This window comes from Ylistrum balloti, unplaced genomic scaffold (assembly GCF_031769215.1).
Source record: "Ylistrum balloti isolate Yb309-2 unplaced genomic scaffold, AGI_CSIRO_Ybal_v1 Utg370282, whole genome shotgun sequence".
In the NCBI taxonomy this organism is placed as follows: Eukaryota; Metazoa; Mollusca; class Bivalvia; order Pectinida; family Pectinidae; genus Ylistrum; species Ylistrum balloti.
In genome coordinates, this window is record NW_026782216.1 from 73 (window position 1) to 144,251 (window position 144,179).

General features: G+C 35.4%; 10 protein-coding genes and 1 long non-coding RNA gene across 11 annotated transcripts; 6 read left to right on the forward strand and 5 right to left on the reverse strand.

The window, feature by feature from the left end:
* Positions 1–2,881: 2,881 nt before the first annotated feature.
* On the forward strand, positions 2,882–4,613 carry LOC132552845 (palmitoyltransferase ZDHHC6-like). Its single transcript, XM_060217035.1, has 2 exons — positions 2,882–3,223; positions 3,921–4,613. Exons 1-2 carry the CDS (start codon positions 2,882–2,884, stop codon positions 4,611–4,613), a joined length of 1,035 nt encoding a protein of 344 aa, XP_060073018.1.
* A 3,158-nt stretch (positions 4,614–7,771) lies between these two features.
* Positions 7,772–25,659, forward strand: LOC132552859 (kinesin-like protein KIF11). The gene is made up of 25 exons (XM_060217049.1): positions 7,772–7,827; positions 10,335–10,562; positions 10,847–10,988; positions 11,424–11,543; positions 11,663–11,787; positions 12,333–12,423; positions 12,853–12,998; positions 13,170–13,266; positions 14,010–14,105; positions 14,729–14,817; positions 15,195–15,282; positions 16,548–16,757; positions 17,081–17,288; positions 18,022–18,194; positions 18,296–18,424; positions 19,162–19,317; positions 19,802–19,858; positions 20,256–20,317; positions 20,772–20,871; positions 22,138–22,221; positions 23,070–23,165; positions 23,611–23,833; positions 24,642–24,805; positions 25,054–25,152; positions 25,338–25,659. The coding sequence occupies exons 1-25, from the start codon at positions 7,772–7,774 to the stop codon at positions 25,464–25,466; spliced, it is 3,168 nt and encodes a 1,055-aa protein (XP_060073032.1). The 3' UTR covers positions 25,467–25,659.
* Positions 25,660–31,752: 6,093 nt separating this feature from the next.
* LOC132552850 (uncharacterized) lies at positions 31,753–35,930 on the reverse strand. The gene is made up of 3 exons (XR_009554340.1): positions 35,846–35,930; positions 34,205–34,461; positions 31,753–33,298 (listed from the first exon to the last, which is right to left on the reverse strand). It is a non-coding gene; the product is annotated as an uncharacterized LOC132552850 (long non-coding RNA).
* Positions 35,931–41,976: 6,046 nt separating this feature from the next.
* Positions 41,977–46,329, reverse strand: LOC132552851 (fatty acid desaturase 6-like). Its single transcript, XM_060217041.1, has one exon. The coding sequence runs from the start codon at positions 45,738–45,740 to the stop codon at positions 44,694–44,696; it is 1,047 nt and encodes a 348-aa protein (XP_060073024.1). The 5' UTR covers positions 45,741–46,329; the 3' UTR covers positions 41,977–44,693.
* Positions 46,330–48,190: 1,861 nt separating this feature from the next.
* Positions 48,191–57,771, forward strand: LOC132552846 (E3 ubiquitin-protein ligase RMND5A-like). The gene is made up of 9 exons (XM_060217036.1): positions 48,191–48,487; positions 49,872–50,008; positions 50,873–51,010; positions 51,344–51,444; positions 51,719–51,885; positions 52,191–52,356; positions 53,107–53,209; positions 54,158–54,312; positions 55,574–57,771. The coding sequence occupies exons 1-9, from the start codon at positions 48,352–48,354 to the stop codon at positions 55,635–55,637; spliced, it is 1,167 nt and encodes a 388-aa protein (XP_060073019.1). The 5' UTR covers positions 48,191–48,351; the 3' UTR covers positions 55,638–57,771.
* A 5,294-nt stretch (positions 57,772–63,065) lies between these two features.
* On the reverse strand, positions 63,066–73,322 carry LOC132552856 (WD repeat-containing protein 54-like). Its single transcript, XM_060217045.1, has 9 exons — positions 73,088–73,322; positions 70,101–70,163; positions 69,906–69,978; positions 68,834–68,890; positions 68,361–68,438; positions 67,610–67,745; positions 66,373–66,535; positions 65,919–65,984; positions 63,066–63,506 (listed from the first exon to the last, which is right to left on the reverse strand). The coding sequence occupies exons 1-9, from the start codon at positions 73,313–73,315 to the stop codon at positions 63,372–63,374; spliced, it is 999 nt and encodes a 332-aa protein (XP_060073028.1). The 5' UTR covers positions 73,316–73,322; the 3' UTR covers positions 63,066–63,371.
* A 638-nt stretch (positions 73,323–73,960) lies between these two features.
* Positions 73,961–81,942, forward strand: LOC132552858 (uncharacterized). The gene is made up of 3 exons (XM_060217048.1): positions 73,961–74,036; positions 74,715–75,087; positions 80,401–81,942. Exons 1-3 carry the CDS (start codon positions 73,986–73,988, stop codon positions 81,576–81,578), a joined length of 1,602 nt encoding a protein of 533 aa, XP_060073031.1. The 5' UTR covers positions 73,961–73,985; the 3' UTR covers positions 81,579–81,942.
* Positions 81,943–91,495: 9,553 nt separating this feature from the next.
* Positions 91,496–102,455, reverse strand: LOC132552831 (coiled-coil domain-containing protein 172-like). Its single transcript, XM_060217022.1, has 10 exons — positions 102,371–102,455; positions 101,513–101,598; positions 100,610–100,726; positions 95,749–95,914; positions 94,610–94,711; positions 94,216–94,318; positions 93,710–93,908; positions 92,797–92,913; positions 92,196–92,313; positions 91,496–91,512 (listed from the first exon to the last, which is right to left on the reverse strand). The coding sequence occupies exons 1-10, from the start codon at positions 102,453–102,455 to the stop codon at positions 91,496–91,498; spliced, it is 1,110 nt and encodes a 369-aa protein (XP_060073005.1).
* A 230-nt stretch (positions 102,456–102,685) lies between these two features.
* On the forward strand, positions 102,686–107,555 carry LOC132552849 (uncharacterized). The gene is made up of 7 exons (XM_060217040.1): positions 102,686–102,965; positions 103,412–103,914; positions 104,237–104,300; positions 104,823–104,967; positions 105,245–105,430; positions 106,167–106,314; positions 106,593–107,555. Exons 1-7 carry the CDS (start codon positions 102,760–102,762, stop codon positions 106,820–106,822), a joined length of 1,482 nt encoding a protein of 493 aa, XP_060073023.1. The 5' UTR covers positions 102,686–102,759; the 3' UTR covers positions 106,823–107,555.
* Positions 107,556–112,011: 4,456 nt separating this feature from the next.
* LOC132552852 (uncharacterized) lies at positions 112,012–122,540 on the reverse strand. The gene is made up of 2 exons (XM_060217042.1): positions 122,005–122,540; positions 112,012–112,889 (listed from the first exon to the last, which is right to left on the reverse strand). Exons 1-2 carry the CDS (start codon positions 122,116–122,118, stop codon positions 112,353–112,355), a joined length of 651 nt encoding a protein of 216 aa, XP_060073025.1. The 5' UTR covers positions 122,119–122,540; the 3' UTR covers positions 112,012–112,352.
* A 17,665-nt stretch (positions 122,541–140,205) lies between these two features.
* On the forward strand, positions 140,206–144,160 carry LOC132552833 (M-phase inducer phosphatase-like). Its single transcript, XM_060217023.1, has 8 exons — positions 140,206–140,319; positions 140,640–140,741; positions 140,972–141,136; positions 141,746–141,916; positions 142,243–142,335; positions 142,635–142,765; positions 143,178–143,295; positions 144,023–144,160. The coding sequence occupies exons 1-8, from the start codon at positions 140,206–140,208 to the stop codon at positions 144,158–144,160; spliced, it is 1,032 nt and encodes a 343-aa protein (XP_060073006.1).
* Positions 144,161–144,179: the final 19 nt, after the last annotated feature.

Below are 144,179 nucleotides of genomic sequence, written 5' to 3' on the forward strand. Positions count from 1 at the left end.
TTCTGTTCAAGCCCTACTTATTGGGGTTTATGATGCAAAATCGTGAGACGCACTCCCATTTTCCTGGTTGACATCAACAAACCCCCTGTAACCCAATGTTGGCGTAGTGCCAACGTCGAACAATATGCTTATTTTCCGCAGAGGGGTTAAAGAACAATTTAGTCAATATTATTTTCACAGATATAGACACATTTTGTATTGCCATCCAACATTTACTTGTCGTGTTTTAACAACTAATGGATATCAACTCTAATGATGACATCCGGCTGTTTGGGCGAGTCGAAGGTCAGACATATTTGTCCGACATTTTGGTTTACCTTCCACTGCTCCACACACAAATTTCTTTGCAGGATCGTCCAGTCGTTTGTTGATCCCCGTAAATTTCATAATCGGTTTACGATTCTTCGGACGATCAATTTTTCTGAGGAAGGTATCAAGAGTTGTACCTATTGTTGTATTTTAAGATAATGTGTTGATCATATCGGAGTTGTGTTATGACTGTCGTCTTCCTAGCACTGTTCGTGGATAATATGGCGAATATATAGTTCAAGTAACCGTCGATTTGATTCGCTGTCTAATATTGCACCTTCCAATGAAAAACGTTGTAACTGGTCGTCTAAGAGAACTGGCTGAAACCGGTTTGAACTAGGCAGGCTGTTGGGGCCGTGTGCACTGCTTATAATATGATGTTATGGGTGACTGTAAACAGAAGTATTCTCTTCAACTTTCCAGTATGCGAACATTTGCTTTCGATTCAACACTAAGCATGAAAATGCACTTTAGACCCAAAATTTATTTACAATTTCCTCGTTATATTTGTTCAGTTCATTTAAAAGTTTATTTTATTATCGTATAATGCATTGGTACATACATTATAAAAAAACTATATGATTGCGGAAACAAGTGACAGAACTTATGTAAATCTGTCTACTGATGTCACGATAGAAAAGGAGAAGAGGGAAATGGTCTGGAATATAACATTTAATACTTGATGCGTGTGAAACTGTTTTTCCTACGGAGGAAATATAGGCATAGCAAATATTTCATTGACCAAAATAATCGAACCATTTCTCTTGATAACGAGGAGAACCAGATTAATTCTCATATGTTGGGTAAAGCCTTACTAAAAGAAATAAAGAGATGGCGGGATGAAAATGCTCCGCACAGAATATTGCGATAAAATAACAAGCTATTGGGATATATTTTTTTGTGAAAATCCGAGCAAGAAAAATCGGGAAATTTCATTCAATCCAATCAAAAACAAATTTGTATTGCAGTGTATCGTAGAGGAGCGGAATTATAAGTTGGAAATTAAGGACTAGTCTGAGAATAACAGAATATCGGGTTATGGGGAAATTCGAACCAGAAAAAAACAGGCTATCGAGATGTGGGGAAATTCGGACTATAATAACAGATTATCGGTGAATGGGGAAACTCGGACAAGAATAACAAGTAGTAACATGTGTCCAAATTCGGATGGTACACCAATATTAAGTTTAGCAGTCGATGATGTCTGTGGATAGAATCCGGACTAGAATAACCAGGGCTAGGTTATCAACGTGTAATGAAATTCGGGCAGCAGGTTGTCGAGGTACAGTCAAGAAATTCTGACAAGAATATCGGATTATCGGGGTATATAGGGGAAATGGGGCTAGAACTTCGGACTAGAATAACGATTATCGGGGTATAGAGGGGAAATGGGGCTAGAATATGGGTTATCGAGGAATTCTATTCAGATTTACATATTTTACAGGGAAGTCGGGATAATAGCTGTCTATTTGGATAAAAGGTTAGTATTAAAGACTATTTTGAACAACAGTTTTGGTAATATCAAACGAGAAAAACAGACATATCAGAAGAAAATGAGTACAGGGTAGTTTAGTGTCATTTATATTTTTCTCTGCTGCGTTTACTCCAAACGTCGCGATATTCCATTTAAATTTCTTTGTAGATTCATTTATTTGAAAGATTTCTATTCTATTTTTTTTATACAACAATTACAAAAGAAGTTTTTCCAACTTACAATCGTCACTCTTGTTGCCCCGGATTGAAGTGTGTGAGGGGTCTTTTTAGTGCTGTTGGAGGAAATATGAGAATCCGGGGAAAACCCACATGGTTGGGCATGAGACCCCAAAGCTTTTCATGTCCGATCCGGGAATGGAATCCTGGACGACTAAGTGACAAATACATAACCACTGCGCCACCCGACCACCCTATCTTTTCGATGGAGCGCAAGGAGTCTGCATTATCGATTAAATTATTTTTACTTTTGTTATTCTACATTTATTGACAACGGGATTGGAATTTGTGCCGAGTCCCTGTGCACTGGTGTATCGCATGACTTCACAGAGATAATGCATTTGATACCCGTTAGAAATAATGGACACACGTACACACACATTATTGTTGTATTGTCTTAAGCTCTCAGATAGTATCAATTCAACATGTTTCGACAGGTTTACCAGTGTTCTATTACTGCGGTCTATACATGGGACATTTCAAATGACCTCGTGGGCCATTGTATCCTTGAGATTTAAAATATTCAACTGCTATATAGCCTTTGAAAGGACCGTTTCTCACGTGGATTTCGTCGATGTTTTTATACATAGGAATGAATGCAAGAACGATAACTATCATTGGTAAGAGTGAATATCAATTCGAATTGGTTTATCCGGGAGAAAGGAACACCGCCTATCGTACTTGCATTGGTGCCGTGGTTCGGAATGGAACTTGTTCTGAAGAAGCTATCGGCTTAGTCTGTATTGTTGAATTTCAGTAAACATTTAGTCCCTCCTGGTTTCCCACGGAAGACAACCCGTATGTGGACGTTGTATGGTTGTCGTCTAAAGTGAAGTAACTCGAACGGCATATAAGAATCGATATGATCCTGAAAGAAGTATGGACATCTTTAGTGAAATGGTGTTCCAGACTATCAAATATCTGTCAAAAGAAAATTTTGACACCAAGTCGGATGAGCACACTTGGTCCGTGGCTGTTTTTGCTGGAGATGTATTGTCTGTGTTATATTGGGACCTCCGAGATTATCCCGACACTGTGGAACAGGTACGGGTCCACTCTGGTTCACATGAATCAGGTATTCACTTGGTTCCTTGGGGTCGAGATCTTTCTGAACTGGTTGTGTGTTAGGTATGTCACGTCATCGTATAAGTCCGAGGCCGCCCAAATACAGCTGCTGAAACGAGATGATGGCCACACTCAACAGGTGAGATTTATCTATAAGCTAGTTAAATGCCTTTACAGATGAAATCCTGACTTTGGTACTGGCTTCATTTAAGGTTTTGTTGTCATAAATAGCCTCAAAATACATTTTAAAATACCTTTTTAGCTTTATACATACATGTAATCCAGGAGTCGTTGTATACATGAGGTTAAAAGGATAGATATATATTTACACATGCATTAATTAGTGCAATGAATAACAATAATACACAATTCACTAAACTTTGAATCAAACAAGGGGGGGGGGGGGTCAAAAGGGGGGCATCTTATCTTTAGTCGATGCACAATCCTTATCGAGGGGTAGTGTTATATCTAAGATGACATGCATGTACATAACTTTATCGATGTGTTAACTCTACCATTTTTACAGCACTATCTTATTTTTGTGATGTTTCTATAATATAAAGTATACGTATATCAATACAAGGATAACTTAGTAAAAGATCTGACCTAATGGTGTACGCTCTAGGAACATTTGTAATTTCTTGTGTTCACTGTGTCTTGCCCATGTTCGCGAAAATAGATCTGTTTCGGGAATTTGTTCACAAGATCCGAAAGCAATCTGCTTTTCAAATACAATACTATGTCTAATCAATTGATTGACTGGAATTTCCTCGATATATTGCAATTGGTCACACTTGTGCGTTCCATGTGAAATAGTATTCTTCTTTCTTTTACAGTACACTGACTATACGGTGTCCTTTGTCGAGGAGAACAGCTTGAGACATAGAAAACCTTCCGAACAAAACCAAAGCAAGTCAAAATCTAAAGGGTATTTCACTTGGAGCACATGCAAGTCCTGCAAGGAGGTGCGACCCGCTAGATGTCACCATTGTAGCATTTGTAAGACATGCATTCTTGCAAGAGATCACCACTGCTTCTTTTCCGGAAATTGTGTCGGATACAAAAACCTCCGTCATTTCTTTGTCTTTCTTTTTTACAGTATGTACGCTACGGTTTATGCATTTATTCACGCATCGACTTACTATTACCAAGAACTCTGGCCGCGGACATACGCACTGGAGATCCTTCCATTCGTTACCTTCGCAATGAACATCTTTGGTCACAGTGATTACCACACAGGAGTGCTCATCCTGGTTTGGTGGGCACTTGGTATATTCTTCGCCATTGGCGCCTTCCAATTTATTGACCTTGTGCTTGAAATCCCGGAAGGCGTGACGTCATACGAATTCAGCAGTGGAATAGAGTTGGATGACTCGCGTTCGTTATTTGAGAAAATCAGAGCAGTGTTTGGGGAATACTGGCTTTTAAACTTTTTAGTTCCAGTTCATTTTATATTTCCACCTGTCGTGGACCCAATTAATTGGCCAACTATTTCCGGAATAAAACGGGCACCAGAAGAGTTTTTGTAAAGTGAATATAGAAGTTTTACAAATTTGTTTCATTTTAATCTTTTATCTTAATTAGAGTCGTCATCTTGTTGATTTCATTAGGCCATAGTCAAAAGTGAGCTTTCTCAAAAGGGAAGACTCACAGCTGAGCTGTCTCGGAAAGTATAACTCAACTATCGTTAGCCAAAAGCATGAACGAGAAGAGCTTTCCATAATCACAGTGCTGTCTCCAAGAGGAAGGCACATGTATCATAGAGCAATCATGTCGCATGCGAGCTACGTCAACCAAAGTTGACATCTTTGAACCCGATAGATATTTGGATTATAGGTGTCTGGGATAAAGCCTGTCAAAAAGGTTGAAATATTTTAATATTGTGTATTTTATATCCAGTAATTCTCGATACTAGATAGATAATAGATTAAGCACATAAGTCTCCGGTTGTAGATATTGCAATGTTTACACGCCATAACAACTAATGATCCTGATAAATTTTCACGTATAAGGCGTCTTGTGATCGAAGGTCCAAGAATCGTAACAGTTCCACGAGACGAAGTTTAACAAATTTTGCAGGAAGAAACTGAATGACTGAATTTCGGGATGACAATATCTTTGTCGAGTTCGGTGGTAAGACTTTCCAACAGACTATAAGCATATCTATGGGAACTATATGTGTGTTTTTTACAGTGCTGAATTTATAGAGGAGCATACCAAAACAGATCACATTGACCTTCCGACGTACATCCATTTCACTTTCAGATATATTGATAACGTCTTGTCTGAAATGAACAAGAGATTTATTGATTTTGTCCATCGCTTATACCCATAAAAATTGGAAATCAAGATAGGATCTTTTACATCATCCACTTACCTCAGTTTTTGTAATAACGAAACCAACTTGGGAAGCTTTCCGTCAAGCTGCGCGATAACCACGCTGATTTCGATGTCACTTTCGTAAACCATTCATGACTGAATAGCTACCACTCTGCGCCCCCAACTTACGTGTCGCATTTGATTTGGTATTTCAAGACTTTGACGATATCACGATTGTCGTGTGAGGTGTTGACAATTGACAAACTCGCAGCGCAACGTTTCAGTAGAGGCGGTCTGTTTAGAACAAGGGGAAGTTTTACGGTAATCATACTATGATCTCAAAGGAAGTTTTCTATTCCCTTGTGCGATTTCAAATTGGATGTGATTGATATTCGTCAGTTTGTCAAGTGGTTCCGTTGTTGTTAATCTTTTTCTCATTCGAGAACACACTTACTTGTATTGAACAAGATTTACATTATGTGTGTCTTCGTCGAAAGTAGAAGACGTTCAGTGGCGTAGCAAAACATTTTTAAGAGTGTATGCTTTCAAGAGAGGATCCAAGGGCGAAGCCCCGGTTAAGGGGGTATAGGGGCGCAGTAAGGTTAAAAAAAGTAGGGCAAATATATCTCAATGGAATTCGAGTGTATGTTTAAGCATACAAGCATACATTATTGCTACGCCTCTGACGTTTAATTTTCCTGAACATCTTGCCTTACTCTGCATGTACTTTTTCATGAGTCACCATGCATGTAAACTTTTGTTCATATTTACCATTGTATCATAAAATTTGAGTTCGAATTAAGATCCTATTAACATGGCAATATTTCCTTTGGCGTTTTTTGCAGGAAAACTTTACAATATTTAATTAAGTTCCAATACTTGCATGCAACCTAGTTTGTCATTTTGTATTAAAAGATGTTAAAAATCATTACTTGTAACTTGGCGTTGTTGAGTATCTGTTATCAAATTTAAAAAATCTCATAAATTCTATGATAAATATAGTGAAGAGAAGGATCCATGTTGTAATAATATATGAGCATTTTAGGCTGGAGTGTCAAAAAGCTAGTTACATATTTAAATTTGCTTTAGTGTCGCCACGGTCAAAACAATCTTTAATGAAGCAAAAAAGGCCGGGAGAAATCGTGAAATGTGTCATGAAGACCAGTGAGCTATACAATAAGCATCATGTATGGTCTAGTGTTCATTATTATAAACGGGCTGTTTTTATCTTCTTAATTCCTATTTTTAGTTTTATCTTGCTGCTATAGAGAATGAAAATGGTTACTAGTAAGGAACGTGTACTTAGTCAGCGGCTGAAAGGATCACATCTTTAATTCATACTTACGGGTAGTTAAAAAAAACGATGTAGAGTGAAAAAAAAAATTTTTATAGATAAATGTTTAAAGTGCTGAATTTAACATTTGCATGCTGAGGCCGTGACATAAATGAACCAGAAAGCACGTAACCAGTCGACAATTATCGTAAGCATGGAAATGGTGGCAGCTCACTTTTGCATACTTATTATTGTGTTTGTCTCCAAACCTCTGTCATTTACTACAACCATAGATGCCGTGTAACGCTAAAATATCCAATGATTTTTCATCAAATCGAAAATATTTACATAATCATATCAATTTTACTCGACCGGCCGAAAGCGAACTTACAGTCTTGTTTGATTGTGGTCGAGCCCATTGTCTTTTATCGAGAGTCAAATTGATTGCCTGGATACATCTACCAGTGGACTCAAAGGAAACTTTCTGGGTCGAACGTCTTCTTCTCTTTTCAAGATATTTTTTTTCATTTTATGTATTTTCAGAATTTGATTACTACATGCATGACGAAGTCACATCCACAAATTTATTATTGACTATTTTGAATTCACCAGACCGAAGTACAGTCACTTGTCAACATTATCATCATTTCTTATGTACTTGGAAATGTCCATTTATTCGTTATAACTTGTCATAAAATCATATATGATCAAACTAAAGTACGCTGTGGTTAAAAGATCTGCTAAAATTTTACTTTGTCAGTTTCCCAGTATTTTGTTATTCCGATATCACGGGATATACATTTTTTAATTTGTGGTCTGTAATTAAAACCTCATATGACAGACGTTCAAATACTTTAAGTTGGTCTTTAATTTATCATTTTATGTATAGTTTATTCATTATGGACATAAAGTAATTTACTAAGTACATTTAAGCGGGAAAATTACATGAGGCAACATTTATCATAGACCTTCGGCATTTGAGGTGCAATCGGAGTTGTCTCCCATGTGGTCGCTCTTTATGGTCGTCGCTGATTGGCTAATTTTTCAAATAGAGGAGCCAGATTTAAAAACAAGACGAGGAACGAAGACGTAAATATGAAGCCGAAGACAGGAGATAAAAACCAAAATATAAAGGTCTCGGTTAGATGCAGGTATGTAATATTGTCTGATTGGTACTTTCTTGTTATTGAGACAAGTATTACACTGGGCATATGATGAAGAATAATTTTGATGTAGGTAAATCTAGATTTCAGTGTCAGTGTGGTGACATAAGATTATAAACAGGTCAGATGAAAGGACTTCTGTTTTGGAAACTAACCGGACCTGTCGAATGAAACTGTGAACAAAGAGAGTATTAATCTTGTATTGTTGGTAGCAGTCAAGCTGCATAACAGAACCTTTCGTTTTTAAATCGCCTGTATCGTGGTTAAGCCGAATAATTAGATTCTTGCCTTGATAATGAGTTTAAATTAGTCGACATTCGACTTGTTAAGTTAACGTTTATATGAGTTCAAAAGAACAAATGACTATATACAAGGCCGCCGAATTCAGGAGGTGAACTCCCACTTCTACTCCAAATTTTAACGAGATAAAATAATGAATAAAACTGCTTTATACTTTCCACACTTTCAAAAAATACATTTGTCCAAAGCAAATGACAACTTATGGTAATTAATTCAAGATGTTTTAATCTCTTCATTCATTTTTTGGACTGTTGTAAGCTACGAAACTACGATTATTTTCTTCTCCTTGTCATATGGAGCTTCTTACTCCTGTAACATAAGAGGTCTTAGGTTGGCTGTTTTATTATCAGACATTATAGTGCCAACTGTGCCTGTCATAAGTTTCTCATCATGTAAAACTTCTAACATTGTCGGAGTCGAAGCTTCTAAGTTTCATAAGGATATGTAATTTAAAGTATGTTTATTAAAATTCATGTATTGAACTATAGTATTTACAATGGTCAAATACATTGACTGATTCAGAATAGACAGAAAACCAGAATAAATAGTTTACATGCGTCTTTATCAGTGAAGGTTAAAATAATCTACCATATTTTTATAGCCATTCCCAGACAATAGTAACCTTATAAATCTTGGATCAACCAAATTTTAGGTGCAGATAGTCTTGCACTTGTCAAATGGTAGAAGCAATGGAACTGGATCATTGACATTGGCAAATAGACTGACATCAACCTTGAATTTAAGTAGGTCTTTGATAAAGCATTGCACAAAAGCTTTATCCAAAAGGTGTAAAACTATGATATGAAGAGTAATCCACTAGGCTGGATTCAAGACTTAGTCAACAAACTGGAACAAACAGTTGTAATTAACAGAACAAGTATTCTGGTGCCAAAAATTTATAAGTGGGGTTCCTCAATTGCAAGGAAATGTGATTTTTCTTTTTTTCATCAATGACATACGTGAACTTGTTAGAAACAACTTCAAAATGTTTGCTAACAATGCCAACTACAACAGGGGATATTTGATTGCAAGCTGACTTGGATGTGGAGTGCGCCGACCTAAACATGACTAATGGAACTCAATGTTGAAAAGTGTAAACATCTCAAGATTCATTGAGGATTAGAAGAAAAATGATGCAACCTGAACTATAGTACAGAAAAGTATTACAACTGTTATAAAACTAGACAAGGAAAGATATCTATGAATAACGGTTAACAAAAACCTAACAATTTTGTGATTACATCAAATTGGCTGTGACCAAAACGAATCATAATCAGGATCTCATATTCAAAACATTGGCATGTATCAATCAAGCAACGTTAATGACTATACAAATCCCTATGCCTACCTTATAGAAAACAGCAATTATGTTAAAGTCCCAGATACTACAATGAGTCTGGAGAAGGGCAACTAAACTAGTACCAAGTTTTCCACACTCTGATAGATTAAAGGTAAAATGTTATGGTCAGATGTGTTACAGGTCTATAAAATCTTGGAGATGAACCGTTGAAGAGTAACTAGAGGTAGCCAAAAAAGTAGGCAAAAGTGTATCCCAACACTTGTATCAGAGGCCATTTGGCAACAGGGCTGTCAACACCTGGAGATGCCTTCTCATCTAAGTTGTGAATTCTCCAACAACCAATACCTTTAAGTCAGAACTTAAAAATCATTTACAAGAAGTAAACCACAAGGTCAACCCAAAGTATTACAACCAATCAATATACTCAGTGATATTAACCTGTGCAACTGAATGTGACTGAGTGTACATCAGAAGACATGTTAACAAAAGAAGGAAGATTTTTACATTGATGTCAATACCTATGAACAATATTAATATAATATTTATGCACACCTTGCTAGATACCTGATAGGTCTGTTGGTGTTACATTTCTGATTTATCATTTATATGATACCAAAGGATGATTATACTATAGAGTTTCTGAAAAAGTAAGTCAGTGTTAACTTTCTGTCCATTATATGATACCAAAGGGTAATAATGCTATAGAGTTTCTGAAAAAGTTATTGATATTTGTAACTTCTGGTTTTTATAAACAGCAATATGTTTTGAAGAACTTCTCTGATATTTTAGCTTCCATAATTGACATTTTTCAGAAGATTGAAGAACCGCGGAAAAATGTCTTCAAGAAATACCAAAGAGAAGTTATTTTTCCTCAACTTCATTTTACATGTTTTAGACCAATCAATACACAAGAAAAGAAGCAGGGCTCATTTTCTGTGCTGGCATGCAATGGTGAGAAAAAGGAAGTCACAGTAAAGGAACGTTTGGGTATAAACCCAAACACCAAATCCTTCTATTTCGACCATGTTTTCCCTCCATCATCCAAACAAATGGACGTTTATCAGTCTGTTGTTACCCCGATCATTGATGAGGTTCTCTCTGGATATAATTGTACTATTTTTGCGTAAGTATTTCTATGAGTAAATATTATGTCTTCAATCTTCATTTAGCTATGTGGACTGAAATTTGATAAGGTGCTGTGCGAAGTTTGATCATAGGCTTTAAGATAAAGTATGTGAGATTGTTTTATTCAGTAATATATTTTTGTATTTTTTAGGAGGGAATTCCTAATTTCATCTTAATTTTGGGAAAATAATGATACTTTGTAATATTTTTTGATAGTTACATCAGGTTATTTACTTAGAAAATATTTTACTGATTAACGTATATGATTTCTGTGTTCAATAGGTATGGCCAGACTGGCTCTGGAAAGACCTTCACAATGGAAGGAGAACGTACAGATGACCCAGGTATTTCCTGGGAGGATGACCCCTTAGCTGGTATCATTCCACGGGCTATGAGCCATATATTTGAGCAGCTGAAAACTCAGGTAGTGACAATAATACCTGGTAATCTAAAAACACATTGAAGAGTCAGTGTTGTACTTTGAAGAAATAGAGAGAAGTATTCACCATATATATATATATAATATTTTTTTCACATGAATACATCACTTATTCTATATACAAAATTATTTTTACCTATATACATGGGGTTTCAGGAGCATTTAACTATTACCATACCTTGTTTAAAAGTGAACACAAAGGTAAAAACTTTGGCAGTACAGTATTGTTGGATAAAAAATGATGATATTTTTGTTAAGATTAAGAAAATTGCCTTCCATACAAGTAAAAATAAACCATTGTTTGTTCTTAATGCAAGCGACTTGACACAGATTAGTCATCTATCTAAATTCTTGTATGAAACTTGTATCAATTATATTTTTAGACATGATATGATCATTGATGTGTCCATTTTATTTTAGGATGTGGAATTCTCTGTGAGAGTCTCATTTTTAGAGCTCTATAATGAAGAATTGTTTGACCTTTTGGGATCTGGTGATGATGCCTTAAGACTCAGGATATACGAGGACAGCACAAAAAAGGTATACAGACTAGCAACTTTCAATTAATTCGGCTAATATGTTTATTTCATTGTATTCTCAATGTCCTTCTATTTTTGTAAGTGTTAACTTTAGTTGTTATGTTGATTGTTTCATTTCAGGGTTCAGTGATCATCAATGGTTTAGAAGAAGTTGTAGTCCGCAGCAAGAATGAAGTCTTTGAGATTCTGCAGCGAGGGACGGCACGAAGACAGACTGCTGCGACGTTGATGAATGCACATTCTAGGTAAAAGGTTTAATTTCATTAATAGGCTAAATATATAATACCTATATTTTCATCATCAACAATCTAGAGTAAAGTTGAAAAAATAATGATTTTAGTTAATAGATACACCATTTAACTTATTTTGAAAATATTTTCTGCAATTTCAATCTTAAACCCCACAGTTTGACAAGTCACCTCTGTGTATTCTCTGATAGCCCTGATTTAACTGGCCCTAGAAACCAGTTATCCTCTTTGTTTACTGATACAGCACAGCCTAAATGTAATAGGCATTGTATTGTCTCTATTACCAGCAAATCTGCAATGCCGTTTTCAAATTTTAATGAAAGTTTAGTGAAAGCTTCAAAACTGGAAATACTTCCTCTTAAGCATAGCACAAAATTATGGTTCAAGTGACTGTTCAATCTGTTGACAGTATTTGGGGGGATGGGGGGGCACAGAGTTCTGCGAGGTATTAAAGAGCCAATTTCAGTAGTAAGGCTTTGGAAACACTCCAACGCATATTGCGAAAAGACATGTTATGAATTTTATTTTGTTGTTTTTTGCAGTCGTTCACACACAGTATTTTCAGTGACAGTTCACATCAAAGAGAGTAACATTGATGGAGAAGAACTCCTTAAGACAGGAAAACTGTATTTGGTAGGTATATGATGCTACTAAGATGGTAAATAGTTCAGTAGTTTAGTCTTACTATTGATGAAAAGGGAATGTGATCACTAAAGCAAAATATGTTGTTGTGTTTAGTATGATCGAAAAAACACTAAAAATTTACCTCTAAATGATATACCCTGATAATGATTGTCTTTGACTGAGATGAAAGTAATGCAATTACTTAATTTTTCAGGTTAATACAAAGATTTGTCTACCTTTCAAAGGTGATATTCCCAGAGGCTGTTTCATATTGAAATAGATAAAAAAAAAGTTGATAACTGATATATTTGGAAGATACCAAATCATGATCCATGCAATTGACTTTATATTTTAAATTGCAGTATATATTGTTCAGCAGTTAGTGGTAAACAACTAAGTGATGACAGTTTATTGTAATATGATGTCTTGATTATACAGGTGGATTTAGCTGGTAGTGAAAACATTGGTCGTTCTGGAGCAGTAGACAAACGGGCAAGAGAGGCTGGAAGTATAAACCAAAGTCTACTGACTCTTGGTCGAGTGATCACTTCCCTAGTGGAGCATGCCCCTCATATACCATACAGGTTGGTTTTCATAGGTCACTGAAGCACAACCCTTATATATTATACAGGTTGGTTTATAGATCACTGAAGCTCGACCCTCATATACCATACAAGTTGGTTTATAGGTTACTTAAAATTGGTTACTATGAGTTTTTCATTGACTCTCAACTTGTTTTTTTTTTTTTTTTTTAGAGAAAGCAAGTTGACACGTCTGCTACAAGACTCTCTAGGAGGTCGCACCAAGACTTCTATCATCGCTACAATTTCACCAGCTGCCTGTAATCTGGATGTAAGTTAACTGGTCATAGCTAGAACATGGTTTTGTCTAGCATATTATATTATGGTTCAAGAAAATTGTTTTGGGATCCTAGAAAAATTATGGTTGAATGGTTGAGTGTTGGTTTTATTATAATGGTGACTTTGTGAAAATGTCTAAAAAGATTTAACTTTACCATATAAAACTCAAGTGGTTAGTGGAATCAAACTGTATCAAGGGGTTAGTGAAACCATACTGAGTAAAGGACTGGGTCAAGGGAGATAGTGGAAACATACTGGGTCTAGGTGTTAGCGGAAACACATTGGTAAAGGGGTTAGTGGAACCATACTAAGTAAAGAAGTTAGTGGAACCATACTGGGTCAAGGGAGATAGTGGAACCATACTGGGTCAAGGGAGTTAGTCAACTCTATTGAATCAGGGGGTTAGTGGAACAATACTGGGTCAAGGGAGATAGTAGAACCATACTGGGTCAAGGACTTGGTAATTGTTACCCTACTGGGTCAAATAGTTAGGGGAGTCATTTTTCAAGGATGGAATAAAATTGCAAAAAAATGGATTCATAGACAATAAAGCATCAGTAAATCAATTGTCTGTTTCAAGACATGCAGCTAAAAAATGCTACCAGGTTGTAATGATACCACATTTTGAACCATCCAAAAACCTTTCCAGGTGTTTTTTGCCTAGACTGAATAGAATTGATCATCTTGTATTGTACTATATTAATGTTTGAATATTGATCTTATTTCTTCTTGTAGGAAACCCTTAGTACTTTGGACTATGCTCATCGTGCCAAGAACATCCAGAACCGGCCAGAAATCAATCAAAAACTAACCAAGAAGGCTTTAATAAGGGTATAACTACATCTTCACTCCTACTGTACCACAGCAAATAATTGCACCAAGTTACAAACAACAATACATACAACATAGAGAGGAATGTGAATTGGCCTGTATAGCATTTAATATGTCTCACTTTAAGATTTTTTGTTATTAAAAGAATAGAATATTGTTTATAATAAAAAGATGGTGTCATTCTGTAGATCGTAATATTTAAGTCCTTGAATCATGCTAGACCTGTGGAACTCGTCAACTTTTTCAGAACCTTCTTTAACTATCAGAGGACTCAAACTTTTGATAATGATGTTTTAAATTCCTCAGTAAAAAAATCACTTCAGAAGCTTGGCATATTTCATTTAGTCTTTATTTTTAATAGTTTAGGTTTTAATGTCGAGCAAAGAAATGAAATACCAGATTTTAATGATGTCAAATCCTAAATAGATCAAGCTGAGTCAGGTGTCCCATACATATATATCCTTTGAGAATTTGACTGCTCTCCATATCAAAACTGGGTTATAAGTTGTTATTTTCTACTCGGATCAAACACTTTTATTCATTATAAGTTTACAAACTTATTTTGAAATCAAGAATAATGCAAACCACTGGTCAGTCTCAATGACATATATGTAATGTTTCAGGAGTACACTGAGGAGATAGAGAGGTTAAGGAGAGACCTACAGGCTGTTCGAGAGAAAAATGGAATTTACCTGGCAGAAGAAAATTATGTGTAAGTATTCTATTAAAGCATTTAACTGGCTTGTATTATATCTAACTGGCAAAGCATAGCAGGAACATGACCACAGCATTATAAATTTGCCTGCGAAAATAAAGATAATACTGGCATGTCATTTTTTCATACTCCAATTGGGCAAAATGTGAAAAAAAATTTAATTTCTTGAAGACCCCTGAAAAGTAGAGGAAAAATAGGACAGGGCGTTTTGGAAGGATTAGCATCTTATACTGCATTGACTACACTCACCCTGTAATGGTAAATCTTGGTCAATCCAAGTTAGTAGTGTTATTCTCAAACTATTTCTGGATAGTTAACAAAATAAGAAAACGGAAAATTGGGTTGCATTATGATTATTACTGGGTTTTTTTCAGAGCTATGCAGAATAAGATTACACAACAGTGTGAAAGCATTAAAGATATGGAAGAGAACATTGCTGCTTTAACAGATGAAATGAACAAGGTAGGATAATACCCACTTTGGGTCTGTAATTAGCATATGTGTAGCTATGTCTTCATTAAAAGTAGTGTTATATTTTGGTTTTCCTCTTATATTGGAACTTAAAGAAAATAAGCAAGAACTTGACCATTTATGGCAAGTGTTTGATTCAAGATAGGAGCCAAGAAGTTCAGACCTCTGAGCATTATTATCACGAGCCTTCCACCTCTGGGTAACAGGATCGAGGCCTATATGGGGCAGTCAACAGGTACTGACCATAGGTCAGTGGGTTTTCTCTGGTTGCTCCAGCTTTTCTCCACCAATTAAATTTGACACAACCTTCAATGACCTTGGCTGTTTACAGGATGTAAAGCGATAATAAACGAATGAAATGATTTAAGATACTGTGCTGATTTATGACATTGTGGCTGTTTCTCAGGAAGATATGATATAGACTGTTTGTGCTGTTGAGGTTGTGTCTTTGGGGAAGACACTTAAACCCAATTGCTTTTGATGGCTGTGATGGACCTTATGTATAGTGTTAAGTGATGTAGCCAGGAACTAGTACATACTAAGTAGAGATATGGACAATAACACTACAATATCCCAGTACAGGAAGATGATGTATGATCAGGTAGCATTTCTATGGAAGCTACAATAGACAGACATTACCAAACATGGGCCTATTGTAGGACAAACATGGTAAATCGGTGGTATAAATTGAGCCTTCACCAGCTATTTCAGTCTAGAACTTGACGTCCTCAGATAATATTTGGACAAAATCTAGCAAACTAGTCACTAAAATACTAGAAATTCTTCGTTAGATCCAAAGTATATTTAGTTTGACTTGTAAAGTTAACTAAGCGATTTCTCTTGAAAGAAGAAAGATAAATCCATGAAACTGGCTCAGAAAGCTGAAGATTTGAAATAAAATTAATGATAAGCAAGTCTTTACTGTGTTGTTTCATAAAAGTTTTTCAATGTTTTGCTAAAAAAATAAACAGATAAAAATCTTTTCATCGTTTATCACATTTCGTGGAATATAAGGTTTTATTGTTAAGATACAGGTACAAATGATATTTGAAAATTAGACCTTTTTTGATATTTTCACTGAATTTTGTCAATCATACCACAGTATCTGCAATGAAAATGTCAGTTTTCCTAGGTTATATTGCAGAACTCATAAAGAAGGTGCAAAATATCAAGTTTCAACCCTCTCAATATTATTAAGAACCAAGGATTATCCTTTTTATCTGTTGTTTGTTGAAGTGCACTTATCTGTTTTGCAGTTGACTGAGGTTTACACAGAAACGGAACAGAGACTTGAGGAAACAACCAAAAACTTGACCGTCACCACCGACAACCTTATCAAGACAACAGAAAACTTACATGAAACAAAACAAGAGCTTAAAGCCACAGTACAGGACCGTGACGAACAGAAATACCTGGTGGCGGAACATGTATCTACAGAGACCTGTTTGTATGGGGAAGCCAAAGAGGTGTGTACATGATACATCAATTTTATTATTTGTCCCCTATTGGTGAAACAGGAGGGGAATATAGTCTTTGTCTTCATATGTCTGTCCTTTCCTCTGTCCAGATGTTGGTTTCCAGATGAAAACTTGAGAAATGTTGGATAGATTTGAATGAAAATTCATTTAATGTTAGGTTATGAGGTGATACAGAGGTGGTTTGAGCTTGTGGTTGAAAGGTCAACTAGGAATGTCACTGTTACTAAAAATGGCTTCCAGGTGATGATTAGTGATAGGGTTGACATATTATTGAAACTTGATATATATATGATATATCTTCCTGTTTGTAGTTACTGGCAACAGTTGACTCAGCCCTGTCTGATATTGATGGTCTCCACAGCAAACTGGATAGGAAAAAGGAAGTAGAGGCGAGTAATGAGGAATGCCAGCTTCAGTTTAAGGAACGTTTCCAGAGTCAAATCACTCAGATGAAGGAAGGGGTCAACAACTTTTTAACAAGCACAAAACAGTATCAAGAAAGTCTCATTGACAAAACAGGTAAGATGTGAAAATTAGTAGGACCAAATTTTTTAATATCATAAAAAAGGACATTTCTTGGTTGAAGCAAGTTTTGTAGGATTTCCCAGAGTTCTATAGTAATTAGCACCTGATAATCTAAACAAAATAGAAAGGTGATTCCTCTATTTACAGTCCTTCTTCATTAAAATATATTATCCTTTTTATCAGTGACAAAGTTTACAAACACAAGAACATTTTGTTCAACAGTTGAAAAACCACTATCTTGAAACATCCTATTGTTGTAGGCTTTCTGATACCACAGCAACAAAACAAACAACTGTAATTGTAATATTTCACATACATGTGTAGTCATATATCATTTGCTGTTTATGAAATAAGGGTTTACTTTGTTGAGGTTCATTAAAAAAACAAATTGAAAAGATTGGTGTAAGGACCATATCTCAAACATCTTCATTTCATGGAGGCATTTTAAAATTTTCGAAAGTCAAGCACAATGTGAGATACAATGACATTTATGTCATAACTATGCAGGCGAGAAAGACTATCATTATTGATTATAGAGTCAACTATAACAGTAACTGAAATAAGTATCACATCATGTTTTACATGTTATACTAAGTATATCGTATTAATATGATCCTTGGTCAAGGTCCAAGCTCACATGTCATAACTTTTTCTAATCCATCAAATAATGATATTTATGTACATTTGAGCAGGACACAGTTTTTTAGTGTGAAGTTGTAAATTACAGTGAGTCTGCTTCAACAACAAAAGGACCAGGTATCTATCTCCTGTCAGTCTGTTACTGACCACCAACAAAGACTGACTGATCAGGCTGGAGTCATCGGTCAGCACAGCAGTGACCAGACTGACCTATTCTCAAAGTGGATGGACAGTATCGAAGAAGCCACAGCCTCTACACAGGTGAGTCTGGTATCACTTACTACTATTAGAAGAGGATTAATGCTCTGTAGCTGTGCCATGTGTATGATATCATTGTTACTATGAAAACTTGTCTATTTCAGATGGAGCAAACTAAAGCACTTACAGAGTTCCAGACAGATTTATTGGAGCCATCTGTACAGTGTGCAGTGGAATCAAACAATCTGTCAGCCACCATACTTCAGAGACAAATAGAACTCCTGCATGCTCAGGTTTGTAACATCTTTTTAGATATGGCTAATGGTCTGCTACCATCGTCAGACACAATAAAATTCCTATATGCTCTGATTTGTATCATCTTTTTAAATAACCTGTGGTCTGCTACCATCTTCAGACAAAATATAATATAAAATGTATGCTAAGGTTTTTAATGTCTTGTGTAACCAGTGGTCTGATATCGTCACATCTAACTAAGGATCTGCCACTAGGATTCCCGAGCATGTCAAAATAAAATGGAAGATTGAATTGTCAGTGATCTTTGCCATTATTGATTGCTTACATTTAACTTTTGCTGCTGTACAATATGATCATTTCCCTTATATACCCAGTCAGTAAAAAGTAATATGGCTTTTTCAAACTTTTCTTTTGTGAATATTTTATCAAAAGAGAGAGGGGTGAATGGGGAGCATTTAGGTATGGTATTACCCATATTTCCCATTCAGGTTCATGGTCATGCATTCATGTTCTTGTCTACTTTGTAGTATAACATCAAGTTCCACACCTAATCATATTTAGGTGACCACTGCTCGAGGTAAATGTTCAGAGGTCGCATTTGACAACTTCTGCTAATCTATCAAATTGTAATACTTGAGAGCCAGGTAGTTATTTCAAATTTACAGTGTATTTTCTTTTCCACAAATTTTTTATCATCATACTAACCACATCCCTTGTTATTATGATGATGTCCATACACTTATGTATAGAAAAGGTGATGCCTTTTGTTTTACAGAAAACAGAGCAAGAAGAGATTGTAAATAATTTCACAAATAAAATTACCACTAACTTGGAGACTTTGACCAAATTGACAAGCGATTTCTTCACGCTAATGACAGAAGACCTTGAAGAGACAGAGAGGCAGACAGAAGAAGAAGAAAGAATAGATAAGGTGAAATATTTTCATTCAGTCAAGAGGAAAGAGCAAATGCAAGATTTTTAAGTGTTACATTGGCTAGTGTCACTGTTTCTAAAATTAGAATTTCTCAGTATCCATGTCTAGAGATTTTAAAGACAAGCGTTAAAAAGTCATGTTTCAGGGTTCAAAGGTCAATAGGGAAAGGGCATGCATTTTCTAAATTGTAAAATTGTATATTTTTGTGGGGCTCAATTTTTGTGTTTTTTAAACAATTACTATTTCATGGACACTTGATTTCCGAGATAGTTATAGCTCAATAAGTCTACTCATGCTTATTTCAACAGTCTGTGAACATTGATTGGTGGATTAAGGGTACCTATAAAATCAATGAAAATAAACACCCTACAAAAATTAATGATTTTACAATATTTGGTAAATATCATCATCATAAAAACTTTGAACTGCAAAATTGGCTATAATTGTAACTTATTGTTGTTTTCATTTCATTCATGGTTAGGAACTTGAGGAAAAAATAATGCAGCACCAACAGAAACGCTTGGAACTACTGACAAAGGTAAGCTACAGAATTGTCTTTACAGTAGGACTACAGAATTGGGAATAATATGTACTTGACATATTAAAAGCCTTGATGCAGCATTACTAGACAGACTTGTAGTTCTTATTCTTACTATTGTCACTGTTTTGTGAATTTAAAACTAGAAATTTGTCAAAGATGGAGAATCAAAAGTCCATTTTTGAAGTAAAGTGCCCATTGTTTGCTCTGGGAAATGATGTGTTCTTAGACAACAAAAAATGTTGACAAGCATTGGATATATGAACATTTTTATCAACAGAGTTGCATGAACAAATATAGGACACAAGCATGATTTACCATTATGAACTGTATATTTGGTTAATGATGAAGATACTTATATGTAGCAGATAATGACAGTTTTTCTGTGTTTTGACAGACAAGGAACCGTAAACGATCCAGACAGCAGGCAGTACAGCAATTTCTTGACACCATAATGGGGTAAGTGTACTGCTACCTTTTCTCACCTGATGTCATACTGAAGGCGAAGCAGTTGTGGAGAAATTCAGCAGAGATCTGTTGAAAAAGTTCTGATCAGGAGAGAAAGTTTTAGGGTGCAACTCCTGACTTGGACAGATTCAACAGAGTTCTGTTGAAAACATTCTGATTAGAAGCAAAAGTTTGTGGATTAACTTCTTCATATGTTATACAAGATTTTTGTTGGCTTTAGAGATATACAGAATTTCTTAACATTTTTTGTGTGTTTTTAGTAACATGTATAATTTCTAGACTAGGAATACTAGTTTTCTTTCACAAATCTTTTTTTAAGATACATGTATCAACTTTTCGCGGTCTTATGGTATTCTCAAAAATAGCGAAAAATAGAGCCCCTTGAAAATGACAAGCATTTCATAAGTAGGTAGTTATACTCAATGTCTCTTTCCTCCTGCTATAGTAACCTACAGGAAGTGCAAACAGGAACAGAACAGACGAAGCCAGAACTAATGGGAGTTGTAGCCTCTAACTGTACCAACAACCAGAGAGACCTGTCGCAGGTAAGGATAGCGCGGCCTTTGACATTCTGTATTGGTTAGTCTCTTGCATGACCTGTCACAGGTTAGGATGGTTAGCCTTCAGCATGGCCTGTCACAGGTAAGGATGGTTAGCCTCCAGTATGGTCTGTCACAGGTAAGGATGGTTAGCCTCCAGCATGGCCTGTCACAGATTAGGATGGTTAGCCTTCAGCATGGCCTGTCACAGGTAAGGATGGTTAGCCTCCAGTATGGTCTGTCACAGGTAAGGATGGTTAGCCTTCAGCATGGTCTGTCACAGGTAAGGATGGTTAGCCTTCAGCATGGCCCGTTACAGGTAAGGATGGTTAGCCTCCTGTATGGTCTGTCACAGGTAAGGATGGTTAGCCTCCAGCATGGCCTGTCACAGATTAGGATGGTTAGCCTTCAGCATGGCCTGTCACAGGTAAGGATGGTTAGCCTCCAGTATGGTCTGTCACAGGTAAGGATGGTTAGCCTTCAGCATGGCCTGTCACAGATTAGGATGGTTAGCCTCCAGTATGGTCTATTACAGGTAAGGATGGTTAGCCTTCAGCATGGTCTGTCACAGGTAAGGATGGTTAGCCTTCAGCATGGCCCGTTACAGGTAAGGATGGTTAGCCTCCTGTATGGTCTGTCACAGGTAAGGATGGTTAGCCTCCAGCATGGCCTGTCACAGATTAGGATGGTTAGCCTTCAGCATGGCCTGTCACAGGTAAGGATGGTTAGCCTCCAGTATGGTCTGTCACAGGTAAGGATGGTTAGCCTTCAGCATGGCCCGTTACAGGTAAGGATGGTTAGTCTCCCGTATGGCCTGACACAGGTAAGGATGGTTAGCCTTCAGCATGGCCTGTCACAGGTAAGGATGGTTAGTCTCCAGTATGGTCTGTCACAGGTAAGGATGGTTAGCCTTCAACATGGCCTGTCACAAGTTACATGGGTGAGACAATTAATATTCTTTGCTGATAAGCTTCCAACTGTAGGAAGAGGCACTTGATAGGCTCATTCTCAAATGCAGTGCAGAAAATGTTGCTGTGGGGCCATGATAGCTTAGATAGTAGAGCATCAGTCTCAGGTGAATATCTGAGGTGTATGGTTTGATCCCTTCCCAGATTGTTGTGTTTATCCTATGGTGACATGATGTTCAGTGAGAAAGCCACCAGCTGCTACAGGGAGATCCTGTTTAAAATGACATGTGTAATAAATCCATAAGAGATAAAGACAACAAACAAAATTAAAATTTGTTTAAATATATCATTATTGTTTACATAGGTGCTGACGGAGGTGGACAAGTGTACAGGGACATGTGAGGACATCAAACAAAAAGTCAGTGACATCAACAGTCAAACACAACAGGTATGTTCTCTAAACATATTCAAAATTAAATGTCAAACACAACAGGTATGTTCTCTTAACATATTCAAAATTAAATGTCAAACCCAACAGGTATGTTCTCTTAACATATCCAAAATTAAATGTCAAACCCAACAGGTATGTTCTCTTAACATATCCAAAATTAAATGTCAAACCCAACAGGTATGTTCTCTTAACATATTCAAAATTAAATGTCAAACCCAACAGGTATGTTCTCTAAACATATTCAAAATTAAAAGTCAAACCCAACAGGTATGTTCTCTTAACATATCCAAAATTAAATGTCAAACCCAACAGGTATGTTCTCTTAACATATTCAAAATTAAATGTCAAACCCAACAGGTATGTTCTCTTAACATATTCAAAATTAAATGTCAAACCCAACAGGTATGTTCTCTAAACATATTCAAAATTAAAAGTCAAACCCAATAGGTATGTTCTCCATCATGAAATTAACAGTCAAACTTAGCAGATATGTTCTTTATATCTGAATTTCTCATCAAGTCTCTATTTACTATTTAGCTAATCCATTTGGCAAAAATTATTTAACAGAATGATTGAATTCCAGGTACACAATTATTGGTTGTTTAATTAAGAGCATAGAGGGTTCGAAAGTTGGAGGAAATCACAGCCAACCTGACAATATTTTCAATAGGTATTGAATAGGAATAGGCAAATTTAGAATGACATGCAAACAACAGATTTGATCTGCTTAATCAAGTGTTGTTTTTTCCTTTAGGGGAGATCATGTTGAATTCAGTTGTTTTATATTTCCATCAATAACCAGTATTTCATCTTTGTACTGAGATTCCCAATTTTTGTCTGTACAGGTTTGGTCACAGCATCTGGAAACAATCAAGGAGAGAATTTCAGAGCATAGAGAAACAACACGATCAGGACATGAACAGCACAAGGTTTTAGCACAGGTATGAAATGAATCAAACTCTAGACACAAAAGTCTAGACAGGTCATATGTTTACTATCATTGAAATATAGACAGTTACAGTTCTGGAGCTTTTTGATACAGAATCTGTAAGCATAGTTACTACTATAAGAAAAGTTTGCAATGCCATCAAATTTTGCAAAATGTTATTATCTTTCAGATTTTGGCCATACAATGTAGAATTTTATTCACACATCCCCAAGATGACACTTCAGTTTGGTATGGAAGATGAATAAAGTCAGACACACCCCCCAAAAAAATCTGGTTTTCAACATTGGATGTTTGATTTATCCCCTTCACAAATTGTAATTGGTGTAGATTTCTAAAGAAATCAATAATAATGTGCAAGGGTACATATATGTTCAGAATTTACATTATTTTTTTCTAAATTTAAAGTTTTTCTTGTATCAAAATTTTTCTGTTTACAGTCTCTGGTCAGTGAGGGTCAAATTCATACAGATAAACTGGTTTCCCAAATGGGAGAAAACCTACAACAATGGGCTACCCAAACACAGGACAGACAGACAGAAATGGAGACACAGGCACAGTTTACATCTGATTGGTCAAACAACATGTCAGCTGAACTACAGAAACATTCACAAGATGCTGAAACATTTTTACATGAAGAACTAAGGAAAGATATTCCTACAGGTATGGTTCATTTAATATACAAACAAAAATTGAAAAGTGCTGCTGAGATCACTAGATCAAAACAATTGTCAGAGTGTATTTCTTACAAGGAAAATGAGATCCAGCATCTGACTAAATATTTCCAATGTCATGGTAGTCCTCTGCTGATGGATTCCTTTGGAAGATAAGTTGAAGGTAAAAGTGACCTGACAACATTTGTTGCAAGGTATTAGTAAGATTTATTTGTTTTTTTTTGTGACTTAATTTGCTTTTTCTGATTCAGTCAATCATTGTGGGGATACTTTTTTGAAATAACACATACAGTAACAAAAAAAAGAAATACTTTGTTGAATTTGAAGTCAGTTTCAGGTTTATAATTATCACGATTTTTGCACAAGGAATAGAATTTTGAAACACAAATATCTTGAAAATATGATTAATGGAAAATATCACACTCTGTTTCATAGCTTTTGTGAGAAACACATCTTTTGGGCTTCTAGTGTTTAGTGTAACCACAAAAAAGTGGAATCTTCAGGCAAAAAACTTTTTTCAGGTAATTTGTATTTCATTTCTGAAAATAAATTGTTTTGAATTTATTTTCAAATGATGATAAATGAAGCCTTATTTTATCTGAACATCTGATATTTAGAATACAGACTAAGAGTGAGATTTCATAGAACCTAATAGGTGCTTTGATTGAGAGCGTAAAATGCAAAGTTGAATGACAAGGGAACCATATATATACAATGGTTTACCTCTAATCCCTTCTTTATAGGAAGCACAGGATAATTATTATTGTCTAATGATAATATGTTGGTTGTTTTCCCAGGTAAAACTCCACAGAGAAGAAATATAACTTACCCTCTACAGCTCACACAGACCACTGAACATGATCTTCTACTCAACAACTTCAGGGCTGACTATAACACTGATCCGCTTGTTACAAACCTCAGCAGTTCTCTGGATGCAGTGGCAGAGTGTAGCCAAAATAAGGTAAAAACTTTTAATACATGTATATCTAAGACAGGGGTTCTCATCAAGTGACAATCTGCAATGTTTCCTTAATGTTTGTCTCATGGCCTGAGTGTCTAGTTAAGATCTTGCAATAGTGCATCTTCTTCCTCTGGAATCAACCTTTTCTTAGAGCTCAGAAAAAGTGAAAGGATGTGTAAACGTATTAAGTAAAACTACACCCCTTTTGCTAGTATATTTTGCTGAGTGTTACTATATTACTTTTACAGACAAGTGAGACAGATGAGGTAGAATCCACTCCCAGTGAAGTTGGAAGCGAGTCCTCTTGTACTTCTGGTGTTTCCAGCATAAGTCGAGCCAGCAGCAAGGTACAAATTTCCTGCATGCTTTACATTGTTATCTCCCCTGCATTATTATAATGATACTTAAGTTCTTTTTGTTTAAACCCAATTAATTAGTTTCTCTCAGAAAGAAAATAAGTGTGTTTTCAACTGAATTTTTCATTACTCTGATAGTATCTTCCCTGGTTTACATGTTCAACATTGTTTTGCAGATGTCAAGAAAAGAAAACGCTCTTAAGAAGCCAAAGTTACCTTCTAAAACAAAACAGAAAAATGTCAACACAACTCCCAGAGGAAAGACTCGTCTGCCTTTGAAATGCCAAAACCAAGCAGAGGGATGATGAGACAATCTTTACAACTTCAACAGAACAAATCCTTCATTTTAAAATAGTTTTAAAATCTAGGGAATTTTTGTACATTTTATATTGTTTTCATCTGAATGAAGGGAGATATTGTAAGAATGCTTGTCATCTTCTTCGAACCTGACAAATACCAGAAGTGAGAGATGTTCTTCACAAATGCAGATAATTTCATCATCCACATGTATTTATGTTTTTACGATAATCATGATTTTGTTCTTGGGGATGGGGGGAGGGGAGACTATTTGTTGCTGTTTGCAATATTTTTTATGATAAAACTGCATCCGAGATATTTTTAAGATGTATTAGTGTGTGGATGATTATAAAGTATGTTTACACTGATGACATCACATATTTTTGTGGTAAAATTCTGTTTATCCTCATCTCACAGTTTCCATTGCATTTCCGATCTTTTTTTTATTTCTCTTACTTCAATTTTCATCTCTTTCTTCCTACTACTGTACCTCTGCATCTCTTTCATCATCATTCCTATTTTAGATACTTCTCTTATAACTATGATTTGTAAAATCTCACACTGAAATCACATTTCTTATTTCAATTTTGTATCATACTAATACATATATATCACCACTAATTATATTTCAATATTTTAGTATGTAAATTTTTATCTTTTAAGAGTGAGAATAATTATGAACACACCTCTCGAACCACATTTCAAATAGTTGTAGCACAATATTGTGCTGAAATTCATTTCTGTATCAGGAATTGTTTTGTGTTGTCTTGTATACATAACTTATTTCATTGTACTTTTTCTTGATTTGTGTTGCTTTTGACTATAGAACTTTCCAATAATTATGTAGGGGGCTAACATTAAAATGTTTCGTAATTTAAAAGGTCATAATTTCAATGTCATTGTTGTAATTCAGGATTTTTCTTCAGGTCATAGTGTAGCTTGATGTTAAATCTTTTTAGTCTTATACCAGACTCCTTGGGAAAGAGAATTCACAACACTTCTCTCCTCAGCATTACAAGCACTTGACTACCTAGCACTAATTATTGGCCTGGGTAGAAATTAATTACCTTTCCCTAACAGATGGAGACACCTGACTCCTGTCTTAACCTGGGTATAAAGAAATCAGATTCTTCCTATGGAAGAGGGCCCTAACTCCTGGCTCTTCAGTTTTAACTTATAAAACCATTAAACTTGTCAATTTTGCACAATTTATATATATATGATATACAGTGAAATTACAACTTTGTCAAAAAATGTGTATGATGATCTGTAAGTATCCATTAAATATTTTACATCACATGGGTGTTTTAAATACAGAAAAAATTGAATCTCATTTTTCTTTTTTTGTTTTCTTATGTGTATATCATAGATATCAACATTATATTTCATCTTTCAGGACACCTGACTTTTGAAACTTGGGTTACTCGGGGCACAATAGAAAAAACATTTGAAATTTCATAAAACTAAGACACTGCAAAAACTAAATGCAGAGTAATGATGAAAGAGGAAAATATGTATTGAAAACGGCCATCTGTATCAACAGTTTCAGTTATTTTGGCAAATAATTTATTTCAGTGGCAGATATGACAATTTGACATTATATGACTTCAAAATGTCAGATTTTAAAAATTCAGTTAAAAAAGTTAAAATATAGGAGTTTCTAGTCATGACTTAGATAAAATGAAGTACTACAGTTTCATATTTAGGATTTTCCTGTATAGAAAGGGGAGGGAAATAACACATGAGGGTCTTCAAATTGGTTATACTCCTGCAAGCATTGCATTTTGCAGAAATCTCTTGAAATACTTCAATAGTAAGTTTTGATTGACTTATCTCAGTTTATATCTCACAGGGGTTACTGACTCCATTATTTCTTTATTCTTTGATGCCATAGACTTTGCCACCAAATTTGTGCTGTAAATAATTTCAAATGAGAGAAAATATGAAGAAATATATCAAATGATTCTGTCCCTATTATTTTTCTTTGTGCAATTTTCATGAAAACGGCTTCACTGTTCATCGAAATAGCCATAATATATATTTACATATTTCAAGACATGCGAGAGAATCACATGTAAATATGCATTATCATGTACATCAGCTGTAGTGGTGCTTGAATATGACAACTTTGTAAACATATATGCAAGATAGATAATAATTTTGATAACAGGTGAATCAAGATTTTCTAGAAATAAACTCTTTAAAAAAACCAAATACTGATCTTGTTTGTGTTCTTGTTCTTTATCTGTTGTCCATAGTCTTAACAAGTGGCTTTATTCTATTTAAATTGGTAACAACTACAGAAAGAACTAGTTGTAACAAGATTTTGGTGATAGTTACTATCAAATGTTGCAATGGTCCAAATCTTAACTATCATACTTGAGGTTCTAGGTTTATTTTGGTTAATTTAACAATGTCAAGCAGGGTACCAAACCAGTCTCTTAATATGGAGAATGTCTTTTGCCAATTTAGGTTAATTTAACAATCTAAAGCAGGGTACCAAACCAGTCTCTTAATATGGAGAATGTCTTTGCCAATTAGGTTAATTTAACAATCTCAAGCAGGGTACCAAACCAGTCTCTTAATATGGAGAATGTCTTTGCCAATTAGGTTAATTTAACAATCTAAAGCAGGGTACCAAACCAGTCTCTTAATATGGAGAATGTCTTTGCCAATTAGGTTAATTTAACAATCTAAAGCAGGGTACCAAACCAGTCTCTTAATATGGAGAATGTCTTTGCCAATTAGGTTAATTTAACAATCTAAAGCAGGGTACCAAACCAGTCTTTTAATATGGAGAATGTCTTTGCCAATTTAGGTTAATTTAACAATCTAAAGCAGGGTACCAAACCAGTCTCTTAATATGGAGAATGTCTTTGCCAATTTAGGTTAATTTAACAATCTCAAGCAGGGTACCAAACCAGTCTCTTAATATGGAGAATGTCTTTGCCAATTTAGGTTAATATAACAATCTAAAGCAGGGTACCAAACCAGTCTCTTAATATGGAGAATGTCTTTGCCAATTTAGGTTAATTTAACAATCTCAAGCAGGGTACCAAACCAGTCTCTTAATATGGAGAATGTCCTTGCCAATTAGGTTAATTTAACAATCTAAAGCAGGGTACCAAACCAGTCTCTTAATATGGAGAATGTCTTTGCCAATTTAGGTTAATTTAACAATCTCAAGCAGGGTACCAAACCAGTCTCTTAATATGGAGAATGTCTTTGCCAATTTAGGTTAATTTAACAATCTCAAGCAGGGTACCAAACCAGTCTCTTAATATGGAGAATGTCTTTGCCAATTTAGGTTAATTTAACAATCTAAAGCAGGGTACCAAACCAGTCTCTTAATATGGAGAATGTCTTTGCCAATTAGGTTAATTTAACAATCTAAAGCAGGGTACCAAACCAGTCTCTTAATATGGAGAATGTCTTTGCCAATTTAGGTTAATTTAACAATCTCAAGCAGGGTACCAAACCAGTCTCTTAATATGGAGAATGTCTTTTGCCAATATAGGTTAATCTAACAATCTAAAGCAGGGTACCAAACCAGTCTCTTAATATGGAGAATGTCTTTTGCCAATTTAGGTTAATGTAACAATGTCAAGCAGGGTACCAAACCAGTCTCTTAATATGGAGAATGTCTTTGACAATTAAGAGCTGGTTTATATTGGATTTAAGAATGTAATTTTTTCCCTTTAATGTTTTTCAATTCAGTTGGTTACAATACACAAGGTTAAAATAAAATGTTTAAGCAAAAACATGATTGAATTTAGTAACACAACCTAAAATACTTTCAAACTTGAGATCTCCCGTTTTTCATTTTTTTCCACCTTCACTTGTACGCAAATTTCAGTTCAGACCAATTCTGTTCATGGAAATGTCTCAAAATTTTATTTACGGTTTTTTTCAGGAATGTAGTAATGTTTGTTTTTCCAGGACTAACATATGAACAATGTCTCTTACTGTTAGAAGTCCTCTCAGCATCATCAGGAGTAGTAATTAAAAGTGGAATTGAGATAGAGGGACAGCGCACCATGACATAAGCATTTCAAGGTCTAAGGCCAGTTGAACTGCCAAGGATAAATTACAAATTGGAAAATTTCAAGGAATTTTTATTGCCTCTAAATATTGTACATAATGAATAATGAAGGATGATAACATTTAGCAGAGTTAAAGTGATTTCTGTCATATATAAACACGACATGCAACAAATACACCATCATAACAACATAGAACAAATACATTTATATATATTCATTCTCTAAAGAAGTGAAAAATTATTTCCTAATACAGATCTTTATTTCATTTCAAATTCTTGTTTCCAGCAGCTTATTAACATTACTACATTAAAATATACAATATTGTTAAATTCTGTACAAAATATCACAATCTGATGGAGGTAATCCTGCACAACTTCCAAAATCAACATCTTGTACAATGAGCAGTCTTGTTTAATAAATAAATTCAGCAGCTATTATTGAAAAATTAAATAACTGCCATAGAATCATCCTTTTTATCTTCATTCCCAAAAATACATGGTTATTATTTTTATACACTTTTATTAGTATGATATTCATAAATAGGCAAGCATCACATGAATGTACTTCTTGCAAACATTGCATGGCATTCATTCCGTTAAGAAAACGAAATTTTTTTTCAGGTACAATTTACCCTGGGTATAGTATAAAGCGACTGTGAACAAGAAATCTCAAGGGATCTTGGCACTCTTTTAATTTAGAACATTTAATCTTGTATTTACTGAGTATTGACTTGTTGCAGTAATCAGTGACTCAATTACCAGTCAAAATGGAAATAGACAGTCACACTTTCTGTATGACCCATCCAGTATTTTCTGAACAATAGCAATGACAATCTTCAGATATCAATATCCAAAAAAATCACATGGCATTATTTTCTCTCTGATTTCTCTAAAAAAAAAAACAGGCATAAATTTTGAACAATAGCAATGACAATCTTCAGATATCAATATCCAAAAAAATCACATGGCATTATTTTCTCTCTGATTTCTCTAAAAAAAAAAACAGGCATAAATTTTAACGTGTGTAAATAAATGATAAAATTAAGGCAAAGATGCATTCATTTTTTCCTGATAGAATTACAATTAATTTGAACTAATGTGAACATGCTGTCTGTCAGCCATTTTGTTTTGTTATTTCAATCAATTTCAATTGGTGAAAAAGGGAATCTTAACGTTAAACTTGAGTGAAATCTTCAACAAACAGCAATACCAAGACCTAAGGACGAACCCAGACAAAGGGCAATTTTGAACATCTCTAAATCTGTTGATGTTGAGCTAAAAACAAAACTTAAGTACACAAAAATGAAACACCGGGCTAAAGATAAGGATGATAATATAAACAAAACTAGCAGTGTAAATCTATTTCCCTGAGGTAGGACAGCCTTGTATAAAGCACCATGTAAATATAAGTAATCTTTCTTATTGGAAAAATTCAAAACTAACCATTAAGATATCAGTCATCGTTTATTCAACATTAAATTAATGTCAGTTAGTAAATGAACTGGAGTCAATACATACTATATTTGGTGACTATTGTCTTTGACATTTCTAAACCATATCTATACATATTTATCACATTTAACAGTTTAATACACTAAATTTACAACAAACTTCCCAAGTAATGTTATCTCTACAGATTGTCTAAAGTGGATTTTCTTCTCTTAGAATACACATTGACCTTGAAAAATCACCCCTAAAAAGTCCTAAGAAATGCAGACCTTGAATTAAGCCACCATCAAAACATGAGCTATCCACCTTTTATCGGACACATAGACAACCTGCCCTAAAATCCATGGTCTCAACCTTTAATCAAACAATCTAGACCATATTTCTCACCAGAACATATCCACCTTCCATCAACACAAGTAAAAACCGTTTTCGCCATGAGATCACCCAATATTCGCCTTCCATCTGTCAATATAGACAACATCACCCATTAGAACACCTGATATTAATCTTCCACTGGACACAATACCGACCACTTTCTATCAGACACGGAATGAACCACCTTCCATTACCTCAATAGGGGTCACCTTTCACTGGACATTATATAAACCACCTTTCATCAGAACACTTGGTAACTACCTTCCATTGAACACAATAATACCCCTTCCCCAGCAGAACTTGTTTTTCTTGTCAAATACAAATCCTAGTATTGCACTCAATATGACAGATATAATTGTTATAGCATAGTTTTCATAGAAAACACATTATTTTGGTTTTCATAGAAAACATTTAAAAACAATGTGCTTGTAATCGTATGGCTTCTGGAACTCCTCCAAGCAACACACAAGACACACATATCTAAGTACTTATAGGACCCATATTAACCAGTACTTCAAGTATTGAAGGTCCATGACATTGTCTCAAATCTAATATAAAACTTGTAAAAAAAGGCAAAGGAAAAATTCTTACATTAAGATCAATTAAGCTCTCCAATAATGTGAAAAAAATTTATTGAAAATAAACTAGCTTGAATTAAAATTTTAAAAATCCCCAAATGATTATATATCTGTAGAGTCACCACAACCCCTGTCCTTCAATCAAATTAAAGCCACCTTCTAATTTTCAAGGAGGGTATAAAAACGTTTTGAAAAATGTGTAAGGACATCACTGATACAAACAGTAAAATTATTGTCTTTGATGTAAATTTTTGAGCTGAAGTATTAGAATGTTTTCTTATTGTATTTGTCCAGTGATAAGTCAATAATACCCTAATGATATTTTCATGAGCCAGAAATTTTTCTGTATTGGGTCTCTGCGCTTATTACAGGAAAAATCCAGTATGTTAGACAAGGTTTTTGTTGGTCTTTTTGATGGAAAATACATACAAGCTAGGTTTATACAGTCAATACTGTTCTGTCTCCAAAACCAGACGTTAAGACATTCTGACAGACAATCATGTTTAAACATAAAGACACCTGTCTGTCGATCATTTAACATCTAGTGTATGAGCCAGGGGGAACTCAGACTAATAGTGACACTTAATGGTTCGTTAACTATTTCACATCATAACTATCCATTTACATAAAAATGACTGGATTAATCTACCCTGATTGTATATGTGGTAAAAGGATGTTTGGAATGTTTAAAAGTAAAATGAAAGTAAAATATGTAATGATGAATTTCCTGAACAATAGTCGAAGTATCATCACCGTCATGAAAGAAACTTTTGATTACATAGAAATGTTTCATCAAGCAACAAAACCATGCCAGCATCTAACTCACTCCATAAAATACTATTTTCATAGCTAATGAATCATCCAAACTGCGCACTTTTGAGTCAAAAGTAAATTGTTGGTTCCCTGATCTTACAGAAGATAATAACTGAGTGATACAATATATCTATCAAGTAATAAGCCCTGGGGGCTAAGACATGAATTTGTACTCAAAGTGGCGTTTGAGGTTATTGCAAGAAATAAAAAATCATTTGTTATTATTTGCACTAAACTACTACATAGGTGGGCTTATTACCCAGCATGGGCTTATTGCCAAATAATCAATATTGTATAGGCAGCAACATCTGACACAAAATATGTAAGTACACACAGACAATGTATTGATTGTGAACTACAAACTGCTGAACAGTATTTATGACACCAAGATTCCTAACAAACATGCATCTCTAGAAAGTTGCTTCGGCTCTGGAGGACTGGTCCCCAGGGATTTCTTTCCACGACCTGGGCTGGCGAGTCACTTCTAGTTGATGGCATTGTCCTAGAATTTGGATGATGTTCCTTTGGGGCAGGGAGTGTTGAGAACTGGTGGCGATGAGGCTCATCTTTCCTTAAACAGCATCTACGGATTGGACAAATGAGCATTGATGAAATTTTTGGATTTTAATAGTTCAATAAGAAATTAATCACCAATTGCTTATCAAAGAAAATAATCTGAGAAAATTATCAACCACATCAGGGAAATTATACATGAGTTCCTCAACTATATGTGTCGCCTGCATAAAGTGTCACGATTACCAAGGAATCAAACTGGATGTGCAACGTTCAACAATAAAGTTGTAATACCAAATTTCATTTCTATAACTCAAAGCATAAAGGGAAAACTGTGCAAAGCAATATTTCTGAGAAATTTTCCAAGTTCAAAGGGACACATCACTGCCAAGAAGGGTCACAGACTGCCAAGAAGCGAACTCGGTGCGTAACTTTTGACCAAGAACTCATATACGAAATTGCATTTTGATAACTCGAAGCATAACCAAGAAAATTTTCCAAGTCCAACAGGGCATAACTCTGCCAAGGAAGCCGTGAATCGAACCTTATCTATAATGTTCGACCAAGAAGCCATTTCTCATATTTCATTTCAAAAACTTCAAATTCCCTTGTTTATAACTTGATTTTACAGACCAGAAATGCTGAGGTCTAACAGACTTGGAAAACAATGCGAGAGGCAGGACCAAGACTGATATTTGACATTGAATGTAGGCCTGAATCAATGGCTTAGTGCCATATAAATGTGTTGCTCAAACATGAAAGTTACAAAATATTTATACACAAGACTTTTTTTAGGGCTTTCCCCAAGTCGAATAATTGGCTCCATTCAATTTGAAATTATTTCAAATTCACAAAATTTATAATAAGCTTCTGAACCTTCCCAATTTCAATTCATAAATTTTCTTCCAAGAAGGAAACAAAAATTTGCAATCCTGTCCAGTGACAACAGATTCATATTTTAGTTCTATGTTCTTACCTTTCAGGTGATACACCACCACATTCTTTACACATATCCTTGACCATTGTGATGCAGATTCACAGGGAATTTGCTGCAGAAACAGGTCTTATAACCACCGTAATCTGGAAGTTATTTTGTATTTTTTTACCACTAAGGTAGGTTTAGATTGTACTGCTGCTGTATTAGTAGTATAGTGTGCTGCTGCTGGCTGGTGAAACTATTACTGGCTGCTACTGGCAATTTCTGGCATTTGAATACCGAAATTTTCTTAACCACTGCAAAAGCAAATATACATGTCAGGAGACACTGTGCAGCTTGTGTACATTGTACAGAAACAATACAATCTTACTGTGAGTCTAGCTGAACCATAGGCATCTGTTCCATTAATAACAAAAAACACTAGCTAGCTTTGTCATACATCATTCTTATTATCAAGGAGACAAATTTACCAGTGAAATTCAATTTGGCAGTATATCTTTTTCCTAAACATTACCATGTTTAAATATAAAATCTAGATCTGTGTACAACTTTTATTTCTCTTTTTTTTTTGCACTAAATTTTCTGCACTTACAGGAATCAAAGACTGTATTGTGAAATGGATAATCTACAAAAGAAGGCAAATTTCAGGATTTTTTTCCTTTTTAGAATTCTTCCTTATGACTACTGACAGTATCAAAATAACTTCCCTAAGGTCAGTTCGGACAGGTCAAAGTAGTGGTAATATCATATCCCCTGCCAATCCAAAAATTGACTGTCCAATCATAGCATATTGGAGAATCCAGAATGCAATCACTGAATGGATCATAAATTTTCTTCTAGCTAAACATGGGTTCATTTCACCAGTCTGTAAGATGTTCACTTAGGACTGCTGCTGCAGTTGGAATCCCAAGGTTTTGTTTGGTTTATTTCTTGTCAATTTTAAAATATACACAAATATAACACACACTATTTTGCTGATAAAAAGAAAACCTGTTTTTGCCTAGTCAAGATAATGTTTGTAAATCTATCTAGCCAGACCTATATAGAATTCACACAAATCAAATATATTTTTTGTTTATATTCAATTCCATGAAATTCAAATCAACTTTATTAGCACAATCATAAGAACAAAAAAATATGTTTACCAACGTAGAAGAGACATTCAGCCAAATAATACTAAATCATTCCGTTATAATAACTGGTTTGATAAATAGGCCTGGTGAGAACATAAGTAGGTTCTTCTGCGACTTAATGTCTACAAAATTGTTCCTGAAGCGAATAACCCTTTAAATGCATACTTCATTTTCTGACCTTAAAAAAGGGGTTTAAATGGAAGTACTGTATATTTGTGTTATATACGTCTCTGGTACTATTGGCCTACGTTCTATATAAAGTTATATACAAGGCTATATTTGACCTCCCACCTGTTCACAACTCCCGCCCTGATAACCAGATCATTAACAGTCTCATTAAGAGATCCTTAGTCAATTTGTCTTTATTTTCACTGCATAGAACGTTATCTTAAATTTAATATAAACCATATTGTATTCAAAGCGAGTCATGCTATCGTAAACGACGCGCTGTCTAGGATCACAAATTTTGTGATCCTAAGACTTCACGTTATTTTTGAAACTCGCGACAGAAAGTGAGATTTATCCAATAGAAGCCAGTCATACTTACATCAACGCTTGTTTACACCTCTTGCGCCTCTGCAGACGTTCAGCTTCGTTATGGAGTAGATCTATTCGCATTATCACCAAACGGTGTGAACGTTCTAGTTTGGTATCCAAATGGATAAATGGCCTATTTGTGAAGTTCACGTGAAAACTAAATTCGACGACTTCCATATTTGGTACCTAACACGAGGTAAGTACAATCCGATTGGCCTGTCAATGTAGGTCACACTTGATGCTTCGGAGTATTTCTAGGGTTACCTCCATTTGATAACCAAACTCAAGAGGGTGACAGAAAAATTTAAAACTTACGATGTAAACAAAGGCCAACTCACAGCAGTCAGGGAAAGTACGATTGTTGAGAAACTTGTAACATACTGTATGATCTACACCACGTATTCCGGAAATCGCGATCATGCGAATCACAACTATTTCACTTTATCCTTGAACCGACAGAAAACGATAACAGAAACAAACAAACTGACCATATTATAATTGATATTACAAAGGCGTTCGGTAAAGCAGGGACGTAGACCCTGGATAAAGTACCTCATAATCGCCTTTTATACAAACTAAAACTGTATGGTATACAGTCTACTAAGTAATCTTAATAAATGAATAAATAAATAAACAGTCTGTCCCCGTTGGATATAAAATTTCAAAATTTATACCAAATATTTCAACTTTTACTTTGTCGGCGCGTCCCTGATTGTCTACTGGCAGCAGTGTAAATGAACAGGTATTAGGATGTATGTAGGCCTGTACTGACGACTGTGACACATTGCCAGTAAGCAACAGGTACATGTTACCAGGGACGTATACTGATGTTACCTATAAACCATTTTATTAACTATTGTACTATTCATTTATGTAAATTTCTGTTTTGCTTTTAGATAATTTTGTTGACGCCGTGTTGGCCCGTACATGTCTAACACATTTCTTGCTTTACTTTCGATTAATTAACATATTTGACGGCTTGTGATGGAGAACAAGTGACATTTAATGGACCTCCCAAGGAGCCAAAGGTATACAGTGTGCTTATGATAAAAGTCCATTATGATAATTATTGTGAGTGTTATTTGGATGAGGAGGGGAGTAGGAGTGTGCGCATCTGTAAGATGGTAATATCACTAATCAAGTTCGTATTTATAATGAACCCTGTATAAGTGCATGGCATCCGTTGAAGAAACATATTTCAAGGTCAGAATTCGAGCCTTCTATCACAAAAAATGCAGGTAACATTTAAAAAACGTAGTTTTTACTGTAAGAAAGCCAATCTGATTAAAACCGGAGTGTATCATAGTATATTACGATATGGTTTTAATGACAATGTATAATAAATCCGATATCAATAGTTCCAGAACGTTCAAAACCAAAATTCATTGGAGACTAACAATTGACTAGAGACCTATATACTCCTGTCTTACCCGGCAGGTTCAAGTATCGTAACACTCGTTCCAAAGAATTCCGACATCGAATACACTACTTATATGGCGGGTGTCGTGCATGAAACAAAAGACGCTTACCCTTCCGGAACTCCTAGTCCAATTCTCCTTGTCCCTTTTCAGAAGTCTCGGTGTAGAATTTCTGTTCTTAATATTTTACCCTAGTTTTATTGAATTTGAGTTTAGATAATGATTCTATTGACATGTTGGTATTTCTCGATAGCTGTACCTCTCTTCCACAACATACGTTGTTTACATGTCGCACTGGATTAGGTTTTCAAGGATTGCTTCAGATATAAAGATTTCCGTACAAGATGTCAACAGCTTAGAGAAACATATGATTACTAGAAATGCAAGTTGAAGAAGAGCTATTTCAAAGTTTTCTGATGCTTTTTACTCCCGCTGTTGTGGCTTTTCGGCCTTTCAGTAGAACATATTTGGAAGGGTTATCTCGAACAATTTAGATTTCTTACATATTTCAACATCTTAGGCCCAAAGAATTTCTGACGAGTCTATGGAGTAGTAGGAAACAGTTTATTTGCAGTTTTCCTCAAATTATAGGTCATGCTTGAGGTATACAAGTATGGCAGGTTGGTAATGTAAACTACACCCTTCGTGCATATATATTTATAAACCACATAACAATTATATTAATAGTAGAGAAATGAAAATTGTGTAAATGAAAAAAAGCCCAAATTTCTTTCGTGTGATTCCCATGGTTACCAATTTAAAAAATACAAAAATACTACCAATCCAACCTAACAATACAACTTTATAGAAGGAATTTATTTGTGCACACCTGTCTTAAAATAAACAACACTGCCATGGTAACAAATTACTTACATTTCAGCAAATTTCAACTTTAACCAATTTTAGCAGGGATTTATGTTTCATCTTTTTATTAAAACTTTTGTAATGGGGTAATCTAATGAACAAAAATATCACTCATGGCCATACCGACAGTCTGTGTACTTCTACCTGAAGGTTGAAGCCGCTGTATGATTCAGTTTGATTAATCGTTGCTTTGGAATTATGTGTGAGAGAAATCCATTAATGCTTTACAATATTTTAGGATATCCCATCCCATATAGGTCCAGCGATCGCTGTATATCGGCTTACCTCATCTATATATATATCAGAATTGACCTAGTTGTCCCGATTGCACATACCGATGTTCTCGACAACGAACTTTTAAGTCTATATCTATCTCTACTACCTCTATCTTACATACATATAAGGGCATGATGCGGTCACCAGCAAATGTCAAGTAGTCTGGTGTTTAAGCGATGCTGTAATCGGTTAAAAGGAGAGATCAGTATTTCGTGTGGCCAACATGTAAAACATCATATCCATGGCATCTAAATTCGATCAGATATGATAATGAGTCAATAAAACATGACGTAATTTAAATATTTGACGATTTTGCAGTATTTAATTCGTCTTCTCCCGCGATTTTTAACCAAGATTGTTAAAGAAATATACCTGTAACACCATTCAACATGATGTAAATCGAGTGACTGGTATTCAACGTACGAGGGATGGGCTTAAAAGGATAACGGGGATTTTTTACCAACTCTTTCCGATTCGTATGAACAAAGGGATTTTTTTTCAAGCATCCTTAAACTAGATTTCTTCATGTTGCAAAAACCAAGGAATCACAACAGAAAAATCCAATGTCCAAGAAAGTCTATTCCCCAAAGCACTGATGGAAGTAAAAGTATGAAGATACCCTTGATAACACAAAATGCAATGTTACTGGATAAATGATGTCGAAAAATAAGTAATCTAAAATCTAATAGATATCAATCAAATATAGGCATTTATGAATAATGTCTTTCAAATGCAACAGATTTTTTTTTTCAGTGACAGATGCAGTTTGTTTACTAATACTAGTCAAATGCATGGTAACATGTTGTTGTTTATGATATGATATTGTAAGAAGTCGAAACATGATCAAAGTCCACAAATACAGCTTCAATGATCCATCTTCGTCTTTTTATCCATCAAACATTTTACCAAGATAGGAGGATTCACAAAACAGACTGTAATGATATTTTCCTTAGTTCATTGATATCATCTACACAGTGTAACACACCGGAAGTCGAGCAATTTTTAGAGATATTACTGAATATCGTAGGAGTCCAACACTGATTCAAAATTACTTGTGAAACAGCTCGTATTAGATTAATATGCATACCTTTCAATAACATGGAACTGTTATAGCCGCTACAAGTTCCTACATTTTTAGCATAAAAAGTTATTTTTCAAAACAATACAAGTGTCTAACATTTTTACCGTGCATTGACATCCTTACACTCTGTGCCTTTTATCTGTTAATGTCAATTGTTCAGGTGACCCAGCAGTATAAAAACGTGCACGTTATGGAAATAAGTCAGTGACTGTCAGTACTGGGTCAAGGTCAAACGCTATCTATTTCATATCTGGATAATCATATAAATAAGTCGACCGATTTTCGGGCACTTGATTGAAATCAGTATTTCAAGATATTTTCATTTCTATTTTCATCACAACTCGGCTGATTCCATAACTACTATTATCATACAGGCACTGATGCTAGCCGAGGTTAGCCAAATGTCACTAAACTAAAGAATGACAACTCTGATATGTTACAAAGCTTGATTAATTAGCCAAACGCTTCTTGAATTAATAGCGAACACTTAACTTCACTATATAAGAGGCTAGACCCTCATCACTATATCAGATACTAGAACCTCATCACTATATCAGATACTAGAACTTCGTCACTATATCAGATACTAGAACCTCATCACTATATCAGATACTAGAACCTCATCACTATATCAGTGGCTACACACTCATCGCTATATCAGAGGCTGGAACCTCATCACTATATCAGATACTAGAACCTCAACACTATATCAGATACTAGAACCTCACCACTATATCAGTGGCTACACACTCATCGCTATATCAGAGGCTGGAACCTCATCACTATATCAGATACTAGAACCTCAACACTATATAAGATACTAGAACCTCATCACTATATCAGATACTAGAACCTCATCACTATATCAGATACTAGAACCTCACCACTATATCAGTGGCTACACACTCATCACTATATAAGAGGCTAGACCCTCATCACTATATCAGATACTAGAACCTCATCACTGTATCAGATACTAGAACTTCATCACTATATTAGATACTAGAACCTCATCACTATATCAGATACTAGAACCTCATCACTATATAAGAGGCTAGACCCTCATCACTATATCAGATACTAGAACCTCATCACTATATCAGATACTAGAACTTCATCACATCTAGAACCTCATCACTATATCAGTGGCTACACACTCATCGCTATATCAGAGGCTGGAACCTCATCACTATATCAGATACTAGAACCTCAACACTATATCAGATACTAGAACCTCACCCTATATCAGTGGCTACACACTCATCTATATCAGACTGGAACCTCATCACTATATCAGATACTAGAACCTCAACACTATATAAGATACTAGAACCTCATCACTATATCAGATACTAGAACCTCATCACTATATCAGATACTAGAACCTCACCACTATATCAGTGGCTACACACTCATCACTATATAAGAGGCTAGACCCTCATCACTATATCAGATACTAGAACCTCATCACTGTATCAGATACTAGAACTTCATCACTATATTAGATACTAGAACCTCATCACTATATCAGATACTAGAACCTCATCACTATATAAGAGGCTAGACCCTCATCACTATATCAGATACTAGAACCTCATCACTATATCAGATACTAGAACTTCATCACTATATTAGATACTAGAACCTCATCACTATATCAGATACTAGAACCTCACCACTATATCAGTGGCTACACACTCATCGCTATATCAGAGGCTGGAACCTCATCACTATATCAGATACTAGAACCTCAACACTATATCAGATCCTAGAACCTCATCACTATATCAGATACTAGAACCTCATCACTATATCAGATACTAGAACCTCACCACTATATCAGTGGCTACACACTCATCGCTATATCAGAGGCTGGAACCTCATCACTATATCAGATACTAGAACCTCAACACTATATCAGATCCTAGAACCTCATCACTATATCAGATACTAGAACCTCATCACTATATCAGATACTAGAACCTCAACACTATATCAGATACTAGAACCTCATCACTAAACAGAGGTTAGAAGTTATAATCACTATATCCGAGGCTAGAACTTCATCACTGTATCTGAGGTTAGAAACTCTAAAGCCACCGGCTGGAATTCGATCAAACACGACCGCACATTTATCATCTAGTGTGCATATCAATCATTCACCAGTACTGTTAGCAACGTAGACTGGTTCAATGGTATGAAGATTTCGTCTTTCTTTCTTCCAGTGCGTATAATTTCGGACAAGTGTTGGAATACCATTCTGCATACCAAGACAACAAGAGAGAAATCAGGAAGAAGAATAGTACAAATCAAACACGCCACTCAGCACTGTTAATTACTAACTGGAAGGAAGGAAGGAAGGAACAGACGATCGGTTCAATCAGTCACACAGGGCGACATTGTCCTCAACTGTTATATATATTTTTACATAGCCTTGACAGAATCAAAGGGGACACAGAAAATCAAACGTCAGACTGGAGAGGGAAACGCAAAACACCAACATTAATACAGATACATTTATTGAACGATGTCCTTATTACATCATTTAGAACATGTTTGATTAAAATCAAGTATGAACACATAATTTGATAACGATTCTTTGCATTTCATAACCTGTGGACTTACTGAAAGTATATTTGTAGTAATAGACGTCGATTAAAACACGTTACCAGAGAATATTTGTCAAATTGATATCACACTGCAAAATAAATGTTCCATCTGGCCTCACAACACAGTAAAGCATTAAAAATATAATGAAATACAATGAAAACACCAGTATCACATACATAATTTTGTAAGATGATGCCATAGAGATGCTTTTTAATATGCTGGCTGGATGTGTCATTATTCGTTACAACTCGGCTACTATTAGGAGGTAGCGGAACCAGCCGAGGTGTGCCAAAATATAAGGAACAACAACTCTGATAGGTTACAAAGCCTGATTAAATAGTCAAACGCTTCTTGAATTAATAGCAAGCATTTAACGATATCGTGTTGTAAAAATCAAAACGATTAAAACAGAACACAAGGAAAACAGCAAATACCACGTGATCATTTTTTGTTAGATGGAAGGTATATTGCCGTATACAGCTATCTTATCATATAGCGCCCTTGTCAAATATTCCTGTGGTTATCAAAACATGCTAAAAACTTCGAATAATTCAAATGAACTTAACAAAAACATACATTAACTGCTTGAAAAATAAAACAATAACAATAAAAATTTAAATAATCAAAACAGATAAAACAACACGTTTGATTTCCTGTTCTCATTCATATCATTTCCGTTAAACTGGTATCGAAACCTTTGAATATTCTTATTGGTAAAAGCATGTCATAGTAGGCAAGGAAGACATATTTGAAATATTCCCTCTTCAAGCAGGTTGAAGCGCAATGTTTAAGACTTCCAATTTACTGTTTTATCATCTGAAATCGACGTAGTCGCAAGCTGCACGCTCATTTGTCTGCTTTCTGTCTCCATAGCAACACATTGAGTTTGTCTGTTGTGTCTGCTATTGTTGTAGTCAACATCATGGAAATTCAGTCTGACAATGTGTATTACAATAAAATGAGCGATAATGCACTCATCAATGAAAGTTAAAGCAAATCAAAAGTTATAAAATGATGAAATTCAAACAAATAAATGTGGCTGTCGAATATAATGCAAATTATTATCACAAGCATTTGGCAATATTAGCAAGAGACCAACGAAGTAAAACTTCGCATAGAGACCACCTCACTATCAAGACTACTTCATTTCAGTCCCCCAATAATCATCTATACAAGATACAAGAAATTTGATAAACATTATCACAGAAGAGCTTTGTTTTCTAAGCTTCAAACCACCTCACTATTAATACCAGTTTTTAAAAAAGTTCCAAAGACCGCTCACACCACTAGCTAGTCAGACATAAAGTTACCGGGTGTATATTCCGCCAGGGACGTCCCTGATTTCACCGTGTACTGGTGACAGGTGTCAGATCTGTTAGCTGTATTTACGTGTCAATCTGGTTAATCATATATAACTATTTTTTGATTTTATGACTGAAAATATGAACAAGTGCCCGTAAAGCGACCAACCTGATATCAAGACCACTTTTCTCTAGTCACGAAGGTGGAATTCTTAGCGAGGTTTCACACTATAAGAAGCAATGCTGAATACACAGGACCAGCAAACATGGCTAGCATCTTCAAACTCAAGCATTTTACTCTAGATATTCATATATTCGCCCTACATTTTTCAAATACGAAATCGCAAAACCCTTCAATTTTGAAGATTCAGCGCCAGACTTTTGCTCCCTGTTGAAAATACTGTTGAATATGATCGTAAAATGAATAATAAGATCAAAATGTAAGAATCAGAAAAAAGAAATCACGTGGACAAAGACTTTTATATTATATTATTATATTCCTGTTAACACCAATGCGTTTGGCACCCTGTTGATTTACAATGTAAAACTAGTGATCTATATTCAAAATCTTGTGAGTACTCATTTGTTACAAAACTGTCGACCGTAACATTAATTAGACACAATTTAAAGAAGCTGCAGTAAGGTTTACTTATTCCCAGTGAAAAAATATTTTTGTTCCGTTTAACGATAGTTGGTATGGATTGGTCTCGATATATAACAGTGTCACTATATGGTATACGAGTATAACTGAATATACTTAATAAAAACTTCAACAAAATAAAAAAAAAACAGCAACAAAGTTGAAAAAAAAAACCCACACAACTTGAAACTTAACATGTCTATAGAGTTTTAACTAGGATTTTATCACAGATGACGAGAATGTTGTCCAATACATACTACTTCGTAGTACTAGTAACCACAACAAGCGGGTAAAAACGGCGGATCATGGCTATTCTGATCGATTCATTCTCAGGTATGCTCATTTTAAATATAAACATGTTCTTGACCGTTTGCACATGACCATGTCCATCGTTGGGAGACGAACAGAAACGTTGATCCATTAATATTGTATGGAATAAGAGTTCCTCACGAGTTATTATAAACGCAGTCAGCAGTTTCGCCCTTCAACTTCACTGTATACATTACTTCTAATATCCAGAAAATACGTACTGTTTTATAAACCGTACATTTATATAGATATATAATGACGGATGATTGCATAATTAGCATTACGGTTGCAAAAGTAATATTCAAAAACACAAATCACAATTTACATCACTTTGTACTATCACGGGACTACAGTTTTAATTACTGGATACCAACGAAATGTGTGATTGGTGGAGCGTTGACCATTAATTTTTTATACTTTCTAGTGAATATGTCCAGTCTGCTACGGTACGTGTCTTCATTATACGGGAGTCCGGTTTTCTTGAGGAACTTTGACACTGTTGGTTGGATTTTGAGACACATGTTGTCAGAGAGGGTCGGGAACAAGTGATGCTCCACATGGCAACTTACGATGGAGTGTCCAAAGCTATAGTCCAGAATAGGATTACGGGGAAGATTCAATACTCCCGTGGTCATTTGATAAATTCTAACAGGACGACTTTTCTGGGAATACATTGGAAGTCCGATATGCTGGAAAATATTTACATGGATGTACGGAATGGAAAGCATTGCACGTGCTGCCCATGTGACCATCAATGCTTGCATGAACGTAAATCCGGATATATTCATTAAGAGGCAGAAGTTGATCGAAAGGCCAATGGTTGCTAAAAACATGTATCGTATCATTTGAGGCCACTTCCCCCTCAGTTCTGATAAGGAAACGGGAATAGTGATGACTGGAACAAGCAAGGGCGCCACATACATGTACAAATACGCTGGAAGAAACGGAATCTTCCACGTACTTGAGTCTCCAAGTCCGATTATATTTGTATGTGGATGATGGTTCTTAATATGAATATCATATGCCGCGTCCGACGGAAATGTTCCGGCAATATCTGAACATAGGATCATCCATAGACGGTTCCAGACGGGCGATGCACACATGGCTCCGTGTGCAGCAGCATGTGCACCTTTAACGGCGATCGAATTGTGGCAGTATCCATATACTACAATACCCAGAACCATAACAAGCACATTATCTGACGACATTAAGTAGGCTCCTACAAATACCATCCCAAACACGATTAACATGATCATCCAGTCCACACCATACAGATCCCACCAAGAAGATTTATGGATGATCAAATTCACTTCCTCTCTTAAATTCGCCATTTTCGGAAGGTCTTTTAATTTCACTTTATCATAAACCTCCTCTGGTTGACCACGATCTGCCCCGAAGTAGCCCATATTGACTTAGCTTGAAAAGATTCGGAAACCCACCTTCAGCAGCTCCACAAGTCCGGGTACACTGTGTGCGTTACCTACAACCGTTAACTAACACATTCGGCTCGTGTAACATTTCAGTCCAGATATATAGACACTCCCAGTGAATCCAGTTTTACGTAAAATGATTATTTGTGAACGTTTGTTTGTCCAGGTCAGAGATAAAGTGACCTTTGAAACGCGAGATATTGCCAAGGTTGGTAGTTGATAACAATTGTAAAATATTGTCCTGTATCGCGGCTACAATAGTGTATAATACAACTTTCGATTGGTATCGCAAGCGTTAATATTTTATCTGCCTCTCCACTCTAATCTCACCCAATAAACCTCACACAGTCGAGTCAGTCATCGATCAACACGAAAGTTACAAGCTTATAAACTGCAGTGCGCATTTCCTCGGCAAGCAATGTTTTACTCCAGTCGTGTCCTCTATTACATCGACCGTTTCCAATTAAATTCACCGACGTAGACTAATTTTACACACCTGCAAAACCTACATTCTACAGCAGATATTCGTTTTGACCACATATTTTTACACAAATGCAAACATTCTATCTGACGCTGTGTTTCACTAATGACATTTTACCATGTGTATACATAAACTTTGACCCTCGAATATTAGCATATATTCATAAAGGGAAGAGTAATATTCGGAAAAAGAGTCGTCAGACTGAACAAACAGTATGGGAATGCTTTTGTAAACGGGTCATTTGAAAAAAAAATTAACGTACCCGTGTAAATATTTTTCATTGATCTTAAAAAATAGCAAATTGTACCTGCTGTCACCATTGTGAGTCGACTTCTTTTGGGGATTTATTGTAAACAACTACATTTTTCCTGATTTTTTCCTCGACACCAAGCCCACTATAATTTAGTGCTCGCATCTATGAGAAAAGGTTGTGTGTTCTATCCCCTGACCAACACAAACCAGAGTCCGTTGGAATGATTGCTTTGAGGTAGTGTAATTCGATAATAATGCCAGTGATTTGTATAATGATAAATACAACTATCATTTGATCCTGGACCCAGTTTATGTGGGGCGCCCTATGAAAAGGATGAACATTTCCTCAATCCGATAATGTCCCCTTTATACTGCCGTTTGACACTGCATATATGATATTTCTGATCCTGTTGAAATGTTGATTTGCTTGCTTCTGGGAAATTCTGATATGATAATGGACGTATTTTATTCAATGTCCACAATTACATTTTATCCACTCTCAGATTCAGTTCAGACTTAAACGTGATGCAATATAGGTGTTTATTTCCTTTATTCTATGAACTTTTGCGGCTTTTCGCCGAGTCATTAGTTATGCTGATAATAATGCGAATGCTCGAGTTGTGTAAATGAATATATAAATATGTACATGTATCGATTACTTTGGTGAACTAAAAAACAGCAACCAAATCTGATAGTGTACATAACTACGCATACCGAGGGGCGCGTACACCAAAATACAATGAACGATAAAGGGAAGTTTTTGCGACGGAAACATAGATAAATATTGATTCTGAAGTGATAATAAGTGGTTGTTCTTATCACATGCACTGTTGTTCAAATTGACTTTGAGTGCATGATCAGCCGAAAACATGTGGTGGATGCCGGATGCTGTTTTCTGTCCCTTAATATTGAGTAATCTGCCCAGTGACTCCTAAACTACAAAATGTCAGTAAACATGTCTACCACGAACGGAAACAGCATTCATTTTATCATCAACGCAATATTCATTAGAATGTTGCATTCTAATAACGGATATATACTCTGTAATCACCGTTGACTCCCAATGCGCCGTTTCGGGCATTTCGTCGCACCGGTTTCAACACGTTACGTGAAAGTGACCCTACTAGCATAAACAAATAAATTTCGGTTGATATCTTTAATTCCACACGACGCATATGAATGCTTTAAAAATGTTAGTGTTGAACTGTATCTTGATTAGTTGACATTTATTAGTAGGCGAATGGTGGCAATGGAGTTATAACATAAATACTAATAGTACACCATCACGTTACAAGCTTTCCATCAGCTGTTGATTAAAATTTATATTTACTTTCAAGCTTAAATGAATATTCGGAGTGATGACCATGTGAGCCATTCTGTGGCCATTCAGTGTAGGCCTAATTATCACCAGGGAGATTATTTAATGCATCTAATGTTTTGTGCGTTCTGAAAACATTTAGATAAAAAAGTCAGTGTGTGTATAGTGAGAATATTGATTTTAATCAATACATTTCTTACAAACCGATCAGGTGAAAAATACATTAATACAATCAAACACATAAATATGATCTGCCTATGTGTCATACCTATGCCTAATTTATCCGGTATATTTCTTCCTTTGCTTAGCAATAGCCATTGTCGTCATAACTTCCTGTTCAATGGTGGTTTCCGGTGAAATTACTGACAGTTTTCCCCACTGTCTCATCTGTTTACTTTCCTCTTTTTCAAGTCACTGTACTTGGTTGCTTGTGTTGTAAAATAACAAAATAGAAGAAATACCACTCATTCTATAGAATGACGCATGAAAAATAGAACGGAATCTCCGTCACGAAAGGTCAAGGTTGAAAAACAAAAATGGAGTCGTGCAATGCAGTTGAGAGAGAAGTTGAGAAAGTATTCAGCAAATTTTCCGGTTTGAAGGACCACTCTAACAAGAATCTTGAAGAGTTGTGCAATTCAATTCAAAGTATACAACGAGAATTGCGAGATGGTAAATGCTTTCATTTTATTGTTTTCTTTGTATGCTGCATATGGATTTAAGATGGTTTTCTTTTGTCTTCGATTTGTTTTTATAGCAACAGTTTGATAACATCAAAAACTTATCTGGATCGACACCATTTTGGTTTCATTAATAAAAATGTTCACTATTCTATTCGAACGAGTATAGGTCAATTAATGGACTTGCAGTAGAATTGGTGTCTTTTAAATTTAATCTGCTTAGTTCTTAATCATCATTATTTAATTTGGTAATCTACAATCTTTACAATACATATTATTTGGTATGATATAGTCAGGCATATAAAGGTATACTATACATACGACTAGACCTATTAATCTCTGAATTTTACTGAAGAACTGATTTCTGTACATACTTCTTCTACTTCTGCAATATATATAGATACTTACTTGCCGTAGTAGTAATGTCGTCTAGACATCGATTCCGGACGGTCATTTTGTCGAACAATATCACTTGAACTATTGACCTGCATATGTTTCGTTTCCGGAAAGAGTGAAAAATTTCTAATAAAAACCATTAACCATATTTTTTTTTATTGTTGTCATCAGTCAGGTGAATAAGAAATCATTTCATGAATTAAAGGCCAGGTCCTCTTGCAATTTTTTGGCTGGATGCCTTATATTGAAAAATGGTGATTTTTTAATACCTTTGATGACTCATTTCTAATTTTGTCAAATTACCAAGTTGTAGACAGAGAGATGTAAAAACAACTTTCTTTAAGTAGTTACTGTTACATAAAAGAAGTTTACCGAAAAATATGGCTTATTTGAGAAAACAGGGACTAAACAATAAAAAGTTTAATCTAACCTCGTAGAAAAGATGCACACATCAAAACTGACATCCACCATTATTTTATTTTGATGCTTTTGTCATCAAAATGTAGTTCCTATTCAAACAATGATTTTATGTAAAACACATGTGTATTTCTGGGCCACTCTAAGCTAACTCAAGTGTCTGTGATTTAGTGATTTCGTCAAAAACAGAAGTGCTGTCACATGTTTGATACATATGTCGATCATTTCAGGTGAGCAAATATCTGTGGATGTTTTTACTGGTCACTTTTTAAATGAATCTTATGGTATGAACACATTTCAGGTCATTTATGTATTTGTTTGTTGGCATTTCATTGACACAGTGTAGCTAGCGAAAAGTGATTGTGAAGGGGTCTGAAACTAATGCGCCAAATATACTTTCACAGAATGAAGATTTTGCAAGTGAAAAAAAAATTATATTTGAAGGAAATAATAGCAGATTTAAAAGAAGAGCATGCAGCACTAAATGCTAAATTTGAAGGTAGGGAGTTCCAGAGAACTTTGAAACTTTTAAACAAATAGAGAAAATTTTGTTTTAATTGCAGATGACAAGCTTACCGCTACTCAAACCTTAATACTGACACAGACTGTTCGAAGGATCAAAGAGGCAGTCTCGCGCTTGGGGCAGGAACATAAAGAACTACATAGTACAGTGTCCAAAGTTGGAAAATCCATTGACAGGGTAGGGAATCTAAACAGCTGTTGCTATAAATGTTATAAGTTATGATTCTATGATGACCAACCAGCAGTGAATGTGTGAATGATGTTCCTCAGAAAAACTTAATTAGTATTTAAGAGTTCTTCAACCTGGTTAGTAGAATATTGAGTTGGCTACACAACCTCGGTAAAGTTAAGATCTGAGGTGTGTCGTTTGATGCTCCAAACCAATGGTGGTGTGTGTTTTTCAGAAAGCTCAGAAGCAAAATGGTCTGTCCTGTCGTGGTTGTGTCCTTAGTCAAGACACTTTATTCCCAATTACTATTGAGGTCAATCAAATTATGCAATTAGCCCCCTGTTTGTTGTTCAGAGAGGTAGCCACTAGCTATTACTAGGAGATCATTCCTCAAAATGACCCTGGATGTTGACATTGCAATAACTCAGCAAAGAAGCAAACAAAAACTTACCTTGAAACTTTTCTGGTGGATTTAAGATGTTTATCAATGAATGAAGAATTTTATGATCATGTTCCTTAATCAGCAGCAATTGTGAAGGGATGATCAGTTGACATGTAGTACGATACTTCTCCAGCTTGTCTCCATGCATGGTGGTAACCATTAATGTACCGGTAAAAAACTCACTTATATCTAATGTTGTTCAGTAGACTTATTAACTAGCAATTTCAATGTCAAAGACTAAACACAGTGCCCCCCTACCTCCACCCCAATGGCCTGTAACAGGAAAAACTGATGTCTGAAAGATGGTATTTGTAAGCAATGAAATAAACCGTAGTTGGTCATCTTTTATGTTTTGCTGACTAACATTACAAAAGCTTGGTAACAGGATGCATGACATGAATATATTTAACAGATTTACTCTAAACTTTCAGAATTTTGTCAATGACTTGACATCTATAGCAACTGATGGTGCATTTGAGGGAGTGGAGAAAACTCATTTATTAAATGAAGTGGTTTGTGAACACTTCATGAGACAAGGAATGTTGGACATTGCTGATGCTCTTGTCACGGTATGGATAATGACCACAAACCAGATTTGAATTAAAATTAATTCATACATCCTTCTCACCTTATGAAAGATGGTTCACTGGGCATTAATCCTAAATCAAGACTTGTTCCTAAAATATGAAATAGATATGTAGTTTCTTGCTGAATTATTGCTTTGCTAGATAACAAGTGTGTAGATTTTTTGTTAGTGTTTGATTAAATTAAAAAATATATAACTGATATCTATATTACATACGCTATTATGTTAATTGTATTAACAAGTGTACCTAATATTATAAATTTTACAATCATATTTTTTGGATCTATAAGTTAATGCTTCTATTTTATGAATACAGGAAGCAAATTTAGAAATTGCAGAAGAGAAAAAAGAACCTTTCTTAGAATTACATAGAATACTCGGAGCTTTAAAACAGAAGAATTTAGAACCTGCTTTAAGGTAAGTTTTATTAATAGTCTTTGATAACATCTGATGTCATACTTACATGCCTAAATATAGTACATAGTACATGCATAATCATTATTATAATGATATCAATTTGCCTTCAAATACAGGCTGTCAATGTAAAATTAGTGATGTATTTATCAAGGAAATAAACAAATGCTTTGTCATGATTGCCCAGTAATAATCACATCTCCCTGATTTGAGTCTTTATATTTCATGTTTGATATCAAGACATGTCCATTTTACTTTTGTCTGTGTTTTTTGACAGTTGGGCTACATCTAATAAAGATAGATTACGAGAAATTAACAGTTGCTTAGAGTTCAAGCTACACAGATTAAAATTCATTGACCTCCTACGTCAAGGACGTATGTCACAAACTGAGGCATTATACTACTCTAGACACCTATCACAGTTTGCCAGTCAATATCCGAGAGGTATGTTTAACTTGTAAAATTTTTAAAGTCTTCCCGTTTGAAAACAGTTGTTTACCTATTTTCAAATACCCTTCATTAAGTTAAAACAATACACAGTAGTGTTGATTATGTTCACGGTAATTAAAGTTAATTTATGATGTTTGTTTAGTAGTGTACCTTGTTATGGGATGTGCAGAAAATTATGAACCCATTCATCTTGATTTGGAACTAGCCTGTAATATGTAATAAGCACTTAAATATTGATGGACCAGATTGCTTTCTTTGTTGACCACATGGAGACTTCTGAATACCTTTATATATCTTAGATCTACAGGTGTTGATGGGAAGCATGCTATACCTAAGACAAGGTATTGAGAACTCTCCATATGCCTATTTAGTGGCTCCTATCTACTGGGATGAGATATGTGATGTATTTACACGAGATGCCTGCTGTTTGTTGGGGATGTCGGTGGAAAGTCCTCTAAGTGTCAGGTATGTAGAAGATCCTCGTCGACTATTCTCCAATATCCATAAATTTAAATTAATTTGGCAGATTTTTTGTCTATTGTTTTACTCGTATCTGCAAAACTCATCTCTCGATTTACAAATGCTTACTAAAAAGCATTGTATGGTTTGTCATGATACATAATTGTGTAAGCAGCATTTCATTTTGGCAGCTTTTTTAACATTTTTATATTTTTATATAATTTGATACAAGAATGCTTGCCATTTTAGCACAGGGTGGGCATATATTGCTCGACTTCATGGTACTTTTAATTTTTATTCTACTCCAGCTACAAGTTAGACAAGCTATATTTGTTATAGATGGTAGCTGATAGGTAGTAAGTTATGATTATTTACATACCAGAATATCGGAAGCAATTATTCAGTTGCTAGAGCAGCAGACTTTGCAACCTTGGATGAAAATCTGATTTATGTGATTCAACATTTCTACCTGTGGCAATTTCTGTTTATGAGGAAGCTGAAAAATGGACTAGTCTGTGCTGTTGTAGTTGTCTTTTGGCAAAATACTTGCTTTGGATAGCATTCAGAGACCTCCCTCATCGGTTCAGTGAGAAAGTCTTCAGCTGCTACAAGGAGACCTTACCTCAAAATGACTCTGACTGTTCTAAGAGTGATGAACCAAGCATACACTTCCCCAGTTACTTGGTATTCACTATAAATATTCATTATTTGTTGCTGTAAATTAATTTAACCTGTGAATTTACATGTTGGTTTTAGTATCCGAGCAGGGTGCCTAGCCTTACCTCCACTGCTCAACATCAGACAAGTGATGCAGCAACGCCAAGTGGCTGGGGTCTGGAGCAATAAAGATGAGTTACCAGTAGGTTTCATTTGATTTTGTAACAAATGTTTATCAAAAGCTTCATCTAAACATTCAATCTTAAAATCATTCATTGTTTTAAATTATTTACAATTTAGTTTCTCTGTTCAGTAGTAAAAATTCTCATGTTTTTACCCAAATTTTGAAGCAAAAAGGGGAACATTTTTCATGAGGTATGTATTTTTCGATTTATTCTATTTTTGAAAATGAGGAATATTAGAATCCATCAAAAATAACAACCCTTGTATTAGCTGTAGGACTAAATGTCTGCCATCATCAGCTGAAGGCAAAAAAAGCTTTAATGATTGATGTAAAATCTGTTGGATAAATTATCAATTGTCTGGAGCAGCTTCATGGATGAAATCCCCAGTATTTTTACAGTGTTGTAAAATGCTTGTCATTTCTATCTGTACACAGCATTGTTCTTATGCTATAATCTACTTTTTTTACAAAATTTGGGATAGAAACTTACTGTACTTTACTTTTGATATTTTATGTTGGGAACTAATTGGCATCAGGCTCTGTGGGGAATGTTGTCATTTGAGGTAATAATCAAAAGAGGTTGACAATAGATCTATTATCCAGAGGGTGTTAACAATTGATTGGTTGATACTGAACTCAGGAGACAGATATTGAATTTATTAACCTTAAGATATTGACATTTGATTATCGACCAGAAAATGTTGACATTTGATAACTGACCTCCAGAGGGTGACATCAAATTTATTAAGTAGTGGTTGTTGATATTGGATGGATAGACCTAAGAATGTTGACATTTGATTTATTGACATGGTGTTTTTAACTTTCAATTATTGAGCTTGGCATGTTTGGGATAGACTTTTTAACCTGATATAATTTAAATTTGATGGTTGAACTTAGGACATTGAACTCTAAGAGAAGTTGTGATTGTTCAACCATTTGTTAGACTAATTCCTAGTAACATTTCAGGTAGAAATAGACCTGGGAAAAGATTACAGATACCACTCCACCTTTGCCTGTCCGATCTTACGTCAACAGACAACCGACGCAAACCCTCCGATGAGACTTATTTGTGGTCATGTGATATCAAAAGATGCTCTTACAAAACTTTCTAATGGAACTAAGTAAGTTTATAGCAACTTGAAATAATTGTAACGGCACCTTTGATAAAGTGGTTCTAATTAAGTTTTTTTTATGTAAATCTAAATACACATACCGGGTATTCAAATATTTTTGACTAAATGGTTTGAAACATATGATTATGGTTTGAACCAATATATGACTGCAACATGAGTAAGAGTGAAGTACATTAATAAAAATAGATGTGATATCTTCCCTATTCTGAATTTTCCATTTCTGGAAAGCAACATTCCTGCATCTCAAACCTATGCTGATGACATGTCAAAGTTGATTTGATATTCAAGGGCCTGTTCCAGTTATCACGATTTTCATGCTATATGTCATCAGGTGATGGACAAACTCATTTTATGTTGTTATAGTGATCTTATTGATTTCATTTATTATTTTGTGCGATATTAAGCTTGACGTGTGTGATGCTCTTCAGTTTGCCTGTAGGTTCTATTGTTGTTTACCTTGTTTTCATTTGAGAATGTTACATTACATACATGGATTTAGCAGAAAATGCTTACTTTTAGAGAACACCTGGTCTTATTGTCTTTAAGCGTTCTATTGTTCATATTTTGCCCTACTTTTATTAATTTGAGTTTTGATTATGGCTATGTCAACATGTTGGTGTATTTTATTGTTGTTTTTTCAGTAAAGTTACTTTGGTTTCAATTGGTTTGGTTACTGTAAATGATACAACATTATACCCAATCTCATGACACTGTCAAATTGAAAATATGACTCACTTGAAGTGGTTCTTGCGCCAATGTCTTACAAGGGTTTATATGGCTTTTTTGTTTTGAGTCCAGTGTAATGATTTTTTTGCGGAAAGAAGCTCTATCTATTTACCTATATCATGAAATGATTTCTCATAAATATTCACTTGAAAGCAGATGTTTTTGGAGTGTCTCACAATGAAAATAAACCTTAAACTTCTTAAATATATGGATGTGAGCAAAATCTCATAGCAAGTCTCGCCTCCATGCCAAATTCAATAGTTTGTTTGAATTTGCAAAGGACTCACAATTATTTATGATGGTAACAGCACTACACAAATACATGGAAGTGTAATACTTATTTCAGGTATTTCTGAGTTTTGTGTGGTACCTGTCTAGGTCAGATTTTATCCATAAACCAGTGAATTTTTTTAGCTTAAAGTGAGCACCTATATTTTGTGGCTGTCTACATCCACCATCTTGAAAAGATCATTCCTTAACTCTGATAGAATTGTAACGATATATGTTGTGTTTTGTTTTACAGAGTAAAGTGTCCCTACTGCCCAATAGAACAGCTGCCCATGGAAGCCAAGCAGATTTATTTCTGAATGGCAATCTTGACCTTACAAGTGGAGACTTGTTGCCTTTTGGGAGGACTTATATAATGGATGCTTTCTTCATGAGCTTGGTTCCAAAATTGAAAATTTTGATTTTGAATTTGTCTTGAGAACTGAGCATTTTTAAATTCAGTGAACCATTTTGAATAAGTGCTCCCTCTAAAAGGGAATTCAGAATACAACACTGTGTAAGAAGTCCTAGGTGTTGTTTTAACCCATGGTCTGTCAGCTGAATGTTTTTTGTAACTTGGTTTATGAGATCAGAGATCACCATCTGGCAAATTGGAGGTCAAAGTTCAACATAGTGATAATTTAGAGGTTGTATTGTAAGTTTATGCAGACATTTTGGAGGTCACAGGCCAACAATTTGATCCTTAAGGTCACAGGTCCACTCAGGATTTTATTGCAGGTCATATATTAAGATTTGGACACTGGAGGTTAAAGGTCAGCATAAAGATCAAATGTCAGCTCAATGACAACATGAGCATGTTTCTGTAATGTGCTGGCATATTTACAGAATTCATGCTTAGACTAAACTGAATGGACAAGGTTTTGTAACTGTTTTATTTTACACTTTAGCGAAATATTCTCAGATGCTTACTTAGCCTCTGAAAAATCTATGTTTTGATTGAATAGTGACCAAGAACTTTTTAAAATGGCTTTTTAGGAACTGTTTGTTCTGAATGTAAGATTGCTATATACAGTACCTTGTAATTTTTATGCAGATATAATTGTGTAATGAATGTGTGTTAACAACCACTTTTTGATTTTGTGCAGCAATGTGTGTGAGGGTACAGAACTACAGTCAAGGAATGGTGTTTTTAATGTAAGGAGTGTGTACAACGTCACTTGAATGAATGAATCACACATGTATATTATGTCTGTGTACTGGAATATCTAGAACATTGTATGTAAACAGTATAATATGATGTATGATGCTGTATTACACCAATGAGTGTATTACTATTAAATTCACTTATATGTTGTCAGCTTTTGTCAGACAACCTGTCTTTTCTGATATTTACTGATGGCAAGGTAGCACAGCGATTTGATCATGAGTGGTATCTGCTTAAAACAACACACAGGTGGTGATAAAGTGTGCCACTCTGGAGAGACTGCCAGTCTGGAGTAACAAAAGTGCGCTAGTCTGGAGAGACTGCCAGTCTGGAGAAACAAAAGTGTGCCACTCTGGAGAGACTGCCAGTCTGGAGAAACAAAAGTGTGCCACTCTGGAGAGACTGCCAGTCTGAAGAAACAAAAGTGTGCTAGTCTAGAGAGACAAAAGTGTACCACTCTGGAGAGACTGCCAGTCTGGAGAAACAAAAGTGTGCCAGTCTGGAGAAACAAAAGTGTGCCACTCTGGAGATACTGCCAGTCTGGAGAAACAAAAATGTGCTAGTCTGGAGAAACAAAAGTGTGCCAGTCTGGAGAGACTGTCAGTCTGGAGAAACAAAAGTGTGCTAGTCTGGAGAGACTGCCAGTCTGGAGAAACAAAAGTGTGCCACTCTGGAGAGACTGCCAGTCTGGAGAAACAAAAGTGTGCTAGTCTAGAGAGACAAAAGTGTACCACTCTGGAGAGACTGCCAGTCTGGAGAAACAAAAGTGTGCTAGTCTGGAGAAACAAAAGTGTGCTAGTCTGGACAGACTGCCAGTCTAGAGAAACAAAAGTGTGCCACTCTGGAGAGACTGCCAGTCTGGAGAAACAAAAGTGTGCTAGTCTAGAGAGACAAAAGTGTACCACTCTGGAGAGACTGCCAGTCTGGAGAAACAAAAGTGTGCCAGTCTGGAGAAACAAAAGTGTGCCACTCTGGAGAGACTGCCAGTCTGGAGAAACAAAAGTGTGCTAGTCTAGAGAGACAAAAGTGTACCACTCTGGAGAGACTGCCAGTCTGGAGGAACAAAAGTCTGGAGAGACTGCCAGTCTGAAGAAACTGGCAAAGAATTTTACTGGAATGCAACATGCTTTCAACTTGGCAACCAGGAAATTTGTAATTATCTGTTGAGAAGTTGACATAAAGGATGTAATTATACTGTATACATTGTTAACAGATTGTAATATAATGTAATATATCTATTTACACTTTAATATGATTGTTTATAATGTAATATGATGTAACATGAATGTTTACATTGTAATATAATTTAAACATTCTGCTTACATTATAGTGTGATGTAACATGAATGTACATTATAATATGATGTAACATGAATGTTTACTTTGTAATATAATGTAACACATGTATTTCTGTTTACATAGTAATGTGATGTAAATACTCGGTAACATCGTAATCACGGAACTGTCTTGATATGACATTTATGATATGGATAAATGACATTGCTTTGAATGCAAATATCTTATCCTGCACTAGTACAATATGGTCTGTAACAACTGTAATGCTATAACAAAAATGTTGATTGCTTATATTAATGTTTTATACACCTTTTGATTTCAATTACAAGTCAGTTAAAACTAGAATTCTAAATGATTACAAGTACCAGTAATTTAATTTATCAAATGGAAGTCATTTTGACAAGGTAGGTAGCTGTCTCTATAACAACAATGATATCATGGTCACACTATGGATGTTGTAGACAATCCTGAAAATTATATATCTATTTGTAAAAGCTTATAAATTTTGTATAGTAACATTGCTCTGCAAATGTAAATATTGTAATATGTGATGTATTTTGTTTACATCCTAATGTGATGTAAATTTTCTTGTTAAGTTGAAATGTGATAATATTTATGTAGTGGCATTGTTTCTATTTATCCATTATGTGTTTGGGTGAAACACTTGTACCTAAGATGAATGCGATAATTATAAATGTACCTGATTTTCTACAAGTAAATTTTGACAAATCAGTGCAAAGATGAATTTGCACATCAGATATAGCTGCAATATGTAAACACTATACAGAAGTAACAATTAGTGTTACCATTTTGTTGTGGAAGTCTTATAACGTAAGATCACCAATAAAATACATTTATTGTACAAGATAATCTCAGTCCTGCAGGAATTAACTGAAAGTTTTCATCATTGGTCAGACAGCATTGTCTTTATAGATGCATAGAGGAACATTGTTACTGATACCAGACATTTAAACGTACCACAACACCAGATGAGGTGATTGGTGGTCAAATAGATTTACTGACCGTACAAGGTGGTTTGTCATTAATTAGTTAATTGGTGACCTTTCAAATGAAGGTGATGTTTAATCAGACTTTCTAGCAAATGAATTGTCAATGTTGAAATGCATTTCATGTCAATTCAATTTTGATAAAATTAGTGGTCCATTTGATAGGTCACAAGGTAACCTTTCAACTATTGGAAATAACTGTTCTTCGGTGAAATGCACCAAGTTCATGACTGTGACATGTAAAAGGTATTAAAGTCAGGTATGTCGCATCATTTTACCATGTAGTGAAAGTTGTCATGATTTGTGTTAATATGTGATATCATCAGTTCATTTCTGGCACCTGGCAATAAACCTTGAGTTGTTTAAATGATTTGCTTTGTCCTTGAAAAAAAAATAAATTGTTGATTTTTACATTGTTATTGATTTTGTCTTTCATCTCTGGAACTTACATTCAGTAATCAGTATGTAAACACTCTTTTTCCTATTTCACTTTTTAACAACAAATCCCCATCATCAGCAGACAATTTACATTGAGTTCTACAAAAATACTTTCAACCAAAACAAAAGGGAAATTTTTTAAGAATTACCACTATATATAGATGTCAATGTGAATTAAGAGGGTCAATGATATTTATGCTCCTCTAAAATTTTCTGGGGAGCAAACAAGTTGCTGCCTTGTCCGTTTGTCCTTTTCATGTCATTAGCATAACTTTGCCCACAGTTTAACGAAGGATCATGAAGCTTATTGTATACATTGGTCATACTCCGGGGATGTGCAGTGTACCAAATTCAGGGACCTTGACCCTGTAAATACATTTGTTAAATTTTCTTTTTCGGAGCATAACTCAGCTTGCATTTAAACAAGGCTAATGAAACTTGGTGGATAAATTGATCATACTAAGACAATGCACAGTGTACCAAATTCAGCACTGCTACCTCTCAATAACCAGAGTTATTACCCTTTGTTAAAAAATTATTGATTGGGGCATAACATTGCCCACACTTAAGCAAAGATCATGAAACTTAGTATATACAATGATCATACTAAGACAATGTGCTGTTTACCAAATTTCAGGCTTTCAATCACTCAGTTTCAGAGTAATTGCCCTTTGTTAAAAATATCCTTTCAAGAGCATAATTTTGCTTGTATTTAAGGTAGGATAATGAAACTTTGTGTACAAATTGATCATACAAAGATTATGATCAGCGTACCAAATTAAGGGCCCCCAAACCCTCAATAACAGTTACTGCCCTTTGCTAAGATACCTTGTCCAGAACATAACTTTTCTTGTATTTAAGGTCGGATAACGAAACATGGTGTATACATTTACCGTAGGAAGACAATACAATACCCCTCAGTAATGAGTTATTGACCATTGTCAAAAATTTGTGTCACAAGCATACCTTTATTTGCATTCAATCTAAGGTATTGAAACTTGGTGTATACATTGGCCATACTAAGAGAATGTGCAGTAAATCAAATCCAGGGCCCGCAACCTCTTAATAACAGAATTACTGCCCTTAGTTAAAATTTTTATGTCCAATAAAGACGATTATGGGAAGCATTCATCAGTTTCACTGATGCTCTTGTCTAAATAGGTCAGAATGCCATGAGCTGAATATATTAAAAATGATTTTTAAGGATTTACTTTTATTTCCTCTTTCACCATAAAGTGACCAGACTAAAGGTGGTTTTAAATATGCGATACCATATCCCTAATTGGGCTCCACTTTTCTGCCCATAGAGAGACCAGGGTTTCTGATTACACAAAACTGAGTTATATCACCCAAGAATTTTCTTTGCCAAACTTGTTCAAAATTGCTAAATCTATACTAAAAATTATGGAAAGGTTACTTGACTGAGGAATGGAAGTGGATCATAGGTGAAAAGTGATTTGGATGAGATGGTAACTAAACAGATCAACACTCCAAACAAGTTTTTATAAATTTATTTTTAACACCTAATGCAGGAGAAGAGAACAACATAAAAGTCACAGATTTCTGTACATTTTCCATGTACACTACAGTTTAACTCAAACTATCTCAATTTGTACTGATGACTCCCATTGTTTGCATTCAGTTTTAAAATTTCTGGTTATTTTGACAGTTGTTCACTGATCTTTAGATAACCTGAATATTATGATATTTTTTGTTAAGGCAATGAAAGAATGAGATTTTTAAAATTCAACTTTCAAGTAAAATGTAATGGTTATATCAAAAAAATTAATAGATTTTATTTGTAAGAATTCTTATATAGATAACCCTGACTCCCTTCATATATGAAAATCCAGGATAGAGAGCACAATAGCACTACTGGAAAATATTCTCTATCAATTACCAGATACAGAGTGAAAGTTCATATCTTTAATATCATATTACAACAGTGCAAGGACCATTTTCTTTTTATTTGTCAAAAAGAGGGTCAAAGGTCAAAGTTTATCTAACCAAATCTTGATGTGGCCTGTGATTCTGTACTATACCTGATTATTAATCTTTTGATGACCACATGTTACACTGGTGAATAACAATAACATTATATGCTACATTTATACAGAGAAAGATGTTTTTAGAAAAATATATGAACATCTGGACGGATTCCCTGTAAAATTCTTTGTATGAAATAATATTAAGAAAAAAAATGTTCAAGAACAAAACACTTGATAAAAGTGCAGGCATCCTTTTAAGTTACACAAACTAGTCTAAAATAACTACATTGATAAGCACTTTCCATCTCCAATACATGTACATGAATGAAAATATAATTCAAAACAAAAGACAATGACGAGTACATTAATATCAAGTGAAAAAGGACTCGGGGAAACTTTTTCTGATCAATATTTCAGAAAAAAAAGCCCAAAGCCTTATATAAATATTATACACTAAAAGTACAGGATTCTTTGAAAAAAAAGTGAAAATATCTCCAAAATCCAATAAAGGGGGCTACATGCTCCCTGTGAACACAAGAACAGCCCACAGCTCACTCTGTTTCTCTGACACAACAGCATAAGTTGTTTTAAACATGCATTGCACTTAATTTGATATGAAATCACAGCTACTAAACAAAACACATACTTTTTATAAGATCAAGATACACATCTCTGTAGCATTAAAATCACTACACATCCATAAGCATCTACAACATTCATAACTATTTTTTCTTTCTTTTTTATTCAGCTAAGAAATAGCAAACAATATTATCATCTCAATTCCTCAGCATATTTAATAGAATAATCTTACACTGTACAACATATTTTCAAACACAGCATCTTTTTCATTTGTAAATCTAGTTCTTGAGACTTTGACCATCTAATTATATAAATTTTATACAACATATTAGACACTTTCTGTTAGGTAATCTGGAGACTCCTGAGATATGTTCCCAAACTTTTGGACAAAAATAATTGAAAATCTTCTAAATTATTAATGCAGAATTTAATTATGTTAATGTCATTTGAAAGAGCAGATAGAAATACAGGAAACACATTTATTTTGGTGCAATCAGATTTAAGTGCAATATCAATTTTTAACAAATCATGGCAATGAGGAATTCAACCATTTGCAATAATTGTTATATCAATAACATACAGTGACTGCAATTTACATACTCATAGCTAAAATAAGATTATAAGAAAAATATCCCTGTTTACAGTATCTTGTTTAAGTTTGAAGCTTTTCAAAAACATGCCGAAAAATGCACTTATTGGAAAGCATTTTTCATGAGCAATCTCTTCAACCGTAAAGTGAAAAGCTGATATGTATGTGATATTGTAATAAGCATATTGTGATGTATTTTACTATGTTATGTAAATATGGAATTTCCCTCTCCGACTCCTGAAACTATATTCCGCCCAGCGGAGTAATAAAAGTTAGTTGTTGGTACCGCCATGATGTATGATGTGTGGTTAGTCAGCGCCGGTCCACTACTGTAATGTTTTGGGTCAAGACACGACACATATCAGTACAAACTCGAGGTAACTAGATAATAATCTCAAAAGTCACTGAATGAAAATAAAATCTCAACAATTTAATTCACATTTATTGAAACTTAAAAAAACCCAATGAAATTCAATTCAATATGGTTTTTAAAAAATTCTGCAAGGATCTGTACAGGATGTCTTTGTATTATACATATTTCAGAATAGGCTAAAAACTGTATTATGTTTTTAGTTTTGTTTTTTCTTTATGACAATTTTTTGCCAGTTTTACCTAAGCTTGAAATAAAAATGATATATCATTATCATCTTTATTCAAATCGAAGTTATCTATTTTTCAAAATGTTATTTTATCCTAGTCATTAATTGAAAACTGAGCAACTTGAAAATAAAAGCTGTTATAGTGCATGTATAATTCTACATTTTGTAACTTAAACTTAGTTAGAGTATGTATTGTACATGTACAGCTTACAGAATTTACCATTAAAGTATCATCATTAGAGTAACTGTACATTTTCCAGCTCTCTCAATGATAAAATAGACCTGTATACCCTTACTGACATTTATCTCTGAATTCAACACAGCAACCATTTATCTCACAATTACAAGCATTCTAAGAGTAGTATTGTTAATCTGGTTGGTGATCTATTACACATTAGTTTTTCTTGAGGTAGAAAACCAGGTCTGAACTGTCATATCCTGTGACACAGAAGCCCATCCCTGCTTTATGTACAAACTGTCCACCACACAGCTGCATGTCTGTGACACTCTCACCAAAACAAAACTCAATCTGTAACAATGAAGATAAGGATTTATGTACCATTTTCCAGTAAAGGTAGGAGACAATACCAAGGGATGTATACTTTCAATTAGTTGTGATATTACAATGGAAGTTGCTGTTTACTGTAGGTCTAATAGTTATTGTATATCACAAAGATTATCCTCATCAAACTCTTCACCTCGCTTTTTGATGACACATTTGAGCATGCTCTTATCATACAATTCTTTTAAGGCTAGCATGAGAATGAATGTTATGGCAATGACTTGACAATCAATGATTACATTTGAATTAGATTTAATTATCCAATAAAAAATGTGTTGCATAACTGTAATTTTAGAATCAATATCATGATTTGAATTATATTCCAATTTATGATTATCTTTTACTACTTAACAAAGACCCGTGTACGAAAATGTCAACTTTATAAAGGTTTTAACAAACAAACCTGATTTACCAACAAATAGTTGTCTCTAAAGACCACTTTAGTATGCATACAACAAATACCTGTCTCTGAAGACCACCTTTGTATGTATATTACAAATATTTGTCCCTAAGACCACCTTTGTATGTATATTACAAATATTTGTCTCTAAAGACCACCTTTGTATGTATATTACAAATATTTGTCTCTAAAGACCACCTTTGTATGTATATTACAAATATTTGTCTCTAAAGACCACCTTTGTATGTATATTACAAATATTTGTCTCTAAAGACCACCTTTGTATGTATATTACAAATATTTGTCCCTAAGACCACCTTTGTATGTATATTACAAATATTTGTCTCTAAAGACCACCTTTGTATGTATATTACAAATATTTGTCTCTAAAGACCACCTTTGTATGTATATTACAAATATTTGTCCCTAAGACCACCTTTGTATGTATATTACAAATATTTGTCTCTAAAGACCACCTTTGTATGTATATTACAAATATTTGTCTCTAAAGACCACCTTTGTATGTATATTACAAATATTTGTCTCTAAAGACCACCTTTGTATGTATATAACAAATAGCTGTCTCTGAAGATCACCTTTGTATGTATATAACAAATAGCTGTCTCTGAAGATCACCTTTGTATTTATATAACAAATAGCTGTCTCTGAAGACCACCTTTGTATGTATATAACAAATAGCTGTCTCTGAAGATCACCTTTGTATGTATATAACAAATAGCTGTCTCTGAAGATCACCTTTGTATTTATATAACAAATAGCTGTCTCTGAAGACCACCTTTGTATGTATATAACAAATAGCTGTCTCTGAAGATCACCTTTGTATTTATATAACAAATAGCTGTCTCTGAAGATCACCTTTGTATTTATATAACAAATAGCTGTCTCTGAAGACCACCTTTGTATGTATATAACAAATATCTGTCTATGAAGACCGAATTTGTATTTATATAACAAATAGCTGTCTATGAAGATCACCTTTGTATGTATATAACAAATATCTGTCTATGAAGACCGAATTTGTATTTATATAACAAATAGCTGTCTCACCTTTGAAGATCACCTTTGTATTTATATAACAAATAGCTGTCTCTGAAGATCACCTTTGTATTTATATAACAAATATCTGTCTCTAAAGACCACCTTTGTATGTATATAACAAATAGCTGTCTCTGAAGATCACCTTTGTATTTATATAACAAATAGCTGTCTCTGAAGATCACCTTTGTATTTATATAACAAATAGCTGTCTCTGAAGACCACCTTTGTATGTATATAACAAATATCTGTCTATGAAGACCGAATTTGTATTTATATAACAAATAGCTGTCTATGAAGATCACCTTTGTATGTATATAACAAATATCTGTCTATGAAGACCAAATTTGTATTTATATAACAAATAGCTGTCTATGAAGATCACCTTTGTATGTATATAACAAATATCTGTCTATGAAGACCGAATTTGTATTTATATAACAAATAGCTGTCTATGAAGACCGACTTTGTATTTATATAACAAATATCTGTCTCTAAAGACCACCTTTGTATGTATGTAACATATATCTGTCTATGATGACCACATCTATATACATATTACAAATACCTGTCTATAACGGCCGTCCTTATAAGAAACACCAGTATAAATCCACTTATTATAAATGAAACAAATACCGGTCTATAAAGGCCAAATCCATAACAAATACATGTCTATAAATTCCACCTATAAAAACACACAACAAATATCTGTCTATAAAGGTCACACTTAAAAGTTCTTAACAATCCAATGTTTTATAATCACTCTAAATCCTTAATAAGTGTAATCTTTTTAATCAAAGTTTTCCTAAACTAACAAAACACATTTTTGTATTCCTCAGACAATCAGCATAAATGATTTGTCAAGAAATTGTATTGGGCAATGATTCATAATCTTTATTATTCTATTAACATGTAAACTCTACCTCAGGTGTATCCCCTGGCTTCAACTTCCAGATCCTTGCATTGGTATCATCACTCACAGACAGAAGCTGAAATGGTCAATCAAAAGTACTGGTAGTTTGTTAATATGTAAATATAAAACAAGTTCCTAGGGTGGGGACTGACTTCAGAGTCAGTCCTAGTAGCACAGATACATACGTACATTGTACTCTCAGCATTGGTTTAGGAAGTGTTGAAATCAATTAGGTTAAGGATGCAGATGCTTCTGACCTAGTTAGGTATGTTCTGAAAAAATATTTATTTCTTTATTCATTTTTGAGGCATGTTCCCTTGAGTGACATGGGCAACAGAGGGGGAATCTCCCCATTTACATGTAAGTTATTATGTATACAACACAAATTGGTCTAATACTTGTCAGTGCTTTGCATACAATTTGTTGTGGAGAAAGAAACTGGCTTTGACTTTACAACATCTTACCAGTCCACTGTCCTTGGCTATGTCCAGTGCGTTAACCCAACGTACATGGGCACTCACTTCGGCTGCTAGTCTTCCTGTGTTAGCGCTGTATACCTTTAACTGACCATTGCTGAATCCTCCTACGATTATCTTCTTCCAAAGGCACACACAGCTGCAGGGATTACTGAAAACATCATAAACTTTTAACATAAATACTATGAATATTGCACATGTCCAAAATTGTTTTCTGAACATCAGTGAATCATACAAAGCTTATCAATGAAAGCTTTCTCATTACTATTTTAACTTACAAGAAGTTGTGATTTTTAAGATGGTGATCATGGGTGATTAAATGTCTTATACAGGTCAAATTATGTTAAGATATAAGTATGGACCATGGCATACATTATCTATATGGGTTGAGTAGACATTTGTTAACAAATGGAGACCTTTTGGATTTCAACTAGCTGAGTTTAACACTGGTTTTTGAAAATCTCATAAGGTATGCCACTGCTCTACCGTCCTGTAAAAATATTTTACCTTCCTGTTTCACTTGAAAACCTCCTGCTGTTGTAAACTAGACATTTCCTGTATAAACATTTTACTTTCCTATTTCTCTCGAAAACCTCCTGCTGTTGTAAACTAGACACTTCCTGTATAAACATTTTACCTTCCTGTTTCCCTTGAAAACCTCCTGCTGTTGTGTACCAGGGATTTCCTGTTTAAACCTTTTACCTTCTCATTTCTGTTGATAACCTCCAATTGTTGTGTACTAGGGATTTCCTGTGTAAATGTTTCACCTACTCATTTCTGTTGATAACCTCCAACTGTTGTGTACTAGGGATTTCCCGTGTAAATGTTTCACCTACTCATATCTGTTGATAATGTCCAACTGTTGTGTACTAGGGATTTCCCATGTAAACATTTTACCCACTCATTTCTGTTGATAACCTCCAACTGTTGTGTACTAGGGATTTACTGTGTAAACGTTTTACCCACTCATTTCTGTTGATAACCTCCAATTGTTGTGTACTGGGGATATCCTATGTAAACGTTTTACCTACTCATTTCTGTTGATAACCTCCAACTGTTGTGTACTGGGGATTTCCTATGTAAACATTTTACCTACTCATTTCTGTTGATAACCTCCAACTGTTGTGTACTGGGGATTTCCTGTGTAAACATCTTACTTACCCTTTTCATTGATATCTTCCCGCTATTGTAAACAGGACACTTCCTGTGTAAACAATGCACCTACCCATTACCCTTGATCACTTCCCGCTGTCGTATACTTGTTTCATCCTGGAGTGACCACACAATGATGCTTCCTTGTTCGTCACTACTGACCATTGTGTTACCTTCTGAGGCAATGTCACATATTGGTTGTTTGTGACCTGAAATGAGCAATAATATAGCTTTAATTTTCAACAAAACTCTGGTCACAGATAACTTAACATATCATTAAATACCTTTTATTATAGAAAATTTGTTAATTTTGATTTTTCTTCATCATTTCATCATAATCATAGTCATCATAATCATTGTAATCATATACATTCTATACACATCATGATTCATCCTTCTCTTCCACCACATCATCATCATCATCATCATCATCATCATCATCATCATCATCATCATCATCATCATCATCATCATCATCATCATCATCATCATCATCATCATCATCATCATCATCATCACCACCACAGAAAATTTGAGGTCAACACTGAAGGCAAAATTTACAATAGAAGCTGATATAAATAGTTCAAAGTAGACTGATTTAAAACTGACCTTAGTAAGTATAATTCAGTGCCAGGTATTTTTGAAGTCCTGGTTTTCTTCAATAATTATTTTTCTACGTTAAAGTTTCACACAATTTTCTGCATCAAATTAGGCAGAATTATGCTTAAATTATTTGCTGAAAGGGCAAAAATCTGCAGATGGAAAAGTTTTCACTGGTATTTAAAACATCAGTTTAACCATGGTATACATTATCAGTAACTCACCTGTCAAACTTTCCTTCGTGGTAATGTTGGTTCCTTTTGGTGGAATATCAAAAACTGCTATCTCACCCAACTGTGTTCCTGAGAGCATTAAAAAGAGCATTATATTGTACTACAGGAAAAGTTATTTCCCTTTCTCTTCTAAATATTAACAACAAGAAAGCCTAAGTGGCACTTACATGGTAAATAAATTTCAAAACTATTATGTGCATTATTATTCTTCTTTGAATGTAAGTCCATCCATATCAATGACTGTCTTCACAGAAATGTCCGTTAATAAACACTTCCCCTGAGTCAGGATGTTTACATTTACCCATAAACAGAACGTTACATTTTACATGTCCTATTGAACATGTACAATGCTTTTGTATTACCCTCCCCTACAAGAATATGTCATATGATGTAAGATCCACTTATTATATATACATATCGTTTAGGTTTTCAGGCTTTACTTTCAATATAAGTCATTGACTTACCGACACACAGGAAATTATCACCTATACATGCTATTCCTCTTCCAAAATTACCATACTCTGGAAAATAATATCATCATTGAATAAGAGCTCAAAAAACAGTGACCCACTTAAGGTCTGGCATTTCAATCTTAAACATATTTTATTCAAGGTTATCATAGTTTACAAGTTATTTCTGAAATAAACATCATAATTGTCGTCTTTCTAAGGAAAATGTCCTCTTTCCATTTTAAGGGACGATCCTAGATACATTTCAATCAGATAATGAACCTAGAAATTTGAGTCTAATGTCATGGACCTAAAATTTGAAGTCCTATGTCTTGGACCTAGAACTTTCGAGTCCTTTATAATCTCCCATGTCCTGAGTAATGGACTAAGACCTCCATCTCCCATGTTCCAGCTGATCAGTTAGGACTTTTAAGATCCCTAATTGATGGAATATGACCTTTCCCAAGTCCTAGCTGATGGACTAGGATCTTTATTGAGATATTGTACCTACATCATTAAACCCTATGTGATGGAACAAGTTCAGATTGCAAGTTATTGAGATGAGCAAGGACCTACACATTCAAGTGCTATCTGAGAAACTATTCTGAAAATTGGATTCCTCTTAGACAAGTATGAAGGTGAAAAGACAATGAAATAAAGTGGCCAATTTTTTTGAAATGACAAAAGGACCCATGTAAATGTAATCATTACCATTTTATCAATGTACAGAATCAGCTGACAGGATCTGTAGTTGTACAAATAGGCTGTATTATTTTTTAACTTTGTTAAATTGTTAGGCAGTACATTTACACATATAATGTGATGGTTTTAGGGTTCCTATTTTTCGCCATTGCTGTGCATGAAATAAAATTGCAAAAAAAAAAAAAAAAAAATGAACCTACAGAAGAATATACTACTGCTAAAAAATCTTGTTATTTCATTACCTCTTGTACAATGTATACCTCAGTGAAAGTATGCTTCACACTGGTCATTTGCCTGATGAAGATGACCAAAAGGTCACACCTACAAGAAAATCTGTTTAATATATATTACCAACCTGAAGAAGATGTTCCGAGATTAAGCTTACCTGATGCTTCAGAGCTGTGAACATTGCCCAGGGCATGGAAATATATCATTGCTGCTCCATCATACTCATAGATCTACAACATCAATGTGTTCATGTGTAAGTTACTCTGAAGGAATACTGGTTTACAGTGTACTTATGCTAGTCTAGTATGTATAGGCTAAATGAGGTTAAAAATGTTATAAAATGACAACTTACCTGTATTCCCCGAAGTGTTGTTAGTACTAGCACTGTCCTGACTGGTAACTGTATCCATTTACACTGGAAAACATATCAAGATAAAATGTCATTATAATCAATGGTGAAACACTTAATTGTGATAGGTATTGATTCTCAAACTATACATTTCAATTTTATTTTCAATACGTTTTTGCTACTATGATACAAAAAACCTGTTGATATGGTTGCTCTAAAGTAGATGCTTAACAAAATGCCTCCTAATTTTCATAAATTTTCTATAAAGTAAGAGAGAATTTTCTTTTATTCACTTTAAAATGACCTTTTCTGTACATGTAATACTATTGTATTGTCTTGTAGTTGTCTCATAGATTTTTTTTGAAGCCATTATTAAGTAACCTCATGTTACTGACAGCAAGTGTATAGTATTAAAGATAATTAAAACAAAGAAGGTGCACATGAGGCACCTTGTATTGGAGCTAAATTGTAACAGTGTAGCCCTGAAACTTACCACATTAATTATATATCATTATCAATGTACAATAACACAAGAGAAGATCAAGGTCAAACTCATCACAAGATACATGTACCAATATGATATGAAACACAATAGTTCTTTGTTTTGGAAACTGGTCTATCACCCTGACAACAGCAAAGGTCATAATAAAGTAAAGTCTCCTTGAAGTAACTGGTAGCTACCCCAGTGAACAACATACAGAAGGCCCATAATATCCTATCCTGAGCAATTTTAGTAAAGTGAGTGTACTGTATTGCCAAAGGACATAACAGAAAATGATAATATACAATATTACAATATTTTCTTAAATAATACATATCTGGATACATGAGCCACAACACCTATCATTAGCATAGTGACTAAGAACAGATTAAAAAAAAAAAGAAGAAAATACAATATACAGAAAAATCTTCTGTTCCCAGCTTTCATTTATTCCATAGGTATATATCTTTATGCCAATGGCATGTAACAATAAAAAAACATGTTGGCTCTGACCCATTTTATGCATAAATTCTTTATTGTAACATGACCTTATGGGCCAATGCAATTAACTTCTGATGAGACTTGGTAACAATGGCTGCCCTACCAAATTGAAACTTTAGCTACTTGGGCCTTTGTTAAATTTAGAGAGAAAACTGCAATATTGTCATTTATATGGGATTTTTAGGCAGCAGAATTTTGTAAGTGCGTTTTCCATCATTCTGAGGTATTTCTACATTCTTAATGAAGCATTTTATCAAGTGAATATATGCTAAAGACGATAAGCCAATGACTTGTTGACAGTAGATTTACAAGTATTGAAATGCCAAGTTTGAAATCCTGTACAGTATTGTAGGTTTGAATATCAATAAATTGCAGTTTAGCTACAGCACTATATTTTTTCATGTTGTGTCACACATAAACTCCCACAATTGCCATTGTCAGCTTCGTGTGACAAATCTCCATGTTTGTAAAAGCAGTATATCATAACTGGCCATGAACAGGCAACAGACACAAGGCTTTTTGTGTCTGTAATTATGATCAGTTTTAGCTGTCTATTAAGACAACCACATCTTAATCAGACATGAATAACTTACGGTATACAAGACTAAGTAGTATTTTACAAAAAAGGAGCCAGGTTTTCCTTTGCTCTTGTACTTTTACCTGGGAGGGGCTACAATAGACAAGTCATGAGACAATTGGACAGCAATGGACACTGCAACATTTGTTGGTCCCAGCTAGGCTATGGTGTGGTTTGACACTTCCAACATGTAGTGGGTTGTGTTATCAGACAACTGAGATACAGACCAGTCTGTGGTGATGTAGCTGTGTCCTTGTGCAAGACAATTAACCCTAAATGCTAAGGATGGCATGGGATGGGCTCTCATGCATTGTTTATTGAGGTAGTTGTAGCTACCAGCTAATGCAAGGAGACCACCACCTCAAAATCGCACTGCTGACTGGTTAATGGGACGACAAACCCAGCAAGCAAACCTTAAGTTAACTTAAACCTACTGTCAAACTAAATCATATGTATCATCATTCAATGGACAGGTAATGTTTTCTACTGATAGACAATGTACAGGTATCAGGTACTGGAACACTGTCTATATATCAATAGGGCAAATGTAAACAACTGAGACATACCTGGTCACCTCCATGGTGTGCACATTGAAAAAATGGATGGTGAATCTAGCAAGCTGTTAAAACGAATATTTTTTGTCATAAGACACCATTTCCAGTGAATTGGTTGAATTCTTCTTTGCAATTTTTGGTACTTGCATCCTTTAAGCATGTTCAGATGGTGAGACATGAAATCTCCTTAATTCATGATTAAAAATACTTCATATTTCATTTGCTTCTACCATACAATTCACATTCATTGCGAGTTATATTATTTTTTGCACAGAAACATCATGATAAAAGTGCACCCTGCCTGAATCTGCATCAATGGGATGCTTACCTGCAGTCACCATAATGAGTGATTGACGCCATATTGGGTGGACTCTCTATAGAGGTTGTTACTTAAATAGTAAGTGTTCAAGTGAAAATATGTAACGATGAAGTTTTTAAAAAATGCCTCATTTTAAGCAAATATGTGAAAATTATTTACTTAACTGATTTACTTGACTTGTCATCCACTTTTTTCATCAACACAAAAGAAATGTGACTGGACCTCACCTGCATGTTTACATTTGTCCTATATACGTATATGTATAATCAGATTTGACCTTATAGCTAAATCTGCATTCATAGCCACATTTGCTGTGGCTTATGGCTACAATTAAATCAAAGCTACGTGTAGATGTAAACTCGACCCATCAACTAAGTCTGTGTCCAGTCCTGTGTATTACATGCTTATGTGTAGACTTCTGCATTCAAACATATGAGTTCTGTGGTCTTTGCAGGTAGACCTATATAAATCTGTTAATTAAAGCGAAAGAAATCTTTCCTCAAGATGACCACGATTCATAGAGTATAAATGTAAGCTGAAGTGGGCATATTTACATACTTGTAAAATCATTGGAGTAGTCTGGTGAGTCGCTGATGGTTCCTTACAAATCACCTGCTTGTTAGTCACTGTCGATCCGTCAGGCGTAGAGGAAATAATGTTTACCACAGCTTTATGTACGACCGCATAATTCAATGAGTCCTTCTCTGGAGTTATAAGTGCAGATAGGTTGTTAGCTAATGCCGAAGCACTGCTTTTAAGCGTAAGGGGTTTCTCTCGGCGATACATTTTAACTAAAAGTGAACCTCTAAACTTTCTCCTGTTGCTCGGTACGCTAAATTCTTGCACATGTGCATTAATGAATTTCCGTTCCATGATTTCCGGGTCGCTTTCAATTTAACGGTTTATGCGAAAGAAGAAAGTCGAAATTACTGTTGTTAATGTTTACATTTTTGTTATGTAGGGTTGTCTGAAAGAGGTTACCAGGTACAATACTAAAGACAAATTAACTACATAAATATTGTTACGAATAGCACATTTGTTATATCCGTTGTTAACCTAAACGAAATGGGCTCGATCTCATTTATTCATTGGGTTAGTTTAGAGACGTATATATATCGTGCTATATATGTCTCTGGTTTGTTGAATCATCTTTGAAATTAAGTCAGACCTATTGTTAATATATTATTTTTCTATAAGAATTGGATTAATATATCTCGAAATCTTTATAAGTAAATGTAGGACTGCGAAACCTCTACCTGAAATGGGCCATTAATTTTTTAAAAACAAACCGGTTTGTCTGCACAAACAAAAGCGACCATTAAAAAAAGATCCGGACCGGAATTCGTCCTGTATTTACATGTTCATGAACCTTTGTAAACACTTCCGCGTTTTCGCCCAACGAGGAAGTGGAATTTCGAGTGAAGACCACAGGACATTTGAGTAATGCTCTTCCGATATGGACGGCAAAGTGAAGTCTGGACATGTTGTATTAAAGGCAGGAGTAATGGTAAGGATATTTGTATACAATGAACAAATATACGAGAAACTAAAAAAGTACGCATGTGCTGTTTTGATAGATAGTTTTAGATCATTGCAACGGGATCGGAAATGGATATGTGTATCTTGAACTTAGCCAATTCTGACTACTCATTGAAATACAAAGTAATTATTACAGCTATAAAAAAGTAACCTGTCACTGATAGGAAAAAGAAACAATAACTGGTAATATTTGATATGGACATAGAGGCTTTAAGCCTGCGTCCATTATTTATGCTAATAAATGCTAATAAATAATTAATAATAATGATAAAAAAATAACAAAAGTTTAAAAGTTAACATGTTCAATGTAAATATCTCATTAAGTAAATTAAGATATTTCTCAATGGCTAGTAGAAAACATTTAATGTAATAGTGAACTAGTGACCCATTGGTCTCTAGCCAGACACTTAAAGGGAAATCCCTACTAGCTGAGTCTAGTAAGGCAATCTGTATTATTTATTCATACACATGTATTGGTGATCGCTATTGTACTAAATGTGTGCTACTTGTTTCCCTTCATGAGTTTTCTTCCAACATCCAGAATAACATTTGTTCGATTAGCGACATTGTAATGAGAGCTCTTTAGAGTTTATGTTGGTTGTTGATATTGAAAACAATGTTTATTTTCTTTTTCTTTATTTTTCAGAGAACGAAACAGAAAAGATGGTGTATCTTTTACAATAAAAACGAAGATGAGCAGATTTTAGAATTTTATGATAATGTCGAAGATGCAAAGAAGAATTCAAAGCACAAGAAGACCTTTCACTTAAAACAAGTAAAAAGTATCGACACTGTGAATAAGTCAAGCAGTAAAGATTACTACATAGATATTCATATGAAAAAGGAAAGACTGACTCTGTGCTTTGAATGTGAGGCAGACTTAGAGGATTGGAGCACAGTACTGCAGAATTATGTTAATGTCATATCCCCAGATGGGGGATCTGGTGCCAATATGGCTGACGAAGATGAAGATAGATCAACATTTAAAGCAAACATGCTGTATGAGACTTCAGAAGATAGTAAGTACATTGTATGAATATTATGTTTGTAACCTAGGTAAACTTGTAGCAAGGGAGAACTTCTCTTTAGTTTTATCAGTAGAGTGAGTAAATCAGTGAGAGATCCTAGGTTCTATCCCAAGCTTCACAAGCTCTACTATCGAGGAGTATGTAACTCCAGTAACAATCATCTAGGCTCTTTTTATTCTATACTTTTAGCTCAATTGGTACAGACAAATGTCTCATGTTTGTTCCCATTTAGAGGCAATAAAACAATGATGACCTAGCTCAGTTACATTTCTCAAGACACAAATATCCAATTAATAATTATATAACGTGGTAAATAAAAGATACAAACTTGTACATCACATATCTTGATAACAAAAAATGGTAATAAGTCCACTTATATGTTGTCAAAAAGAGCTTAGAACAGAAAAAATCCTTTTTCACTCCACCCAATTTTGATTTAGTATGAGATATCTGTGTCTGAAAAGGGTTCTCTTTTAAGGGTGAATCAGAAAAGGCGAAACCCACATATTGAATAAACATAAGTTAAAAGATCTGTTGATTATTGTTGAAGACATTTTTGGGTTGTTGGTTGCAAAAGGAAGTTTTACTGAGCTGGCATTGCCAATAAATAATCCTTAATCCTTGTCCAACATTATTTAAATCTCAATTCCTGTCATAAAACTGAATATTTCTGTGTTTTCCATCTTGGATCACTGAGGGATAAATATGGTCATATATGTATACATTCAATCTGGATAGAGTGTATATTGTAGGATTGGTTGATTATTCATAATATCATTGTAGTTTTTGTATCTATACCTGTGAATTTTACATAAGGTACACTAGCACTGGATATATGTATATATATACTTATACAAACACACTTCACATTTACGAAATTTGAAATAAAGATAAGGCCAGTACTTACTTAAATTTCTGCATAAAAAGGTCTGAGTTTTAACTTCCTGATCTTTTTTTATCAAAGAGTCCATGGATATTATATCAATAACTGACTACACTAGTACTAGTAATGTACCCACAGTGTCACTGGCTATTTCTAACGAGGGTGTAAGGTACACTACTGAGGATGTGATCAAGGTTCACTTCCAAGGATATGTTTGAGGTTCACTATGAAGGGTATGAGGTTCACTACTGGGGATGTAATCGATGTTCACTACCAAGGGTGTAAGGTTCACTACTGAGGATGCGATCAAGGTTCACTACCACAGATGTGATCAAGGTTCACTACCAAGGATATGTTTGAGGTTCACTATGAAGGGTGTGAGGTTCACTGCTGTGGATGTGATCCAGGTTCACTACCAATGGTTTTAGGTTCACTACTGAGGATGTAATCTAGGTTCACTACCAAGGGTTTGAGGTTCACTACTGAGGATGTAATCCAGGTTCACTACCAAGGGTTTGAGGTTCACTGCTGTGGATGTAATCCAAGTTCACTACTGAGGATGTAATCCAGGTTCACTACCAAGGGTTTGAGGTTCACTACTGAGGATGTAATCCAGGTTCACTACCAAGGGTTTGAGGTTCACTGCTGTGGATGTAATCCAGGTTCACTACTGAGGATGTAATCCAGGTTCACTACCAAGGGTTTGAGGTTCACTACTGAGGATGTAATCCAGGTTCACTACCAAGGGTTTGAGGTTCACTACTGAGGATGTAATCCAGGTTCACTACCAAGGGTTTGAGGTTCACTGCTGTGGATGTAATCCAGGTTCACTACTGAGGATGTAATCCAGGTTCACTACCAAGGGTTTGAGGTTCACTACTGAGGATGTAATCCAAGTTCACTACCAAGGGTTTCAGGTTCACTGCTGTGGATGTAATCCAGGTTCACTACTGAGGATGTAATCCAGGTTCACTACCAAGGGTTTGAGGTTCACTACTGAGGATGTAATCCAGGTTCACTACCAAGGATGTGAGGTTCACTACTGGAGATATGATTCAGATTCACTACCAAAGGTTGGTTGAGATCTGCCATTTGCTGTTCTTCTATGATTGAGGATGTCTGTTCAACATATTGGTGGTATGGTCTGCCAGACACTTTGTGACTTTGACTTAAGGTGTCTGGTTCAACAAACTTCAAGGGTGTCAGATTAAGCACATTGCTGGAATGGTCCACCAGACACTGTATAATCTTGACGGAGGAAGGATGATTCAATACACTGGTTGAATGGTCCACTGGACACTATGACTTACACAGGATGACTGGTTTAACACATTCATGGAATATTCCACCAGACACAGTAGGATCTTTACTGAGGGTGTCAGGTTCAACAAATTGGTGGAATATGGTCCACTAGTCACTGTACAATTTTGACTGATAGTGTCAAGGTCAGCACATTAGTGATATGGTTCACATTTCTGATGGTTCCAATGCAATACCTTGGGTGGTTGGTGAATTGGTTTATTTTTTATTAATAGAGAAACATTTTCTCTCATTTCTACCTGTGTAATAGTGGTCTGTCCAGTGCAATACATCCAGGTCTCCTGTTTACACACCCACCCATGTAACACAGGCATGCACACATGGACATGTGACATGTCTCTTTCCAATTGATAACATCAGCTGATACACATCCTCAATACTCAAGATTTAATGGTCACTTAGGCTCTATGCAGAGATAGTTAGTGATCATAATCACTTGAAATCAAAGCAATGAGAATTCATTTTCTTTGTCAGTTTTTCGATTAATTACATTATAAAAAATATCACTTTTGCCTAACAAGATGTCCTTGGTAGTACATTGCAGACGTCTGAAGCTAATATTTTTTCAATATTATAAAATGAGAAATGAGAGAAAAATAAGCTTTCATATGTCGAAGTAAAGGATGGGATATTTCAACCTTGAGATAAAGAAATGTGGTAAAACCTCTGCAAAGCCTTTAGTTTTAAGGCATTTTGTGAATTTTCGGGTGGCATATTCTTATCCTACACTCTAACACATGAAAGAGCTTTATAGTTATGACTCGCGTGAATTTCTCTTCAATGAAACTTAACACAAGAAGTCATAAAAACTGACCAGAAGGTAGATTTTGTTGAAGGGACCTAAATATTTATTGAAGTGTGGAATGTTATTGAAGAGAAGGCCAAGTAGCATATTTCTGTTTACAAGCTGTATTCATTGTTCCAAATTTTGCTGCTTTCCATTTTTAAAGGAAATGGAAATTAAACAAATTTTCTCTCATAAACAATGTCATGTAAATTTTCATTTTTGTGGTACACAATTTTCCTGGTAACTATTTCATGAACACTTGATTTTATGGATAGATATAGCTCAATAGATCAAATCATACTAATTTTAACATATGAATATGTTGATCAGGAGTAACCACAAAGTCAATGAAATTTTTGCCACAAAATGTTTAAGTATTTTACTTAGATTGGGGCTTGTGTATCCACCAGAACCATGATGTTTGTTAATTGTGTATATATCTTATATGCATACAAATGTATAACCACATTGTTTACATTGTGTGCACAAGTGCCAATGCCTGGTGTATTTTTATATCATAAACTCGTAGTAAGGTTTGGGTGATTGTTGATAAATTGAATAGTGAAGTGTCAAATTACTTTATATACACGTTCCGGTATTCTGCTTAAGTCTACATTTTTTCATTGTCCATTTGCTGGATATACATGTATAATCTGTAGATGTAAATTTGATAACGAGTTTGGATGGATTGAATCTTTTTCGGTCACATGAGACAAAGTTTCATGGTGACCTACTGTGATAATCTTTGTTTCGTGTCATGCGTTCGTAAACAATTTCTCATTTTTGACTTCTTCTCAAAATCTCCCGAATCAATTTCAATGAAATTTTAAAGAAAACTTCCCTGGCCTAAGATGGACCAAAACAAAAAACAAAACATTTTGTGGTCCCCACCACACAGGGGCCTGAGGGGCAGGACCAAAAGGGCCAAATTTACGCAAATTTCAAAAATCTTCTCAACACCCAGATTGGTGCAATCAAATGTTTTTCATTGAATCATCTTAAGGTGCTTTACCAAAATTGTTAGTTTCATGGTCTCAGGGCATCACATTTCCCCATGGGAAGGGGGTAAAATTTACTATAGTTTATGTATGAAAAATAGATTTTTGAGCATGATTTGTTTAATTTCTATTAGAAATATTTCAAACTTGGTTAGAATTATAAGCAAACAATGACGGCTTGATGGTTTGCCCATATCCATCCTGGCTGACCGCCGGGGACTTATGGGTGGGGCCAAATTGACTCAGATTTCCGCATGTATAGGAAACCTTGGTCAATCCAATCAAGTAAAGTCATATTCCCAAAAGATAATGCTTAAGGTAATATAAACAAGAATAAGACCAACAAACATCAAACTCATCTAATATAATTTCATATTGGAAAAGGAAGTATAAGATAACACTTCCTGTTAGTTTTTATTACCCTGCATCTCTTAAAACCCTTTTATCTTATTAGCTGTTGACATCTTGTATAGAAATTATAATATTGGGAATAAACCCTTGAATGTCAAATCTACTGTGACAGTGTAAACACCATAGGTTAAGGATGCAGAAATACTATCTAGAAATGGAAAATTCAAGATCATGAAAGCCAAATAAAACAATGCTTATGGTTTGAAATTTCATCATTTTATACCTTATCTCAGGATATTTATGCACTCAGCATTTTTTGCAGAAATCCTCAAAATATACCTTTTGCAGTTTTTACATATTTTATTTTTTTCACAAATTCTTCATCTTTAAAATTTGAAAGACCACTTTTTAATACTTTGAACCCTTCAGAATGGTCTTGGATATAGTTCACAAATATAGATCAGTGTAAATTCTAGCATAACTGGAGATCTAACTGACCAGTCATACTAGATTTACATACAGACTAGTATCTATTATAAAAGTATTTACAACTAGAAAGTGTTCATGTACGTGAATGTACGTTAACTGAATATAGATGTAGTACTCATGCAATTACAATAAAAGGAAAACAAGCAAATTTTGCAATTTTAATTTTATGTGATTTTTAAAAGGTCACTTTTAAAGAAGACTTGCAAATGTAAGCAGAAGTCATTATCCAATCTCGTTCAATTAAACAATCACATATTAGAAAGTTAATATTAGAAGCATGATTCATGAAATTTGTCCATTCAATTATATTCAGCCATAAAAATTTGATTTATTTAAATTTGATTTTCTCATTTTGGATGAAACTTGTCATTTTACCTGCAAAAATAACTGACTATTCAGTATCAATAAAGTAAAATACTTGTATCTTACTTTGTAAAATATTGATGTTTAAAACTGTTTTTCTCTTTTTTTTTCAGCTATTATATTTGATGTGATGATTGAACCAACTCCTGCTTCCGAGAAGAAATGCCTGGAGCCGGACAAGTCTTATCGTCTCCTGGTCACTATGACAAATATTGCTTTGGAAGATCCCACCAGGGAAGAAGAACCACTTTTGTACCGTTGGATGTTTGAATACATACGATCCTATGGAACTTCAAAAAGCACTGGCCTGTTTACCATAACTGCTGGTCGCCGTTCAGAAACTGGCGAAGGGGAATTCTCGTTCAAAGTTGCCCATCCTAAAGCTGTTGACCAGGCTATAGATCTACAAACCCAGCGAAAATTTAATTTAAAACTTCAGCAACAACATTCTAAAGTTGAGGATATAGAAACTAGTTCAGAAAATTTGCGTACATCAACTTCATCGAAGCGACCTAAAAGTGGTCTCCCATCAGGAAATGGTGCTGAAGCTCTTTCAAGGTCAAGTCTCAAAAGTGCTGGTAAGACAGAACAATTCCAAAAGGAATTATCTGCAAGTATTGCTGCAAGGCAACCAATAGATAAACAGAAATCCAATAAGAAACATGAGGAGAAGGAAAAAAAAGAGGATAAAGAAAAAAAGGAGGAAAAGGACAAGAAAGATGATAAGAAAGGAAGTGGTTTCCATTTATTTGGGAAGAAAAAAGATAAAAAAATGAAAGAACAAGAAAAAGAAAGTATTGAAACTAAACCATTACAACAAAAGCAAAAAGCTTCCTTTGATGATCATATTTATGATGAAGCAGTTCCACAAATTCGACCAGTGTTGGCTTCTGGTGATTCATGTTTCTACTCTGATGTACAAAAAAAGCCTGGAAATTGGAAAACTCATGGTCAAAGATCGTCTGAAATACATGTCGAAAATTATGGTACCTTAGCAGAGGCAGCTAAAGAGACCAGAAAATCTGGACATAAGCAAATCCCTCTTCCATCGAGCAATGACGATGATGATGATAACATGTACGACTCTTTGAGTCCAAAAGGAGTTGAAAAACTGCCGGGTAAAGCTGCAGAGGAAGGTCTCTATGGCACCAGCAGTGGTCGATTACTGGAGGATATTTCACCCAGAAGTGAGGAAGAAGAAACTTATGATGATGCAGTTTCATTTCAGTCAAGAAAACCACAGATCAACTATGATGATGAAGCAGCTGAATATGAAACTGTTGATATTTGATAGACTCTAGGGCTAATCGAAGATATAGCTTCAGTTAGGTTTGAGAATACAACAATGTCAGCATTCTTCACTTCAGTGTGAATTGTCAACAATTATGAATATGGTCACATCTATTCAGTAAGAATCCTGTGATTAATTATCATCCCTACCCCACTCCCATTTCAGCACATTGAAAAAGATGCATGGTGATAACAGTTAATGTTTTTTTTCAATTATTATTATGTTGAAGGTCTTTAGATAGGTTTAACTTTCTGGATTATAGATACATGAAACAAAATCATATATTCTTTTCCAGTCTGAATTATTCTGATATACTGTAAACCATTTTTTCATTGACTTCAAACCCATATATAATAGAAAAGTGGATAGAACATCAAAATAATTCTTTTCATGTTATCTGTTAACATGAAAATATTGATTTCTTATTATATCATTAACTGCCATTTATATGGAGAGTATAGAATGGTATAAAACTTTAAACTGTTTTAAACTGAGCCACGGAGAAAACCCAAATGAATAGAGTTTTGACCAAGGGGAAAGTACTCAATTTCTACCTTTGGGGTTTAATGATGTTTTGACCAGATGCAAAGGTGATAAAATGTCTTTTTATTTACATGCATACTATTAAAGGCTTGCACAACTAAATCAGTCAGTATACATACAGTATTTTTCGTCCTACCTCAACTAAACAAAATCGAACATTCGTCTTGATAAACATCCAGCATTCAAGTGAAATTTTTAAAATGTATTTTATAAGGTGAACCAGTCTTACATGCAAAGGTATGAAAAAATGTAGCATTCCTATGGTGCTATTGAATTGCCTTAACAGTGATTTTGGGAATTGTTATATACCCCAGGATTTGTTTTACTTGTAAACACCCACCTTTTTTGTTGACATTTAAAGATGATAGCTGTAATATATGCCATAAAGACCATCAAATAATGTTATTTGTAGCATATGTCAGCTATATGTCTTCTGATGTTAAACTGGCTGTGATGGCAAGTGTAAACATTCTGTGATTTAGTTGTACAAGTCTATACAGGTCTCATCTTTATAACAAAGGCCACTTGTTTAGGTCACTTTTGTAATACCACTCACAGTAATTGACTACACTTCCCCAACCCCTGAGTGACCTGAATAGACAGGTTTTTCTCTTAGTCAGGATAGGTAAATCCATGCTTTTTACCAGATTGAAATTTCCTTGTCTCGTTCTAGGTTTGAAACAGGGGGATTCCCCTGTCAGGAGAGTAATATGATATCACAGAAATAATACACTAACATCATATCAACAATGCAGAGCATTGAGACAACAACAACACATATGATTACCTTATAAAGCAAGCAGGGTAAGAGAACAATAATTATTTGTTGGAGAGAGAGGGTGATCTCACCCCTCGGGGGAAAGATATTTAAGTTGCAAACACCAAGAAAACCTCATGTTTGCTAACTTATTCATCTTTCCGGTAATAATGAGAGCCACCTATCTCACCACAACAGGGGTCGAAGATTCTATTTGTCTTTTTCATAACAATATTTTGTAGGACTGTGGAGAAAAATTAAAAATTAATTAAAGAAATTTTGTTTATTGCGCATTGTAGTTTTTTGCAAAATTTAAAAAACTTAATTTTTTTAGATACACTAAAAAAGAATGTGCCCGAGAATATTGATGTTATACATACAATATGCTGATACGACAGATTAGAGTATCCTTAAAGATAAAAAGAAAATTGTATTATGTATACCTAGTGTACCTAGATTTGTCCACTTGAACAAGAAAATGGACAGACAGCTAGTAAAGGTGATTTCATGATTGAAGACATCATTTAACATTCTCACTTAGAGCTAGATTTTATATATAGATTATTATAGGTTTTTTTTAAATTAATGTAGAATTAGTGTACATATGTTCTTTGTTTGAAAAAAAAAACATTACAAATAATACCATACTCTGTAGCTTGTTCAACAAGCATTCGTGTATTTATACTTTTCAGTATTTTGTAATTGCTATGCAATCGGTTTTCTTGTTTTTAAAAGTATATAGATATATTTATACCCAAACGTTTTATTATCATAGATTTTTGTTGGTTTTTTTTTGTATAGAATTCTACGATAACCAATACACGGCCTTTGCACAAATTTCCTACCCACAGTCCATATCTTGGTATTATAGAATGATTATCATTATAATAATATATATCTATAATGGTCATGAAATTGGTGCTAACTCCTTGTGATTACTAATGATTGATAACATTTTATTATTTGAAATAAAAAAACTCCTAACACAGTGGGTGAGAACCAACATCCTGGTTGTCTTCGGTCAGATCGTAAATTAAAGATGGATACCCAACAGTATTCAATAGAGCCCCATCATGGAAGATAAATACAAATGATATAAAAGATGGAGCATTAACAGCTGGATTCCGTGGTTTTATTATTATATGTTTCGGCTAGAAAGGCTTGCTGTCACCAGAATCTGATGCAAACGTTATTTCTTGATCATGTGATGTGAACCATTTGTTTTAGAAGTTTGCTAAAATTTTCTAAAATGCTCATGAGCTCTGCTGGGAGCTTTTCCAACTTCTCGAACATAACAGACTTTTTGTTTTATAAATTATAAAGGGAAGAAGTGGTGGTGGATTGTCGCCTTTTTTATCACATTTGTCTAAATTTGTTATTCATGCTACAAATTTTAAGAAGTTATTAATGCAGTCATAAAACATTTGCTCAGATTTACACCTAATGTATTCATTATTTGGTAGTCAGGATATAAAGAGCAAAGATAAATGACATTTGAAAAGGAAGAAATTTCATGAACTGACTGTCATGAGGAAATGTCTGAAATTTTTGCTCACCTGTTCAAAAAAGAAAAAAAAAATCAGAAAAAAATGATTTTAGTAAAGATATCCAATCACATCTCTACATTTACAGAAAATGGTTATGGACCAGAAATTCTGAAATTAATGCAAAAACAAAATTTGGAAGATTATGAGGTATACAACACTAAATTTTTCATAATTTGCACAACTGATCATGAATATGTGAGGAGAAAGATGTAGAAAGTTTCAGGAAAATGGACCAAATCTTCAGCATACTGGTAATATTGGCTTAAAGAAACTGTAAGATATGACAAGTTCCAATGTAAATATATATGTAGATCTTGCTAATATCATTGAATTATTTCATGAATTTATGCATTCTTTTGTAATAATTATATTAATGTTTAGAAATATTTCAAGACAGTTATTTCATGATATCCTATTTTTTAGAAAAAACATTCCATTTCAAAGAAATTCTATTTATATAAATGTATTTTCATATCATTTTTTTGATTATATTGCCCTCAAGGTTTTTATATGTAATTAGTTACAGAGCATAATTGTGCTGGTATTCAAGCTAGTACTCAATTTATAGTCTTCTATTCAAAGTACATAAGTACTAAGTATTTTTATGCCAAATCAGAATTGTCTCTGATATGATATGAGAATACTGCAGACATTTTATTGAGAATTTCATTTTGATTATTTTTTTTTTTTTTTTTTCAAATTGAAATGCTTAAAATTAAAAATGGAGAAATAATTCAATAGAAAGTCTTCATAACACAATCAAGACATTTAGTTGGTACATGTTCATCCTTTGAATCATTAATATCTAGAAGATATTCTTTGTCAGTAAGATTTTTATGATTTTTTTTAGCTTATTAATAGGAATATGGAAGGTAAGGGGAATCCTGCTGTCTTTTTAACAGTGGTGTCATGAAGATGACGCAATACATAGATCAGATGCTGTGTATAAAGTCAAATCACTTTGCTTGCATTAAGCACTGGTAGTAAGCTCATGCCTGGTAATAGACTCCCCTTTTTTTGATGTACATCTATTTTGGTTGAAATTTGGGTTTATTGCAGTTGCAGTCAAACTTAGTATGATCTTCAGCTTCAATATGGAAAAAGGAATTATCTTTTGAACTACTACATTGTTATTTGTAAATGCTTTAAATTAATTCACTAAAAATTCTTTGTTTATCAAAGTAACTTCAAACAAACCTTGTTTTATGTATGTTGTAACTTATTGACAAATTCCAGTGTTTTGGCAAATGATAACAGACTATATTAGGAAGATGTGGTTACACAACATCAAAATTTAGTTTAAACAATATTTCATTTGTAAAATTTACACATTACAAGTTCAATTAAAAATACAGAAAATGAAAAGAAGCTTAAACAACAAGCTACAAATTTGTTTATTCCTTTGAAAGCCATAGATTCGTGGACATGAATGAATAACATGGTAACGACTACGATGCAGGTCTGTTGGGCCTTTGTTTTTTTTGTTAAATAACATACAATATTAGTTATGTTACTGTTCTGCAGTGCATTTTTCTGAATTTTATATGATCTCTTGGTGCAGTTTTTGGTTTTGTTTTGACCAAAAATATTTTCAAATACTTCATGAGCATTTTGTTAGAAATTATTCCCTATAGTTTGCCAACTGGAACACAATATTTGCTTATACACAATAATATGTACTAATAAAGAGGACATCATTTGGTATATTGCTTCATTTGGTGTCAAGAGGTGATTGGTTTTGAGAAAGATCAGTTTGGGGAAGTTGAACTGTATATGATATTTCTTTACTCGATTCTATACAAGCAAAATGACATCTAAACATGACCATCTGTCAGTTTAACTTGTGTTAGATTCCAGCTGAATTACTTCAGTAGGACCTAAATTCAGGGTTAAGCATTTTGTCAGGGTCATGTAAATCACCTTCTTGCTTTATTTAAAAAATTCAAATTGATCTGCTAGTAATAGCATATGGTTAAGTGTTAAAATTGATTTAAAGTTTAATATGTTGAATGATCAAGATCATATTGGATTTCAGATCATTATGAAAAATGATATTCAGGATAACAAGAAATTCCAACCAGTTTCAGTTATGTACTTCCAAAAGAATGAAAGTTAAAACAGATATGTGAAATGTTGATGGATATTGACATCACAGCCGAGAGGTCCACTCTTGTTGCATCAAATGAATTTGGTTTTCAAATATGGGGATGTGGTGCTATTTTGCAGAAATCATCTCTGGTTGTCTACTCAACACTTCATTTTAACCATTTTAATCCTACATTTATGTAGCAGGCAATTAACACAGTAAGTGAGGTGACTATCAAGATATTAATCAGTAGTAAATAAGCACACAGCATGGTTACTGGCATTGTCGGAAACTCACGAGACTGCTTGTAAAAACGATCATGCAGAATCTCATGGGTTTCTGACGTGATTGGACAGGGCATCATATATTGTTATTGCTATATTCATATTTGTTTGCAGTTACCTATGAAACATTCCAGATATATTAACTGTTTGATAATAAATATTATTGCTTTGTAACATCTCTGTTTTGTTTTTCTTACATCTAATTCTGTGGCCTGATAATGTTTGATGCAATATGATATACTAAGGTTATCAAATCAATTTAGTTTCACTTAAATACTTGGAGTTGTCACTGAAAGAGAAGATGTTTACCCTTCCGGAACACTTAAGCTTATTTATTATTGCAATTTTTTCATGGTCTTCCCACTTATATAATTCTTTTGGTTTTCATCATACTGCACCACAGCATAAGGTCATTCAAATGACAAACTCAAGGGAGTACCAGTGCTGTTAAACATTGAAATCGTGGAGTATTGTCTGCAATCTTCTGTCTTTATGGAGATGATCCACATGTGTATGTCACTTTCATAGCGGTCTGTTACTGCAAGTGTAACTTTTCAATACCACCCTATCACATAAATCTTTACCTAGCTGTATATACATCACTGGTGTGATTTTTTTTCTATAGATCATATATTCTAAAAACACCAACATGTCAACAGATTCTTAATTCAAACGAAATTTTGATGAAACTATGACAATATATAAACAAAAGAAAGATTTACACGGAGATCCCTGAAAAAGTACAGGGTAAATGAAACCACATGTTCCGGAAAAGAAGTCGTCTTCTGCTTCATTGACGACACCAACCACGTAAAATCATGATAAATCCAAGTAATGTTGCATTCCCAAACCAGATCAAGGTAAACATCTTCAGCAACTAACGAGCGTCAAACATGTGCAAGTTCATACCACATAATTGACCCCTAAAACTCCCATTATCTCCATTAAGCTGCTGCATCTCTTAAGAGTGTCAAGAGTTTGTCAGATGTTGACATCTTGCATGAAAATTGTGAGGTCTGGAAGAGAACCTTGAATATCCAATCAACTGTGACATGTAAATTTCAATCTGGGGATGTAGGAGTTGCTGTACCTAGTGACTATAATCTGATTATAGGTTTGACAATATAATCAAATAATCAATATTGAATATCCAATTATAAACATTTAAAATCAGGATATTAACATTTAAACCTAAATACGTGAACTTGTACCGCATTTGGTCATTCACATTATTATGTTGGGTAATTACAAGGAGAAAATATTGCTTAAAAGTATTTCTTCAACGAGTATATTTCATTGTTATTTATGTAACCATCCAGCAAATATCTAACAATCAAATTTATCTATTGCAATATATCCAACTATTTTATAAACTATTACTTACTTGGTCACAGGATTCATTTTCTTATATCAAATTGAATGTTTCTTACTCCCTTGATCTACAATCCTTTCAAAATTAAAGTCAAGATTTATAAACTTTCTACTGCTTTCAAATTTGAAAATTTCAATACCGTATTTGTCCTAATAAGAGCGCCAGTAAATAACCAGTAGGGCGCCTTTACCGAGATATTTTTTCTCTTGAGTTAAAAATCTGGTAAATAGTCATGGGGTTGTCAAATATCAGAAAGTATGAGGTCACAACATAGTTTAGACTTAAATCAATCTGTTACAACTGCTGAAGTGACACTTAATTTTCCGCTAATGCACCTGAATTGAAACAATGTTATCACTTTCACAAATTGTCAAGATCGTCACTGCACCTAGTCCTCATCTCTGGATGCCTGCCAAAAATTTCCATGACAAGCCGGTACCGCTTACGTGTCAAATTTTGTCTCAACGCGTGTTGGAGACTGGCTACACCACACCACGCCATTTTGATCAAAATGAAAAGTTACGAAACAAATTTAAAATTAAGGTGATCGAATTTGCCAAAGAAAACGGTAACCATAAAGCCGATAGTCATTTCAAAATTCATAGAAAATGTGTGCAGAGATGACTGAAAATGAGGGGAAAATCAGAACCGAAGGAAGCAGCGTCGTAGATGTTCCGGCGGTGGAAGGAAAGTGAAAAATTTGGACGTTGACAACGAACTTATGACTTGGTTATCAGACCGGCAAGGGAAGGGAGTCCGTGTAACTGGAAAAGCACTCAGGGCTGAGGCATTACGGCTCATAAACTTAACGGATGTCAATCTTTTAAAGCTTCTATCGGATGGTTTCGCTCTTTCAAACGGAGACATCGACTTTCTATGAGACAGACTACCCATGTAGCCCAGAAAAGTGTTTCTGCAAATGACGATCAGGTGGATTATTTTTTGCGATTCATTATATTACTCGCATGAGGAGACTGCGTAATTATGAACATTGAAATATCGGTAATATGGATATAACGCTGATTTGGATGGAGAAACACTGTGAGCGTACTGGGTACGAGAAAGAGAGGATTACCGTGATTTTATCAGCGCTAGCAGACGTCTGTACGGAACAAAGTTGGCCCCATTCGTTTTATTACCGGGTGTTAGACCACTGCCGCAAACAGATATGCCTTCCGGGATTGTTGTTCACGTGTGGTTCTGGGAAAAAGTCGTGGGCAGATAAAAAAAAAATAGTTCAAATATGGCTAAAAACAGTATGGGGAAGACTTCTCGTATGGGACACATTTAGAGGTCATTTGACAGAGAACGTCAAGGATGTGACTAGGAAAACCTGTAATACATTGCCTATATATCCGGTGGGTGTACCAGCAGGCTACAACCGGCTGATGTATCCTAGAACAGGAGAATACGATGAGTGGCTTTTTGAAGGTGAAGTCAGTCTGACATGTCACGGAAATCGTCGTCCACCTGAAAAAAAAACTAATTCTGAAATGGATCAAGGAGTCCTGGAGCAGCACTACCCCGGATATTATTCGGAAATTGTTCAAAGTCTGTGGCATTAGCAATGCCATGAATGATTCGGAATCTGATAATGATTTTGAGGTATTTACCAACTTAGATTTGGAAATAGCACAGGCTGTGAATTATAACAAAACAGTTGACGTCAAAAACTGGGAACTTGAAAGCGAGTCAGAAAGTGACTCTGATGTGGATGAGGACGATTATTACCACTGTGATAGTCCTGGCCATTGTAATTCAGACCTACCGGTATATTCCGATGTGTGTTGACTGATAGTCCTGACCATTGATCATTCAGACCTACCAGTATATTCCGATGTGTGTTGACTGATAGTCCTGACCATTGATCATTCAGACCTACCGGTATATTCCGATGTGTGTTGACTGATAGTCCTGACCATTGATCATTCTGACCTACCGGTATATTCCGATGTGTGTTGACTGATAGTCCTGACCATTGATCATTCAGACCTACCAGTATATTCCGATGTGTGTTGACTGATAGTCCTGACCATTGATCATTCAGACCTACCGGTATATTCCGATGTGTGTTGACTGATAGTCCTGACCATTGATCATTCAGACCTACCGGTATATTCCGATGTGTGTTGACTGATAGTCCTGACCATTGATCATTCTGACCTACCGGTATATTCCGATGTGTGTTGACTGATAGTCCTGACCATTGATCATTCAGACCTACCGGTATATTCCGATGTGTGTTGACTGATAGTCCTGACCATTGATCATTCAGACCTACCGGTATATTCCGATGCGTGTTGACTGATAGTCCTGACCATTGATCATTCAGACCTACCGGTATATTCCGATGTGTGTTGACTGATAGTCCTGGCCATTGATCATTCAGACCTACCGGTATATTCCGATATGTGTTGACTGATAGTCCTGACCGTTGATCATTGATCATTCAGACCTACGGGTATTTTCAGATGTGTGTTGACTTTTTGGGATGAGCAACAGAACGTAAGATTCTAGATCTAGTTCAGTGATACAGAACTTTAATGAAGAGTAACGTTACTGTCACAAACAGTTTTAAATGTTTTTGGATAGTAAAATGTTTTTGTAAAGGTAAGAAATTAATGTTATATTTATTCACTACCTAAAAAACTGCTAGGGCACTCTTATTAGAGCAGGCGCCCTTAAAAGGACAAATACGGTATATTGCCAGTAAGAAAACTGATAAAATAAGAAACAATATTCCGTTATAGGTTATAGTGTGTTTTTATCATTTAAACTTTTTTAATAATGCATTTCTGTTACTTTATAATAAAATTGTTTAGAAACTGAATTCTTGTGGTGGTTTAAAGTTTCACAGAAAAAGGAAAGTATTTAATTTGTATGAAATTGTTTGCTACAACACAAGAGCAATAAAGTCGTAATAATGATAATAATCCTAATAATGGGAAGAGAACTAAATTCATTTTCAAAGATGAAGATTAATAAAGAGAGGTAGGAATCCAGCTCAATTCAAGTCAGATCTTCATTAGATTTGACAGCATTCCAAAAGACCATCCATAATATATCTATAAATTGAACCTTCATTTTATGGCATGACCTGAAAAGTAAAAATGTTCATGGTTTAGTCTTCGTTTAGTCATTATTTTGTTGAATAACATGGAAAAATACAATAAAAAACAGAAATGGTTTTGATCTAGCCTTAGAACAGTCGGTAATTTGTTGAATGGTAATTTGTTGAATGGTAATTTGTTGAATGGTAATTTGTTAAATGATACGGGAAAATGAAAATAGATAAAAATGTTCTTGATTTAGGCATTGAATGGAGCCATCATATTGTGGAATAACCTGAAAAAAAAAATTAAACATATCAAACTACTTTGTTGCTCGTTACAATAGTCTTCCCTTGTAATTTTTTTTCATAATCTCCACTGCATATGTTGCCTTGATAATTTAGTGTGTGCGTAACTGACAAAAACCATTAAAAACTTTTTGAATTTCAAATCACATTGAATTTTTAGTAATTTCTCATATGTTATCACAAATAAAAGATAGCACAAAGAGAATAATGAATTATTATGGAGAAGGTCTGGATGAAGTGGCTGTGCGGTAGTTGATGCATCTTCCCTCTCTGCCCTAGAATTGAATGATGATTGTACAAAATCCATACAATCAACTGAATCGCACCTCTTAATACAAATTTAGAATTAGTGAAGATTCAGCTATTTGGTCCTTCTCAGACTCATCCTTGATAAGATGGGTTTACATTGTGAATTTAAAAGGTGACTGAAGATAATCAAACGGGACCAAAAAATGCCTAAATCTAGATTAGGAGGTGCACTAACCCTGTAATTCAATGCATTTCGTTATTTTCATATATCTAATAATTTCTGAATAACGTGAATAGTATATCCTGAGAACTAAGCAAATGGTTGTTTCATACCTCAGTGATGTCAAAGAGTGGGATTCCACAAATTTCTTTTCAGCTAAATCACTAAAACAAGATTGGATAAGTGAAGGTATCAACAAACCTTTTCTAAAAATCTGATGTTTCGGTGCAGGTTGAATGTCTTGCTCAGGAAGATTCATGAGGTTATCATCAAAAATTTCCTCCAAGTTGTCTAATGACAGATCCTCCAGAACTGGTTTCTAAAGGTATACATGGGTGTAATAGAATTATTAAAGAAAGACTTTCTGAATCCAGAATATATTCTTCTCTGTCAAGGGTTATATCATTAATCTCAGTTAATGTCTAGTTATATATTTCTACCTGTGTAATACTGGTCTGTTTGGGACAACCCGTGGCATGACCCTAATTTCCTGGACAATAATATTCATGAAGCACTCATCTCTATCCAAGTAAAATCTTAACATAAATTATTAATTTATTGATATATTATTCTTGGCTTTCCAGAATTTAGCGAGGTTATATTGCTTGTTGATGTTTCTTTCAGCTTTCTGGTAATCTTAAAAGCCAAACGTTTTAATAGTCGAAAAATATGCCCAGTAATTTTATAATGTAATGGTGATAAGTATGGTTTAAGTAACAACAACTTTGCCATATCATCAGTGATTTCCATATACAAGGACAAAAAAATCATATTACACTCCTCGTAAAAGAGTAACACCTACTGATGTCTCTGATTGGTAGGACTCAACAGAAGTATCGGTGGTGAAATTTGACTTGCAGATGCGATTTCGTGTGGACACACCTAGGGCATCTTCATTCTGTCGAAGGTGAGTATAAAGCTGACAAAATGCAGTCATTCTTTTGCTTGTGAAATAAATATGTAGATGTATATCATTTTTTATATCAAATTTATCATTTGATATATTTGATTACAAATTGATATAGATCCGTGTATAAACTTACTTTCAATTGAATATTAGTAATGCATTTCATTTAGTTCAATTGTCTCATTATTAAATGTCCTATCTTCCATAGAAGATATATGCATATTTTACAGGGATTAAGGATTACATAAGCTTTAATAGACCATGTTAACATGAAATGCATATGACTTAAACTACTCAACTAAACACTAATTATGAACTGAAATAAAACCAAAATTTGTTTTGGCTAACCCCACCCATTCTGTAAATTCTCAAACTTAGGACATCTAAAATTTTGTATAATGAATTGCAAAATAACATTATATGAATATTTTCAGATGAAAAGATTTAAATGAACATAATCTAATTCCTGGAAATCAGCACTGCATCAAAGGTACATCACTTGGTACAAATTTACAGAGCTTTAAGATAGATATCGTTCATGTGACTTCTTGGACTTTAAAACCTGAATATCTTTTTAAAGAACTCGGTAGCAGCTACAGACTTATTTACTTTAATAGTACAGTATTTATCTGTTTCACTTTGGTGATTTAAAATCGAAGTTGCTATAATGATGTATAGACCTCTAGTAGCAGGCTAAACATGAACTGTCCAAACTTCGCCTGTTTCACCAGAGGTCAGGAATAATGAACAACATATTGGATTCGAATATGTACACCCTGAATGAGTTTCATCTCTCTGTTTTACAGACCTGAGAGGACACTTTAGTTGCTTGAGAAGTATTTTTCTGCTGATATTTTGTCTGTTGTTGTTGCTGCTGTTTTTGTTGATGTCTGTTCTTGATTTTTCTTTGCCAGAGCTGTTGTTGCAGAGCCTGAACTTGTTGTTGCAGGAGGTGACATGTCCGTTCCAAGTCCTCGTCCTTCACAGAGTCTATTTCTTTCTGCAGTCTGTTGTAAATATGATGAAATACAAGAAATAAGTTGGTAAATAAAAATCATCCATCTTGTTGATTCATTTCAGCTGTGATATAATTATGAACAATCAATAAAGAATGAATTCTTGTTGTCCAATACTTTTAATACAACTGCTGTTGAGTAAATAAATAGATGTTACATAAATAATAAGCAAATAAAGAAAATTATCCTAGTTGATTTTGACTTAGTTTTCTTCTTGAAACCTTCCACAAATACTCTGCCACATATCCCGTATATTATTCATTAGAATAGCTACCAATCATGGCCAACTTAACACTACCTGATGAATTCTGCATCAGTCGTTGGCAACAACTGGATTTTTTGTTTTTCTTCTTCTTGCTTTGCCAACTTCCTTTTTTCTTCCGCAACCTTTTCACAAAGTTCTGAAGAAAGACTAATCTAAGTGTATACTTGTGCAGTAGTAGTCTATTGGAGATATATCTTATCCCTTATTTCAAGCTTGGTATCTTAGTAATATTCAAAATTTTGAGAAGCCATTACATCCTTCAGAAATTGAACTCATCATTAAACATTTGAAGATAGTGCACACGACTCGTGTGACAAAATCCTTCAAAAATGGTAACAGTCTACTCTTCAATTACAAATTCTGCGTAATTTTGTTGATATTATTTACTGCCAGGTATATGGTCTCAATTAAGATACATTATCAATACCTAAATGCTGGGATTTAGTAGTTTGCAGCAAATCCATGAGGTAATCTTCTTTGTCTTTCAGCTTTCTCAGTGATTCCACACGTTCCTCATAGTTCTGAATATCTGTAGAAAACAACATGTTATTGGACATAAATTCAACACCGATAATTAAAAATTTTGATCTGGCAATTAAATGATAATTACTTGATAATTTAAGTACATATGATTCTCCTTTGTCACATTTACTCTCAACTCTTAGTATTAGAAAGCAGCTATAATCATGAACCCAATGTCAAATACAGATAACCCCTACTCCAATTAGTATCCGTGTACATGAATTAATAGTAGTGCTACTATTCACTTATGTGTCTTTTGAACAATTTTTGAGATTGCTGATGGTAAATATCGCTGTGGGACTTTTTACCCTCAAGGTTTGTCATAACCTGCAATCCATGTTTAAATTTGTCAAAATATAGAATACACACATATACTTGCTATTCTAAAATTAACAGATAAATGAAAATAATGAAATTATGCATTGAATTATTTAGTTAGTTCACCTCCCTGTCAGGATTTTGACATTCTATCTGTCACTTTCAGACTTTCTTCAGCCATTATCAAAGTTTCAAACTTTTAGGCCCCTAGCATCACTGAGGAGTCATATGAGGAAACATCTGTAGTGTTGTATAAATTACATATTTAGCTCTACTGTAACTAATTCTAAATTTGAGGAAAATCAAAATGTGAATAATGATAATAAATGATGCCATTGTATTTTCTTACTCCTTGATGATATCTATAATATCTCCATTCACTAGGTGCATTTATTTTACAAGGCAAAATTCTTTCAAATTTTGGGGTTTTTTTTTCCCAAACAAAAGAAAGTTAAGCTTCTGTTGGTACAAGGATATTAATATTTCATATTTTGTTCATTTATAGAAATGAGATATTGATACTTTCAATAATCAAACAAATGAAATTATTGAGGTCCTAGTCACAACTTGTTCCCAATGTATGTTGTCTGCTCTAAAGACATATCATAATGTTTTTTAACTGTGGCGATAGAGCCACAGGGTCTAAAAATCTGTAACCAAGTCTACCTACCAACTCTATCAGTATAATAGTATACCCATATGACATGAATTGTTTGGGAAAAAAACCTTGCTGCAATTTATCTTTCTCTCCTGATAATTCTGCTACTTTGCGAAGTGCTTCCTCTCTTCGTAGATTTGCTCCATTACCAAGAAGCCCAAACTCAGTGACAAACTTCTCCACATCTTGGCAAAATGTCTCATTCAAATTGAGCTGCTCTTCTTCTAGATGTTCCTGTGACATAAACACTTGATTGTGTCACAATTGTTCTCATCATCTTTATTAATTACTTTAAGTATAGCTTATATTTATACATGTTAAAATCTCCAAATTTCCTAATCTAATTCATTGATGAGAAACATGGTCCTCCCAACAAACAAATACCTTATATTGTTTAGTTGTTATGCCAGGTAGGTAAACCATATTGAACAAACATACTCTGCCATGCTAAAGCAATAAATGTCCTCTACTATCCTTGATACTTAAGGAATTATGTTTAATATCGCTCTCTGCACACCTGGAACATGTCATGACTACAACGAATGTTTCATGTGCAACACCTTGTGGAAAAGACTAGTTTGATCCATTGATATACATCAAAAGAATCTCAAGGTTGCATAACGGTATATGGTAATGGCTTTGAAGCTAGGTGTCGCTCCTTTCTAATGACTCGTAAAGATGTTGCTGTTTGGCTTTCATTTTTAAAAAAAAGATACAACTGTTTTGTAACTGATTTCGATGTAATTTTGCAATTAAAAGGTGGGACAATGTGACAACAGTTTCATTACCAATGCATGTTAAATGTGTTTTAGTCATTTGTAAGTGCATGAGGTTTGATTAAAAATCCTGTAAGAAATGCTAAGAGTGCTAACCATGATTTCTATAGAGTGATCTTGACCCAATAACCCTCAAACTCATACCTGTTGGATAATAAAACAGCAACAGGAAAATCCTAACATGTGAACATTATACTAAAATTCAATAAAATTAGAGCATGATATGAACAAAAGAAATACTTCCACAGAGACTCCAAGGGAAAATTATGAAATGGAAAATTCACAATTGAAATCATCAAGCTTATCATATAGCTTGGTGGAAAGTTGTCCATATTGGTTTCATTGTAGGAAAAGAATGAGATAGGTGGCTAAAGATGAAGAGTCTGTTGTGTCATTAATTCCAATTTTGGTGGGAATAGACAAAGGGCAGCTTTTGGTGTTCTTTAAAATTAACATAACATTAATTCCAATTTTTGAGTAAACAATATCACAGTAAGGTTGTGACCCAGATTTAATTGTAATAAGAATGGAATTATGAGGTCAGGACAAACGTTTGGTTGAACAGTTAGGCTAGATAATGCTAAAACACTGTTTAAACAGAGTCTTTTGAAGTTAGGAATCCAATATGCATGTTGAGGGCCATATCCTTATAACTGAGGGGCAATCTACATGATTGTAACACTGAAGCATGATTAGCTAGTTTTTTCTTCTTTAGAAAGGTATTTTAGTGCATTGAAAGAGTGAAGTTTGATGAAAATCACACAAGAACTAAGGCTGCTAGAGCACTGACAATGATTTTCTAATAATAGGAACAGCAACCATGACCCAATAACCCTGAAACTTAAACTTGTATATATTAAGGTTGTTTGTATGATCAAAATCCCACAAGGACTGAAGTGCCTAGAGGGCTGTTAACATTTTTCTTCAAGAATAACTGTGACCTTGACCCAACAACCTGAAAGCTCGCACCTGTTCAAGACATTTTAGGTCTTTAAAAGTGAATGAAGTTTGATGGTATCAGTGGTTTCAGGAATAATGAGAAATTGTACTATAATCATATAGAACTCAAAATTGTTAACCAATTAAATCATCTTGGTATGCTTTTAATCTTTAATGGAAAATTTTATGTTACCCCAAAACATGTGACTGATCAAGGGAAAGGGGCATATTACTCTGACTAAAGTAAATTAAAAATCACAAACTAATATTGTGACACAGATATCTGTTTTTGACACATTTGTCAATAGTATTGTAAGGCACAGCTTGGCAATTTTGGGATTTCACAAAGCTTTATATGCAGAAAAAATGCATATTAATTTTTGCAAAAACTTGTGAGTGTAAACAAAAAAAAATGTAAATGTCTAGTATGTTTTGCTGTAAGACCACTACAACTTTTAACTTGTAAGAAGCTAAGAACGCTAAATTATTGGTTAAAGCTGACAGCTTCAAATAATTGCATTTTGAAATAATGTTTTGACGAAAGGACAGCATCTATTGGGATTTGGATATTGAATATCCAAGCTGAACAATTTAGGAATAAATTATTTATGGAATACAGAGTGTAATGAGAAAATAGCATTCAGCTTGATTAAACAAAGATTTTACGACATTTATCAACAGAAGATATTATCCGATATTAGCAATTATTCTTTTTTTACAATACTACCTGTGTAAGCAAATAGAGGAACACAGTACAATCACACAAGACTTTGGTTAAGCTCACGCAGTCTTAGATTGAATATAAAGATAGAGAAATCAGCTGAGAGAGAGAAAAAAGTGTACTGTGGCAAACAAACGATATCGAGGATGACTTCCATTTTATTCTCAAATGTTATTTTTATAACAATTTCTGAAGTACATACATTAATCCATATTACAGAAGACCAACTGTATTCAAATTGATAGAATTATTAAGTGTCCAAACTGTAGCTGAATAGAGTTAATTAGGGAAATTCCTTTACCCAGTGACAAAACAATGCAATGAAGTTATACAGCTATGTACTGTACAGTCTGCACCATGTTTGTCTACATATTTTCAAGTTTCTGAATGAGTCATTGCTTCTATTATCATCATCATTCCTAAAGAAACCAATGTGTATGTAAAAGATTATTGTACATCAATATAATACGCTGTGTTATTCCAATACATTGAACAACGCAGAGAAATACAAGATCATTGATATATTGGACCATTATGTTATTCAATTAAAAATGCAAGTCATTTAATAGAATCAGTAATTATACTAGATTATATTACATTAGAAGTATATCATATTACATAACCATTATACTCTTATTGTATGTGGTAATAACTTGTGTTATATCATAATATTTTGACAGTTAACTTGAACATCATATCGCAAGTTGGTGCATTTATTTGAAATTGAACATTTTATCCATTACTTAAACATGAATTATTATCCAAGTGTTATACTACTTTGTTATGTACAAGATAAGTACTGGTATACTATCATACTGTGTGTCATTTGCTTTATGTCAATACATCTCTCTGATGTAAAACACACAGAAATAAAGAAGGAATCAAAAATGAATGAATGCTCAAGGAATGAAGCCACTTGAGTGCTGACAATGCCTGATGGTATGTACGTTCGTACTTGGATGGACAAATTTCCAATTCTATACTTAAACATTTGATTCGATAACTTGGTTTTCCCAAGAATCCCTCTGACTTTCCACATTTTAGGCTTTTAGCATCACTGACAAATCCTAGAAGAATGAAGCAGCTGTATGATACAGTTTAAATCATTATTTAGCATGTACTGCACTAATCACAAATTTGTATGTAAAGCTGTATTTTTTTATCTTCTGTACAATTATCTGATATGCTGTCATTTTCCAGTATAGACAACAGTATTTTCATAAAACATTTCAGTTCATAATGTAATAGCGCTTTAACAGAACACTACAACCAAATTCTTATACACATGAAAAAGTTATGTAATACAAATACTTAATATCGTCATTATCTGTCAGGTATGAATTACACCAATTACGTCAACGTTTGTAAAGTATATGAATGACAAATAAATTAGAACCAGTAAGTTTTTTGTAACAGCAAATAACAGCTTTTAAACATTCAATAGGTGAATGGAAACCTAGCTACACACTTAACAAATACTTATAGCATTGCATGTCATGAGCTGGTCAGAGTCCTGGTTCTTTTATAAGACGTCTTCACAGTTACTATACTTCAAGGATTTACATTCATCATAAACATGTTATTTTGTGCCATTTTTACACAATAATTGTTTGCTTATTTTGAAATTACAAGTTTTTATCAACTATTGATTTGTTCTTATGACCCATGTAGGAGATGTAAAAGAACAAACCTGCTGTATCTCACTGCATGTCATAAGAGGCAACTAGCTGGAGAGTACCACTTACATATTGGGAATTTCTCCTTTGACGTCTTGTTTACTACTGTTTGGGGAACATAAGATGGAGGCTCCAAATAAAGGGTCTGCTGCATTCCGCCGCATTAACGTATAGGTGATTAAAAGTGGGGCCCATGCAGAATTGGGGGTTTTCTTCTTTGTTGTCTACTAATGGGGACATTGAAGAGACCAGAATAGATCTGCAGCTCCCATTACAACACTAGGAAACTTAATAATTTCCTTTCCTTTCTAATTGCTATTTATTTCTGTACTTCATTTTCCACTCTTGATGCCCCTTTTGACACCATCCTCATATAGCCTATGGACTTTCAACTTTCTTTAACTGCTTAGATACCAGCGTTCATTTTACATAGGATTATTACCATGTATTATTGTACTTATTAAGGTAATCTTATCACCTTTCTGTTTAAAAGTCCATAAATCAATATCATCAATCTCTTATTACCTTAAAACACCCTGAATTGCACTGTATTGTATTGTAATGTATTGAATTATATATTGTATTGGTACCAAGAAAATGAGAAATGTGGCAGAATCAAGAGCTTTTACTGCAACTGACGGTACAATATGATTATTCAAAAACTGTTTTTATTATTATTATCATTTATTCATAACTCATATGTTGTTATAGTAAATGTTTAAGTTTTTTCGATGACAATACTTGACGACTTGATGAGACTCGGTTGTATTTGATGGTTGATGGACTCATTCAAGGACATGGAAAAAATATGGTATACCAGTTGACTTTCTAATTCTTTTCTTTCTCTCTGGAACTGAGATTTCTGGCTCATAAGAACCTCTTTCTTGTTATTAATCATCATAAGGTTGATTTCTTCATGGTTTAGATCAGTCACCTGGCAAACAGAACATAAAGATGGTACAAATGACAAATACTTTGCTGCTTAAAATGGGATTATAGGTGTAATATTCAGACTTCAAATAGAGCCTTCTCCCTATATCTACATACAGATCTTACAAGAAAGTTAAAGACGATCCACATGTTTCCAGTGGTAATATTGACATGAGATAAAACAGTTAGTGTTAGATACATATGCAAAGCTTGCACCATCCTCGATACTCTAGGATTTATGCTCTCTATCGCTCTCTGTACCCCTGTAACATTTCACGGTGAATTTGAAGGTTCCATGTGCGACATCTTGTGGATAAGATAAAATCCTTTGATATACATCAAACAAATCTCCAGTTTGCATAATAGTATATTGTACTGGCTTTGAAGTTCTGTGATTAGTCAGTTGTGTTTTTAATCAGCTCTAAGCCAATCAAATCACTTTGCTTGAGCCTTCAATTTTTTCATTATTTTTTCAAACTGTTTAACATATTACACAGGTATGCCACCTCAATATTTTCAAGATTTAAACTCTAGATTGCTTAAAATATGAACCCTATCAGGCAAATGAATGTACATGTATATTTTTTTACGTTTCAATTTGTTGAATAGCATTAACTTTGCAATAAGCTCATGTCATGACTTTGTTGACTATGTGACTTCTTCACAGCCACTTTCAAGTGTCAACACACTGAAATGATGTGGAACCAGAATACCTATCTGATTGGCACCCATCATTAAAAAAGTCTTAATGAATAAAAGTGTTTTTGTTCTTTCTTTCTTTGTTACATACCTTAACTTTGAGTTCCTCTTGGAGCTCATCTTTTTCTTGTTTTAGCTTGATAATATCTGCTTCTTTTTGTCTTATCTTGCTCTTAACTGACAACACAATTTATTTGGTATCATAATAAAACTGTCTGTCACCTTTGCTGTAACTTGATACCAATCTCGATATATGTTACAATAAGTGAAAAAGCATAAAATTGATTTAAATTCACTTTCAATCAATAATGTGTATTTACAAACAATTCAAATTGAATATCAATATATATAAGTTAAGGCTTAACACACACACACTGCCACTTAAAGTCTAGTCCCTACTCCCAGTCCCAGTAAGAGTAGTATATCTTCATAACTCTATTACATGATCATGAATTAAAGACAAAGCTGTAAAACTTTAAGTTTAAGTAAAATGTTCAATACTTCCATATAAAACTGAACTTGCTCTTTCAAAATTTAAATACTATCAGATCTTTTTACAATGGTTCAATACATATTCTTAATAGAGTTAATGGAAATAGCAATTCTACACCCACAAGTGAACAGTCTGTGTTTTACTTCTATTGAAATATTTCTTAACCCCCCCCCCCCCCCCCCCCCCCCCCCCCCAACAACAACAACAGTTATGCCATGGAAATAATTCCTCAATATTGATTACTTATTGAAAATGAAGAGGGTTTATCCATTTTTTGAACACTGACTTACGGAAAATGTATTTTGGACGATCTGTGGCAAATTCGGGCCAGTTGCCCGAGTTAAATAGGATAATCTGAGGTCGATATCGTCTGATCAAAATATGCGGAATGCGGGAGAGGGCGCTTATGGCGAGTGCAGACATGATTTGACCATGTTAGATTAGGTGTTTCCTCACCTTCTTGTAAATAGCTCTTTCTTTCTTGTGCTCTGCGTTCCGAATCAATAATCTGTGAAAACAAGTCGTTCAGAGAGGACGACATTCTTCGACTTGAATTTTCCCGCAATTATTAAAAACAATGTGATTTAGACGCTTAAGTCGATTCTTAAGATAAAACGCAAGAAAGATTTCAACATATGACTGAATTGGAGTTTCTTTCGACTTTTCGAATCGGCCATTTGATACTCCTCTAGAGTTTTCAGTGTCTATTTTAAGATGTGTCGTAATAATTCGCGGAATAGCCGGGTGTTCTTCGAACCGAACTATTTATGTTTACAGACCGTATCTATGAATCACCAAGTGGTGCAATCTTATGTTACGACAGGTGTCATTGCTAAATTTAGTATATGACCGTATACATATTGGGTGGAGATATAAAAGAAGACATCATGGCAGAGGGAGGATATTGTTCATCCGAGTTAGAAGTTGACACTTCTGAGATCCAAGGCGTTCAGGAATCTTTAGAAGACATGGCGGGTACATGCACTGGTGCCGAGCAGTTGAATGGTAGTGATGAGGAAAGCATGCAAAAATTCCTTCAGAAATCACAATGGTGGGTGTATCATATAAAACCAATAACAATGAATTGAAAAAACCTGACCAAGTGGCATAATTTCATCGTGATATTTATTATATTTGATGTTATATGATTACTAATCTGGAAATGTACAACTTAAACACTGTGTCAAAAATTTCTAGTTTCAAAAGAACCATATTGCAATACGCAAAGTTATATCCGTTTGTTTTGCGTACTTTTTTTTTTTGACAATTGAAGGTAAAAAGTCTCAAGTGTTTTTTTCCTTGTATCCCTATAGTCAATCAAAGATTATTTCCTTGATAATTCATCTCAGATGTTGATGAAAATAAGACTAGTAAACATTCATATTTTTATATTAGACCATTGACTTATATAAACATATATCTAAGTCTGTGATTGAAAAAAAAATAGCTTTCAGAGATTGAAGACAAAGTATTTACGATTTTCCTTATTTTATCAAGTGAGCGTCTGTATGAATTACGGAATTTGCAACATGGAGCAAAACCTGTGACCAGTCAAGGACATAAGGATTCAATCAATAAATTCTTTGAGAAGAAACAATCAGCTCAGGAGCAAGCAGCAAGCCACGGGAAAGAAAATGTTCCAATTAATGAAGACAATGTAGAAGAGCATCGCCCAGAGACAATTGTTGTAGAGATTCAGGGACTTGTCGAACAACAGCGTGTATCCACATCGCTTGGAACCAATTTCCGCCGTCATCTTGAAAACATTATTAGAGGGAGTATTTCAGCAGTAGCAAGAAACCACACTCCTCGTCCATCTTCCTCACGACAGCCTTCCTCTTCACCCTCACCTGCACCTTCCCCTCGGGAGGAAGCAACCCCACAACCTGTACCGGCACCACCTGTGGTACCTGTAACATCGCCTTTAGTGACTGCTGCCTCCACCATAGACAGGAGCCGAAGCAACACTGTCAGCTCAAATAACAGTTTGAGTCAACACAGTAAGATTCTATAATTTATTTCTGCATAGTCTTGGATATTAAGGATTGTCTTTTTAGTCTCGTTAAGCTAAAAAATAAAATCTATGAAAAATACTTGTTTAGATAATTGGGGTTTTAAGTGGGATGCCATTTCTAAATATTCTCGTTGAGAAAAATTATAATTCTACAAAAATGGTGATGAGAACACTAACTTTTTCTTCATTGGTTAACTGACTACCTGGATGGGTGGAAAATAAACTTTTGGAAATACATGTTCTCTTTTTGTGTTTGATTTACATATATTTAAACTGAATGTATGACTGTATTGTATTTTTTTTTACAGGTGGCACCCCCTCTGATTCTGAAGACACACCACAGGAACCTGAGGTTAGAGCTCCAGTGCCACAGTAAGTTATTGAAATCTTATATATCATTTAAATATTTTCACTATCATTGAGATTGTTTTGAAACAGACTTACTGATTTTATGAAGTACCATTCTTTTAGATGTTTTGGTTGTTCAACAGAAATGAAAATAAGCAGGCTCCAAATCATGGATGTATTACTGGATAAATACAGTGGAATTTATATGTAACAAGATCATTATCTAATCTGTCAATGCCTCCACTATGATTTGAACCCACAACCTTTAGCTTACTAATCTCTCAAGATCTCTCTAGCAAAGCAATATTTTGTGGCTAGCATTTTACTAGGGTTATATTAAAAATAAAATTCCAAACAAAAAGTGATGTTTATAGGGATTAATGAAAATTACATTAATACAAGAAACACAAAAAGTATTTGCAGATTTTCAGAGTTTTTTTTCTCTCAAAATTTGATGAATAAGATTTACATACAGTTGACTTCTGGCACCTTCATTTCTCTGGATTTTATGAACAAGTTTTGATTTCAAAAATTTGTTTGTTTCAGGTTTTATGATAGGATCTTGGGATATGACTGGGAGGATAGGCACCATGAAGATATGGTTCAGGAAATCAGTGAGCTTGTTCATAGTCGAATTGTCTCCTCTACCCTGGAGGGTGACTTCAGGACTCGTCTGGAGATCAGCATGCAGGTATACCATTTTAATATATCACTAAGACTTCCGAGATTTTCCACATGAAGTCTGATTAATATGATTTTATTATTGGAAATTTAATAGGGCTTGTATTAACTTTATGAATTATTTATTTATAAATTAATTGTTTTACATATGATATTCTTTATTTTTATTCAGTTCATCATATAAAATTTTGTGAAATTTCCAGTGTCTGTCCTAATAGATAATTTTTCAAGAGTTACCTCCCTTCGTACTGATTTCGTTTGCAATTGAAATTTTTTTTTGTCGTCAGGAGAGACTTGCCAACAGTGGCTTTGATGGGGCAAGAGTCCAGGAATTTGTACAGAATATCAACCAATCCCAGGCTATTGAAAGGAATGATTTCTCTGATCTGGGTATTCACATTAACACTCCAGCTGACAACTTTGATAATATTTCTGTCACGAGTGTCAGTGCACATGCTGTTCCTTATACACAGGTAAATAAAACTCTTTTGTTATTAAAACAGTGGGTGTAATGTAGGATGGTCAGGTGGCACAGTGGTAACGCACTCGCCTTTCACATAGCCATCCGGGGTTTGATTCCTGGAATGGATGTGAAAAGGTATGGGGTCACCTGCCCGACCACGTGGGTTTTCCCTGGGTACTCCGGTTTCCTCCCACATTAAGACCCCTCTCACATTAAGACCCCCCGCACGCTTCCATCCGAGCCAACATGAGTGATTTATATAAGTTGAAAAAACTTGCTTCGCAATTGTTGTAAAATAAATAAAGTAAATTATTTATTGAGTCTAATGATGAAAGCAAGCTGATTTTGTGGTTTATACACAAGTACAAGACACTCCCCCTAAATTACTAGATGCTTGAAAATCATGAAATGTATTGAATCAAGGGTCTGGTGCATCTCCCCATCAAGATTTTGACACTTCTTGCCATCTTTTTGGATTTCGCTGTCCTAGAAGGAAGAGACAGCTGTATGATGCAGTTTTATTCATTGTTTGGCTCTACTGTATCTAATTTCAAATTTGTACTGAAAGGTGCTATTCACTTTAATTATTGTAATAGCTCAATTTGTCAATTAATAACCTCTGACTACGGGGATGGGCTTATTTTAAAACATGGGATTATTCCTGGTTGAATATGGTATGATTTAAATGTTTAATAGCTGTATGCCTGATCATAAATATTGTATTTTCACGGTTTATTTGTCCACAGTCAACACGGTACATGAGCAGAGAGATCCAAAGTTTGAAAGCACAGCTAATGGAGATGAAAAATATGATGAAGCTGAGCTTTGACCTTCAGATGGACATTCAGAGGTCAATTAGGCAGGAAGTGGCTGCTGCTATGAATGATGTCAAGAGTGAGTTTACAAATCATTATGTTTGAGTCATAATTTTTTTATATAACATATTTATAAGTTTTAAAAAATAGATTTAGACATTAATAAAACATTCTGATAAGGAATACTCTATGCATTACATAGTGAGTTGACAACAGTATCATATACAGTGTACTTCTAGACAAAATTTTGTTATTTCTATTTTTGATTTTCAGTATTCAAGAGTTACTTCCCTTTTCAGTAAAATGGCATAACATTAAGCAATATTTTAAATTCTATCAAAATATTTCTATTTTAAGGAGCAGATGGAAATACTGCCTTGCCTGTAGCAGCGAAGTCTAAACCAGTCAACGACACACACTGTTTGATCTGTTTGGACAATCACTCGGATTCAGTCCTCTATCAATGTGGGCATATGTGTGTGTGCTTCACTTGTGGGCGTAACCTTATGCAACAGGGGTCAAAATGTCCAGTTTGCAGAGCCCCAATCAAAGACATAATCAGGGCTTACAGATGTAATGAGGACTGAACATGTGTGACTGTCATAATGTTTTCTCATGTGAAAAAAAAATCATGCTCATTCACAAGATCTATATTTCATATCAGAGTGTGAAGAATCATGCATTTTTTGTGTTTATATCTGACATGATCATAAATCACATCAAAGTCTTGATGTAGACTTTCACCATCATGTGCTGCTGTAGGACCTGAAAATGGATATGCATAACATGGCCTTTCATGTGCTTCATCAAGGCCTTATTGTCTGAAATACAGATCTTTTTATGCAAGGCTTGTTCCATCATGTGCTAATATAAGACCTGACAATATAGATATGCATAATTAGGGCTATCATGTACCCGCATTAAGGCCTGATAAGGTATAGAAACTCGTCATTTTGCATTGCTTTTTACAGAGATTCATTCAAAGGCTGGACTCACACATGACTCTAAACTGTTGACAGTTTTTTCATGACATTATTGTTCAGAAATGAATATGAGGACAATGAAAGAGTTGTGTATACCACATTTCATAAATTTCATTGAAATATTGGATGTATACTATATATAATATTATATGCAACTGGTTTTGCAGAATGTGTTTTAAAGATTTTAGAAAATAGTTTATTTTGCTGTCACCAATGTGTTTTACATGTTAAACATTACATTTATCATCAGTCATTGAGGTATATATTCATACTATCATATATATATATACAGTATATGCTATTTCAAAAATGATGCAATAAATTGTTTTTAAAAATATGCATTAGACAGTGTATTTTTAGTATCATTTGAACGAACATGTTGAATCAGTTGAAAAAATATGTTCAACCTTTTGAACAAAGTGTTGTTTTTCCAATTTTAGGTCACATGATTAAAACTTCAGAATGAGTCTCATGTTCTCCATTGCAATCTGTCTTCAATTATCGTTATTGATATTACCTGGTCATTGTTTCTGATGTCTTAAGAACCATAAAGCCTAGAGTCATGAAAATTCCTTGAAATAGATAGGGGTCTATCAAAATGTTGAAACTACATTATCATGACTGGCATTCAAAGTGTCAAATCTACATTATATACTGTACATCATAGTGAAGTCTTTCAAACTACAAATGACCTGGTATATGACCCGTATATGGCTGTTTTAAGTGCTGCCATTGTTGACAAAGTCATATGTGTTGATTTATACAGTGACAGGTAATGTTTGTGTAGGTTTTAAAAAAACAACATTTTAGACTTCCATTGTTCTTAAGAAATAACAACAGTTAACCGGTTTTTCCTTAAGAAACTTCTACTGAAACGAGTCTCTGTCATGTCGGAGGGGACATCACCGGCTATGCCTTACAAATGTTCTATTGAAAGGAGTCTCTGTCGTGTCGGGGTGGGGGGACATCACTGGCTATGCCTTACAAATGTTCTATTGAAAGGAGTCTCTGTCGTGTCGGAGGGGACATCACTGGCTATGCCTTACAAATGTTCTATTGAAAGGAGTCTCTGTCGTGTCGGGGTGGGGGGACATCACTGACTATGCCTTAAAGAATTTTCTACTGAAACGAGTCTGTCGTGTCGGAGGGGACATCACCGGCTATGCCTTAAAGAATGTTCTACTGAAACGAGTCTCTGTCGTGTCGGAGGGGACATCACTGGCTATGCCTTACAAATGTTCTACTGAAAGGAGTCTGTCGTGTCGGAGGGGACATCACTGGCTATTCATTAAGAATGTTCTACTGAAAGGAGTCTCTGTCGTGTCGGAGGGGACATCACTGGCTATGCCTTACAAATGTTCTATTGAAACATCACCGGCTATGCCTTAAATGTCTACTGTCGTGTCGGAGGACATCACCGGCTATGCCTTAAAGAACTGAAAATGTTCTGAAAGGAGGGGACATCACTGGCTATGCCTTACAAATGTTCTATTGAAACAAGTCTGTCATGTTGGAGGGGACATCACTGGCTATGCCTTACAAATGTTCTATTGAAACAAGTCTGTCATGTCGGAGGGGACATCACCGGCTATGCCTTACAAATGTTCTATTGAAAGGAGTCTCTGTCGTGTCGGAGGGGACATCACCGGCTATGCCTTACAAATGTTCTATTGAAACGAGTCTCTGTCATGTCGGAGGGGACATCACTGGCTATGCCTTACAAATGTTCTATTGAAAGGAGTCTCTGTCGTGTCGGAGGTGACATCACCGGCTATGCCTTAAAGAATGTTCTACTGAAACGAGTCTGTCGTGTCGGAGGTGACATCACCGGCTATGCCTTAAGAATGTTCTACTGAAACGAGTCTGTCGTGTCGGAGGTGACATCACCGGCTATGCCTTAAAGAATGTTCTACTGAAACGAGTCTTTGTCGTGTCGGAGGGGACATCACCGGCTATGCATTAAGAATGTTCTACTGAAACAAGTCTCTGTCATGTTGGAGGGGACATCACTGGCTATGCCTTACAAATGTTCTACTGAAACGAGGAGGCGGTGGAGGGACTGAAGACGGGGGATGTTAAATGATTAAATAACAGAATTCACTTGTCATTTTACGTTTTATTTTGTTTTAAAAGGGCCATTACAAGGCCAATAAGATGTCAAATGATTTATATTTGTAGTAATATAATAACGTGACATCACATTTCTCTGAATTTTGATAAAAGTAAAAGGTTCCACATAAATTTTCAATATGTAGATATAACACTTTAAGCTTATCTTGTCAGCCACAGATGATATACATGTATGATGTACATACATACTCTAATATGTATATCTGTGAACATTAAAGTTGAGCTATTTAATATCGTACCCACATGTATGGTTATCAGCTTGTGGTAGTGTGAATCACAATGTATGATTCACGCGAGTATTTATATGACATAACGAACATGCATGCACATGCTTTCACACGTGCTGGACGATCAACTTGCGTATTCTGATTATGTGTAAATTGTTACAGAGACGTATGCTTTCAGTAAGAGCCAAATGCATTTATCATTTCGTTCATTTTCGAAATACAAAGGTCTGTGTCTCGATCTGTACATGTTTATAACTTCTCTGCACCCTGCCTGTTAGCTGTTTCATTAGTTGGTAAAAGAAATACCAAACACCAGGTTGACATCTCTTCTGAAAAATAAAAATAGCTACATTCATGTCGAGTCTGATGTTACCGTTACGTTACAGCATGATTCCTTTTATTTGTGTCAAAGAGATCACAGGTAAGATTCCTTATATCATACCCTTGAGTTGTTACTTGTGTCATCCGCAATATTAAGTGTACAATAACTATATCGATAGTTCCAAGCATTCTTATTACTTTTCTGACGAGCCACGATTAAGCCTTTCGATGCCTGTATTAATATTTGCAGGTCTGTCACGGTCACAAACAGACCCCTAGTAACCTGTTGTAAGCTAAGGATTATCTTTTGGATATCGGGGATGTCATACGATTGTCTTACTTAATCATAACACACATTTTCTTTAAATTACGAATGGATTGGATGGATTCTGATTTCATTTAATATGTTGGATTATAAAAAAGGCAGTATATGAAAATGTTTACTGGAGGGCGATATGGGGGCTTCGTAATTTATTCATTAACAATTTGGCCGCCAATCTGACCTTAGCGTTCACCTCTCAGATTAGTTCTTCCATGTACAACAAGTTGCCTTACGAACCACTTAGGACTGAACTATTCTGGGCTGAATTCAGCTTAATCGCCGATTGTTGAAAATGAGCTGACCTCTTATCAGTCGAGAGACTCTTGTAAATACATCAACGTTATTTATGTGTTTTGAACGACACCTGTGTTGCGGTGTATCCTTGATGTTTCGTCATTAAGTTTTTCCTCGTGTAAATCTTGCAGTTTTATATCAAGAATGAAAATCGTATAAATTCTGTTCGGGGTTTTGTTTACTCTAGTTACATATACGAGAGTGTCAAGTTTTAAATGTACTTTTGTATTTCTGATGTTTTTAATTGATGCCTTTTCGTGTTTTGTTTTTATTACGCTTTAGTCGTTTCCATAACAGTGGGTGTGGCAAGGTGTTACAACACGCGGTAAACTTTCAAACATTTATACCCTCCTTAGATTAAATAATCACTTTGCTATATAGAACCTTCAAAGACGTGATCTTAATAGTCGGTTATAAATGGTAAGTAAATCAAGTTTACAATTATTCCACATCTATAAAACTTTCCCACTAGTCCAATTTATAGAGAAGGAGGAGAGAAAATTACTCTGTATCAACACAGCGTTGTAAACACTCAAGATCTGTTTGGATAAACAAAACAAAATTTATGTAGAATATTTACACTTGTTGGTTCCGTCTGCTGTTTTAGGATCATGTAGGAGTGTTAATTAGGACATTGTTTGGCTGTTTGATTAATATGTGGTTAAGCGCATGATCCTAACGTGACGAGTCGTCGCATGCTGCTTCTCCAGGCCGTGGTAGGATGTCTGTTTCACGAGTTGTCTTACCGGGTCGCGGCGGGCTATACGGCTGCCCAGGCCGGGCTATGACCGTCCGTCCGTGCCATGTTTGACTGTAGTGTCCGGACCATGACGGCTATCTGACCGAGTCATGACGGACTGTCTTAGCTTTTTTTGAAGGGTTGTCTGTCAAACCGAGTCACAATGCCTGACCAATACCCTCACTTACCCTTTTTATATGTGACGCAATTTCCCAAACGTTTCTTTCACTGATAACTGCTGTTGATTTGTGATTTGGATGGAACACATATTGAAGATTAAAACTTATTGATTGTGGTCGTTATGACCAAAGCATGTATAGATATGTACAATGATATATACAACACTTTTTTTCTTAGACAGGGAGGTGTAGTGTAAACCGTGGTTTTTGATGGACATGTGTAGATTTTAAAAGACGTTTGTTTTGTTGGTTGTATCAGCTAATATCATTTTCAGACGAGGTTTTCTACTAGTAGTTGATGGCTACCTAAATGAACACTATAAGGGAGGCCCAATGTTATCTCTGTAGAGTACGTAGAATGTGTATTTAAACGTTTCTTGCTCAGGAACACAACCATGACGGTACAGATCGGACAGTGATCTCAGCATCGTGACAAACACGAGCAACATACTTGGGTATGGTGCGATGGTGCTTTATTTGGTGAGGGCTGTCGTGGCCTCTCTTAATAAAAAGTCGAAGGTAAGTATGAACTCATCCGTATCTTCATTGGATAGGTGTAAAAAAAGAAAATCATACTCATATTCTTTAAATAGATATTTAATAGAAAAATCAGATTTTTCGCGTGCTGTTATTTGTAAGTAAAGAGAGTTTTCGTCTGGGCGCGAATTCAAATTCCAATGACGTCACGCAGTGCAAAGCGCCAAGATGCATTACAGTAACCACACGCATATCTCTTCAAACTATTAATTTCTTTGTATTTCATTGACGAAATTATACTCGACATAAGAGGTCAGATGTTTTCAGTTAGTTTAATCTCGCCAGTCTACGCAAACCACTAGGATGTGTCCACTTTCGGAAACAGTCTACTTTTAGATATACCGATTCTAAATTGATTATTGATTGTACTTTAAGGTATTGAAATCTACATGCTATATTCCAGTAATGTAGAATATTTCGATTCTTCTCCTCCGAAGTTTGCATTCAAGGTCATCTTGTCCGCGCAACCTTTGACCTTTCCCTCCCACAGATTGCCTCCCTTGCACTCAAGCTGTGTCCACTCTTCGTTGACGACAGCCGCCACTGCTTTGGCATTCGGAACAACCACCCGGAAGCTTACTCCAGAATTTAAAGCGTCTTTTGAAACTACTAATGGTTCATAAATATAGCAGCCTTCTTTCCACTGAGCGTACTGTTTCGGGTATGGATGGACGGCCTTTGAGATACAGGGGCAATTAAGCAGGTAATTAAAAACTCCGGGAAGAGTTTTGCTCTCGTCAGTAACCGGAAGGGCGTAAATTTGAAGCTTGTAGAATCCGGGTTCCGGTATTTGGACCAGGAAGCTGACAATTTCCCCTTGTGTCTGCGTGAAGATGTTCTCTGTGTGTTCCTTGAGGGTGGCCACCTGGATAAGATTTCCGGTCACTTTCACAAGCCGGTCCATCTTAAACTGGATTTCAACCTACCAAAACAAAAATAAGTAGAACATTTTTACACCAAAGAATAGAGTGTAAAAGGTTGCAATATTGAAAGATTGATTTATATTCTCAATTTTGTAGTTAATAGAAATAAATATAAAATAAAAGTACTTTAATCTTAAAGCCTCTAAAATCCAGTTAGCAGTGACAAGTTTTACACATCGGGCCCATAGCAGTATTGCCAAATCTTAGATGAACCGTAACAGCTGTATGGTAAAACTTAAGTTAAACATTTTGGCATTTATTGTATCTGAAATAGGATTAGTATTGAGTAGTGATATTCATTTGTTTACATTTTGTACAATACTTCGTTTCTTCTTGGCAGAAATTACATTGCCATTTTGGCACCGACATATTCACTAGATATACAACTGTAGATACTTTACTCCGATTTTAGCTCATAAAGCTATAAGATACTACTAACAAAACGAAACAAAACCTTGGTATTCAAACAAACGACAATTTTACAGCTTGTTTAGGTTTACAAATAAATTCCTGTTGAGCAGTGAAATCATGCAATTATATATGAGTTATATGTGCCATTTGAAGTCGGCAGACATCTTACAAATAAGATCAGCTTCACACCTCCGTCTTATTTTGGCCTGTTTCATTCTCTCTTACAATATATACACATTATCTCTATCACGCTACTGCTCATTCGTCTTCATCTAGTTCCATCCCTCTCCTCATTTCCACTCTCCTTCTCCCATCCCTCCCCTGTTTATCACCTCCACCCGACAACCGGCATGTTCCGCCAACAAAGATGTGCTGCCAAGAACATATTTATCACTGTCAACATTTCTAACGGCAGACAGTTCCTTTTTGTGAGCGAGATAAGAATAACGGAAGTAACAACATTGATGTCATTTCACATACATACCGAAAAAATCGGATCACAGATATTCTATGATAAACATCTTTTGTAATTAAGATTGTAAAACATAAACTTTATATATTTCACAACAATAGCAAGAAACAAGCAGTTGGCTTATATTGATCACTCTTATTTGTACGAATGGAAGCGCGTGAGGGTTCTAGCTGTGGGAAGAGACCGGAAACTCCAGTCAAAATCCACGTGGCCGGACAAGTAATTAAATACTATTCCACGTTCATTTGGGGAATTGAACCTTGGTCGCTTAAATGAGAGACGAGTCCGTTCCAACACCAAGAATCGTGCGTAGAATAGAGGCAGGTAAACTCAAAAGGAAATAATCATCATGATTTCGGTCAGTTTGCAGGTTTTACAAAAGAGAAAGTAATTAGGAACCTGTCAACTAATTATTTGTACTTGTACACAGACTAGAAATCATCACAATTAAAATATGGTAAAGAAGCACAGTGCAAAAGTCATTCCACCAAAGTGACCAGGGTTCGATTCCTGATCGAGCGATGATTTGAAAATAGAAGAATAGAAATACATTTACGTCATTAATTGACATCAGAAACACTGCTTTAAAATTGATTGTTTATTTATTTATTGGAAACGAAAATGTTGGATGTCAGAATACTATATTTAATAGTAATTTACCCGCTGTGTATAGATGTCAGGATACTACACGCAACAGTAATTTACCTGCTGTGTATAATATCCTTGTTTTCTTTTCTTCAGAGATAAAATCTCTCAAAACGAGCGAGCTCTTATAACTGATTCCAGGAGATAAACTTTGTATTTGAATTGCCTGTTTAAAGGTGTTTGACTGTTTTAAGATTGAACATGGTGCTTATCCACTTAGCCCTTAATTGTGTGTCTGTATGAGTGCTAATGAATCCAACTCAGTTCAGAGAGAAACAGGATATCTAAATAGGATCGCGAACATACGACTCACGCAGGTAAATGTATATATTAAATACAATCTTTGATAAATTAATTTTGAATAAACCACAAAGGCACAAAACACATTAGGCAATACAGCCGTTTGATTCGTACCAAATACCTCCCAACGTGATCGTACCAACGACACCGCGGCACTTCTTATCGTTTGTGTTTAGGACGTGTAATGGACGTGCAAACACACAAGCATATCCAAACAATCTGCATGGCCGTGAACTAACGCTGAAAATGGTGATAAATCGCACTTTAACTCACTCGCACTTACAAACTGAATGCATGTCCCGTCATTAGATATGTGTTTTTTTTTTAAATTCAAAATGATTTTCGAAATTATCAAAACGTTGAAGTTTTAAAACACTGAAGTAGAGTCATATCACGAATAAAGATATATACACATTTTTTTTATCTCATGGGCTTAATCCGAACTTCTGAAAACAAAAACATGTATAAGAAAAAAAACCCATCAGTAGCAGGACCCAAAGCCCCTGGGCGTGCTTTATCTCCCTATCAGCTTTCCCTAATGTACATTTTTGTAATTTATTACACCTGTCTGGGTGTTTATAAAACTTTTACGAGCGTTTTACACACACGAACAGACTTAGCACTGTCATTGGTTCTCATCGTCTGCTGATAAGCTATAATTCTTGTTTTGTCTTAAAAAGTTACAAATAATTTTCCTCTCGATATGTTGCTTTGATTTGTTTGTGTATTTTGTCTCAAAATAATAAAGGCATTTAATTAAGATCGGGTTGCAGCGCCATTTTCACAAAATGAAAGTTATAGAAATAAAAACGTTACAAAATTTATAAAAGTACGATTGATTATGTTCTTTATGTGATCGTTTTGTTCAAATGTTTGATTTTGCCGAATTTATTCAAACGTGTACATGTCATCTTTAGCGATGGTGATTTGTCGTGCTCAACACTACCAGAATGCATTGCGACTACCTCCGTCACAACAACAAACAGAATATAAATGATGACAGGAAACTGTACAGTCCTCTGAAGGATATCCTTAATGGCATTTCTGAAATTCCATAGAATATGACTGACCACACACGGGGTCAAACACCCGTCTAGTATACACTACTTATCTGAGCGTGAGGGTTGTGTCTACTAACAGCACTGACCACAAGATAAACACTGATATCGACCACTGTGATAAGGGAGACAGGATCGATCGGTTTTACATCTAACGCTTTAATTTAAGTCGAAACCGATGATTCATATGTGAAATTTGGCCCGATTAATTTTACAGATTGAATACACAAGTTTACTTTGACGTTCCGCCCTGATAAGGTAAAGCCGATGTGTGCTAACATAAAGGACGTCTCTTTGTAAAGGTTGGATAGAGGGTACCTGACGTCGTATTCTCGTTTGATCACGTGCGTCATGACGTTGTTTGCTTTTTTAACGAGATTTCCTTTAAAGTTTTGTCCACACAAATATATAGTAACATACATTTCTAAAAATAGATCACAAAAGACACCAAAGACATAATTACGTGAAATGGAAGATATATTGAACTATCTCTAGTGTAATTTAACTTCCTAAGGTTATATCTAAGAAACTTATAGAATCGTCTTTATATCATGGTTCATTTAATTGTGCATTCAGGCATGTATTCTTTAAAATGTGTAATGTCTTGTACGATGGCTAGAGGAAACTTGGGTTAAGATCAAATTTGAAAACCATGGAACCAAGAGCGCGCTTGTTGCCTTCAATATTCTGTAGTCAGCAGAATAAAAAATACGAAAGGTTGTCCGGTTGCATGGGAGGAGTGGGGGGTGGGGGTTGTGTTAGGGAGAGGAGGGACATTGTGTGCTATCAAAATGCAATAAATGCCTTCAATATTATTGCACCAACGACATAAAATATTCTAAAATGCAGCGATTGTGTCTGGGGATGCCGTTTTGTATATGTCTACTTGGTCACAAGCCGCATACCTTGTTTGGGGATCGCTTGGGAAACATGATTCGATGGCATGAGTCATGGTAGGCACTTTTCATTTCATTCTTTTATGTGGGTCTATGTTGAAATGATACCAAAATCATAAAACAAACACCAAGGTTCTTTTTAGATTTAGTTTTAACTAATGTTTATTTCCCTTAGGGAGAACTTAGCGTGTCTGGTTAGGATATATATTGGAAACTGAAAACAAGATGCTGATTTCAGAAAAAAATTATCACCGTTTAAATTTTTGTGGATGTTGTTTTTAGCTTTAAAATGTCTTATTTCACGTCCTTGTCGAATTCGAGTGTCTATCGACATCTTCGGATGATTTGAAACTTACACAATGCTAACACTGTAGGTAGAACAAGATACAAAACCGCCATAGAATTCCATTCAATTATCATAGCTTTGATAAAACGCAGATTAAAGTCAAATAAATGAGATAAGACTCGTCATACCCTTCCACACCACACACACAAACATGCATCAGGGCCGAGGAAAATGGCATATACACGTGTTTTAAGACACGGATTTAATAGAAGATTCGAAATCTCAAACAGACAGAAACTGTGACGTCATAGATAACTTGTACAGCAATACAACAAAGCTAGTATTATCTCATATAAAAGCGAAATAAATTTTGAGACAGTTTTATCTAGAATTTGAAACCGTATTTCATAAGGGAGGAACTACAAACTACAGGGGAGCAAGTGTCATATCCTACAGATTTTCTTATATATAACACACAGGATATTTGTTTGTAATCTAAATAAACGGGAACCTTCATGGGGAGATAACAATTATATTACGGGGTGTGAACAGGTTAAATTTATTAATAGTATTGAAGTTGATAGTATGATGGAAAACTATATAAAATTGCAGATTTAAGCATGTTAAATAATTCTGAAACAATGACTTAAAAAGCATGGGGGCGCACGAAGGTCACTGTTGAAAATCCAAGTGGTCAGAGATGAAAGTTCTTACTTTTTCATCCTCGATCGGTAAAAGCCGGTGTGTTACGCTGTGCAATCTGGCGAAAATACCAAAAAGGTTCTTGAAACGAAGCCACTAGCAAACATCAGTTAAAGATCGTCTAATCACTTGTGACCTTGATACACTATCTTTCTTCTAAATGGTCTCATATAATCACCTTATATTAAGTCTGGCTGAAACTGATAATCCGAGTTACCAATAAAGCATACACGTGTGATTGGGCTGTCGTAAGTCTTGGTTCAGTTTTCTCTGCATAACCTTGTTTTAGCACGTAAAAAAACTAATTTCAAAACTAGCAGTGAATGGTCCATACACCTGATCGTATAATACTCCTCTATCATAGATTGCGGGTAAATATACCTTAATGTTAATCCAAAATAAGCTTTTTATGTCCGATTTTTCGTTCGTTTGAATTGAACAGCCGTTTGAATGGAGTCCCCTTCTGAATAGTTTGTCATTAGGATGAGTAAACTAAAGCGAGTTATTTTTTACAACCAATTTCACTTCTGCCTGACAACTTTATACAAGGACATGCGATCATCATACTTAAAGATTCAATGAGAAATATATAACTCATAATAAGTCCATTCTTTGGGAAATCTAGATATTTTTTTCACAATTAGAACTCATATGGAACGCATACGAGGAATTCCGAGTAACTGTCAATGTCAAATGCTGCACGTGTTTTTACCCCGACTGTGAGCTCTTCCGTAAGCCAACAGCTCCGTAGCTATACAGTAAGTTTCGGCAATAACCGAGTGCATCTCAAATTAATTATAGACAATAAAATGATGGAGAGGATCGGCAGCAGGCGGTGATCGCCGTAATCCGTTTATACAAAGCAATTAGGAAACAGCTCATTTCTTGGCAGAACAAGTAAACATTTGAAGACATGTTTACAAGGTGTCTGTTTTTCTCAGAGAGTTTCTTATGAGATGCTACATTCCATCTATAAATGGCACGTGGAACTACTTCAGATAACTCAAGGTCGCCAAGTAACGTGGTTTGATTTAAACATGTAACATTGCTTCAGTGGACGAGAAACAAGTTCTTATAGTTTACAGAATCTTTTCCGTAAATGCAAATAATATACATTCGTGTAAAATTACGGAATTAACATTAAAAGTTTGACTGGCAAATGGTTAAATTGATCTATACAAAAAGAAGCATTTATATTGTTCCGCGTGGAAAGCATACAGTGGCAAGAAATTGTTGAACATGAAATTTTATACAGTTATTAAATATACTTTGAATATACTTGTCAACTTAATATATACAAGGAAGGATTCTGCAACCAACAGAATTCAAATGAACAACGTTATTCAAATCGGAAATTTTGTTTTATATATAGCTTCACACACGTAAATACATTCCCCGTGTTTGGGAAAGCAACGAGAAGAGACTGGCTATGCAATTTTCCGGCAGAGTAAACCCTCACCAGGAACGGACACATTGTGTTTCCCCAAAGTGGTCTACCATGCAAACAACAGTTTACGTTACTTCCTGAAACATGCGCTGCACCATTAACGGCGCCACCTACAGACTTCCGCTATCCGTGTGTATTCCTGACAGCAATATGGTTTTCTGTTAAAGACACATCACTAGTCCAGTAATTTGTTTTAAAAAATAAGATTTTTTACGGACACAAATACCAAACGACTCAGAGCAGTTTTCTCAGTTGAGTTTACTACAAATACAAATTTGCGTTGGACAGAAAAAGTGAAGTTCTAATGTATAAATTGAAGAAAGATTGGCTGTACAATGTTTATAGAGTTAACCTTTTCAGTTATTCGTCTGTCTATGCTATCGTATCCATTCAGTTGGCAGGTATCTCTCAAATGAAAGAATCTGGCGTATTTTTACAGAACATTAAACAGCGATCATATACAGAAGATCTACTTTGGCACATTTTTTTCGGAAACACTATACCGAATGGTGAAAACAATTTTTGTTTTTCGAAGCTCAGTATATGTATCTGCATAGCAAGAACGGAATGCCAACACAACCTTAGACTACAACATATTAATCCAACAGAAGTTTATCCTGAATATATTCGTCGAAATATCGAGGGATATTTGAATATTGTTACACGACAGAAAAATGTAGCAATGTTTGTAGCGATTGCTTGTTATATTAAGTTTGAAGCGGTAACGTGGTTATACTTAGTTTTTAGGGGTAATGAGGATATATGTAGTGTGTAGAGGTAACGAGGTTATATTTAGTTTGAAGCGGTAACGTGGTTATACTTAGTTTTTAGGGGTAATGAGGATATATGTAGTGTGTAGAGGTAACGAGGTTATATTTAGTTTGAAGCGGTAACGTGGTTATACTTAGTTTTTAGGGGTAATGAGGATATATGTAGTGTGTAGAGGTAACGAGGTTATATTTAGTTTGAAGCGGTTACGTGGTTATACTTAGTTTTTAGGGGTAATGAGGATATATGTAGTGTGTAGAGGTAACGAGGTTATATTAAGTTTGAAGCGGTTACGTGGTTATACTTAGTTTTTAGGGGTAATGAGGATATATGTAGTGTGTAGAGGTAACGAGGTTATATTTAGTTTAAAGCGGTCAGGTGGTTTTATTGAGTTTGTAGCGGTCATGTGGTTATACTTAGTTTGTACGGGTAGTGTGGTTAAGTTAGTTTGTAGCGGTAACGTTGTTATGTTAAATTATCACCGGTAACGTGGTTATGTTTAATTTGTAGTGATAACGTGGTTATGTTTATTTTCTAAATTTACCTTAGTTTGTAGCAGCAACAATGATAGCGGTAACCTGGCTGTGTGTAGTTTGTAGCAGTAACACGAATGACCGTATAGGTGTATAAGTTACAATTTGTATGAAAGTTGCTATAGTTATTAAATGCACTCGTGGCGCTCGCTGCCCCGGAACGTTGGCACCTTTTCATTGTTGAAAACAAGATAAAAATCGGCAATGTCAGCTACACACCACGCGTATACATGTGATTGTTTCATTACACATTATGATGTGTTATTACTATAAATAGTACCACGCACGGAAGAAACGCAAAACAGACACATTCTGCAGTTATATATAAGTATGGTTATTTCTTTAATCTTTAGTCATCTTTTATCAAGTCTGATATGTAGACATCTTAAGAGTTTTCAGCTGAATGATGGCTGGGATACGTATGCTAATAGCATGATAATTAAATGAAAGATTGGCAATGGTAATTTATCTATTAAATGACAAAGGGTCTGTATCTTTTGGTCCTTTTCGTATCTTTACGCAACCTTCAACAAGTATTCATAAATGATGTGTGGATGTTCATAGTGCAAAAGTATAACATTAAAAGAAATATATGTAACATATTTATATAACTACAAACTCCAGATTGGTGGATATGACGATAATTTAATATAAAATAGTCGTGGGATTGGCTGGTGATAAAATGATACGGAATGAAAATTAGTTACTGTTTATGAGGGAAGTTTTATACTCTTTTCATGATAAGTTAATTAGAAAATCTTGTGGAAACTGCAGCTTTATCATTCTAGTTCAGCGTAACCTGCCATAAAGTCTGTGTGTATGCACTCGTTTGACTATAACATTTATATTAAAATGGAAGTCAGAAATACGATTATACTAATATACTTTAAAACCACTATCGTGGTATCTATAACTCAATCGTAAAAAGCTACAGAACATACGCAGAAATGACAGAATCATGCAAAATAACTTTCCAGAATGTCCATGTACATCTGATAGCAAATAACCATATCCTACAGGGTATTATGATACCCGTAAGGGGAGATAACTTAGTATCTCAGTGTTAGATAGTGTTAGTGTTACATGAATTAGTGTAGCAATACTGAATAATAATAGTTCACCGAAAGGGTTTTTCTTTATGTTCTACGTGCTGTCGACGACTTGGTCTCTATAAAGAGGTATCGCTATCGCGCGGGGTTATCGACGGCTATAAAGAGATAATATCATTGCACGGTCCTATCGACGACTATGTGACTATAAAGAGGTATCATTATCGCCCGGTCCAATTGACCACTAGGTCACTCTAAAAAGGTATCATTATCACTCGGTCCTATTAACGTCTTGGTCACTATAAAGAGGTATCATTATTGCCCGGTCCAATTGACCACTAGGTCACTATAAAAAGGTATCATTATCGCCCGGTCCTATCGACCACTAGGTCACTATAAAAAGGTATTATCGCCCGGTCCTATCGACCACTAGGTCACTATAAAAAGGTTTCATTATCGCCCGGTCCTATCGACGACTAGGTCACTATAAAGATGTTTCACCGTCGCTCGGTCAAATTGACTACTTAAAAATCATACAGAGGCTTACCTCATTTCCAGTCAGCATAACATCCGGATCCTTGTGGCTGTGGGTGCTTAGTCCAAATTCTCCGAACTTGGGTTGGGCTCCCAGGTAACCCCTTGGTAGATCAGGTTTGGCCATTTTCTTAACTTTCTTTTCGAAAATCACCCAAAAATACTTTACAATGTAAAACGCTATCAAGCGCTCCGAAAGTCGGATGACAGATTTCAGTTAGTAGGTATATACAGCCGGCCGATGTTTGATGGAATGACCAACACAGAGTATGAACTTAGGTATATAGAATACACAAATGAAATATTGGATTTTAAATCTGCAGCCCAGAGCGAGGTTGACCAATCAGATTCAGTGATGATACAACAGGCACCTGAGCTTGTTAAACTTTCACAATCGAGTTATATCGCTGGTATATAATGATACGTAGATATATTCTTATCTATGTTATGATTAAATCTTTCACCTGCACACGTGATAGAGAATCTCTACATTAAAATGAAGGTCTGACTATGTATGTTTTCTGTCCTGCTGTCAGCAAATTGATAAACATCTATAAATGCTACAGATGCTGTTCTCTGCTCGTGCAACGTACGTGTACATAACAGCGGACGGCGAGCCTCAGGGACGGCTGAAAGGGGAAATGGCATATACAGAAAGATATTTGCTGTTGGCACTCTGTGATTCTGAGGCGTGTAATTTCAGTTTCATTATCATGGCGTTCTCCCGTCCATAAATAACACCGTTTTTACCCAAGACAAATGTTTGACGGCAGGTTCAAGATCATTTAAAACACGTACTTCGCTGTGTTCCTATCTTTACCGTTAGCTTAATAGTACATAAATGTTTCATTTGAATGGTTGACGCCTTTTTCTTCCCTTATAAAAAACCGTATCATAATGACTGTCTGTATCTGTTTTTTGTATTGCTGATACTGGCTCGATGCTAAACCTTTAATCCCTGAAAATCATACATTCCGTATCAAACAGTCACATATATGCTGATATTAGCATTTCTTGTTCGGTGTGTTTCAACAGTTCGTTCTCGAAACCGTATTGTTAATCGTTTTTGTGATCATTGCATAATAAATGTGAGAAAAAGGAGACTTTTAATCATTTTCAATCATTGTTTTGCATTCAGACATTTTGCGTACCATGCAACCAAATTACCGACGAAATCACATAATTTAAATTCAAACGCAAAGTCGATAAAACAAGGGCAAAATATGAACAAAAAAATTTACAGATTCAAGAAACTCTTGAAAAAGTACAAATGAAGGGAAAAATCCAGGTGCCCCGGTAAGCGTCTTCTGCTTTGTCTACAAAACCTAACATGTAAATCTTGGTCAATTCGAATGATGCATCCTGTATGCTATGTAATGGGTTTGATTTTACACACAGGGACGATTACGAGGAGTACGTTATCCATATAAAATTAACAACCAAACCTGTGATTACCAATAAATCTGTCGAGAAGATGCGATTTTCTCGAACTTTGACGGAATTACTTATCTGAGATATTGCAATGTCTTCATTTCACATATCACATTTCACTGTCATCTTTACCTTCAGGCAAGGTCGATTAAAGTCTTCCGAATAAATGAGAAACAGACGACCAATTGTGACGTCAGCATCAAGGTCCATTTATCTATGACGTCGACCTAGTTCCAAAGACATAAAAAAAAAATATAACGCGTTAATTTGCTTAAGAGTGATAATGCGCCAAAATCTGACCGCGTCAAAATAATTACATTAATAGTGGTACATGCTCGCAACAAATGCGACTCCAATAGACATATCAGCTACAAACACTCAGGAACCCCCTCCCCCGGCCCCCAACCTACGCTCCAGAATAAATAAAAGGAAATTGGGAGGACAACTCTTTTAGTCTTAATTTAACTTTCTCATCCATATTTTTCACTGCAAAATGGTTTAGAATTACAAGAAATTGAAAATACTTAAGATAATGAATATCGGTCCACAATAAGATTTTACTTTCCGCTCCTGCATGTGCCGAGCCTGACGATCACTCCTCTAAAAGTACCCATGATTACTGTTTTCAGTGATGTCGAAGAGCAATACCTTGCTGATTTTGTGACCAACAAACTTCTGGAAACCTGATTGTGAAATGTACATAAGGATTTTAATTACTACTTTCCGTGATTTTAATTACTACGAAATGAAATTATGTAATACTAATACCACGTCTAGCACAGGTTCCGTTATCTACGCGTAACTACGCTGGAGGAGACGGTTAAGTACATAGTCAAAACATATAATGACATGGATCCAGTATAGCAGTGATATGATTGTCAACACATTCTTACTGCCCTACAATAGTCTTATGTTTACCCCCTCTCTCCTTCACGAAATGAAATTATGTAATACTAATACCCCTCACCTCCTCCGCGCAACTAGTCGGTTAAGTACATAGTCAAAACATATAATTATCCCTCTATGATTGTCAACTCCCTACTGCCCGCATAGTCTTACTGTTTCCCCTCTCCCCCCCTCTCCCTCCTCCCTACAATAGTCTTACGTGTTTACCCCCTCCCTCCTCCCTACAATAGTCTTACGTGTTTACCCCCTCCCTCCTCCCTGCAATAGTCTTACGTGTTTACCCCCTCTCCCTCCTCCCTGCAATAGTCATACGTGTTTACCCCTCTCCCTCCTCCCTGCAATAGTCTAACGTGTTTACCCTCTCCCTCCTCCCTACAATAGTCTGACGTGTTTACCCCCTCTCCCTCCTCCCTGCAATAGTCATACGTGTTTATCCCTCTCCCTCCTCCCTGCAATAGTCATACGTGTTTACCCCCTCTCCCTCCTCCCTACAATAGTCTGATGTGTTTACCCCCTCTCCCTCCTCCCTGCAATAGTCATACGTGTTTACCCCCTCTCCCTCCTCCCTGCAATAGTCATACGTGTTTACCCCTCTCCCTCCTCCCTGCAATAGTCTAACGTGTTTACCCTCTCCCTCCTCCCTACAATAGTCTTACGTGTTTACCACCTCCCTCCTCCCTGCAATAGTTTTACGTGTTTACACCCTCTCCCTACAATAGTCTTACGTGTTTACCCCCTCTTCCTCCTCCCTACAATAGTCTTACGTGTTTACCCCCTCCCTCCTCCCTACAATAGTCTTACGTGTTTACCCCCTCCCTCCTCCCTACAATAGTCTTACGTGTTTACCCCCTCTTCCTCCTCCCTACAATAGTCTTACGTGTTTACCCCCTCTCCTTCCTCCCTACAATAGTCTTACGTGTTTACCCCTCTCCCTCCTCTCTGCAATAGTCTAACGTGTTTACCCTCTTCCTCCTCCCTACAATAGTCTTACGTGTTTACCACCTCTCCCTCCTCCCTACAATAGTCTTACGTGTTTACCCCCTCCCTCCTCCCTACAATAGTCTTACGTGTTTACCCCCTCCCTCCTCCCTACAATAGTCTTACGTGTTTACCCCCTCCCTCCTCCCTACAATAGTCTTACGTGTTTACCCCCTCCCTCCTCCCTACAATAGTCTTACGTGTTTACCCCCCTCCCTCCTCCCTGCAATAGTTTTACGTGTTTACCCCCTCTCCCTCCTCCCTACAATAGTCTTACGTGTTTACCCCCTCCCTCCTCCCTACAATAGTCTTACGTGTTTACCCCCTCTCCCTCCTCCCTGCAATAGTCTTACGTGTTTACCCCCTCTCCCTCCTCCCTACAATAGTCTTACGTGTTTACCCCCTCCCTCCTCCCTACAATAGTCTTACGTGTTTACCCCCTCTCCCCCTCCTCTCAATAGTCTTACGTGTTTACCCCCCTCCCCCTACAATAGTCTACTGTTTACCCTCTCCCTCCTCCCTACAATAGTCTGCCGTGTTTACCCCCCTCCCTCCTCCCTGCAATAGTCTTACGTGTTTATCCCTCTCCCTCCTCCCTACAATAGTCTTACGTGTTTACCCCCTCCCTACAATAGTCTTAAGTGTTTACCCTCTCCCTCCTCTCTGCAATAGTCTGACGTGTTTACCCCCTCCCTCCTCCCTACAACACACCCCCCTCCCTCCTCCCTACAAGTAGTCTTACGTCCCCCCCCCTCCCTCCTCCCTGCCCCTTACGTGTTTACCCCCTCCCTCCTCCCTGCAATAGTTTTACGTGTCTATCCCCTCTCCCTCCTCCCTACAATAGTCTGACGTGTTTACCCCTCTTCCTCCTCTCTACAATAGTCTTACGTGTTTACCCCCCCTCCCTCCCTACCCTCTCTCTCTCCCCCTCTCCTCCTCCCTCTCTCTACCCCCTCAATCCTCCTACGTGTCTTACTCCCCTCTCCCTCCTCCCTACAATAGTCTCTACTCCCTCCTCCCTAGTCCCCTCTCCTTCATCCCTACAATAGTCTTACGTGTTTACCCCCTCCCTACAATAGTCTTACGTGTTTACCCCCTCCCTACAATAGTCTTACGTGTTTACCCCCTCCCTACAATAGTCTTAAGTGTTTCCTCCCCCCCTACGTGTTTACCCCCCTCTCCCTCCTCCCTACAATAGTCTTACTCCCTCCTCCCCCTCTCTCCCTCCTCCCTCCCAATAATCTTACGTGTTTACCCCCTCTTCCTCCTCCCTGCAATAGTCTAACGTGTTTACCCTCTCCCTCCTCCCTACAATAGTCTTACGTGTTTACCCCCTCTTCCTCCTCCCTACAATAGTCTTACGTTTACCCCTCTCCTTCCTCCCTACAATAGTCTTACGTGTTTACCCCCTCCCTCCTCCCTACAATAGTCTTACGTGTTTACCCCCTCCCTACAATAGTCTTACGTGTTTACCCCCTCCCTCCTCCCTACAATAGTCTTACGTGTTTACCCCCTCTCCCTCCTCCCTACAATAGTCTTACGTGTTTACCCCCTCCCTCCTCCCTACAATAGTCTTACGTGTTTACCCCCTCCCTCCTCCCTACAATAGTCTTACGTGTTTACCCCCTCTTCCTCCTCCCTACAATAGTCTTACGTGTTTCCCCCCCTCCTCCTCCCTCTCCCCCCTCCCTACAATCGTGTTTACCCCCCCCTCCTCCCTACAATAGTCTACGTGTCTTACCCCCTCTCCCTCCTCCCTACAATAGTCTTACCCCCTCTCCCTCCTCCCTACAATAGTCTTACGTGTTTACCCCCTCTTCCTCCTCCCTACAATAGTCTACCCCCTCTCCCTACGTCCTCTACCCCCTCTTCCTCCTCTCTACAATAGTCTTACGTGTTTACCCCCTCCCTCCTCCCTGCCATAGTCTTACGTGGTTTCCCCCTCTCCCTCCTCCCTGCAATAGTCTTACGTGTTTACCCCTCTCCCTCCTCCCTGCAATATTCTTACGTGTTTACCCCCTCTCCCTCCTCCCTGCAATATTCTTACGTGTTTACCCCTCTCCCTCCTCCCTGCAATATTCTTACGTGTTTACCCCCTCTCCCTCCTCCCTGCAATATTCTTACGTGTTTACCCCCTCTCCCTCCTCCCTGCAATAGTCTTACGTGTTTACCCCCTCTCCCTCCTCCCTGCAATAGTCTTACGTGTTTACCCCCTCTCCCTCCTCCCTGCAATAGTCTTACGTGTTTACCCCCTCTCCCTCCTCCCTGCAATAGTCTTACGTGTTTACCTGCTGAAAAGAAAAAGAGAAAAGAACTGAAAAGTAGAAGACGTGGTATATTTTCCTCTAATATGATTGCATATTTGTCGTTCTTTCGATAACTTGCAGTAGAATACTGATGGGCTTTAGATATTCCGTCCATGTACCTGGAGTTAAAATGACTTACGCCGAGAATTGGCGATCAAATAGTATCTGAATCTGACAGTTTTGAACAAAAATAGGCCAGCTATCGTTAGATTCCAAAACTTCGGGTGTCTGGTTCTAAAACAGACGAGCACATAACACTTAGTTCCAAAAGTGAGGGTCTAACAGCGTTTGGTCCCAAAATTGAATGTCCAGTAAAATCCACGATGGTTACAAACTAATAAACTTCTATTAATCCATGTTAATATTTTTTGAAATACTGATTGTTGATATTTCTCACAAAAATGCATAAGAAATGGTGTTTTACTTTTTTATCTATCAATACGAATCTATGCTTACCTTGGAACCTTTCGATCGTTAACGATTAAATATACTAAAAATATCCCGTTTTTATCAAATGTTCGTGCAGAGATAAGCAGAAGGATCGGTATCATTTTGCCACACGTATCAAACTCGGTGAGCAAATTCAACAACCTTCTTATCAAGTATATGTTATCTGGGTCGGATTTTACACTAACAACAAGAAAACTGATATAACCCAGAAGGCTATTCATAAATTCAAAAAAATATCAGAAATGATTTTAAACTTTTGGCACGAGTGTCATACGCACCGAGCCACTCCAGGTCAAGGACAAGCTTAAATCATCGTCACCCACAAGTTTACGCTAATCTGACCCGCCCACATGTTTGTTTGAAATAAATATTCCCGTGTCTATGTGGTGTTAAACATTTGAACCGTGATTCATGTTTGTTCATGCAATCTCATAAATGATGGAAGTGTAGGCTGTGTGTAAATATAATAAAACAAGAGGACCGCCGGGCGCCCTCTTATCCGGACACGACTGATGTACTAGGTCATCTCCCGCTTTGTGTTGACATTACACTCTGTATAAAAGTCTGTGGTGGTGTCTTATGATGTGACCAGGCCGATTAGACTTATTTAATTACATATATTCGTATTTGAGTGTACCGTTGCAATGTTCAAAAGATCGACATTTTATGAGCAGCGATACAGAACCGAAAACACAGTATCTTGATTCAGCATTACTATATACAAAGTGATTATCAGATTTCAGAGATGAACTGATGCTGAACTCAACAATGGCACAAAAATTACAATAGTTGTAAATATATACGTCAGCGAAATCACTGCGGTGTCGTCATTATCAATTAAAATTGTGGTTATGTTTAATCCTCGGTTTAGTAAATAAATTTTTCGTATCTTCTTTTTAAAAAAATGTTTTCTGTTGTATAATAAAGTATCTAAAATCAGGCCGTATGGTGTATTAAAAATAAACTTTACCACATTCTATCACGGTAGGGAACCACATGACCGGAAGTGATGGTCCCATTAACAAACAATTATGGAATTTCAATTGGGAAACGTCACTCAACAATTTCTCATAACACTTATTGTCCATTCATCCGAGTGAACATCAAAACCTACGGATGTCCGGATAACAATGGGTAGGTATACTGGTTTAAAGTTTCCTTTTGTAAACAGGCCTCAACGCTTCAACATCTTCGTCGGTCCCCATTTTGTGTGTTCGTATCATCATCGCTTTCCATCCCGTGATTCCCTACGTTAGTCTGCTGGTTGAAGACAAGGTTTTGACGATTGAAGTCGGGTTCGATTTACGTTTCAGGAGCAATCGGGGACTTTCGGCACTTTCCGTAAACGATCGCTTCACACGTTTGGTGGAGTGGGAGAATTAACAGGAGATTTTTGTTTTGTTTATAAGTACTGAAGTGAAACATAATCATAAGCAAAATCAATGTTTGTTTACTGATACAAATACAATATTTTCCTTTTCTGTTTATTTTTTCTGCTTAGCCAATAAAGAAATACCAGACACATCTCATCAGTAACGGTCACGTTTCTATAGATTTGACTAGATAAGTATTGTAAGTTTGTTGAGAAATCACTTTTACTACAATTTTTAAACCCTCATGAAGAAATATCATAGTGAACTAATATCAATTGTAAGGCGATATGACATTAGGAATACTAGCGTCAGCAAACTTTCAACATATCGAATAACACTGGCGATGCCAAAGTGTTTTTCATTTCTAGAATACCAAGAAGATGAAAAATACGAAATATGGAAAAACAGAATGAGGCAATGTTTAAAGCACCTGTGTGGTTGTAAGATAAACGTGTATGTATGGTCCTGATTTTCCCATTAATCACTCGCCATATAATTCCGGATATTTCATTCGTGGATAGTGTGGTAACTGTTATATACCGACAAGATAACGGAACCACAGGAGCCATTTTGACGGGGGAATTATGGGATATTTATATACTTTTTGGTAGTTTTACGTACTATTAAAGTTTTTCTTCAGTTAAATCGAATGTGATTATGCGATAAATCTTGATTTCGTAAATATATGATATGAAGTTTATGGATTTAACAAATGTTCCCGATGGAGGATAACACCATGCTACTTTCGTCTGTTTGATGTTCTGAAATATACGATATGGAACATGCTATTTTTAAACATCTTTTTTTTATTGAAAATTCATTGTCTTTTCCAGTGTGGAATTTTACCAGGACATTCTATTATATATCAACCAATTGAAATGTATCACAAATAAGCCTGTCACTTAAAGAAAGAAAATATACGTGTATTGTCTTTTGTGATATTTCAAAACTTTACCATTTGACCGAGTCTGGCATAATAGTAGGTGTGTAAAGTTAAAATCATAGAATAGAATAGATGGAGATTATTAGACTGTTTGAAGAATCATTTATATCAAAAACCAACAAAGGGAATATGTTAATGAGTCTTTTCCTTTGCTGAGTTTTATTGACGATGGAATTCCTCAGGGCTCTATCCTATGTCTTCTATTATTTCTTATTTATATTAACGATATAGCAGTTGTATTTGGTTCAGCCTCTCGTGTCAACGCTGATAACATCTCGCTCCAATGTTCTACTTGCCTAGATATTCAAGCTATTCTTAATGAAGGCCTCTAATCTTTGACTACTTGGGCTAAAACATTGTAGGTGAATTGTAATCCTGATAAGACTGACGTACTTTCTATTACTAATAGAAGAGAAAAAGATGCATCGCTAGAATTAGAGTTCGATGGTAACGTTGAAGATTTTACAGACAGTCATAGGCATCTAGGAATTACCTTCAACTGTAGTGTCAAATGGAGGATCATATAGGTGTAACCTGCACTTCACATATGAAAAAAGTAATGTATTGAGAAAATTCACATTCGAATTTAAATACGAGATGCTCTGCTAAAATTAATCTATTGAAAAATTGAAAATCATATTAAAACGAGATGCTCTGTAAAGAATTTATCGAAACATTATTTTGCCTATTATGAAATGGTTGCTCAACTTTTGAAACGGATGAATTAGAAAGGGCCCAATGCGAGGCATCTAGAATTATTACTTATCTTATGCAAGTATTTTTCTTTTTATTTTGAAATAGGTTTAGAAAACTTCAACTTTTATACAACATGCAGACTAATTAAAGACCAGAATATGTATTTCTACGTTACTTTCCTCTACTGACCAAGTTCGATATCCTTTGAGAAATAGTAATGCTTATATAATCCCCGTTTTCCGACTATCTACAACTAATTCTTCCTTCTTAACATCTACACTCCGTTGTTGGAATAGCATGGATCACTCGATCCTTAATTTTCACCTTTAAAAAGTCTTTAAAAACCTAATCGTCTCAATACCTCTCATCTAGGTATTGGAAACCGTAGACTAAGCACTGCAGTTCTTATGACCTAGCTGTATATGTCATATTTGTGAAAGTGTTTATCACTTTTTCTTTCAATATCGTCGTTATTTTGTTGAAAGAAATGTTCTTTTCTATCACGTAACCGATATGAATTTTCCTGGTCCCTGTGATTTAGACTTGGTAATGTATGTTTGTGATGATCTTTCTCTTGAAATTAATTCTTAAATCATTTTACAAGTCTAGTTCTTCATCAATTCAAGCAACAGGTTTTAAATCTCAAAGTACTGTTTAAATGTAATTTTTCTGACGTCATATCCCCTCTCTCTCGCTCTGGAAAAATAATATGCAGTATTTGTTATTAAGTAATTTAATTATTATGTCATATTTCTATGTATTTATGTTTTGTAAAGTATTGTAGAAAGGACCATCATAAGTTGTAATAACTTGATTCTGTTGTTAATGATTTGTAATAAAATATGTTTAATTCAAATACGATGTGGACATCACGGAATAAAACCGCGGATTTGGTTCTGGGTTCTGGGGACGCTTCCTTATTCACAAACTTCCTCTGGATCTCTGGACATTTTCCTTGTAAACCGACTTCGGTCTTTGGTGGTTTGTTTCTCGGGACTTTCCCCCGTAAACCCGGCTCATAGTCTTGATCTGTCAATGCTGGGACTCATTCTCAATCGTCTTTTTATAGTCTTGATTATTGATTGATTATGTAAATAGATCTTGATTTCGGGACTAGATTCGGTCCGAAGCACTCTTCTGTAGAATTGAGATAGTGACTTCAATTCTCTTTATAGATGTTTGATTTCAATGTCGCGGGGCTAAAACGCGCCTGTCTAGAAACAAGTTTTACCCCTCATCTGATTGGATAAGTTGGTTAAGTACATACATTTTCTTTATTTAAGGATTTTAGAAGTGAAAATTTGCATCGATTTGCATTTGAATGATCTATTAACGAACAACACACACATGTGTCTGTCTGTATCTTACCTATAAACATTTTGGAACCCTAATTATCCAACGAAATTTGACCTTACCAAAAACACAAACGAGATCAATCGATCTCCGTGTATTTGGGACATGCTAGTTTACATATAGCGTACATGTGACATCATCAGTGGCCGGAAAGCGCCTGGGTTGTGATTAGCCGTACCTGTTCTCCACTATCTCCGCTATCGCACATCGTCAGATAGAGCTAATTACTCCCCTTTCGAAACATGTTCACAGCATGATTGTTCGGCAGGTGGCCCTTTATCCGTTTATAATTAAGTATCATTGAGGTAGACTTAAGGTGAATGGATAGACTCTCATACCTGTTATCCGAATTGGGTCAGTCGTTATTAAAATGACAAGCAAACATAGAGATAGGTACGTACAATGCATTTATCGCTAAATTTAAACAGATTATATGTCATCATCTTTCATTTTCCGGCTGCAACTGCAAAATTTTCAGCATACGAGAAATTGGAAATTGTGTCATATATATGTATATTGTAAAACATAATGGAATGAACGATTACAATAACAATAACCTTTGCCGAATCCTGTTGTCTGTATTGCAATAGAATAAGCTTAAACTCAATGTAATTACCCACTTGTGATAGGTGCATCAGCTGCACAAGGTTGTTACTACTTACTGGAGTTATTGCCCTTTGTATATTGGAAATTAAGGTTATTGTCTAGACAGCTCTTTTCCAAACCTTGACAAGTTGTAGCCTTAACCCTCAAAGTCATTGAAACAAACTATTGATGACCTATTCAACAACCTGTCATTGCCTTAAATGATTCGAAAGGCGAAAGTTAAACATGTGATTGTCACGGAGTTATCGAAAACGGAATATCGCGGAATATATATATACTATTTATCACTGGCTTGCTAGTAAAGAAAAAAATAGCCTATGCTGTATAAACAACGCCATCATTCAAGTCCTTGTGAAAAATGGGAACCAATTAGGACACTTGATACGGCAGCTAAGGCAAGAATGTTTGTTGGTATTGTAATTACTAGCATTCTGTGTTCTAAAAATAGTTTCACTCGTACATTGAATTGTGTTCCAACTGCCACAATGGAACCGCAGCATAGGACTCCTAGACATGTAGAGACTTCTCGTGTGCAAAATGTGAACAACTCGCGGATCGTAAAAAAAATCATGCATGGTTAAAAAAAACGTGAAACATCCTGACAAGAAGTGAGAAAAATCAGAAACTGGTCCTGTAAAGTAAATTAAAATTACTACAGCGTTACCAAACAGCTGGAGTATCAATTGTAATGAAAGGATATAGTGTTGAAACTCGCGGCTGTATCAGAAGTTACAAAATGCCTTTGGTGTAGACGCTGTCTGTAGATCGACATACAACGGGTTTGATAAGGCTTCACAAATGCTTTCACTTGAGCTACACTACAGTTATAACTAACATTCCATATTAAAATGGTATTTTTTTTACTAACCTAACACTTGATATATTATGGGAGGTCTACTTAGTGAATTACTTATCATGCTTTTTTTTTACTGAAATGTTATGTCGCATTTATATCAGAGAAACGTTGTTCCCCGTCGAGTATATTGACACCGGAAATAGTCATTTTTGTTTCTTTTGGAGAGAGAGAGAGAGAGAGAGAGAGAGAGAGAGATAATTGATTTACCTTACTAAAATCATAAGTATAGCATGTAACTGTATTGCTCAGAAAGAAATGGTATTGTATCCTTTAAATCAGGGCAAAGTATTGCAATCCATTAGAAATCGACCTCCTTATTAGTACAGAAAAAACAAAGAGTCATAACTCTGCATATAACATGACTAAATCCCTGATTTACATTCCGCAAAAATTGAATAATGGAATTGAAAATAAAGGGCCATAACTCCGCAGGAGAAGGTATATATGCTAGTAATCTGGAAAAATCTCAACAAAGGGCCATACTTATGTTTTGTAGGGGATTGTATTTGGTGTTTGAATGTAAACATATTTATTGGTTAGGGTTAACAAGTGTTTAATGAAAGACTGAAATTGTTGCCAAAAATTAATGACATTTAAATCCAAATTGGCACTCAGAATGTGCCAAGCTAACCTATTTCAACAAATTTACAGCTGTGAAGTAATACAAATCTTTCCAATTGTTAATTTTTTATTTTCACTAACCAAGATCTGAGCCACTGGGGCATTGGCTGAAAATCTTAAACTAAAATTACATTTTGTCTATATCTTTGCTGTAAAAATGTGTATTTATCGGTCCCACATGCGCTTCGTAACACATGTGAGATAATTGAAGTGTAGAAGTTTCACGCGTACCAGATACCCCCTGCCCTGCTACGAAGGAAGTGAATATAAATACTACTGTTGTCACGAAGTAGCTAATTCTGTTCAGATATTACTGTTGATAAGAAATGTATTAATGTTACATTGTTACGTCAGCCTTAAACATCTAATAAACAAATATAACAGCATGGCCACGGAAGTCATTATCCAATGAGCCAAGCGAGAAGCTAGTCGTGACGGCATCGCCTTTAATGAATCTTCACGGCTTTCTAATATTCTCTGATGATTCATGAAGATCTCAAAATAAGTTTATGTCTACTATAACTACAACCATCATGTCTTTCACGTGCATCCTTGCACGAGATCACAAGAAGCATGGAGACGCTATAGTCTAAGTAGCTAGTAGCCAATGTTCGCCATAGAAAAACGGTCACAGTTAACCAAATAAAAAATTCACAGGAATTTGAAGTGTAAACCAATCAGCGAAAAATAAATTAACTTTCTGCGTGACTTTCCCTGTCAACTGTTACCAAGCAGATGTAAGTTTCATTACATAAATGCGTTCTTCGTTGAAGCAATGTATATGTACCAAGAACAAAAATCAAAATTTCTTTTTTTTTACTATTTAGCCGAAATCGACTCCAGCTAAGATCGTAAAATATTGCAAATGTCTTAAACTCACTTCCGGTTTTTACGCATGTCCTTTGATATTGCTTTCTGGATAGACCTACTGGGTGTATATTAACGGGGTAGAATGAATTGAAAGGGACACGGTACACACCTTCATGTTGTTTATTGCTAGAAAGGCGCGTGCTGGTTGAGCTTCACAAGAGAAGATACACAATGTTGTACTCATTACACCAAACGTTCTATCTTTCACACCATTGTAATAATTTCCACATCTATAACTTCAAAGTCTTGTTAATGACCAGGGGGATTTCATAGGCTTAATATTCGGTAGTTATATAAAGTGACTACTCGAAGGCTATTGAAGAGAGGTATTGTAGAGAGAATGAGCACTGATGTTTCGACAATTCCCGGTAAACATAAAAGTTGCATTTCAATGCTTCCAAAAATGTTTTTCTTGTCATTTATATCTTAAAAGTGTCAAAGTATCTGCCATACGAGAGTAGGAACATTCTAAACTTTCGAATATATACTTTACTCGTTGTATTTAATGATTGCAAACAAGTATTTAGAATTATAGGATATGTTACTGTGTCACACAGTTTCCCATACGCTTGCTCCTGTGTTTACGACAGTTTCAGCTGAAATTGGTTTGATGTATGGGTCCGTATTTTCATTCCGCTAAAATACAGTAAATAAATGAATAAATAAAAATGTAAATCTTTTTATTATCCATTATTTGATGTCTTTAGCATAGCCCGAAAAAAGATAAATAGATAAATAAAAACCGCCAGCATTGATGAAGAAAAGTGACGTTTCAAGTCAGAAACTGTGTAGTAACTACAAAGTATTGATACTAGTTTACATAATCTGCGATATATCAATATTTTGACAAAATCGCTTTCGAAACAGATACAGAAATGTGTATCTACTGCTAAAGTTTTTAATTTATCATTTGTGGTAAATATTTATCAAATACGATTTGTGGTATGGAAATTCAATAAAATCCTCAGTTGATAAAAAACGTGTACGCGTAATGTGATAAACTGAGCTGACTAAAATGTGGCATTTTTATTGCCCACAGTGAGAGGTTATTTTTAAAAGTACAGACCAAATAGTGAATCCTTAGAAATGGTTTATAAGGTGCAATATTAGAAGATAAGAAGAGTGATGGCGTCTTAAACTGTCATCATTATATATAAAGGTTGTTTAATGTGATTTTTTTTATAGTTTCAAGTTTTTACATGCAGAGAAAATATGTTCAGTACATGAGTTTCATAGTATTACTATATGCGGGGCTCACAAAGCGGCTGTTGTTCCAACACGTATCAGAGATGTGTATACATAAGTGAGAGAGAGACAAAGACATATAGTAAAATTTGTTTTTTTTAAACTACCCACATATTCATATCTGAAGCTCTTTTAAAGTCTAGAAGACATAATTAATGTTGGTGTGTATATTTCAACAATTCGTAGAATATTTTCATAACTTAAGAGGTATTTTTTATTGCGAAAAAATTCTTCTTTCTTTTTTACTTCAAATGCTGTTTTTTTGTCGAATCTGGATACCCGACTTCTGTTTTATACCATTGCTAAGACAAGACGATACACCTACATTTTACATTTTCGAGTGTGTTTTGGTATCATTGTAGTGTTGTGTAGAAGATAGAGAGCTGATATTTCTATATCAGCTATGATAACTATCAGCACCATCCTGTGGTGTGATTGCACTGCTGAGAGCAAGGGGAGATAACATCACAGTTGAAACACAACAAGAAGCGATGTCATAACAGTTCTTTGATTAAGGCCAGACACCGTATCAATGATAAAGTACACGATGTTTTGGCAGAAAAAAAGGAAATCGGTTGGTTGAGAAAACTCGAAATGAAGCTCAAATGCTGTACTCGACTGTAAATTGTCTGTGACTGCTAAATGATGTGGTCATTCCAGATACTTCTATCAACATGTAGATTAAACATCTCCAATAAAACTCACAAAAAACAAGAGGCCCATAGGTATTGTATCTAAAGTATTTTAAACACTTGTATCTGTTTCCCTGTATTAGGCTCCCCTCCCAAAGGGGTTAGATGCACTGTTTGTATAGTACTAAGTTCTCTTCAGCAATGATGTCTTCAGATCAAATCTGGACAAAACTAAATAATAAAAAAAAAAAAAAAAAAAACAGCGGAAGGATTTTAAAGAATTTGCTCTATTTCTATTATTGGGTACCGACTTTCCTCCCCCAAGGAACCGTGAATTGATTCCTTCCACACAAGAATATTTCAGATCACTCCTGAAGGAGTTGTAGTATACCAAAGAATCTTACAATTCATTCAATTAAAATAAATCAAGAAATAAATTCATTTATTTTTTGCTAGTAATTCCAATAGCGCATTTTAAAGCGTTCTGCTCAACGGCATGATCACTTCTAACCTGTATCAGTTTGTGTTTAAACCATCAACGAAAATAATCATTGACGTGCTTATATGATGAAATACAATACGTAAATAAAACAATGCAAACTGTGACAGGTTCAGAGACGTGGATTGGAGTGGGGGTGGGGAGGTGTGATGGAGGGGAATAGGGGTAGGGTGGCGAGGTGTGAGGGAAGGGAAGGGGAGGGGGGTTGAGGGTGGGAAGGTGTGAGGTAGGGAAGGGGTAGGAAGGTGTGATGGTAGGGAAAAGGGGTGGGGGAGGCAAAGTGTGTGGGTAGGGAAGGAGGTAGGGGGTTGGGAAGTTGACGTAGTGAAGGGTAGCAGGGTATGAAACATTATGGGTGGTGGTTGTGGAAGCAGGGAGGATTAAGCATTCAGTGGGGCCCGAAGAGTAGAGGTGGGTAGAAATATACTGAGGGGGTAAAGGCGATGTGGAAATATGGAAAGGTAGTGTTTCGGGATGTGAGAGGGATATGTGTTGGGAGGCGGGGTAGGGGATTAGGGGCAGGGGTATGAATGGGGAGGAAAGGAAATTTAGAGTTAGTGTTTGGGAGGATTAGGGTTTGGGAGGTGTGGGGTAAGGAAGTTAAAGATTCTGGAGGTGTGACTTATGGTTGGGCTGAGGAGTCGTGAGAGTTGGTAGGGTTAGGGGTTTGGAAGGTTTGGACTTGGTTGGCATTGAGTTGGGAAGGTTACTGGTAGGAGATTGGGGAGGGATGGGAATAAGGAGACGTGAAAGTATGTAGTGGTTGGGAGTGTGTCTGAAGAACTGGCCCAAATGATGAAATGAGAGAGAAAAAAAGAAAAAAGTGGACGGTTTAATTTAGAGATCCTTTATATATAAAGACAATTCCTTTATACTTGTACTCTTATTCTTGTAGTGTTTTTAAGCAGTCTTACAACTTTTCTTCAGAGATTGTTCTGCTAGCATATTGTGACTTTTTCGGATGGAAATAAATTCTTCATATGGAGCCGCGTTCGCACAGATGGTTTGCACACTGGCTCATGTGACCCGAGTCAAGTGTTCATGGAACTGAAAATCTGACCGTGCTGAAGTGGCTGTATCCTTGGACAAGACATTTTACCCTAATTACTTTGGATGTCATCTGTCACGGGCCTCCCGTTTGTTGTTCAGTGAAATAGTCACCGGCTACTACAATTAGGAAACTATTTCACAAAATAATCTTGGTTATTCACGGAGTGCTTAAACCAAGAAATAAAGAACATTAATTCTCATTTAAAATATTAATAATGTACATATAGTTTTAACTTCATCTTTTGGTGGCAATGCATATATTCACATGTACATATATCAGTATCAATACATTAAAAATACAATATTTCTATGGTGTTATTATAATTATTTAAAAGTGGAACAAACATCCCTATTGATAAAACAACACGTTCACGTCATCAGGTTTAGACCAAACTACATTTCCCTGAATTACCTGCCATTGACCAAAGTGGTCAGTACTAATGACACTTGCACTGGATGAAAGGCTAATTACGTTTTTATAAGTCTGGAAAGCAAGTCCTTGCCTGGCGCGCGTGCTGCAGGACTAGGCATGTCGAGTAACCTGTAATTAACGAGTGACGTCGGCAATAAACTGCTAGTGATAATCAGGTATGTTTCTTATTATACCCGATACCTGGATATAGATACAAGGTATGTAATGTAATGTATTTCATATCTCATAATTTTGTCTAAAGAATGATAAAATGTTTTGCCTAATTGAATTATTTTCTTAGATGTTTTACGTGTATGAAGTTGAAAAAGTCTAAATGATTGTAGTAAAACGGTGAATGATTTTGTTAAATACATGACCCAGGTTCTAGTGACAGATTGACAACTTATTTTACGTATTTGCCTTTAAGGATTACACAAAAGACACAAGTGTACAGCACCTTTCACTGTAAAGAGTAAGATATGGTATAGTCAGACAATGAATTAAACTGTTCTTACTGCTGTTTCGTCCTTCTCTCGTCAGTGCTGCAAGGGATCTAACGGTTAGGAGGCGGCGGAGGAAAAACAAAAAGTAGATGATTAAAGGGGCAGACGAAAATAATACATCACATCAAAAACAAAGGATTTCTTTATGTGAAAAACTAAACAATATATATACTGTACTTCAGTCACTTTTTTCTCAAAAATTGTCGTTCGTTACTCTCTGTAACATATATGTATTTACACAACACAGCTAAATCAGTCTCACTCAAACTCTGTTAAACGTTTGTATTTTTTGATTGAATTATTTTATTCATATTTGTGAGTGTAAGGAAGAGATATTTGTTTTTGGTTATTTTAGTTTGCTTCGATTGCTTGCTATTTTTAGTTTCGTTTTGTTTTCATAATAATAAGCAGAGAATTGAAGTATTTCTGATTAAAGGCAGATGTATGTTTTTTTTTCGTTTTCATCTGTGAAGTATTTGTCACAATGAGGTCAAATAAGAGCCGGACACGACTAACCAACCACGCGGAGCACGTGGCGGCCCCGTCTGTCCGTAAATCACTTCTCCATGACTTCATGAATTGTGATATCCAAGAACAGGTAAGTCGAACAGACGGGAGAATTATCCCACCCCTCCCTTTAAGTACATGTTCGATTCGGGAGCCGGCCTCGGTGACAGCTATTGTATGAAGCGTCCACTGAGGAAGCCATGCGTGCTCCTTACTCAACAGTTATTTGTAAAGTTTTTGAATACATTCATCAGCAATAGATATGGAATGTTTCATAAAATCGTCCAGCTGCATTTTTAGGAGTATAATAAATTGATAAATTACTCACAGTTTTCTCATTTACCTCAAATATAAACCATCTCGAAAATAAGATAATTTGTACAGTATATGACAGTGTCTGATGTATTTCAGGAAGACGAATGTGACAAGCAGGTAAAGATGGTTCTTGAGGAGCCCGGATCTACTGACTTGGGCAATCTCAGTCTTGAAGAATCGGATACGAGTTCTGTGACGGTATTGTTTTACTTTATATATACATGTGTATTATTATATATTGTAAAGTTTTCGAGTTACTTCCATATCAGCAGTATAATTTTATATGTCCAATCAGGTACGTATGTCTGTTATCTATGTCCCTGGTCCAATTAATGATTAAACTGATGATTCCACTTATAATTTTTTATCTTTCCGTGTTTTGAAAATGACTCAACACTTCTTATAAAATTTCGCTTTATATATTGCAGTCACCATCAACATTATGGCTTGCAGCGGAAACAGAAACCCCTGTAGGTAGCCGTCTTGAATTACTAACTCCGAGGAAAAGTCAACCGGGTGATATATCAACAGGGAGACTGTCAACACGCCCTCGCCAAACGTTACCTCGCATTAGACGAAGTGTGTCCTTTGGGGTAAATATTATTAGAATGGTCAGCCCCTTTTTCGAAATGGCTTCGTTTTTATTTCTTATTCGATTGACTTTATTATCGTGAATATTATTTTGAAACGTTTTTACGTTGATATGGTAACCATGTCAAACATTTGCCCCTCCCCCCCCTCCTCTCCCAGCTACATGTTAATTCCGCCATTGAAACTCACTTAAATCCGGTCATAATTCCTGACTAATTTGCGTTTAATCTATATGCATCAAACTAGATTTTGGCATGAACCAGAACCAAACAGGTGATTCCGTTCGATTCGGAAATCACTCGGGCATGTCCGTTGTGGTGAATTGGATGAACTTTGATAATATTGACCGAAATGTTAGTTACGATGTTATCCGATATCTGTCGTCTTGATATATTATCGTTACGTTGTTATCTCCCTTCATTAAATATATAACACAGTAGGTGATGACCTGTAAATACTGCGCCTGTGTCACAACAAAACGATGTTCATTTAGTGTTTGCTTTTGTTGTACCTTGTAGGTGGTTAAACTATGTGCCAAAGAAAATCGATATGTTTTCCATATCTAAATGTTGTAGACTTCTTAATTTTGAAAATCATTTTCTTATTTGAAGGGTCAGTCCGAGTTTAACATTGACTTTATGGAGGCAGGAAGTGACGCCATGCAAACAGCAGTAGATAAGTTGTCCGACAACGACAGTCTGATCGGAGACGGAAGTGCGTCACACTGTCTACCAACAGTCGTGGGGAAACACATCGACATCAAAAGTGTCAATTCTCAAACAGTGAGTCGTGTTATTTCGATGTTTCAACTGTTTGATTCTTAGTCAAGATATCATACAGAAAAAGGCAGTTATCGGTTACATGATAGTAAGGACACTATCTGAATTTCGCAATGAAATGGCATTGTTTGGGTGATGAATTATATTGTGTAACACAAAATCCGAGAAAACAAATCATACCTGAACAGCTTCATTCAAAATAAAAGAAACCCATGGTACAATCGTTTAACACAGCAGTTAACAACCTGAAAATGTCACAGTTGTGACCTATAGTTATAAACCTTTCACAGCTAGAACAGCATAATTAATATTTTCACGTAAATCAACAGCTGTTCGAGGCTCTGTGTAACGGGAACAAGAGAGAACACATCAAAGTCATAGACTGCCGATATCCATACGAGTACAATGGCGGACACATCCAGGTACGTAACCGGAAATGGAAGAACGTGTTGCTGACAGGAGTCTCGATATATGCAAATTATAGATTGTCCTTATATATATAAATGCGCAGTGGAACTTGAGGAGTAATAAATATCGACCATACATACTAATTAGAATTTTTTTTTCTTTTTTGCACAATTCTATTAAGGAGCTCAACTGATATGATCTGCCTTATATTACACCATCCGACATATAACTTCCATTAAACTTATCAAAATGAGACGTATTGCAAAGCAGGTTAAACATAAGTTTTATGTCAGTTATCCATTGTGTTTTTAAGGATGCTGTTAATCTGTACACGCATGAACAAATCCTTAATCTCCTAGAAGAGGGGTCAAGGTCAGAAAGTGGGATGACTCCTCACAAACTTGTCTTTTACTGCGAATTCTCTTCAGTGCGGGCACCATCTATGTAAGTGGTTGAAAGTTACCGTGTTAACATTTTAAATATGACATTTGAGAAAAGTGTATATATATATAGCATTGAGTATAGATAAACAGTTTTGCTAAGTTTACTGCACTCGCGTAAACAAACATGTTTTTTCTCCCCCGTGGGTGATCAGAGTCTAATACGATATAACACCTACATGTCATGACCACGCGGATCGTAACCCATGGCTAGTGAAGATACTTTTCTACATAGGATTATTTTTTGTGATTAAGTGACTTGTTATTTTACGATATTTTAAATAACGATTCCTAAGTCTCCCTATTGACATTCTGGTAAATTTTGGAATGTTACCATGATATTTTTGTAAATATGTCAGTTGTGACTGTTTCTAAAAACTTGGTGTTTTATCTATTTTACTATTTTGTTGACACAGGTACCGGTTTCTTAGAGAGAAGGACCGCTCATTAAACAGAGATATGTATCCGGGCCTGATCTACCCAGAAATCTATCTCCTGGACGGAGGGTACCAAGCATTTTTCCAGTCATTCAAGGTATTACGTCTTTGTTACTAACTTGGGTATTAGAGGAAGAACTCGGCATTGCTATAGATTCATTTATCAGATGTCGTCGATAAAATCAAGCCGTTTTATTCTTTCCGGAACATCTAGTCTTAATCGCCGTGTACATTTTCAGAAAGCTTTCACTCCTTCAGCCATTAAAAAAAAACAGTTTAAAATTTGAATTACGATTTTGAAAACATTTCAATAGTATCTGGTCGTTTCTGAACCAGTCTAATTCAGAACAACTCCTTATCCTGTCCTTCGAAACTGCCTGGTAGGCGAGGTGTTCCAATTGGCTGATCCCTGCACTTCCAGTACTGTACGAAATTGTTCCAAATTACAGAAACACCGGATCGAGATTAGTCTGGATTATCATTCTCGGCCCAAGCTAAAAATCGTCCATTATAATTGATAAGCGATAGTGCGATTTTCACCTGGGGCCGAGGATGCTGAATTTCTTGCCTTAGTACACAAATGGTCTCCTATAAACTATTCGTTGCTTTTCCCAAGTCCGTGCTTTTCCGAAGCGAAGTCTATCGAAGAGTAGAAAAACAACGACATGAAATCCAGTCTATGTAGAGAATAGATGAACTTCATGTCGCGGTCTGTCATTTATTTCGATATAAAAACAAACTTCCATTACTTAGGTTTTCACTTTCTATTGTACATTTCATTTGTTGAGAAGTAATCCAAACATATATTTCTGTTTGTTTTAAAGGAGCTGTGCACACCATCAGCCTATGTACCAATGCGCTCACAATCTCATCTCGCCGAACTACGCCATTTCCGCACGAAGTCAAAGTCTTGGACGGCGGGAGAAAAGAGACGACTTTATTTGAAGTGTCTCCGACTTTAAAATCGAAACTTGTTTTTTT

What these genes read in the sequence shown, in the direction of transcription:
- LOC132552833 (XM_060217023.1), top strand. Translation starts at nt 140,206, where the DNA reads ATGAGGTCAAATAAGAGCCGGACACGACTAACCAACCACGCGGAGCAC. An exon ending in GACGAAGTGTGTCCTTTGGG is followed by an intron (nt 141,137 to 141,745) that starts GTAAATATTATT and finishes TCTTATTTGAAG; the next exon opens with GGTCAGTCCGAGTTTAACAT. An exon ending in TCAGTGCGGGCACCATCTAT is followed by an intron (nt 142,766 to 143,177) that starts GTAAGTGGTTGA and finishes TTGTTGACACAG; the next exon opens with GTACCGGTTTCTTAGAGAGA.
- LOC132552852 (XM_060217042.1), bottom strand. Translation starts at nt 122,118, where the DNA reads ATGGCCAAACCTGATCTACCAAGGGGTTACCTGGGAGCCCAACCCAAG. An exon ending in TTATGCTGACTGGAAATGAG is followed by an intron (nt 112,890 to 122,004) that starts GTAAGCCTCTGT and finishes TTGTTTTGGTAG; the next exon opens with GTTGAAATCCAGTTTAAGAT.
- LOC132552845 (XM_060217035.1), top strand. Translation starts at nt 2,882, where the DNA reads ATGATCCTGAAAGAAGTATGGACATCTTTAGTGAAATGGTGTTCCAGA. An exon ending in ATGATGGCCACACTCAACAG is followed by an intron (nt 3,224 to 3,920) that starts GTGAGATTTATC and finishes TTTCTTTTACAG; the next exon opens with TACACTGACTATACGGTGTC.
- LOC132552851 (XM_060217041.1), bottom strand. Translation starts at nt 45,740, where the DNA reads ATGGGCTACTTCGGGGCAGATCGTGGTCAACCAGAGGAGGTTTATGAT.
- LOC132552856 (XM_060217045.1), bottom strand. Translation starts at nt 73,315, where the DNA reads ATGTATCGCCGAGAGAAACCCCTTACGCTTAAAAGCAGTGCTTCGGCA. An exon ending in CAACACTTCGGGGAATACAG is followed by an intron (nt 69,979 to 70,100) that starts GTAAGTTGTCAT and finishes TTGATGTTGTAG; the next exon opens with ATCTATGAGTATGATGGAGC. An exon ending in TGATAATTTCCTGTGTGTCG is followed by an intron (nt 68,439 to 68,833) that starts GTAAGTCAATGA and finishes TAATGCTCTCAG; the next exon opens with GAACACAGTTGGGTGAGATA.
- LOC132552859 (XM_060217049.1), top strand. Translation starts at nt 7,772, where the DNA reads ATGAAGCCGAAGACAGGAGATAAAAACCAAAATATAAAGGTCTCGGTT. An exon ending in AAGAAGAAAGAATAGATAAG is followed by an intron (nt 19,318 to 19,801) that starts GTGAAATATTTT and finishes ATTCATGGTTAG; the next exon opens with GAACTTGAGGAAAAAATAAT. An exon ending in TAAGTCGAGCCAGCAGCAAG is followed by an intron (nt 25,153 to 25,337) that starts GTACAAATTTCC and finishes ATTGTTTTGCAG; the next exon opens with ATGTCAAGAAAAGAAAACGC.
- LOC132552858 (XM_060217048.1), top strand. Translation starts at nt 73,986, where the DNA reads ATGGACGGCAAAGTGAAGTCTGGACATGTTGTATTAAAGGCAGGAGTA. An exon ending in TATTAAAGGCAGGAGTAATG is followed by an intron (nt 74,037 to 74,714) that starts GTAAGGATATTT and finishes TTTATTTTTCAG; the next exon opens with AGAACGAAACAGAAAAGATG. An exon ending in GTATGAGACTTCAGAAGATA is followed by an intron (nt 75,088 to 80,400) that starts GTAAGTACATTG and finishes TTTTTTTTTCAG; the next exon opens with CTATTATATTTGATGTGATG.
- LOC132552831 (XM_060217022.1), bottom strand. Translation starts at nt 102,455, where the DNA reads ATGTCGTCCTCTCTGAACGACTTGTTTTCACAGATTATTGATTCGGAA. An exon ending in GAAAGATAAATTGCAGCAAG is followed by an intron (nt 94,712 to 95,748) that starts GTTTTTTTCCCA and finishes TGTTTTCTACAG; the next exon opens with ATATTCAGAACTATGAGGAA. An exon ending in CCTACCAATCAGAGACATCA is followed by an intron (nt 92,314 to 92,796) that starts GTAGGTGTTACT and finishes GTATACCTTTAG; the next exon opens with AAACCAGTTCTGGAGGATCT.
- LOC132552849 (XM_060217040.1), top strand. Translation starts at nt 102,760, where the DNA reads ATGACCGTATACATATTGGGTGGAGATATAAAAGAAGACATCATGGCA. An exon ending in TAACAGTTTGAGTCAACACA is followed by an intron (nt 103,915 to 104,236) that starts GTAAGATTCTAT and finishes TTTTTTTTACAG; the next exon opens with GTGGCACCCCCTCTGATTCT. An exon ending in TGCTATGAATGATGTCAAGA is followed by an intron (nt 106,315 to 106,592) that starts GTGAGTTTACAA and finishes TTCTATTTTAAG; the next exon opens with GAGCAGATGGAAATACTGCC.
- LOC132552846 (XM_060217036.1), top strand. Translation starts at nt 48,352, where the DNA reads ATGGAGTCGTGCAATGCAGTTGAGAGAGAAGTTGAGAAAGTATTCAGC. An exon ending in ACAACGAGAATTGCGAGATG is followed by an intron (nt 48,488 to 49,871) that starts GTAAATGCTTTC and finishes TTTTAATTGCAG; the next exon opens with ATGACAAGCTTACCGCTACT. An exon ending in TTGGAAAATCCATTGACAGG is followed by an intron (nt 50,009 to 50,872) that starts GTAGGGAATCTA and finishes CTAAACTTTCAG; the next exon opens with AATTTTGTCAATGACTTGAC.